Raw genomic sequence first — 122,816 nt, forward strand, 5'->3', positions numbered from 1 at the left:
CTCTTAAACTAGTTTTTCAAAGTAGGGTGACAACTTATGGCGGTGATGACGGTTTTGGATCATGGATGCAAAGGTCAGAACGCTCGCGGCGACCTCAGGTTCCAAACTAGAGTTAGGATGTGAAAATATCCGATTGAAAATGAGTACTTTGTCTTTGGTGGTGACGGTGATGGTGTGGTGCTGGCCGGCGGCGGCGTGGCGGAGACCCTCGCCCGTGGCCACCGAGGTGTGCGCCACGGCGGACGTGGTCAGCAGAACGCCCAAATTCTGGATGGACCGGCGCAGGCCTTCAGTTTCCACCTGAACGCCAAAATATTCAAATCAGCGGAAGATTTTGCCTCCTGAAAACGGCCAAGACCGAAAACGGCCGACCTGACAGTCCAGGTGTGCGTTCTGATGCGGCCGCTCCGGAAAGTCGTGTCTGGCCAGCGCCGTCATGCGCTCGCTCATTTGCTTCTGGACCAGCAGAACCTGAACACAACACACACAAGAGTCCCGGTGGGCTTTGCGGGAAGCGACGGGCCGAAGGAGTTGCGGCGCCTGCGGCCGACCTCGGCGGCGCTGCCGTGGTCCAGCGCTTGCCGGGTGAAGCCGCAGCTGCTCTGGATGCGATCCCTGCCTTGGAGGAGGTCGGCCAACTGGGCCTGGAGAACCTTCTGCTTGGCGCCGCAGATGTTGTCCAGGTCGGCCAGCAGCGCCGTCTTGCGGTGCTCCAAGGCTCGCTCCAGCTCCAGGAAGGCGGCGCCGATCTCCGCCTCCGCCGCCTTCCTGCGCTCGCTCAGCTGGCGGGAGATCTCGCTCACCAGCTCCATGGCCGCCGTCAGCTGGGGCAACCTGCGGGGGGCGCCAAACTTGTCGACTTTTGCTTGCTGGGCCAGCGGCCACGCTTCAATTTCAAATACAATCATTCAAATCCTTTAGAAATGTCAGATTTTTTAAATATGTTGTTCTCCTTATCGCAGCTACATATAAAGTTTATTTTCATAAAAAAATGGAAATTAAAAGTCACACTTTTGTTGTGTTTCTATCCTGGTGCACATCTTTCACATCCTCTGCAGGAAATTGGAAGGCCAAACTTCATTTAATTTTCTGAATAATGGAGTGTGACTGTGGGGGGCTTTACAATCGTGACGTCACATGAAACCCACCTAATCAGTGGCATGGCCCGTCTGCTAATGAGAATATTGCTGCATTAGGAGGAAGGTCGGAGGTCAGGCTTTTGTTTTCTTGCTTTCTTCATTAATTCAAACTCCGACATCCGATTCAAACTGAGGTCGAACTTTTCAAAAGAGGAAGTGTGCGCGGGAACGTCGCCTTGAACTCGGACTACAAATGAGGTCACTCTACAGCGGCGACCCCTTTGGAAACGCAGAGCATAAAAGCGGGCAAAGTGCGACTTCCGACCGTCCTCGAATGCAGCCTAAGCTAGCAAAACGCGCCGCGTCCGTTTAACTTCGAATGTCAAATGATCGTCACGAAGCGGAAGTGTCAAAAGCCGACGTGGCTCACCTGCCGCGGATGGCGTCCAGCTGAGTCTCGAGCGCCCCCTTGTGTTGCTCCACGACGTCGCGCAGCGGCACGGTCACGTGTTCGCGGTGCTCGCCGTCCGTGCACTCCGCGCACATCGCCGTCTCGCACGACTCGCAGTAGAACTCCATCAGCTGCAAAAATGGCAACTGAGTAACTGACAGCCGCCTTCCAATCGCGTTTCAAATTCATCCGGCGAGCTGCCCTCTGATTGGTCGCTCCGAGTGCACGACCTGCTAACCGAGGTGCCCCCCCCCCACACCCCTGACCCCCGACCCACCTTCCCCTCGTGGTTGGGGCAGCTGAGCGGTTTCCCCGCCGCCGACTCCAGGACGCTGCAGGCCTCGGGTCTCGAGCACTCGGGTTCTCGTTGGAGGACCTTCACGCAAAACATGTCAACCATTTCATGACAATAATTTTGACGGTTTCATTGCAAAAAAAAAAAATGCAATTCCAAGAATCGCATAAGAAATTCTGCCACTGTGCCGAAAAGAACATGACAAATATTCTATAAATGAAATGTAAAAGTCATTAAAAAAATGAAGTTTTTTTTTTTTAATGAATACATACTTTATTAAAATACGAGGGTTGCATGAGAAATTCCGCCACCGCTCATAGGTTACATTTTTAAGCCTATTTAGATTCAAATGAAATGCCAAAAAGGAAAACGAAAATTCCTTATTTGACTCTTATTTGCATAAGACTGCCAACAAGTCCCAACACAACAATAACAAAATATTGTTCAATGAATTTCCTTTGACTTCATCATTTGCATTTTGTCAGTACTAAAACGGTCCAGAAGGAGGCGCTATTGCACCCTGCCTGCTTCTGCGGGTTGAAATGTCATCAGTGGACGCGTGGGCTCTCTTTAAGTCAACTGCGGCTCCGGTGTCGCGTGCCTGAGACCCCCTTTGACCCCCCCCAATGTCAGCCTGCTATTCCGGGACATCCGCCGACAACCGCACTCGAGTTACATCAGCTGCCCGAATAAACCCTGCAGGAGGTATCGCTGCCAAATGACAAACCTCCATCAGGTTGGTGATGAAGAAGTTGTTCTGCAGAGCGCACACGCCTTTCTCCGGCAGGATGGACGTCTGCCGGCAGACCGGGCACGACAGCGTCAGAGACTCGGGAGGAATGTAGTTCTGGAGGCAACTGGACGGACGGACAGACGGAGCGTTTGCTGAGTATTGCTGTGCATGGAAGGGCAGTTAAAAAAAAATGTCTTCTTGAAGGCATCCCAACATAAACACACTGCAACGATTTTTTCATTCTGTCAAAGTGTCCTTACTTCCGTGTTGTCCCATGAAAAGATTTAAAGGACAGTCAGCGAAGCTGCACATGTAAACACACACACACACACACACACACACACACACACACATTCGGGCCAACGTGACGAGGTTGGGCTACTCAACAGGTGGCTAATGCTGAGAGAATGCTGATGTTAGGCCCTTGTTTGGTGTCTTCTTGCCCACCATCTGGAAGATGGCGCCATCTTTGGGGGTCAATTGTGAGGAATTGGAGTTGTTGTGACAGAAAATTCAAAAATGCACACAAAAAACAAAGCTCACACCCAAAACATTAGTCAGAAAAACTGGATTTTGAATGCAATACACTTCCGTACAAAAAAGTTAAAAAAATAAAAAAAAATTTAAATCAAATTAAATTTAAAAAAAAACAGTTGGGAACCGCAGTAAAAATAAAAATAAAAATCCGATTTAAAAAAAAGACAAAAATATACAAGCCAGTCCATACCAAGCCAAAAACGGACTGGCAAGCAAAAAGTAGACAAATAAACAGCATCAAAAATCTAATTAAGAACTTAAGAAGCGAGTCAAAAGGAGACAATTTACAGTCAAAATCCAAGTACACAAAACAGTTAAGATTAAATATAAATGTCAAAACGGTGTCAAACCTAAAGAAGCAACAATCAAGTCAAGAAACAAACAGACAAACAGTCCAATCCAATTTCAAGTAAGTCAAATGGATGTAGGAATTGTGCTGTCCCGTTTCCTCATTCGCTTGACGGCTCGCAGTTAGCATCGCGTCTTGCTAACGTCCAACAGCCAAAAATGTGGTCACATCAGCAGGACGCACGCTCGCTCGAAGGGAGGATTAACGCCGCTTTCGGGATTCTCATTCCCATTAAACATCACACACACGCACACACACGCAATGTTCAACAGGGGAAACATGACCATATTAGGACATGAGCTTAATTCTGGACAACCATGGACCACATGGACTAAGCTGAGACCAATTGGAGTTTTTATCTTGACACGCGACGGAGCATGGCTGCAACGTTTGATGAAGTCAAAAAATAAAATTAAACAGGTTAAAAAATTAAGTCATGAACCAAGTCAAAAACTGTTGAGATCCAAATCCAAAAACCAAGTCAAAAAATAGGCTAGAGTAGAGAACACAAGCAAGTCAAGCAAAAACAAACATAAACCAAAACAAGAACTATGTCAGGTACCAAGTCCAAAAAAACAAAACAAGTCAAGAACCAGCCCAAAACGTTGTCAAAAACGATTCAAAAACCACTCAAGAAACCTTTAAGGAAGCCACTTTGAATATGCAAATGAGGGAGGCGTTACCTTTCACAGAAGGTGTGCAGACAGGGCAAGACTTTGGGGTTCCGGTAGCGGTCCAGACAGATGCTGCACACCAAAAACTGCTTGTCGATCTGACGCACCACCGGACTGGCGGTCTCGCCGGACTCCCGCTTCGCCATGGACGCCGCCGCGCACAAGTGCTCACGGGCGCCGGCCAGGACGCCTCAAAACCTGCAACAAAAGACAGAAAAGTTCCAGAAAGAAAAAACGGATTCATTCCTTGATTAGGGAAAAAAAAAAAGGCTTCATTGTTGTCGCGGGTTAAAGAGATCAGGAGGCGGCAGAAAAGGACGGCGAACTTTCACAGGCATAGAAAATAAACAAAAAGTCCAAATGAGTCCAAATCTAATTAAGACCAGTCAAAAATAAAAAATAAATCAGCAGATAGTAAAAAAGAAAAAGAAAAAAGAACCCGTTTAAAGAAGCAAGAATGAGGCAAAAAAAGAGTCAAAAACCAAGTTTAAAACCAAGTCAAAAAGCAAGGCAAGAACCCCCCCAAAAAAACACGTCAAAAAACAGTTTGTTTCCGTCCCGGGAGACTTTTTTTTTTTTGGTACAGCATCTAATCCAAAATGTGTGCACATCTGCCGCCGCTGGATTTGATGGCCGCCTGCTGTCATTTGACACACAAGCACGCGAAATGACCTCAGCAAGTGACGTCAGCCTGTGACGAACCACCAGCCCTTTCCCAGTCATAAAACAGTCCCAATACCAGATGACAAGCTGCCCAAAAATCGAATTAAGAATCAGTCCAACAACAACAACAACAAAGCTCGTCTGTTGACACACAAGCACATGCTAGTTGCTAACATTAGCCTCAATGTAGTTGTCAGCAACAGCAGCCGGACGGAACAGGACGCTCATTAAAATAAGTTTATTTGGAGGGACAAGTTTCAAAACATCAAAACAAAACGGGACGCTACGCTAAGATCTGCTATGTGAAACTAAAATATGCTAAATTATGTGCCACGTGACCAAATTGCACTCATAATACTTAATGGCGGTTGTAATAAGATTACGGTGCATTCAATACCGCTGGGAAATCGGAAAAATCCCACTTAGGAGCTTCCCGCTTTTCTAGTCCAAAACATCCCAAATTACACAAATGTACAATTTGACAATCAAACCATTTGAAACATTTGCCATAAGCCACACAGATAATGTACACGCACACAAACACACGCGCCAAGGACAGCCGGAAATGGAATCCTACTACTTCCTGTTTTGCTGCCCAGATGCCGAAAAACACATGACTTCATAATACTGAAGACGGTAAACACATCATCTGTCATGAACTGACACACGCAGCACATGCACGCGCACACATGTACTCACAGCGGTCTGTGTGAAGTGCGTCATTCTTGGAAGTTTGTCGCCGTCTCCGTGTGACAAAACATGAGCGCGCATGTCGGCCTGCTCGCTCACTCGCGCGCTCGCAAGTCCGTCCCTCCACTTCGGACCACTCGCTCAGACTCCCACCCCACCACAGCACGCACACAAACACACGTACTGCACGCACTGGAAGCCCCGCCTCCTTCCTTCCAAGCGCTGCGATTGGTCGAGAAGCGAGGAACGGGAGCGAGGAGTGGGAAGGTTGCGTCACAGACCAACAATTTGTGAGGAAGTTGAACTCACAAAAGAGGACGCGGGGAAGAAAAAGGGCCTTCGTCTTCCTCCACTTGGAGCCATCAATGGGAATATTTAGCCAATAATAGTCAGTTGTTCAGCATCATTCCACAGACATCAGGATCTTCCAGAATTCGCCGTTTCACGCCGCCGGCGTCCATCAAACGGGCTGCCGCCACCAAATCGTGCATACGCAGAGAACGCACAAATATGAATATGATTAGCATGACAATGCTTGTTTGAAAGACATTTACATTTCATTTCAAACATCTTTGCTTGGCAAGAAGACCAAGCAAAAAGTCTCAAGAAGTGACACCCCAAAGTACACAGGGAGTCTGCCATTTTGGTTTTTAGGGTCAACAACTGAGTGAACTCCACCAGGTCCGAGCTTGAGCAAACATTTGAAGAAGAAAAAAAAAAAAAAGCAGCCCAAGCAGCCGGTTTTGTTGAGTATGGAAGAAGATCAGAGCCAGTGAAGAGAGAGAGAGAAAAGTAGTAGTGAGAAGACGTGCGAGGAAACCATGGCTGGAAATACACGAGAAGTTTCAAGAAGATTCCAATCAGATATTTTAGGGTCAACAAGTGACACAAGGTCGGAGCTTGAGCCAACATTTGAAAAGCCGCTTTCAGTTCGCAGCATGAAATTTGCCAGGCCCGTCTATCACGAGTCGAGCCGCTAAAAAGGCTAACGAAGAAGACGCGGCTGAAAACACAGCGCAAGTCAACCTTTTTGCTTTGAAGTGGCCACTTGAGGCTCATTTGTGGCCTTTTCAAGCTGCCCTTCCAAGACGAACGCCAATCGTGAATCTTACAAGCGATTTGCGATTTGGAAGCTTCTCCGCTTCCTCGCAAGCGTGCGAGCGTTACATAACACGCGGCTGCACGTTAGCGACGGAGATCTTCATCTTCATGACGTCACGTTCCGGTTGGCTGCTGCACCGCCGGGATATTTAAAGGAGCAAATTATTTCAGGATGGGCAGCTCGACCCTGCGGCGTCCAACCACGCCACGCCGCGCTACACACACACAAAACACCCCCCCACCCTCTCCCTCTCTCTCCTGCGCACGTCCTCCTCGCAGTGCAACGATTACGAGTAACGCACAGGAATCATTGCGTAATAGTCGGTCAAGTATGCGTTTATTTCCGAGAGGGTGGAATTATTAGTCATTGTGTGCACGGACAATGAAGGTCAGTGAAGGCATCGCAGAGTCTCAATAGTGTGCGATGATGGCGGCGTGGCGTTTACATCGCGCTAACTGTTATTGTGCATTCAGAATGTATAGGACTTAATGTACGTCTTTTGAGATACTGCATAAACATATGACAATATAATATGAATTTGACAAATGTTGTGATTTCACATGTTATGTTTACACTGCTCCCAAATGTAGAAACCGGATCAGATCCAGATTAAAGTTGCTGTGACGTTACCAGTCAGTTGGATGATCTGATGAGATTTGAGGTAGGTTTTTTTTTGCAGGCCGGTCACAATCCTAACTTTATCCACTTAGTGTTGGATTACGGAAGCATGGAACTGCCAACGAGAAGTTCATTATTTTAAAGACGTCACCTTTAATCTTGCTTTCATTTTGGCCCAAAACTCGCTTCCGTATAGAAAGCAATGAAAACCTGCTGAGTTGGCGCTCTCAAAAACAAATCTCAACTTTGTTCATCCACTTTTAACAACAACCACAACAAGTCTCAAAATGTCACCACGAAAAAAAGACCCCCAAAAAAGGTCCCATTAAGACTTGATGAGATTTCATCATGAATCGATCTTGCGTGTGTTGCCATGGCGACTGCATCCGGCGCAGACGGCTTCCTGCTTAACTCCTCATCCTTGCCATGGGGAAATGAAAAAAATGCATCAATGCTAACAACAATATTTTGATTAGGAAAGAAATTAATTATACTTTTTAACTTTATTATAATTTTTTATAATTTAGTTATCTATAGTAGTAGCTGCCTATGACCCGGATAGGCGGAAGAAAATGGACGAAGTGAGAATAGGAGCCCCCCTTCAATTTAAAAAAGGTGAACCCTAGCCATCACGTGACTTGACACGTCACAGGAGCCCCGTGAGAATATGAGTCAAACACGGAGAACGAATTTCGCTCCACTTAAGTGGCTGTGACAAACAAATGCACGACCTTAAACAAATACAATGTAATAAAATAAAACATTTTTAAAAATCATCTCAATCAAATTTATAATGTCATTAAAATGCTAATGAAAAACGCAAAATAGCTCATTCACTAGGTGGATATGGGCCAAAGGAGCGAACGCTTGTTGTAAGGGTATTTCTGGTCCGCCAGGGGGAGCCCCCGAAAGAGAAAAAAAGAATACGTACATTCGTACAAGAAAACGGAGCGAAGAAGAGACCGGCGGAGGCGGTGTCGCATTGAGGTAGTCCAAAATGTCTGCTCCTAAAACCATTCCCAAAGATGCCCAGGTAACTTTTTGCTTCATAAAGTGTCTGCTCGTGGTCTCGTGTTTCCTCCACTAAACTTGTCTGGATGTTTAACTTTTGTGCGTCGTAGCTCGCTGGTTGGCTGGACACGACTAGCTTGTTAGCATGCCTGTTGATAGCGTCTCGTTAGCTTAGCCGCTAAGAACTGGACGGCTGAGGTAAATACAGTATTCTCATTTGTTGGTTTAATGTTTGGCGACTACATCTATGTTGTTTAATTCGAATGAGATCAAAGTCTAATTTAGTTGGCGCCGGCGTTTTCTCGAACGGTGTTCCCTCCATCCGTCGTCTTTGTCCAACACAAATGTACTCCCCATTCATTTGTTTATTTTAGTGTTGTATACAGTATAGCGAAATGTTCACGTGTTCCAACAGCGTGGTAAGTTCATGGAACAGTGTTTAAAACCAATATGCAGTATAATGCAGTATGGACCCATCTCAAATGTTTTTTTTACCCTCCAGGTGATGATCCAGATCCTGAAAGACATGGGGGTCACAGAGTATGAGCCCCGCGTCATCAACCAGATGTTGGAGTTTACTTACAGTAAGTTGCGCGAGCGCCCCGTCGTCGGACATGCTTCCGTCAAGGCCTTCATCACACTTGTCGCTCTTCTCAGGATACGTGACGAGCATCATTGAGGATGCCAAGATCTACGCCACGCACGCCAAGAAGTCCAACGTGGACGCCGACGACATCAAACTGGCCATTCAGTGCCGCATGGACCAGTCGTTCACGTCGCCGCCCCCCAGAGACGTAAGAAAACATTGCGCGCGTTTGTATTTTGGAGCCTCGGTGAGGTGACTGACAACATTTACGTGTCCGTCAGTTCCTGTTGGAGGTGGCCAGACAGAAGAACCAGACGCCGCTGCCCCTCATCAAACCGTATACGGGTCCCCGCCTGCCCCCGGACCGCTATTGCCTGACCGCCCCCAACTACCGCCTCAAGTTTCTCCCCAAGAAGGTGGCGTCAGCCGGCAGGATAACGGCACCGCGCCTCAGCGTGAGCGCCATCTCCAGCAGACCGGCCACACCCACGCTCGGTGAGTCCCCGCATCCACTGTGTAGCGGGATGGCCATTTTGGAGTGCCGTCTGAATGTGTAGCATGTACACAAACACAAATCCATGTTACGTAGAGAAAGTCAATTTGGTAGGGAATTCCTCAACAGAACAAATCGCCTTCTCGTCAAAAGTCATTTTGCATGTTCATGCTTGGGAGGGCGGGGCTAGTTCTCACTGACCACACTCCACGCGTCGTCTTTGCAGGAAACGCGTCTGTTCAGTCAGTGGGCGGCACCAAGGTGGGAGCGCCGGTGTCGCTGACGGGTCAGAGGTTCGCCGTGCAGATCCCGCCTCCCTCGCAGAGCGGCGGCACTAAAAGCGGTAAGATGGCAAATGTCCATCGGTGTTCCGGACGACCAATCGACGGTCTCTTCTTCACAGCTCCGCTGAGCACGCCCGCCACCTCCAGCGTGCTCATCAATTCGTCTCTGATTGGCTCCAAGAACATCCTCATCACCACTAACATGGCGGGTCAGAGTGCTGGCGGCGGCGAGTCGCTCAAGAGGAAACACCAGGATGACGATGATTACGACACCATGTGACGTCGCCGCCGCCCTAACACAAACTTTCAAACTTTGCTGCATTGATGACACAATGACCACCTCCAGTGTGTTTGTTTTTCACCTTTTAATCCTAAAAACAATTTCAAATAAAAAAAAAAAACAATGAGAATGATTATGACCAAGCATTAAAGTCACTTCCTGTGTGTGGCAAAGAAAATTAGCGCACACGTTTTGACACACATCACGCGCGTCGCAAAAAGCGCACATGCACGACTAAAACCACGACGACCAATTACGGCACTGCAAAGAACATGCTCCCGCCTCTTTGCCTTTGGAGGCATGGCCAACCACTGCACGGAGCCAAAAGATTGAAAGCAAACGACGCCAAAAAGAAAAAAAAGCTGAAGTGTTTTGGGGGTTTTTCCCATGATGCACCTGATGCCACAGGAAACACTTCTTACTGGCTGAATGGGATCATGGCACTTAAACCTTTCAACAAAAAAAAAAGAAATATATTTTTGTGACATTTAAAATGAAAAAGAAGGCCAAGACAGGAAGTGAGGCGGAGAACGCCGCCGGCCACTCAAATGAAAGAAAAAGGCGGCGCGGGAATGTTGCAAGTGACACGGATGGCGGGCGACGCCTCCCGCGGTTATCAACACCCTTTGAAAAATCAACAATTCTGTACAAGACGCCATCATCATCGCCACAGGAAACAACGCTAAACATTCAAAAGGATTTCAAAATAAGAGCAATGTAGCTTCCTTTTTTGTTTACATCCTTCAACCGATATCCTTTGAATATTACAGCAAACAAAGGTTTTCGTGGGCAACACATGGAAAGTCCATTCAAATATTTGTTTGCTGTAACTATTGAAGAAAGTGCAATAACAATGAAAACCTATTTTGGCAAACTACGATACTTTCATTGGGAATTGACCTTACAGTTTTCCGTTGAGGTCAGCTCAAATCTGCATTTGACAGCCAATGCAGGCTTTTAATTGATGGTACTTTTTTTTTTTTTGGGTGAACAAAAGAAATCTTTGACCGTAATTGATTGGAAGGTCAACGTTGTGGTCAACTAGCGTCATTTGTCCAAAACTGTAAGGAATGCCAAAAATAGAATTTGCGGTCGTATGCAAAGAAACTTGGCAACACTATTGGTATGAAGATCCTTCAATTGAAACAAAACGCGGAGAAGATGGCGGCGTTGGAGGCGCGGCGGATCACCGGAGCGACGGCCAAATTTGGCGTCATCCGTCCTTTCGCCGGGGAATGTAACGTGCGTGTGCATGTGTGTGTGTGTTTGAGTGTCGAGGCGCACGGGCTTGGCGGCGCGCTCCTAGCAGTCCTCGTCTTTGTCGTCCACGACGCCTTTGAGGCGCAGACGGGCGAAGTCCTCGAAGACAAAGTCGTCGTCCTGGGAGACGCTGCTGAGGAGATTCGACTTTATGGCCACGGACGAGACGCGCGCACGACGTTTCCAACTGGAAATACTCACTTGGTGTCGAACTCGATCAGGTTGGTGTCGATGGGCGGGTCAGACTCTGGCACGGCTGATGTGCGCAAACACAGGTTAGCGCGCGAGGCTGCAGTTGTCAAGGTGAGGTCACGCGCGTACTCACCTGACTGCGGGCGCGACGCGGGAGGATCGGCAGGTTTCGGGTGCATGAGGATGAACGGCAGCTCCACGGACACGTCGCTGTTGCAGACACCAAACGGTCAATGACAGCCTCTCCCCCCCCCTCCCCCACCCTATAATAAATAATACACTACCCTCCGCGTGAGACCACCAGCTTGACTTTGACCCTGTAGGACACCAGGATGCCCAGCACCTCCTTATTGGTCACATCCTTGACGCTGAAACACACACACGTGCACACATCAGCATCAGGTGACCGGCAGGAGCACGTGCGCGTGCGTTACATGGTGGAGGACGCCAGGTTGGTGTCTTCGTGTTTGAGCTTCCCGTCCAGCGCCAGGCCTCGCTTCTCGCGGTTCTTGTCCAGGGTGGGCGTCAGCGTGTACACTTTGCAGAAGGTGGAGCTCGACGACACCTGGTCACTGACACGCGCATTCAAAAAAAGAGGGGAAAAAAGCGTTTACGAACTTAAAAGAATGTGATTGGCCGATCAGCCTGCGCGTGAGCTCCTTGCAAGCGTGTTCACTTCCTTCCTGGCTTGTCAGGCAAACACGATATCTATGACTTGTCATTTCCCGCACACGTGTACTTACTCGGCCTCCAGCTGCGCCACGGGACATTTGTACTGCGCCGTGCTGAACAAACAGATGTCGGCGTACTGACGCACTGTGAGGACACACAAACGCACACACGGGGTCAAGATAGAGCTGGATGAAGATTTCCCATCTCGCTACTTTTTCTCCCCTCACCACAAATTTTGCCTTTTGTTTTTACTGACATTACAGATTGCCTTTATTTGAAGCAGTTATTTTACCAGAACGTCCCCTCCAGCACTAACGTTTATCAACTTCCACAGAAAAGTGGAAACAGTTGCACAGTATACCCTACACATTTTTCTGAAATGCCACAAGATGGCGCCAAAGCGCTGGCAAAACGAATCAATTGGTGTCAAGAAACTTGATGGGGCAATAAATGGGCAACTATTTTGCCAATTCCTTGAGTGACCTCGCTGAGCTTCAAATAGAATTTCAGCCTCTCAGCAGTAAATAATCTGCAATTCCTGAAGTCCTCCATGAAAGCAGACTGATTATCAATCAAAAGCAAACATTTTCAAACAATCCGTGTTGAATTGAATATGCAGGTGTGAGAGCGCCGCATCCTCTGCGCCTCTCTCACGCTCGCCTCATGTCAAAACGCTTTTCAAAAAACGTGGTGGGGCGACTGACCTGAGATTTTGACCCTCTTGACGGTCTTGGTGGAGTTGTTGGTCACGTGCACGTTGACGCTGATGGGCTCGCCGTGGTAGTACAGCTGACGCACACACGCACACACACACACACACATGACTTCACATGCGCCGCCTCACCTCACGTGCGCACGTGTACCTCCTTGTCCAGCGACGCCTCCAAGTGCAGCGACCTGTCTGACATCAGGAAGCTGCGAGTGGTCTCCACCATGGGCTGAGGCCCGGCCTTCTCCGGAGCGTACTGGACCTTGCGGATCACCAGACGCACAGAGTTCCTGCGCACGCCCAATGACAACGTGAGGGAGGGGTCCGTCACAGGAGAAGTGCACTCACGAGTGACTGAGTGAGGTCGTGCGTGAGTGAGAGTGAATAAAAGAGTGAGTGACAGCGCATAGACAAGTGAGTGAGAGAGTGAATCACGACAAAGTGAATAAAAGAGTGAGTGAGAGGGTGAATAAGAGAGTGAATTCACAAGTGACTGACCGAGTGAATACAAAAAAGAGTGAGTGAATAAAAAAAAAAGAGTGAAAAGAAGAGTGAGTGGAGGGAGTGGATACAAGAGAGAGTGACAGCAAATATGAGAGAATGAAAGTGATTACACAAATGAAAGAGTAAATAAACAAGCGAGTGAGAAAGTAAATAGGAGTGACTGAAAAAGAGTGTGAATTAGAGAGAGTGAACGTGTCAGTGAGAGCATAAGAAGTGTGATTAATGTAGTGTGTTGTGGAGTGAACGACTTGAGAGTGAATCAAATGTAAGGTGGTAGTGCACGACAGAGTGAGAGGGTGAGGTGACAGTTAAGGTCAGAGTTGAGTCGCTTGGAGAAAGTGAATGAAAGAGTGACAGTGAAGTGTGAGAAGAATGAAAGAGTGATTAAAAAAAGAAATGAGCGAGTATATAAAAAAGTGAAGGAAGGAGTAAATGAGGAGTGGGTGCGAACGACAGAGAAAAGACTCAAAGAAGAATGTGAGTGAGTGAAGGAGTTGAACAGTCACCTCTTGTGAATCTTTTCCTCCATGTTCTTGGCACAGAAAGCTCGGATCTCAAAGTCCACGCCGCACGCCTGCGTGCGCGCACCCACACACACACACACACACACACACACACACACACACACACACACACACACACACACACACACACACACACACACACACACACACACACACACACACACACACACACACACACACACACTAAACGACTAAAGTTCACTGATCATATTTGACAACACCAGCAATTTTTTTATCTTAAAGTGTCCTCGTCCATCGCACAGTGAGGCGTTCAATGCCCCGCCCACTTGTGATGTCACTAAGGCTACGCTCACGCTGCAGGCCCGCCTCATTTTCACAAAGTATTATTACTAGCTCCTCTGTAGATCATATAAAATATGAGCCCCGACAACACTTACTCCAAAAAAATGGAATTAAGCATGAAGACCTGCAGTGTGAACGCAGCCTAAGTTCGCTTTTTGCTCAAATGAAGTCAACTTCAACCGTGTCAAGTTTACCTTGCCGGTGTCTTCAGGTCCGGGCTGCAGCGTGACAGAGCATGGCAGGTTCTGTGGGATCTAACAAACACACACACACAAACACACAAACATGTCCCAGCTCGTCACTGACGTCATCATGTCACCAAGCCAACCGCCCGCACGCGCACACGCGTGTCATCGTCCTCACAGTGAAGTAGAAAGGGTGCGCGTGCTGCCCCAACTTCTTGAGGAGCCGCTCCTGCAGTCGACTGTTGGCTTTGCGCTCTTCGGGGACCGGCGGGAAGGCCTGAAACAGGAAGTGACATCACGTGAGCGTGGCCAGACTCGGCGGCGGGCCATCGTTAGCGGCGGGCCATCGTTAGCGGCGGGCCATCGTTAGCGGCTACCTGGAAGGTGGAGATGTACAGGTCCTTACGGAAGGACAGACCCAACACGTCCAAGTCCTCACGGCCATAACGGAACGCGCACGTCAGCGTGACGAAGACTACGCGCGGGAAGAAGAAGAAGAGGAAGCGTGAGCCATCCACCGTGAAAATGGAATGAGGTATTGATTGGAAAATGTGCTCGTCTAAACTGGAGAATAAATGAGGGGAAAAAAGCAGGATTAAAAAAAATGGCGTTCTACCTTTCCTGTCCTTCAGGTACTCCGGATCCACCAGGATGACACCGTCTGTCCACAAGGAGACAAAATGGCGATGACGAGCAATTGGACCCGAGCGCGAGGCGGATCATGTGACGGGTCATGTGACTCACCTACTGGATCCACGTGGTCCAGGTGGTCCACAAAGTCCCGCTTGCCCAGATAGACCGTCACCTGGCCGCACCAGACCCCGATTACGTCACAACATTGGATTTTCAAGTGAGCTCCCAAATACTTTCCAGTGAGCTACAGAACATCTAGAATCTTCCAGAACCGTGATGAATTCAAATTCTAGAAGCCTCTAGTGAGCTTACAGCACTACTATTTATTGAACACCTGATTTGATAGAAGCTTTCATTCAACCTTCTCGTGACCTTCAAGACCAAGTCACCTACAATTTTCTACAACCGCCAGTCAGTCATCTTCTACAGACTTTCGTCAATCCTAAAACGTGAACCTTTGATTTCTGGGACTTACTAGTCCTCTTCTATTGAGGTTCTCGAACCGTCTAATTGCCTTCTACAGCCGTCACCTTCCAGAAGACCCTTGTGAGTTTGAGATGTTCCCACCCTCCAAACAGACCCCGTTCATATAATCAGCCAGCTCTGATAACGATCCTAATCTTTAGAATCAGGTGTGCTGGAGGACAGAAACATCTCAAATGCGAAACATCGAGTCCCGCCCTTGAGGACCAGGTTTGGGAGCGCCTGTTCCACAGCTTCTACAACCCTGTAATCAATTCGGACTCACCTTACAGTTTGGACTGGATTTCTTGAAGACTCTAAAAGAAGAAGAAGAAGAAGAAGAAGAAGTATCAGTGTATGGTCATTTGACAGGAAGTGTCACGACTGGAACAGGAAGTAGCAACATAAGGCGAGGAGATGTCACTGCTGACTTCTTCCTGTTAGCTAACAGGAAAGATTTGTGTTTAAATGGGAAGTTACTTTTCGACTTTGGGGGATTTGTTAGGGGGCGGAGCATCAGTGTTGTCACAACAACCAATTATTTCCTCTCTCACACCAAACAGGAAGTAGCGGCCTGTCAAAGCAGAAGTGTCCAAACACACGATTTAGCACAGTTTGTTTATCATCTTATTCTCCGTACTTACTCATTTCAATATTTTTGTAAGTAATATTTTGAATGAAATAAACAAATGATGACTGGCACGCCGTGAACTGACACAGCGGGTGGAGCAGGTGAATTTATTCCAATGAGATTTAAAAACAAATATTAAAAGAGCAAACATGCCGCTGGGTTTTTCTCCACCGTTTCACGTGTCATGACAAAAATACGATCGCTGTCAGGCTGCACGCCAAAAAAACAGCATTTTGCTGCACATAGTTTTCCCCAACGGATGGCTCATTTGTTGACGTGAAAATACAAACGCACGCAAACAGAACAAGCAAGCAAAGGTTATATTAATTTCCGTTCCGCTTTATTTGACCTCGCTCAAAATGACACATGTTCAACATTTTTGAATTTGTTTCAAATGCAATGGTGCTAAAAAAAAGAAAAATATATTTATTTATTTTTTTAAACCCGCATCGTCTATTTATATCAAGCAACACTTGGAACGTTCTACTTTAAAATGAAGAGATTTCATGAAAAATGCAATCAAAACAGCGACAACAATCACGATTTGTTATCCAAGTGCAGCGGAGACGCAGCTGGGGCTAGCAGCTAGCCCGCTAGCTAACCCCACCCTGCTGCGCTCGCTGTGCTGCGAAACAGGCAGCCCGCCGAAGCCCGCACAATACACCGCCAGCAACGGTCGCTTTTTTTAAAATCAAAATCGACAGCAACAACACAACACACGCAGGTCGCCGCTGCGGCTTGACGAACAGCTGCTCCGGCCAGCAGCGTGATGCTAACTAGCCCGTGGATGCTAGCAGACTCGCTCACCTCGTACCCGCCTTGTCACCCATTTCCGCGGCTGGCGGACGTCGAGAAGGACCGGAAGAGACGAGCCCGGGATCGGTCGCCCGCGTCGTTTCGCTCGAGACGATTTTCTTCTTTTTTCTGTATCCCAGCGGGCCGCGCTCAGCCTTCCATTCGCCTCGGCGAACCGCTAAGCGGGTATGCTAATTTCATTTAGCGCCGCCTCAGCTTGTTGCCACTTCCGCAACGACTGCTGTTTGCCTCGCTCGCTTGCCGCTGTTGTGTGCGAGCGCGCGCGGGCAAGCGTGCACGCGCCTACGCCTGCGTGCGTGCCGCGGTTGCAGATGATCACGTTGCGTCAAAAACGCGACGCACGCGCGCGCACGACGTCAACACGACGCGCTAGCGTGTCGTGTGCCAAGAAGTGCCGCCAAAACAACTCCAAACATCTTTACTTTCATCACATGAAATGAAATTAATCCGTTCCAGCCTCCTCACAACAAGTTTAACTCAAAACGTGCTATCGTTTAAGTGTGGAAGTTAAAGTGAAAGTAGAGTCTAATGTTGCATAGCAGTGTGCAAATGAATAGTGTGTAGATTAGTGTAATCGTGTCGTGTGTAATTATGAGTGTATTGTAGTGATTAGTGTGTGCAATGTAGTGTTGTGTAATGCTGTGTGTAGTAAATTGTTTTGTCATGTCTCCCGCTGTTAATTCCTTTGTAGTGTGTGTAGCAAAAACTGTAGTGTGTACCAGAGCAGTGTCATGAAGTCATTGTAGTATGGCATTGTGTGTTGCATAGTATTTACTATTTTATTCAATATGAGATTTATATATATATATATATAAATGTAAATGAAAAAATGACATTAAAAATCAATATTCATTGTAACGACATCATCTTGTCAACACGTGATGATGTCATTTGTTCACAATGTTGTCTCTGACGGCGAATCATCCCAATCAAAAGAAAGCAGTTCCGTCTGCTGCCCGCGGGGGGCACTGCCGCCACCTCAGATGCGGATGGCGTAGGAGTCCGAGTGCGTGACGTAGCGCACCCAGCGCTGGGCGGGGCCGCGATGCTGCTGCATGGGCGCCAGGCGCAGGAAGCGCACGTGGAGGCCGCTGGCCGTGACCTTGGGCAGCTCGAAGGTCAAACCCACCGGACCCACCTCCATCATGGAGGCGGAGCTTAGGGCGGGAATGTCGAGCTGAGGGAAAACGATATGTCGTAGTCAGTTACATTGCTGCGAAAAATATTTTCTTCTCTCACAAAGAAAAAATCCGCACATTTAGTCATTTTTTTCTAAAGAAATATTATTTTGGCCGATGTTTGAAGGCCAATCATCGGCCAATGATAATCGCCGATCGCTTTCACGTACCTTGAAGATGGCGGAGAGCTGCGTTCCGCCGGGGAAGCGCGGAATGCTCCAGACGACGGCTCGGTTGTGCGCCTGCAGCTCGGCGCTCTGATCGGGACTGCTGAGTTCTTGCGACAAACTGACGTGGATAAAAAAAAAATTATAAATACATTTTTTAAAGTCACTGTTTTAGCAGAACATCTTCTCGGGTTTAAGTTAGTATGAGCATTAAGTAGGGACGGCCAATTAATCAGTTATAAAGATTCCATTTTTTGGCGTTAGAAGTGCAAGAAGTGCTGAAACGTAAAGGTTAGCGTTGCGGTTTCCATGGAAACGTGGCAAGCTCGTGAGATGCCGAACGAGCGGCTTATAAGGCGTTCACTTGACGCTGGGTTGGCAGCCAAAGCGGCTGTCAATCAAATGCTCATTTTCAAATGTTTGGACGCATTCAAATTGGAGCCAATTTGCTTACCTGATGCAACCTTTGGGCACGCGGATGCTGGCGCTCACGTTGACGGCGGCGCTGCACGCACGCACGCACGCACGCACGCACGCACGCACACACGCACACACACAACAACGCAATCAGGTCATCGCAACAGGCAGCTGGGACCGCGTGTTAGTGTGTTGATCTGTGTGTGTGTTCCTTTGCATGTGTCTGTGCACCTGCTGTTGTGTTTTTGTGCATTTCCCGTGTACATGTTTGTGTCATAGTGTGCGTTTGTGTATGCGTGAGAGCAAGTGACCTTTTAGGAGGCAGGTCGCAGCGTAGCTTGAAGAACATCAGCAGCCTGCCAGACACACAACAGGAAGTCACCATCAGCGGCTCACCTCTTCTACTTCCTGTCTGTCTTCACTCTGACAACAGAGTGCTACATGTGCCCTCTGTTACCTCCGCCAAGGAAATGTCGTTTTTGGTTGACTAGTGTCTGTGCACTTGCTTTCGCTCTGTGTTCTTAGTTAAAAATGTTACTCGTTGGATTACTACTAATGACTTCAAAGCTATCTGTGAGTTACTTGACTTGGACTTACTAGTTGCTAAGCTATTTGGAGTTACTTAAGAGTTGTTTATCGTGAACTAGTAATCCAGAGGTACTTAGTTAATTAAGAAGGACTTAGTGATTTTGCATGAACTAAGAATTACTGATTAATGATGATCTTAATGATTCCTGAGAGCAACTCAGTAATTTAGTTACTTACAGTGACTAAGGAGTTACTTAGCATTTATAACTGTTACTTAAGACTGAATTAGTTACATAGTCACTTATAAGTTATGGAATCCCTACTTAGAGTGAGTGACAAAGTTATTTAACAGTTATTAAGTGAAGTGAAAGTTACTCAGAGTGACTTAATAGTTATTTAGAGATATTGAAGAGTTAGAGAAAGTGATTAAGTTACTTGTAGTAACTTGAGTTACTTGGAGTTACTTAAGAGTAAGTTGGTTACCTTCCTGCGTTGTCCTTCTCAATGGCGGGAAAGAGTCGGAAGGGCGGTGCTAAGGGCAGATGGTCGGCCAGTCGGTACTGCATGATGCTTTGCTTCAGAAGGGGTCAGAGGTCAACATGTTGAGAAGCGCCAATCACATGCGAGCGTGGGCGGGCCTCCTTCCTGACCTCCCCCTGGCTGGGGCTGAGTCGCAGGATGCGGTGAGCCTCAAAGTCGTCCAATCGGACCGCCGGGTGGAAGCCGCACTCGTCCACGCGGACCGCCGCGCCGTAGCCTGGCCCGGGAAACGCCATCAACGCACTTGCTCTTGGTTCGGCTCAAACGCTTTGACTTTGACGGGCAAGCTGACCTGTGAGATGCGAGCTGCCGACACTGAAGTCCTCGTTGAGGCCGATGCGAATCTCTGCCACAGAGCGAGCAGCGTCACGTTAGGGACCCGCGCTGGGCATTAGGGCGGCGTGGAGACCCCGCCCACAACCATACAACCGCCACCAACGCCAACCCTCTTTCATTTACATATCGCCAATCCGAAAACTCACCTACAGGGGGATGTTAATGTCAAACATGATTATTGGCTGGAAAGGAAACCTACTTCTAAAAAAAAATCCAAAAATGACACAACCTTTTTCTAAAATATATGATTTGGGAAATATCCAGTACAAATGACAACCTTTATAGAGAAAATGGCTTTTTTCAAAATAAAGAACTTTTTTCAGAAAAATAAAACTTGTGAAAAGTATTTCATTTTCTCAAAACAATTATTTACTCTTTTTTTTTTAAATCATAAAACTTAAAAAAAAAAAAAAATTCAATAGAAGACTTTGAAAATATATAATTTCCCCCCCAAATATCAACTTTATATGTGTATATTTACACAACTATAAATAGAAATATCCAACTTGTGTGACTTTTTCTGGAAATAATACAACATTTCCCAAGACATTGGACACATTTCACTCAAGTATCCAACTTTAGTATACGACTCAAGGCCAGCATATCTGTGAGAAAATGCCTTGGATGCGTATGTTTCGATTTTTGGGAATATGCGCAACCTCAAAAAAACACACGTTGATCATGTTTTCGCCTTGCGATCAGCGACAATGTTTTTGACATTCTGTCCACAAGCGCCAACCGGCGCTCCTCTCACCTGAACAGCTGGGCAGAAAGCACTTGACCTTGACCTCGCCCTCCACCTCCGCCTTCATCAGCACACCCTGCAAAGCGCGCACACGCTCAGAGCGCACGTTGGGGCCCCGCCTCCACCGCACGGTCAATCGTACTCACGTTGGCACTCATGACCACGGACATCCGCTCGATGACGTCCACAAAGATCTCGCTTTTGCCTCCCTAGACGCGTACACGCAAATAGGGCGGGGTCTTAAAAGCCGATCTTGCCATTTCCACGTTCGGAGGCGGCGTGACGCAGTACCTGCAAAGGCCTCGTGGCGGCAGAACTGGGCGCCACTTTGCTCTGTTGCGTGTCGGCTCCAAACTGCGGCGGGACGACAACAAGGAAGACACGGAGGCTGTCAAACGGGCGGCGACCTTGACGTACGTGTTAGCGGCGGCGTCCGCGCACCAGCCCCACGTTGGCGAGATCCAACAGGCTGAAGGGTCGCGACGACAGCGCCTCCGTCTGGATGAAATTCTTCAGGACGTCACATGACGTGGACTGCACGTAGCCAAAATCCTGCACGTACACCAGCTTGCCTTACAAACGTGCACTAAATATGAGTGGAAGTACAGTACAGGCAGAAAAATAGATGAACATTCATATATGAGGATATCCATCCATTCTCGTGACCGCTCATTCCTCACAAGGGTCGCGGGGGTGCAGGAGCCTATCTCAGCTGCTTTCGGGCAGTAGGCGGGGTACGACGCCCTCAACTGGTTGCCAGCCAATCCACGTCAGGATATACAATTCTTTTATATATATATATATATATATATATATATATATATATATATATATATATATATGTACATGTATATATGACTTACCAGCATCTCATCCAGAAGTTCGTAAATGAGCGCAAAGTTCATCTGCACAGTCTTCTCCGACAGAGCGCCGCAGTAATCTTTGATGAGCGCAGCCAACCTGGCAACACACGCACACACACACCATCACTTCCTGCACACACGCTCGCCATGATGATGTGCTGCACCTGTTGAGGAAGTCGATGATGGCGAAAGGGGAGGAGTCGGCCGCGGTGGTGGTGGCGACCAGGTACAGTCCTCCCTGCCACACGTGCACAAAGTGGATGTTTTTGTGCGTCTGTGTGGGCACACGCACCGACGACGTTAAACGGGCAAGACTTCAAGGCAACTCAAGTACGCGCACACCGCAGGTTACCATGACAACAGGAGGCTGGTCTCCAGTCAGAGCCGTCACTTTGTCATAAAAAAGACCCAGAGCGTCACTCCCGATGTCTCCTCGGACTGAGGCGTAGGGGCGGAGTCAAGTCGACAAATGGGCAAACTCGTTAAACCGCACAAAAATGAGCAAGTCGATTTTTCACATGACCAGCCACTGAGATCCAGAGTGGGCTAATTCTATTCTCAAGTTACCATCACAAATGAAGAGATCACTCATGAGTCTGAAATAAACTCAGCAGTGCAACACTGGGCCAACTCCCATTTTCAACATGGCCGCACCCATAAACCTGGCAACAGAAAGTGAGGCTTAGACATCGATAAAAGTAGTGCTAGCCAGGGTTTTCTCTCCCCATCTTTCATCAAATATTCACATATTTGGAGGTTGTTTTGAACAGTCAACTGTTGCATACACTATCTTTTCATATCATCTCAGTTTGTATTTGTTTCCAATCAACCTGGAGGACATTGACCAAGATCCAAGACGATGACAGTATCTTTAGTTGTGGTTACAAGAACAAAGCAGCAATATGATCCAAGTCTAAAATCAAGTATCCGGAAGGGGTAACAATTGCCACATAAATCCCCTAGTTCTCCAACAAAATGACCCAAAAATACGTTCCCAGTCGCTCAGATAGTGCGTCACGTTGAAGGATACAATCTTTGTAAACGAGGCGGTCGCCTTTGGAGGACAAGATGAAGACCTGCGAGATCATCCTGATGCTGAAACACGCACAAAAATCAACATTTCAACACAAATGTGCTATTGATGTTGGTCTTTGTCTCCATGCCTGCTTCACTTACCGACTGCAGGCTTGTCAAAAATAAAAATCTCATGTAAATCAATGCAATTATTTCATGCCATTGGAAGCTCACTTGATATTTTTTTAACGAAGCGCCAACAATCACACTGTAAACGTTTGATTAATAACTCGAGCAACATTCGATTAAAAAAAAAAATACAATTACAAACGCAAGTACGCACTTTCAAAAGCGTTGAATGCTAAGCGTAGCTTCGAAGTTGTTATTGTTGACAGATCGGTTAGCGGAGGTCGACAGGTCGCACAGCACCGCCTAGCGAGCAGGCGGACCTCTCACTGTTTGTTTGTTTTTAACCGAATTTGTTGCAATATTAACTTAGCATAAAATTAGCTGTACGTTTCTACATATATATTTTAATTAACACTTACTTGAATGTCTCTAGTCTATAGAATTGAAAAACATGTGATCGGTAGTACTGGTAACAGTAAACATCCAACCAGCAGGTGGCAGTAGAGGCGTGTTGCGTGATCCTTAACCCGGAAGTCATTTATTTTTTGTGTCCTAGAGAACTCCAACTACTTTTAGAATGAAGTGAGTTTTTTTATGTTATTTTACCATTTATTCATTTCCATAACATATAATATGCAATGCATATTTATTATGCGTAAATAACGTTGTATGCGTGGGTCGTTTGTGCTGACTGTTTTCACGTTTTATTGTTCGCCGGTATTTCTTAAGAACTGGCTAGCCTGTGCTAACAGCTAACGTGGTTACGAATAAGATGGTCAAAAGACAATTTATGAATAGTCTCGTCGTTAAAAGACAAAAGGATTCACGAGCTGATGAGATAAATCATCAAATAACTCGTTTGTGAGTTCTGCTAGTGTCGCTCACACGTTGTGTAAATGCTGACATTATTAAATGCTGTCTATAAACACAGCTATAATAATAATAAAAAAAAAGGAAGTCATTTGCGTACAATTGACAAGCAAAGAACCCTTAGGGTATTCTTTGTATATTTGATTGTTGTGATTGATTTGTGTGTGTGTGTGTGTTTGTTTGTCTCAGTCCGCTAACCAAAGTGAAGCTGATCAATGAGCTCAATGAGCGGGAAGCTAACCTGGGGATCAACGAGAAGGCTTCATGGCACAGCGAGTACAAGGACAGCGCCTGGGTGTTCATAGGTAAGATGAGCAAGATGATGATGATGATGATGATGATGATGATGATGATGATAATGAAGTCAGAAGAACTTCAGCAACACCTTGGGCTCTTTTCCCTGCAGGAGGTTTCCCATACGAGCTGAGCGAAGGCGACATCATCTGCGTCTTCTCGCAGTACGTGACTTGCAGTCTTGTCATATTGCTTCTAGATGCGACGCTGGCACATACTTTGACTGTCTTTGTCCTGTCAGATATGGCGAGATCGTCAACATCAATCTGGTGCGAGATAAGAAGACGGGCAAGTCGAAAGGCTTCTGCTTCCTGTGCTACGAGGACCAGAGGAGCACCATCTTGGCGGTGGACAACTTAAACGGCATCAAGGTGACACCAGCGTTAGCATTAGGGCGGGGCCATAGTTTCACAATAATACCATTTTAGTCATCGAGAAAGCAAATCTTTTGCTAAATAGCATAATTGGCTCAAGTCATTTTTGAAAAGGAGAAAACACAACAAATTCAACAAAGACTAGGATAGTTGACTTGATTCAACCTTTGCACGACTGACAACCTCGAAAACACAATTCTTAGCAAGCACTTTGTTTTTTTTAGTATATACTCCGCCATTGATGTACAAACTGGGTCACAGAACAAATGCAATTAAAATTGTAAGTCATGGTACCACCGTAAACCGATTGCAACAAATCTAGGAGTGGCCAATCCCGTTTTGTTGTCCCGTGTCAGATCAAAGGTCGCACCATCCGCGTGGACCACGTTCGCGACTACCGCCCCCCCAAGGACCACGAAGACATGGACGACGTGACGCGACGCCTGAGGGAGGAAGGATGCGCTCCCTCCCTCGACCGGGCGCCGCCCACCTCCTCCCCGTCGTCGGCCGAGGACGACGTCATCCCCCTGAAGAAGAGCAAGAAAGGTGAGGTCACACCCTCTTTATGCACCGTTGCGTGTGTGATTTCACGTGATTTGTCCTACTTCCTTCTCCTCCAGATAAGAAAGAGAAGAAGGAGAAAAAGAAAGAGAAGAAGAAGAAGAAAGAGAGCCGAGCGTCGTCCACGTCGTCTTCTGCTTCTCCTCCTCCTGCTGCCATTAGAGTGAAGGAGGAGAAGGAGGATGCTGCCTATGACAGGTACGACCAGAGGAGGGCGCCGGTCAAGGAGGGCAGAGGAGAGGGGAGACGAGGAGATGAGGAGAGAAGAAGGGCAGATGAGGAGAGAAGTAAAGGAGACATGGAAAGAAGAAGAGGGGAGGCAGAGAAAAGACGAGGAGATCAAGAGGGAAAACATGGAGACGAGGACAGACGGCAAGGAGACGAGGACAGACGGCGAGGAGACGAGGACAGACGGCGAGGAGGAGACGAATACAGACGAGGAGGAGACGAGGACAGACGAGGAGGAGATGATGAGAGAAGACGAGAAGACGAGGACAGACGACGAGGAGACGAGGACAGACGACGAGGAGGAGACGAGGACAGACGACGAGGAGATGATGAGAGAAGACGAGAAGACGAGGACAGACGACGAGGAGACGAGGACAGACGACGAGGAGGAGACGAGGACAGACGACGAGGAGATGATGAGAGAAGACGAGAAGACGAGGACAGACGACGAGGAGATGATGAGAGAAGACGAGGAGACGAGGCGAAAAAACGAGGAGGGCATGAAAGATACAGAAAGTGACGGTGGTGACTTGTCGCAGATTTCTGTATTCTTCTCGTTCATTTTATTATTTGGACAATTGTGTCTTTATTTTCTTAGAATACAAATTGTATATATATTAAAAAAATGGTTACAATTAATTTGAGCAAACACAATTAGTCTTTTTTTTAATTTAATTTTGGCCTCCGCTCATAATCATTGTATCCTCTGTGACTGGCTGCTTTTTGAGACATACGGAGTTCCTCTTAGGCCCCGCCCACCCGAGCATTTCCCCCCTCAATTAACCTTGCCTCACCTTCAAGATTGTTCTGGAGCAATGAGGATGAACATTGCAACTAATCTGGCGCACCTCTTAAAAAAAGACAGATGTTTATAAATCTTGGTCTCTTTCTTTTGTAATGAAAGTGCTAGCTTAACGCAGGCATACAATGTGAAACGCCACATTAGCATTAATGTGACGGATTCACAGCCTCACATTCGCTTCTGTTCTTTGCCTCTTGCTATTAATTACGCTGCAAGTCTACCAGTAGAGCTCAGTGCTGCCTCCCATGTGGTGCAATGTGGTACTACACTGAGTGCAACTTGAAATTCAGACTTGCCAGTACGGTGTAAAAAATAAATAAATAGCTTGTAAAGCATTATACCCTACAATTGGTAAGCTTCAAATGAAGGAATGTTTTTTTTAATGAGTTTTTAGAATTCGTTTCAAGTCCAAGTGTGTGATATGAGTTTCTTTTGACGTGCACTTGCAACATTTGTCCACCAGAGTTCGCCAAAGATGCCTTTTTGCTCCTTTGTTCAGACAGATGTGAAGTGTTGGAATAAAAAGGAAGAGTAGACGAATGAAGATCAAGACGATGTTGGATTTTTTTTTCTTTTTTTCTAGACCGAAGGATTTGAAGCACATGATGAAAACATGAAGAATGCCCTAAGTCAATTCAAATGAATCACACCATAAAAACTAAATGAAACTCATCCCTAATTAAACATTTAAAAAACATGCAAATGAAAGATTGAATACGTCTTCAACGTTAAATACAACTGAAGTGTACTTGTGCAGTGATTCTTCTGGATACCACTAGAGGGAGCCAGCATCCATACCACACTTTCACACAAAAAAAAGTAAGCAGGTGAAAAGTAAAAGGCGTTTTTCTTTTGTCCCCAGCGTGTCAATCCATTTAAAGTTAATCCCTTAATCTCCACTTTTCAAAGTTGACTATTTGGGATTAATTTGAAGGAGGATAACCCCTTGATGAAGGTCACCTTGCCCCGCCGGGCTTTGAAGAGCGCCGGACGGACGCCTTGCAGATTGTTGCCATGTACTTTGGAGTGTTATGTACATTGTGGCTCTAGTTTAGTGGCCTGTGTGATCAATGTTCTTGTGTTAGGTTCTGCTAGATGTCGTCTTGTGACCAAATTCTGTCCGTCAAGAAAAGAATCAAGCAGCTCAGAACGCTGAGAAGACGGATCAGAAAATATGACGGCAAAAAGACTTGACAGCAGTGGAATCGATTGTAGAATTCTTACTGGTCTATAAATCACGGAATGCTTTGAGTGCTGAACGTGGCTCAATTAGTGGAGCCCAGAGTTCAAAGTAAACACGGCGAAGCGGCATTTAGGTGTCGCGCCGCACGCAAATGGCATAAGAGAAGTGAAGTCAGCCCTGAGTGTAAAAAAAACTTTGCTTTGCTCCTGTTGGGGTTCGTTTGGTTCCGTCTTGCGGTGTTCTCTTATCTTCTCTTGCGTTGCAGAGCATCGGAGGTCAGGGGTCAATCGCGGTGTCGCGTTGATGCTTCAGACTGCTTTAGGTGCGCAAAATAGTACAGCTTGAATTATTTGCGCAGTCTTTCCTTCAGCTCACACTGGACCTGCTCGCCTTTGGCGGGAGGAGGAGGAGGAGGAGAATGCGTCCGACCTCCTCGTACCTTCAGCGATTCATTGCGTCTCACAGCACAGCAGCACTCGTCCTGTCAGCGGGCCAAAGGAGGACCAAAATTAGGACGACAAGGAAGATGGCATGCGGCTGCTATGTTGTGTTTCTTCTCCTTTTTCTTCCTGGTAAGTCCGACTACTTTGATTTTAAACAGCTTCCTTCGTCATGTCTGTTTATTGTATTTTTTGACCACATTCTCAATTCTTCTGGTCCTCATGAGCCCCGCAGAGCCGTTCCTCAAGGTTGTTGTTTTTGTCTACCTGTTTGGAGACAGCAAACGCTAATAAGCTGCTGCTCACTTACTATAGCCCAATTTCTTTGAATTGTCCCTTTAGAATTAAACAATACGATGAAAACACATTCAGGCGAATGTCAATCTTGAATCTTCTTGTGGTCCACCCGCCGTCCGTAGATGTCCGTAAAAAGGAAGTCGTGTCGATGTCTTGTAGATGATTTTGGCTTTTCTTGCACGTCGTCCACCTCATGCCCATTTTTGTACATGCGGCGCTAACGAGCGGGAGTCACTTGTCATATTTTATCTGAAGGTCCTTGAAATAAGCACACTGCCTTGTATGTGCAAAAAACACAGCACAATCCACATCTCCACGTGATAACATCACGCGCACGCACACACACACACACACACACACACGCACGCACATGTAACACGGCTGATCAAATGATTGATTAGCAAACCACTTGACGATCCGACACGCACACATACGGTATTTACGTACACAAACACACATACTGTAGAGACCTCATCTGTATCTTAGGTTTTGAAACACGACATGGCCATGTGTCTGCCATATTGGATGTGGCAGAAAACATAGATAATGATTAGAAATGTTTACATATTACTCACCTACTTACTGTTTTGGTCAGGTAATAATTTATTTTTTTTTAAACTCAGGGGATTGTAGTCCCGAGAAGCAGAAGACTCTAGTCCTGAGAGAAGGTTCGAGTTCTGACTCCAAAGAGTCGGTATGAGTCCCAAGAGAAGGTTTTAAACGTAAGAGTTGTTTCTAGTCTTAAGAAAATTTGTAGTCCCAAGAGAGAATACTGCAGTCCTGAGAGAAGTTCTGAATTCCGACTCCCAGGAGTAGGTCTGAGTCCTAAGAGTCAAGGTTTTAAACTCGGGTAAAGTTTGAGTCCCAAGAGAGAAAGCTGCAGTCCTGAGACAAGTCCCAAGTGTTGGTACGAGTCCCAACAGGTTTTAAACATGACAGGAGGTTCTTTCCAGTCCAAAGAAAGTTCTGAGAGAAGATTCTAGTCATGCGTGAAGGTTGAAATCCTGAGAGGTTTGGGCCCAAGAGCAAGTTGTGGGCCCAAGGTTCCGCTATAGAGCTCTCCATAGGAGTCTTCACCTTTGTGACATCACTTCCTGTCAGCGTGTCAGTCGGCTCACGGCCGCTACGCTCACAAGCTGCTGAGCGACTTGCTGGCCAACTACACCAACGCCCTGCGGCCGGTGGCCGACACGGACCACGTCATCAACGTGACGCTGCAGGTCACGCTCTCGCAGATCATTGACATGGTGACCGCAAGACACGCCCCCTCCCCGGTTGCCGGGGGTGACTTCAGACTCATGTGTGTGCGTGCTTCTCCAGGACGAGAGGAACCAGATCCTGACGACCTACCTGTGGGTGCGGCAGGTGTGGATGGACGCCTTCCTGGCCTGGAAGAAGGACGACTACGACGGGCTGGACACCATCCGCATCCCGAGCAGCTACGTGTGGCGGCCTGACATCGTCCTGTACAACAGGTCGCTCTTATTCGTTGTCGCGGTCGTCTGGGGAAGAAAAGTGACGGGAGCAAAAGCCAGACTGCCATCTCACCCTTTAAGTGGTTTTCGTCCGCCGCAGCGCCGATGACGAGTTCTCCAGCTCCATGGAGACCAACGTGGTCTTGCGGCACGACGGTCAGGTGATGTGGGACCAGCCGGCCATCACCAAGAGCTCGTGCTCGGTGGACGTGGCCTTCTTCCCCTTCGACGTGCAGGAGTGTCACCTGACTTTCGGATCCTGGACTCACAACGGCAACCAGATGGACTTGTTCAACGCCTTGGACAGCGCCGACCTGGCGGACTTCATCCCCAACGTGGAGTGGGAGGTGAGCCTTAGTTGTGGGTCTGCTTGCGGAGTGGCCGCTTTGTCTTGGATATTTCTTATGCAAAACTCTGCTCAGATGAAACGTGAAATGTTTTCCACAAGCAAGAAGATTTAAAAGCCGTCTTCTGAAATTCGGAGAAGCTCCACACGACTGTTCTTTTGGCAGATCCTGGGCATGCCTGCCAAGAAAAACGTGATCCTTTACGGGTGCTGTTCGGATCCGTACCCGGACATCACCTTCACGCTCCACCTGAAGCGGAGGTCCTCCTTCTACATCTTCAACCTGCTCCTCCCCTGCATGATGATCTCCTTCCTGGCCCCGCTGGGCTTCTACCTGCCGGCCGACTCCGGAGAGAAAGTCTCGCTGGGGGTCACGGTCCTGCTGGCCCTCACCGTCTTCCAGCTGCTGGTGGCCGAGAGCATGCCGCCCTCCGAGAGCGTCCCGCTCATCGGTGAGTCCGCGTTGACTGGCGAGTCCGCCTGCTGTGTACCCAGAAGCCTTTGCAATTGTTTGCAGATGGCAGCACTTTCATGGCACTTATTTTTAGACGAAGCTCCTCCCCTCACTTCAACATAGTTCACCCTCTCACCATGTTTAATATTTTTGTTTTTCGGGCCACCCGCCGTGGCCTAAAATAAGAATAAGAATAATGTTTGTGGCGTGTCGCCGGGCAGGAAAGTACTACATCGCCACCATGACGATGGTGACGGCGTCGACGGCGCTCACCATTTTCATCATGAACATCCACCACTGCGGCCCCGAGGGACGCCCGGTGCCGGCGTGGGCGGAACGCTTCATCCTCAAACATCTGGCCCGAGTGTGCTTCGTGTACGAGGCGGCGGACGAACCCCCGGGCGGGCCGGACTCCCGCAAGCAGCCGGAATCCGACAACGGGGCAAAGTGCAACGGGGAGGCGCGGGGTCCCGACAAGGGCAAGGGTGACGCCTTGGTTGCCCTGGAGGAGGGCGCAGATGGCGGCGGGCAGTCAGGAGACGGCGGCGCGCAGAACCGGAAGGAGGCGTGTCCGTGCCATCATCACCCAGGACTGTGCAGAAATGTGGAGTACATCGCCAACGCCTACCAGGACCAACGTGGCGCGCAGCTGCGCGTGGGAGAATGGAGGAAGTTGGCCAAGGTCATGGACCGCTTCTTCATGTGGCTCTTCTTCATCATGGTCTTCATCATGAGCGTCCTCATCCTGGGCAAGGCCGTCTGACGCGCGCCGTGTGTGTGCCGTTTCCGTCAGCGCTGTCAAATGTATCAACAAGTCACATGACATTAAAAAAACATGTCACCCAATTTCCTTGTTGCTTCTTTACTCTTCTCTTGTCAATCTAAGAATGATTGACAGGTGTGTTACATGACGTGCATTCGTGCCGACGTAAGTGAAACTTACGCTTCTTTCTGAATGTTTCTTCCTATCACACCGTCAAAAATAAACAGTCAATTAATAACACAATGAAAGTGTTGTAGATATATTGATGCAGAGACTCAATGAATCACTGAGTTGCGATTTTGTTTATTATTATCTTTATTCAATCAATTTGGTTATCCCTGATATTTTACCTGTTGCTGTGTTTATTATCAATTGATTATGTCATCATTATTATGCTTAGGTTTATTGTGTATGGTGTGAAAGTGTGTTTGAATGTTTGACAGCCTTGCTCATGTTTGTATGGTCAGGTGACCATCGCATTACGTGTTGCGTTCATGGTCCAAAAGGAGCGCTGGCGCCTCCTGCTGGTGACCAATAGTCACGAGCCCGCCGGTTCCTTTCCAGGGGAACTTTCCAGCCAGCGGATGAGCTTCTGCTTGTCGCTGACTTTGTTCACGTTTGCTAACATGTACTCACTCGTCCACTTCCGGTCTCTCCCTCCCTCCCGCTCTGGCTTCAAGGTTCATATTCCACTGGACTCCTCCCACTCAGTCCTCCTCAGACCTTCTCATCTTCCTCTACGTCTTTACGGGAACAAGCTGCTCCTCTTCATCATCACTACCTTCATCCTCAGCCTCAGCTTCAGTGAGTCTCGGTTTTTTTTTTCTCTACTCTTTTCTGGAACTTTCTCCACCTCGTCTATGCTTGCGGTGACGTGATTGTGATACTAATGAAGGTGCTGCAAACGTGTTGGTGCTACTTTCACTTTTGTTCGTGGCAAACAGCCAAACATTCTCTTGACTGCAAAGCAAACAACAACACTCACTAAACTCTTGCTTTTCATTCGAGGTGGAGCGACAGCGCGCATGTTTACATTCCACCAGTGATCGGCTGCTTCCTTCCCGCCTTTCCAATCTGTCTTCTTGGTGGCAAGCATGAGAAGCACGAAGGTCATGTGACGTGTGGACACGCCTTTCCTTTCCTGTCTTGTGCTCCTCAGCCTCGTCGTTCCGTCCCATCCGTCATGGAGGCCAAAGTCAGCATCTTCAGCAGCGTCAAGGTGACCATAACCATTCGAGTAACATTTAGCAAATAAACGCATCCTCTTATGAAAAACATGTCCACACAAGTTGGTGTCTTTCGAATTGATTTTCAAAGTCCCGAAATCGATTTGATTTCATTCATTTTTTGATACCGTCGTGCCCTTGTTTGTGTGTGTGTCTTTATTGGGAGCGCTCATGTTCATGTTGTACTCGATGTGGCCACTTGGGGGCAGTGTGGTTCCACGCGTTCTGATACACCGCGTTAAGTTGTAGCCACATTAGAGAGAAAAGGAAAAAGTCACCATCAAGTCATGGCAATAAAAGTTGTTGTTTTTTGCAGCGTAGGAAGCGAGCATGCCGGTGAGTCACGTTAACTTGCTTCTCTGTAAACATTCCTGAAGCGTCCTGTAAGAACAGACGTTTATTGGAGTGATAAACGTGCCGCGAGGAGCATGCTAATTAGCATTAGCGAGTCGTGATGGTGGTGCTCATCTGTGCTAATTAGCATTAGCGAGTCGTGATGGTGGCGCTCATCTGTGCTAATTAGCATTAGCGAGTCGTGATGGTGGCGCTCATCTATGCTAATTAGCATTAGCGAGTCGTGATGGTGGCGCTCATCTATGCTAATTAGCATTAGCGAGTCGTGATGGTGGCGCTCATCTATGCTAATTAGCATTAGCGAGTCGTGATGGTGGCGCTCATCTATGCTAATTAGCATTAGCGAGTCGTGATGATGGCGCTCATCTATGCTAATTAGCATTAGCGAGTTGTGATGGTGGCGCTCATCTATGCTAATTAGCATTAGCGAGTCGTGATGGTGGCGCTCATCTATGCTAATTAGCATTAGCGAGTCGTGATGGTGGCGCTCATCTATAAATTGAAGCAGAAATCATTGACAATCAAATGATTTTGGATGGGAAATTGATTGATATCAATGAAATAATCCAAATGGGTTGTTTGAACCGCACATGAAGTAGTTCTCTGAAATAAAAATAAAAATTCGTTTAGTCATCCCAGCAGAAGAGGACAATGGCCGACATTTTTCAGACCTCGGAGGGAGACCAGATTGGTGGAAAAGATCGGTTTATTTTCAAGGGATCGGCCAATCGTCGATGTTCCAAAATGAAGGGCAATCGGGGCCCCCCTACTTTTGAGCTTTGCTATTATTGAAAAAGGTCTGCTTGGGCCCAAAATGGCTGCCGGCAGGTTGCGACTGATGTTTGCGATGTCTCGGACCCTTTGAGGTGTGAAGCTGGTGTTTTTTTGTGGCGCAGTTTTTCGTGGCGTGCCAAAGCTTGCTGCAGCTGTCGCAGCTGCTGGTGTCGGGCTACATGAAGAGCTCCATCTCCACCATCGAGCGGCGCTTCGGCCTCTCCAGTCAGAAGTCGGGTTTGCTGGCCGCCTTCAACGAGGTCAGCGCAAACACTTTGGCGTTTCTCTCTCGAAGGGTTCATTCCACAACCGACTCACAATCGTCCCCGATGAGGTCAATGTTTTGAAACGATGTCAATGTGTGCCGTTGAATCTGCCATTGGAAGTGAACGGGGAATTGGAGGCTACAAAATTGTGGCAAAGGTGTGAATATTTGGAATAATAAAAACACATCCAAGAATGGCGTGACTATTTGGAATATGTTCAAATTGGAATAAGAATCAAATTCATTATGTGGAAGTAGTTGGATGCCAAAAAAGGTGGGAGGAATAATATATATATTTAAAAATCTGAAAAAGAACTTTCACACAATTGACGGGACGGGAAGCGGTCTTTCCATAATTGCGGGTCGTTTTTGGAATCGGCGCTAATGGAGGAAACCCTGCATCGTACATGAGCGAAGGTTGCCGTTGAAATCCTTCCAGGTGGGCAACACGCTGCTGATCGTGTTTGTCAGCTTCCTCGGAAGTCGCGTTCACCGCCCCCGCGCCATCGGCTTGGGCGCCCTGTTGGCGTGTTTGGCCTCGCTGCTGATGGCGTTGCCGCACTTCTTGAGCGGGCCGTACCGCCACGGCGACCGGCGCTTCCCCAACGGTGACCGTGAGTCCAAACCCGCTGGCCGCCACTAGCGTTCCAGACGCAGCAAGTACTCGAGTACAGATACTTGAGTTTTCCCGGCAGCCACCTGGAACGGCTCCATCCTGTGTCGCGCGGGGAGCGTTGCGGCCGCCAACGCCACCGCGCCGCTGTCCAATCGGAGCTGCGGCGAGCAGGGAAGCTCCGCCCATGAGGGCGTGTACCCTCTGCTGCTATTTGCTCAGCTGCTGCTGGGCGTGGCCTCCGTGCCCATGCAGCCTTTCGGCATCTCCTACATCGACGACCACGCCAGCAAGAAGAACTCGCCGCTCTACCTGGGTTCGATGCCGTCATCACACCTTTTAACGGTCCGCTGTTCCCGCGCCGCCGTGACATTCGTGATGACGTGTTTGTGTCAGGCATCCTATTGGCCGTCACCGCCATTGGCCCCGCCTTCGGCTTCCTCAGCGGTGCCTTCCTGCTGCGATTCTACGTCGACTTTGACAAGATGTCTGCAGGTGCGCACTTTTTTTTTTAACGTTTGCATCTTTCCATCTCAATATACTTGAGCCAGGAAAAGCCTCCATTTTGTGTGTGCGTGCGCCAGACGAAGTGCAGCTGGATCGCGGCGACCTGCGCTGGGTGGGCGCCTGGTGGCTGGGCTTCCTGGTGGCGTCTTGTCTTCTCTTGGTGACCGCCGTGCCGTACTTCTTCTTCCCCAGGAGGATGCCGCCCGAGGTCAGGTGGACGCCTCCGCGGTGTCATGTGACCTCCGTGCTTTTCATGATGTCATGTTTTTGTGTTTGCGCAGGATGATCCGGAAGCGGATGAAAAACGTCAGCTGGACATTTTCCAGGAAGATGGCATTCTTCACTTCCTTAAAAGTCAGTGTCTGCTTCCTGTCCTGCTTCCCGTCAGTCTGGTCTGGTCTGGACGTGGCCCCTGATGCGTGTGTGTGTGTGGTGGGGGGGCCTTTGTCTTTGCTACATTGTGGGGCCCACGCACATGTTTTTCCAGGTTTAACTACTATTGTGGGGACCGACTTGAAACTGTGGGGACATTTTGGTGGTCCCCACAAGTTCAGACCTCTTTTTGAGGGTCAAGACTTGGTTTTAGAGTTTAGGTTAGAATTGGGCTATGTTTGGGGTAAAGGGGAGGGGCTAGGAAATGCATTATGTCAATAAGATATAGATATATAGATAGATAAATAGATCTAAGTGTTTTGGTTGGGGTTAGGGTTCAGATTAGGCAATCAGTTGTGATGTTTAAATTTAGGGGAAGGGGCTAGGAAATGTATTATGTCAATGGGATGTCCCCACGAGGATAGTAAAACAAACGTGTGTGTGTGTCCCCTTTAGGCTTTCCCAGCATGTTGTGTCGGACCCTGCGGAGTCCCGTCTACCTGTTGGTGGTCCTGGCGCAGATCAACCTGGCCGCGATGGTGGCCGGCCTCGCCACCTTCATGTCAAAGTTCATCGAGAAGCAGTTCAGCCAGACGGCAGACTTCTCCAACGTGATGATCGGTGCGTCTGTCTGTTCGCATGTGCCCGCTCAGCGATGCGCATTTGTGTGAATCGGAATCTGACCAAAAAGAAACACACTTTGACCAACTTACAGAAAAGAATCACTTTAAATGCAATCCTTCTGGTCTTCCTCCCAGGTGGCGTGAGCATCCCCCTGGCCGTGCTGGGAACCGTGTTGGGCGGAGTCCTGATGCGGCGCTGGACTCTCGGCGTCACCGGCGCCAGCAGGCTCTGCACGGCCGCCATCTTGCTCAGTCTTTGCTTCGCCTTCCCTCTGATCTTCATGGGCTGCCCCACGCAAAAGATTGATGGGATCTTCCCGCCATGGTACCAATATTCGCACCTCAAAGCAAACATAAACGGCAAAATCAATCAGACAGCCAAAAACAGAACCAAAACAAGACCCAATATTACAGACCAATATGTTTTTTTCAGGGCTGATACCGATTAATAAGGCCTCGTTACACCAATCCGACGTTGGGCAAATGTGACCGACGACGACCCCATGTGACGTCGGCCCAGAGGTCACATGGGGTCGTCAATAGACACCAAACCCGACTATGACATACCTTCAGCGCATGCGGCAGAAGTAATTCCCCTCCGTACCATCGGCGGCGCTAGTCATTATTCCTAAAGGCAACCGGAAACCTCCTTACGGGGGCGGGATATAAAAATGTAAACGATGCATACCGGTTACTTATACTAATTACAAACCAGGGTTATTTTCATTTTAGTTTGTTTTGTTTTTTAAATTGACTTTGTTTTTAATTAGTTTTTTTTATTATTATTTGGAAGTCTGAATCGATAGCCAGCCCTAATCACGATAGCGTGAAAATAAACAAGAGCAGCAACAACAATAAAAGAACAAACCCGCAAAAGCAGCGCTAAAACCAAAGTGTGTGTTTGTGTTGTTGTGTGCGTCAGGCGCGATGCGGCGGCGCAATGCAGCTCCACGTGCATGTGCGTCCAAGAATCTTTTCATCCGGTGTGCGGGTCGGACGGCGTGGAGTTCACGTCTCCGTGTCGCGCCGGCTGCGTCGCCGTGGGAACGGACACCGCCACTAAAGTCATCGTAAGGAATAGTTGAACATTGCAGCCTGAAGGGGGCGCCGGCGTCACGTGGTCCGCGATACGAAGGAGCACTCAAATGTTTTTCTGCGCAGAACTTCACAGAGTGTCGCTGCGTGGGCGGGGCCGGCGGTTGGGCCGCGCCCAGAACGTGCGGCAGCGGGTGCGGCCACCTCCTGTTGCCCTTCGTGGTCCTGATGGCCGCCACCTGCCTCACCGCGTCCTTGTGCCAGACGCCGTCCTTCGTCCTCATCCTCAGGCAAGGAAGGTCCACAACGGCCGGCAGAGCTTTGCCGGCGACACGCCCGCTTACGTGTGTGCGCGTGTGTACAGGACGGTATCGGCGCAGGACAAGTCGCTGGCCGTGGGAATCCAGTACATGCTTTTCCGGGTTCTGGGTGAGTTGGATGACATCGCGGCGGAGCAGGCAGGAAGCGACTTGCGTTGTGATGCGTCCGCGTTTGTGTTTGGCCGTGCGCAGCCTTCATGCCCTGCCCGGTCGTGTACGGATCCGTCATCGACTCCACCTGCGTCCTGTGGGACAGGAAGTGCGGCAAGCAGACATCCTGTCTCTACTACGACTTGGACCGCTTCAGACACAGGCCAGTCTCTTTGAAAAAGGCATCGCAGCAGCGGTGGCAAATCCGGGTCACAAAGTCAAAAGCCTGCCACAGTTTGGCTTTAGCCCCCCATGCTAGCTCGTTAGCTCCCTAGCAGGTAAACCAGCGCTAGCTAGGGAGCACGCTAGCCGCTGATCTGAATATATGACGCAATGGATATCATAAGCCGTTGAAGCCACAGGGCGGCCATCTTGCTTGAGTAAATCAACCGACTCCAAATCGTTCTCCATAGAACATTAGAATTGCAAACGTAACAGAACCGAAGCAACAAGACAAAAGGAAAAGAAAAGAAAAAAGGCTTAGGGACAATCAATTCTTCAAATGGTCAAATAGCAACAAGGCTTGCTTTGTTCGAACCTTCATCAATGTCCTTCCAACACTTTCGATTTTCTTATTTAAAAAAAACATTTAAATCACGGTTGATTTGAGGACGTTGCACGTGCAATGTTTATATTCACATTTTCTACACGTTTGTACACTTTTTTGTTCATGAAGTTATTTGTTTAAAAAAATGATTTACTTTAAAAAAAAGTGTCTTTTCTCCACGTCACGCGTTTCCGGTCGAGCGTCCGCAGCCTCCACAGTTTGGCTTTAGCCCCTGATGCTAGCTAGCTAGCTCGCTAGCCGGTAAACAAGCACCATGGGAGCTAGCTCGGGAGCTAGCCAGCTAGCACCTGAAAGTCATTCCATTCTCATGACTGCGTGCCGGCATCCTAACATAAAGAACGCCCAAAATATAACAGACATGGTCAGTAAGACCGGCAACGCAAGATGGCCGCCCTCTGGCTTCAGCCGCGCTTCAAAGTCCGTTCATACGCACGTCGGTGGCTGACGTGCGCCTGGAAAACGGACTTTGTGTGTGTGTGCAGGTTTTTGGGCGTCCAGGGCGTGTTCATGTGCGGGGCTCTGCTCTGCTTCATCCTGATGGCGCTGGTCCTGCACAGGAGAGGGCCGAGGCCCGCGGACCCGCAGGCGACCAATCGCAGCGTCTACGAGCTGGTGAGCGAGCGCAGTAAGGAAGAGGAAGTCAACCCGGGGCACGCCTGAGCTGGCTTTGGGGGCCACTAGGAAAAGCCTTGGAGCATTTATTCAACATTCTTCATGTCCACTTGAGGCAAAGATGCGCTACTAGTGCGGTGAATTGCAATACTAGTGCAGACAAAGACCTGAAGCCGGAGATGACGCACATGAAATAAATGCTTGAAAGGGGAAACGTGGCCAGACTGAGATGCCATCAGGCGCAGTTCCGCTGACGTCCACCGGGGGAAGGTGTGGCCTGGCTGGCCGACTTCCTGTCACGCTGGATGCGACGCGCGAGTGCAATGCAGCCTCACTGACGCCATCTTGCGTCCCTCGTGAGCGCATGGCTGGCAGGCGTGTGTGTGATTTTTCTGTCTGTGCGAATGCGTGCCCGTGAGTATGGGTGTGTGTTGTCGTGCACGTGTGCGTCAGTGAAGGAGAATTTTTCCATTCTTTATATGTGAGTTTGTTTTGTTTTCTTTGTTGAATCAAAAAGAGGGAAAGCATTTCCTTCTTTTGGTTTTGCAACACTGGACTAACCACAGGAATGTGACGCTCAAATCAAAACCACATGGCGCGCGCGCGCACGCACACACACGCAAATTCATTGACTTGAAATATGCGTGTGATATGATCCACATGTGGTAGCTTCATTTTCTGTGTGTGCGTTTTCAAGTTGTTGCTTTCAAATGTTTGGTTGTTTGAGTATAAAAGTCATGTGACAGGAATGCAGCTTTTTTTTTTTCCATTGTCATGTTTATTTTGTAACGTCACACAAACGTACCACAAGTGACGAAAAAGGCTTAAAAAAAAAATCACTTCATCCTCGTTGCCCTCCTAGGACCTGCTAAGAGTGAGTGCGCGCGCGTGTGAGTCTTAGACGTTGAGGTCCTTGGGATTGACGACCCTGCCGATGAGGAGGAGGGCCCCCGAGGCTTCGTCGCGGATGAGGAAGACGAAGGGTCGGTCCACGCGGTACGAAAGATGGCCGGTGCTGGAGGAGGCGGGCGCCGACTGCTCGCCCTCAGCCGCCGTCTCCATGACGACCTTGTGATTGATGGTGACCAGCTTGGCGGGCTGTGCCGCGATCTTCTCCAAGTCCTGGTCGGCGAGCCAATCGGTGAGGCCTGTGGGGGTGAGGGGGAGGAGCCAAGAGTGACGAGAAAATTCCTTCCTGGAGGTTTTGGAGATTTCTCGCTTCCAACACAAGCTGATTCCAATCAACGGGATCGTCATCAGGCTTGTGCTGACGAGCTGATCATATATCAGCTGTGTTGGAGAAGGGAAACATCCAAAGACCTCGAGGACCGCAATTGGTGAACCCTGCCCTATGCAGACCAGGCCAAAGACCGACCCCAAATACCCCTGGCGACACCCAATTCATAATTCTTAGTAATATTCGAAAATTCCCGACACCCACCCTGAAGACCCTAAGAGACTTTTCTCAATGCAGCAAACCTACAGGAAGCTCCACCCTAAAGACACCCAAAATGGAGTCCAGATCCATCAAAGAGCCGCCAAACGACTCCAGAAGATCCACCATAAATGCCGCCAAGAGCGAGCCCGAGACACGCCCACACTAAGAGCGCCCTTGAGAGAGCCGAAAGAAGCCCGAAGACACCCTCGGACCCGCCCAGGACTCACCCAGGTCGGGGAGCAGCGTCATGAGATCTGCGGCGTAGCTGAACTTGAGGACGGGCAAGGTGAGGGTGACGTGCGTGGCGTGCAACGTGCTGCCCAGGTCGTGCACAAACTCGGCGGTCAGCGTCTCCTCCATGGCCGTCAGGTTGGACGTCACCTCCTGAGGCAGGAACACAAACATGCTCACCTGGTTCTGCAGGAGGATCTGCGCGATCTGCAACAGGAAGACAACACGCAGAGGTTGGCGGTGGCCGTCGTCGCCGTGACGTCACTGGAGTGGGCGGGGCTGCCCTCCTCGCTTACCGTGCAGCTGAGGTCAGAGTCCACGCCCATCTTGATGGGGTAGTTCTCCTGTTGCATCATGGGAACCCGGACGGGCGCTTTTCCCTCCTGCTGGAAGTTCTGCAACGACTGCGGTTGGAACGCCGTCGCCCACTTCCCTGTTCGGTGACATCGCCGTTGTTGTCGTTTATGATTTTGCCGTCATCGCTCGCCTCACCTTGAAAGAAGGCGCCGGCCACCGCGTTGACGCCGGCGTTTCTGGGCAGCGGCTTGGCGAGGAGGCGCTGCACCTTGTTGCCGGTCTCCGTGGCGACCCAGTCGTTGACGTCCTTGGTGTCTCGGCTTCCGCCCTGCAGGGCTTTGGGTCGAATGCCGTATTGCTGCTCCACCGTTGTGAAGAATTCCTGCTTGAGGCGCAGACCTGAAAGAAGAAGTCCTGTTGCATGATGGGAAATGTTGTGTCAAGACCAGCACATCTGGCTACGGTTCCGGTGGTGAGGACTGACGTCTGGCCAGGTAGATGCGGGCTGCGCTGCTCAGTCCTTTGTTTCCTGTCTTGACGGAGGCCAGGAGGTCCCTCAGGGTGTTGTGGAGCTGAGGGTCCTGCAGGGTGTGGTACCTCAAGGCCCGGAACAGCTGCCTCTGGGCACGCTCAGAAGCGCCTGCGGAACCAACGGCATTAGCCCAGATGGCGGGATGCTCGCCCAAAATGAAGCCTACAAGCACTCCGAAGACACCCGGCAGACATTCTGGAGACACCCAATACCCATCCTTAGTACAGCCAAGGGACACCCTGGCCTGAAGAGGTCCAAAGATATCCTGGGGACACCCACCCTCAATTCAGCCCGAAGATACCCTTAAGGCACCACGAAGACAACCTAAGACCCGCCCTCAAAACACTCAAACATCCTGGAGACACCCCAAAGACAGCCTTTGAGACACTCTGGAAAGACCTAAGACCCAACCCAAAGGCACTTTTCAGACACCGTATGGTGACACCCGAAGTGCCCACCCGGAGAAACCTACCCCGAAGCTAGTCTAGAAAATGTCCTACGTGCTCTCACCCATGGCCAGCTGGGTGAGGACCGCAGAGACGCTGATGGGCGCGAGAAAGACATTGGTGTTGTCCTGTTGGGCTGCCAGCGCGCGGAAAAGGTTGTAGCCAAAGTCTGAGGTGGCGGCGGCCATCTTGGTGGCAGGCGTGGTGAAGAGCTCCACATGTTCCTCCTCGCCGGCCGCCGGCTCGTCCTCCGTCTGTGCCTGCGTCAGAAAAGAAGACACAAAATGGTTGCTTCGACTCAACTGGCAGACAAACAAGCTCACTTGTGGCTGAAGCTAAACGGTTTGTGGGTTTTGACTTCCTGGACCTGGATTCCCGTACCCTGGAACTTGTCTGAACGTGGACCAAGTATAAGCTATCCCCTATAAAGTGTCCTCTATATGTATGTACCCCACAATTCATCTTGAAAAGTTCAAATAGTCGCACTCTAGTAGGGATCCCCTTAAGACTTCCCAAGACCCGGTCCAAAGATACCGTGGAGACACATTGGAGATGCACTCAAACCAAACTGTACAAACCCTAAGACCTACCTTGAAGACTCACCCTCACCCGGAGACGCCCTGAGAACAAGCCTCAGACTAGAACAGAAGAAACACTTTGACGGACAACCTGGACAAACGCCAAAAATCACCCTATGGACCACCTAAAGGTCTGGATACGACCTAAGCCCCACCTTGGAGAAACCCAAAGAACCACCCTAAGATATCCTGGAGACCCAACATCTAGAAACCCTATCCTAAAGACACCCCGAGACCCGAAGGCTAAAAATACCCTGGAGACAACCGAAGACCCGCCATGAATGAACCCTGGAGACGCGCCAGAGATTTCCCAACAAGCCTCCTAAAAGCCAACCTGACAAGCTGGGGACACCCCGAGAACCATCCTAAAGGTACGCAGGAGACACCTGGAGATGTCACGAGGTCTTCGCCAGCTGACATTGATCTGCTACGTTGTCGTTATCGGAAAGATTCACAACACAGCGTTGACATTTTTCTGGGCCGGGTCTCATCCAATCCGGATCGTGAAATGATTTTAGCATCACATCAATTCACCATGTAGACGATACCTGAACCACAACCAAGACCGCCAGGCCTAAAAGCAGGAGGGGGCTTGTCTGCTTCATCCTGAAACACACACACACACACACACACACACACACACACACACACACACACACACACGTTAAGGTTGCAATCGATTGAGGCTTTCCACGAGTTTTGATCTCATTGTGTATATGTAAGCTTTTATTTGGTTTGACTTTACATTCATTTTTACATCCCTCTGATTTAAATTTACATTCCAGTTAACAAAAAATGTGTTTTTCAGTTCAGTTTTTTCTTTTTCTTTTTTTGTTATCGATAACAAACGTGACGCACAAACCGACACGGCTGGGAACAAAAGTGGGAGATTTCAACGTAAAAGCTCAACTAAAAAACATGTTTGTGTGCCCTGCGAGCCGTATGACGTCATCACCCGAACGCTGGGTGTCAAAGTGCACGTTGCTAGCACACGCACGGGTGCGAGGTCACCAAATTCACAACAGCAGATTTCTCTGGCACTGCCAGTACGTACTTGCGTATTTATTTTTGGGACGATTTTTAAAAAATATATTTCACTCCCTACGTTTGACTTGTACTTTATACTTTCCTTGCACATTCAACTTCAATGTTGACTTTATATTTTGTACTTACATTATAGGTACATTTCCAACTCGGTACTGGCGTAGATGGTGTTTTTTTGTGCCGAGGACAACAACTAAAGCCCCTCCCCTCACCCCCCCCCCCCCCACCCCTTTAATCAAGTGCAGGAGTTAAATCAAAACTTGTACTTGTCCCAGTCTTTTTTGCACAAATAGCAGACATTACAGATTGTGTTTGGCACCTCTGCGCGACGGTCACGTCACATTTGCTGGTGACTACCCCCCCCCCCCCCACACACACAAAAAAAGAGCCCCCGAATACGTCAGCGCGATCAAAAAGTGTACACTTGGTTGAGTGTTTGGCACTTTTCCGGTTGTGCCCAAGTTTGTCAAGTAAACGCGCGTTGGAGGAAAAAAAAAAGCGTCACGAAGACGTAAACGAAGAAGAAGCGACTGACGCGCGCACTCACCTCGCAGCAGCGTTGCTCTGTCGCTCCACGTCGCCGCGCGTGCCAGCGGGCGCGCGCACGTCACCGGCTCGCTCCCGATCGCGCGGGGGACGCGCAGCCGACAGCCCGACACCGAACTTTGAAATGTCCTCTCTTGCTTCTCGTTTGTTCAAACGTTTCACGAACTTTTTTTCGGTCCATTCACGTGTGACTTGACACGCGCGACGGAAGCATTCGTACACGTCATGGAAACGTGCACGTGCATTCACGCGACACGCACGCAACTGCTGCATGTGTTCCCATATAGGCGTCATGTTCACAAAATTGCACGTGCAGTGACGTCATACATGACGCAAACGTGTTCACGGAAGATCTTCAAATCTCAAGGCAACGCTGGACTGTCCGGACAGTACCGAGAGTGGCCGCTAGATGTCAGCAGACTCACATCACAACTTCACTTCCCCACGAAATGTGAGCTTTTCAAAATAGATCATTCATTCATCTTTTCTTCATTTTGCATTCATTCAATGATCATTTCTTCATTCATCATCATTTAATCTCATTTATTCATTCATCCATCATTCCTTCAGTCACTCCTCATTCGTTCATCATTTTATTCAGTCCTTATTATTTATTCAGGTACTTATTCATTCATTCATTTGCCCACTGATCATTTTTTAATCATACTTTCATTTATTGCTAATTCATCATTCATTTTCTCATTCATCATTTACGCACTCATGTATTCATCATTTATCATCACTATTCATATTCGTTCACTCATGCGCTGATCATTAGTCACTATTCTTGTTAATTTATTCACTTATTCATCATTCTTTCAATTATCCTTCGTTCACTGAACATTTTTTCATCATACTTGTCATTCATTCATGTACTGATCAAACCATCATTTATTCAGTCATCATTCATCCATTTGTCCTCCATTTTCATTCCATGATGATTTATTTGTCATTAATGCTTTTCTCATTCATTCACTTCACACATGAACTGATCATTTATTCATCAACATTTATTCAGTCACCATTCTCACCCATCCATTCACCATTCCTCAAATGGTCGATCACTCAGTGGTCATTCATTCGTCAATCGTCATTCATCCGCTCATCATTCATGGGTTGTCAATCGTCGCCATCCCTCAATTCCCGCCAGCTCAACTCTCCTGCTTTCTCTTTACTTAGCATGCGCGCGCATGTGTGAGCACGAGTGTGCGTGTGAGTGTGTGCGTGTGTGTGTGTGCGCGCGCGCGGGGTTAATATTTAGAGTGAATGGCGAGCGTGTGGAAGGCAGAAGGAGAAGAGTTTGAAGCCGGAGTCTGTCGTCCGGGCCTTCGCTGCGCCCACCATCTTCATCACCATCTTCATCATCATCATCTTCATCACCATCTTCATCACCATCTTCATCATCTTCATCATCATCTTCACCGATGGCGGTTCTTCCCCTGCGGGTCCGAACGTTTCGCGCCGTGTGGCGTGTGAGGAGCGTCTTGGTTCTGGCCTTCGGTCCACTGGTCCTGCTTCCGCTCGCCCTCAGCACCAGGGTGAGAGAGAGACTTCATTTGCAAGCATGTTTGATTCTTTCTTTTTAGCTCCATAACGTGTTAAAATGTGTTCTTTTCATGTTTTTACATTTTAATCATTTGACATTTTTATTTAGAACGGCTTGTTAATATTTCTTGTTTCATTTTCAAACATGTTTTTAATCATTTTTGTATTCCCTGTTATTTAACATTGATTTATAATTGCTTAATTATTGTTATTTTCGATAATACATTATATTGAAGTAAAGATTTCATTCATTTATGTTTTATTTCATTTTTTTGCTGCAATTATTGAAAATGTTTCATTTTTAAACATGTTTAACAAATTGAAACGGAAATTTCTTAATGCGTTGCGTTCTTTCAATTACGAAATGACAATTTTCATATCTCAATGTGTCTTATAAGCGTTTCCTAAATTTTGTTTCGTTTCAAAATATGCTTGACTAATTTAACATTTTCATTCAAATGTGTTAATTTGTAAATATGTTTTATAAAATGTTTGTGTCCTGAATTAGTTTTCATTCGCGATTGCGAAACAATGTATGTTTATTCCTTTTCTTTCTTTCTTTTCTGTTCTTTTCGTCTTCATTCCCAAACTCGACCTCATCGCGCATGACAACGTGTTCGTTCTCTGAAATGTTTCCTTTTCGGGACGCGTTTGATCAAAACGTTGAACTTTTCTGGCCTCGTCGCGGCTGTCACTGATTGACGAGCAAGCACATCGGGTCCGAGTTCAGCGACCTTCCCATTCCTCAATGTTGGCCTCCCCCTCCCCGCATGCCAGCCCCGCCTTGTGCACGTGTGTGGGCGCACGTGTGCGTGCGTGCGTGCGTGCACGCGCGAGTCCACGCACAAAGGAAACCAAAGTGGAGTGTTTGCGCTCAGCGGGCACTGGCGGCCTGCCGGCAGCCTTCTTCTGCTTTCTCACGCTCATCCTCATCCTCACCTTCATCTTCATCCTCGTTCTCACCTTCATCTTCATCTTCATCTTCATCCTCATCCTCATCTTCATCCTCCATCACATATGTCAAGTGTTGCAGTAACACAGATAACTCTCACAGTCATTTATTCTCATAACCTTTTCGAAGAACAACTCATTTCTGTTGCTTTGTTTTATTTCTTTATGCAATGATTTTATAACAATATATTTGTATTCAAAAATTCAACCCGTAACTCAAGGCATCGCTCTGCTAAAAAGTGACATACAGCCGAATTGGATTCTTTCCTTTCCACACTAAGAATTGCTGATCTTGTCTGTATTTCTGATTGACTTTTGACTCCATTGGGGGGAAAAACGAAAAAAAGGATTTTCTAATCCCAATTTCTATATTTTGTCAAGAAAATTGAATTTGAGATTAGAAGCCATGGAAAATAAATGGCACACAAGTAGCTCTGTCCAATTGAAATGATATCGGATTTGGTTTGCAGTCTTTGCGGTCCATACGACTTGACTTGTTCTCTTTGAGTGCTTTTGTCAACGTGATCGCAGAAGAAAAACAAAAGACCCCCAAAAAAGAGGGAGAACGTCTCGTCTCTGTCGGCGTTTAAAACAACAAGTGTCACGTTTTCCATCCAAAGACTTTATTTTTCTTCTTCATGTGTTGACACAGAACCAAACACTTGATAGCCTCCCGTCCGTCGAAGCGCGCTACATCGGTCTGTCTGTCTGTCTCATGTTCTCCACTTCTACCTGTCTGGCGTGCGTGCGTGCGTGTGTGTGCGCGCGCACTTGCAGGAGGCGGCGTGCGCGTACGTGATCCTGCTGATGGCGCTGTTCTGGTGCACGGAGGTTCTGCCGCTGGCCGTCACGGCGCTGCTGCCGACCATCTTGTTTCCGGTGCTCGGCATCATGCAGTCCAAAGACGTAAACGCGCGCGCGCGCACATGCACTTGGGTAGGCGCGTGCGACAACTGGTGAACGGGGCGTGTCTCCGCGCAGGTGTGCACGCAATACCTGCGAGACAGCAACATGCTGTTCATGGGCGGCCTGATGGTGGCGGTGGCGGTGGAGCACCGGAACCTCCACAAACGCATCGCACTCAAAGTTCTACTGCTGGTTGGCGTCAGGCCCGCCTTGTGAGTTGCATTCTTCGCAGCATCGCGATTCAAATGTGGGTTGCTTAAAGGGATGCTATTCCTTGGCACGCCTGTTAGCATTGAGCTAACAGATATGGCAACGGTCAAGTTGTGTGCGGTTTGGTTTTGAACGCAAATCCCGGTCCACAACGTAAGACCCCGCCACAGTTTGGCCCCAGGTGCTAGTTAGCGAGCGACACTAGCGATCTGAACATATGACTGCCGAGAGGCCGCCATATTGCTTTTCTCAGCATACCATCCTATACATTTACGGTATGGAAATTGGAGAACATTTGAAACTTGGTGGAAACAGCAGGATTGATCACGTTTTCAAACAAGAGGACCACAACTTGTCTTAAATACATGACAAAAGACAAGCCTAATGATGTTTACAGGAGGAAACTTGCATATTGTTTATTTATAAAGCGTTCAGTCTTGAGGCGACGTAATGTAGCATGACTCCCGCGGAGTGTGCCAAGAGGCGTACGGACTTCCCAGACTGATCAAGCTTTCAAGAATTGTTTTTACTCAAGCTATTGTCAGCATTTTTAATGAAAAATAAAAGTAGTATCCATTTGTGAAAAGATATGAAATTGAGCATTTTTGGACATAAGAGGTTTCGGCGACAAGAGATCCAAATTCTCGGATGTGTCCCGTGACAGGCTGATGCTGGGCTTCATGGGCGTGACCGCCTTCCTGTCCATGTGGATCAGCAACACGGCCACGGCCGCCATGATGGTCCCCATCGTGCACGCCGTGCTGGAACAGCTGCATCGCCACGACGACGGCGAGGAAGGACGCCTGAAGGCAAGCGACGATGCCGCCGGAAAGCAGAGCGCCTTTGTCGTCCGGGTGCCTGAAGCGGACGCTTCCGCAGGGACAGGTGAGAAAGCCCGTCTTTGATCGGGGGCTCACGTGCGCGGCGGGCGTCGCTACATTTGTTCTCTCGTGCAGGAGAGTGCGGAGAAAGAACGGGAGAAGACGGCGGAGTTCCCAAAACGACCCGCGATGATGCCACGATGTCGTCACTCAAGCCGCCACCACAGGACAAACCTCCGTCCGTGCCTAAAGGTCAGAGGACAAATTCGGGCTGATTTGTCAATTCCCGAATAGTCATGGTTTGTTAGTCCAAAATGTGCTTTGGCGCCATCTGGTGGCATGTGGCTGGAGGGAGGCGCTTTTTTTAGCCTGTAAAGCAGAAGAAGAAAAAGCTCATTAGCTCGCAGGCTAGCTAACATAATAAGCAATTACGTGTCTCTTTGATGTGGTTACACTCACACACAACACAGAGAAAGCACAGACTTATATGAATATAGAGAATTTCGTGAGAGAGCGATGCCGATGTATTGGACAACCCCGTTGCGGTTTAGCTAGCTCGTTAGCATAGCCAATGTTAATAAAGAAGTAACGTTCCCTTAAGTGTTTTTTGTTATGTGGGTATCCACACACAACAACACTGAGGCAACTCCGCTGCGCTCTCGCTAACTTGTTAGCTCATTAGCTTGTGAGCTTGCAGCATAACTGGCTCTGGTATGTGAAGTATGAATTAGCTCATTAGCTCATTAGCTCACTAGTCCATGATCTCGTGTGCTCGTGAGTTATTAAAGTTTTGGAATTTTCATTTTAGTTTGTTTTTATTTCGTTTTGAGTTTTTTTATTTATTTCGTTTTAATTAGTTTTCAGGGTGGTTCTGTTAGTTTTTATTAGTTTGAGGTTTTTTTTGTTAGTTGAAAAAAAAAGTGTATTACGTGTGTGCAGAAGTGGCAAATCCAGGTCCAGAAAGTAAAAACCCTGCCACAGTTTGGCGTTAGCCATTGATGCTAGTTAGCTAGCTAGCGCCCTAGAAGGTAAACGAGTACCGTGGGAGCTAGCCTGAGAGCTAGCTAGCTAGCTAGCACCTGGGGTTAAAGCCAAACAGTGACAAGGTTTTGACTTTCTGGACCTGGATTTGCCACCTGTGCTTGTGCGCTCTTCAATAAACATGATTTTAAAATGAAAACGCTCACTACGCCCTCAGTGAACTCATCGAGCGTGGTTTGCGCGTTGGAGGTGGAGGAGGACGACGGCTTGGACGAGGAGAGGAAGCGTTTGAGCAAAGGCCTGCTGCTGAGCGTGTGCTACGCGGCCAGCATCGGCGGCATCGCCACGCTCACCGGAACCGGACCCAACTTGGTTCTCCTGGGCCAGATGAGCCAGTGAGTGCCAGGCCGGCCCAACGCGCGCTAACGTGCGCTGGCGGCGCTCTTATTGTGAACGTGCCACGTCCCGCAGGCTGTTCCCGCACAGCGGCGGCGTCATCAACTCGGCGTCCTGGTTCGCCTTCGCCTTCCCCACGATGATGATGATGCTCGCGATGGCCTGGATTCTACTGCAGCAAGTCTTCATCGGACGCAGGTCAGACCCGAATCGCTCTCCATTCTATCCATGTCTGGCCTCGACATGCGTAAAAAGTTCACTCACCCTATTTTGAACTATTTTAATGCCTCCCTCCTCTGTGGTAGAAAATAAAAACAATAAACATAACAACTCTCTTTTGAAATCTTACCTGACAAATGAATAAATAATGGTCTTAGGCCAAACTTTTTGGAGCCAAATTCTACTTTTTCAAGCAGCCAACCTCCTGCACTCGACCTTTTTTTTTCTTTAACTCATTCAAACCCCAAAACCTAGAAATACGTTTTTTAATACTTTGTCCTGCTCTCCCAAAAACAGATTTATACGTTTATATATATTTTTTATGCTAGACCATACAGAAGGCTTTGATGCAGCCTCTCAACTGCAGAGAACGGGTGAAAAAATGGTAGTAATTACAAAAACGGCCAGCAGGTGGCAGAAGAGTATAAAAGATCAGCCCACAGTTTAAAACACATTTGTGAATTATGATGAAACTTAGCTATATTCTTTACAAATATACTTTTTTTTTCCTAATGAAAGAGGAGAGTCCAATCTTTTTTTTGGTAGGTTGCATGTTTTTGTAGCAAAAGAATAGAATATTCTGTGGGCCTTGCAAAATCAGCCCAAATCCAGTCAAAGAGCCGGGAGCGAAGGGGGTTGCTTCAGTCAAAATGGCTGCCAGTCAATGAGTTGATGTGGGCTTCTACCTCCTATTACATCTACACTACTGTACTTGAAAATAAACGACATTGTTACTACGTACTTGCTAGCGATCTGTATTTATGTATTTACTCCATCTGCGCTTTTGTATGGTTTGGTTGTTAGCCTGCGGAGGGCGTGGTCGTGCGGGGCGGGGCAGGCGGCGAAGGAGCGAGCGGCGCGCGACGCCATCGCAGAAGAGTACCGGCGCCTGGGTCACATGACCTACGGCGAGGCCAGCGTGCTGGCGCTCTTCCTCCTCATGGTGGCGCTGTGGTTCACGCGGGAGCCGCGCTTCGTGGACGGCTGGGCCTCGCGGACCTTCAACGCCGACGCAGAGTGAGTCGGCACGCCGTTCCTCCTCTTCATAGTTCAGCAGTGCCATCTTGACTCCTTTGCTTAGTCGTATATCAAATCAATTTTCTCTCCTAAAATGAATGGTAATTCCAGTAATACTGTATTTTCCAGATCCCCATAAAAAAAAAATGTCAACAAAATACTCTACACTGTAGTGTTTTGTAAAGATTTATGGTATATATATTAATATATTCAACAGTTTGTGCACCATAATTAATTCACAGCAGCTCCTTGTGGTGTGTGCGACTTAACTTGACCACCGGGGGCAGTATTCGACATACGGACACTAACGAAGAAGACTTTCACAACCTCTCAAAGTTTGAGTTCAAATAATCGTTGCTAGCAGTGTTATAACATTGATGCTATTTGTTAGCCTGTCTATGGTGTTTTGCATTGTTTGTTAGCTTTAAGATAATCTGGCCTAATGACGGCTTGTAACAAAAAAGTCTCAAGTGAGGACTCACATGGGACTGCTGTATGTCCTTCAAGGTATCTGATTGGCTAAGCCTCATGTGGGCGTGGTCACATCTGTCAATCAAACTCTGAACCTTGAAAGGGGACATACGTGAACACCATTCATGTTCATTCATGAAGTCGCTGCCAAGTTACATAATCACGCCATCAGGTGACCTTTCACCTGCACTTTGCGTAAACACCAAAGAGCATGAGTGTGTGTGTGTGTGTGTGTGTGTGTCGTTTTGTACTGCGACAGGAAGCGAACATGACCTTCGTGTCGCATAGCCAAAAACAATAACAGCATTCGTGTCACAAGAACACGGCGGACGGGGACAATTTTTATTTTCGGAATCATTCCAATTCCAGTTTGTTGCACAATTGAAAAAAACCTTAAAAGCAAAATTCGATAATATGATCATTCTATTTCATGACGACCTTACTGTATGTTTTTACATGATATCAGATTTCTTTTCTTGTTCAAAAAACGCATTTGAAAAATGTTTTTTGTCAGGATGCTGGAACGGATTGATATCATCTCCATTCATTATCATGGCGCACCTCCGCTTCGATGACAAATTCATGTCACCTTTGCAGGTTCGTCACGGACGCCACCGTCTCCCTCATGGTGGCGCTCTTATTGTTCGTCCTGCCGTCCCAGCCGCCCAAATATCTCCGCTGCTGGAGGCACGACTCGGACCCAGGTCAGTGAGACGCACGCACACACGTTAACATTTGATTCATGTCCTTTTTTTGTTTTTTTTCCTTTCAAAATATATATTTTTGTAAGAAAAAAATAGATTTTTGGGGTTATTTCCTCCCAAAAACGTTTCTCTAGTAAGCTTACAATTTTTGTCCTAAAAAAATTACCTCACAAACATGCAACTCTTTTGACAAATTATTACCAATTTACAAAAAAAGTATTTTCTCCAAAATATGCAACTTTTGATCTAAAAATACAAGTCTTATTCTTAAAAAAACCCACTTTTTTCCCCACAACACTCATCATAAAGATTATGACTTCTGTTTTCTAAAAAAAAGTACATTTTTCTCAATCAAATATGCCTTTTTAATCATAGAATCATGAAGTTATGTCAAAAATATCAAACTTTTTTTCATGAAAATATGACTTCTGAAAGCTTCTAAAAAATTGAACAAAATTGTCAAAAATGTCATTTTTTCTTACGACTCCACAAGTTTATTGTATGTGGTGAAAGGTTTTGTTTCGGTCCAATCAGATGCGCAGGTGACCCGAGACCCCGCCCCCCCATTGTTGACATGGAAGGTGGCGCAAGCCAAAATTCCCTGGAACATCGTGCTGCTGCTGGGCGGAGGCTTCGCGCTGGCAAAAGGCAGCGAGGTGAGCGCCGAGCGGCTCGGGCAGGAAGTGGGTCCGACATGAAGCGGCTCGGGCAGGAAGTGGGTCCGACACGAAGCGGCTCGGGCAGGAAGTGGCGATGGAAGCTAGCGAGGATCGGTGATCCCTTTTAGGAGTTCACCATTCACTTACCTAATCACTACCGACGGATTTTGAATGGCCTTTTGAGTGAAGTGTGACGAAAACCCGTGTCTTGTGATTTGAATCAAGATATCGATTGTATTTGTGTGCATGGATCAGGAATCGGGCCTGTCGCGCTGGTTGGGCTCGCAGATGACGCCGCTTCATTCCATCCCGCCGTGGGCCACCTCCGTAGTCCTGTGCCTCCTCACTGCCACCTTCACAGAGTGCGCCAGCAACGTTGCCACGGCAACGCTGCTCTTGCCAGTCCTGGCCTCCATGGTAACCACGACAACCTTCACTTGGGACGACAACGTTCTTTTGGGACGGGGACGACAACGTTCTTTTGGGACGGGGGAACTTTCTGTGGCTGCTTTTTTTTTGATGAAAAGCAAATATGGTAACCAGCGCTCATCTTTTTTTCCTGCTTCCTGTCTTGTTGCTTTGTGTCACGCGCACGCAGTCTCAGTCCATCAGCGTGAATCCTTTGTACGTGATGATCCCGTGCACCCTGAGCGCCTCCTTCGCATTCATGCTGCCCGTGGCCACGCCCCCCAACGCCATCGTCTTCTCCTCGGGCTACCTCAAAGTAGCCGACATGGCGAGTCTGCGGCGCTAATGCTACAACACGCTAAGATCAACATGCAAGCCAGCCACATGCATCTTAACATATTATGCTGTAGTCATACTAATAACTAGTAAACCTATAATGAATTTAGCCACATGCTAATTGTTAGTTACAGACCTTTAGCCAGAGATAGTAAACTTATAAACGTAGTCACATGCAAAGTTTTAGGCACTCTGGCTAAAAAAAGTCATCTTGTCCACAAATCGATATCTTCCTGTGCTTTTTCTTTTTGAAGACACAAAACAAGGTTGTGCTTTACCTTGACTAGTTTGGGCTGAACATCAGCTGAGACGCGTCAGCTTCTGAGGAAGGTGGCAGTCGTCGCCCAAACAACCTTGTTTTGTGTCTTCAAAAAGAAAAAGCACAGGAAGATACTGTAAACAAATGTCATTAGCCACATGCTAACTGTTAGCATGAGTTAGTAACCAACGGTGCTGCTCCGCAGGCAAAAACTGGCGTGGTGATGAACATCATCGGCATCGCGTGCATCAGCATGGCCATCAACACCTGGGGGCGTGTCTTGTTCTCTCTGGACTCCTTCCCCGAGTGGGCCAACGCCACCACGCCCATTTAGCCCCACCCCTTTAGCTCCTTGTGGTGTGCTGGTTTTTTTTTAATGCTATTATTTTATTTTGAAAAATTGCTTCCTGTCATACATTCGACTGATTGTTGACTCAGAACGCTGCTGAATATGTCAGCAAAGTTTTTGCTCAATGACAACTTGAAATGTATGTTTTGATACAAATGATTGCTAGGAATTTATCATTTTCGTTTATTGAGAGGAGAATATAAAGAACATATTTTATGTATTATTATGGTTGTATTTAACACATTTATGTTAATGTTATTTTCCTTTACACTCAACTTATGAAGTGATCTTTTTTTTAAAGTTTTTTATCTGTTAAAATATGCAACTTTTGTCACTGTGTACATTCTTGTACATATTTAACATTCTAACACTTTTATGACCTTTAAATAAATATTTCACACAAAACGGTGGCTGCTTTCAATCCATCCTTTGACGTCCACTTTTAAGACATTAAACCTAATACATAGATGTGAAAGCGGCAAGACTGAAATGTGGGCAAATCTAATATTATATAATTCATCCACCCATCCATCTATTATCTGAACCACTTACCCTCACGAGGGTCACGGGCAATATTGAATAAAATAAAATAAAAACATCAAATAAAATGTATGGAGAAAATAATGTGCAAAATGTCATAGATACATACAATGTAAATGAAGAAAAATGCTACTTTGTAGTAATGAGAAAATACAATTAAATTGATCATTAAAAAAATTTAAATTTTAAGAAAAATAAAGTATCAAAACAGAGTAAATTGTCACGGCAGCTAGGCAGCTACTGTTTTGTTGTAAAATGTCTCCCTCTAGCGTGACTTTTCAGAAACGATCGCATCGCCGTAAATTGACGTACCCGTCGTAAAATGCACGTCATCTTTCGGGTATTTCCGGCAAACATGGCTGGGTCTTCTTGCGGCTGAACGACAACACAAAGCAGCAAACGGACGCTTTTCGACGCGTTTTCTCGCTTTCGTTGCTCGGCGGACGAAAGGAACGACTGTGTTCTCTTCACTTTACACTTGAAGCAGTCATGGAAACAGGTTTGCCAGCATGAATGTTTCTCCGAGCTTCGATCGTGCTAACAAGCTAAAGCTAGTGGCTTAGACGTTTACACAACTGAGACGAAAAATACAATTTCGTTCTTCGTTTTCCCTTCGTATGTACTTTCTTGGTGTTGTTATCGTTATACGTCATTACAAGTCAGGTTTGTTTGATATGTAGTGGTCCCAAATCGAAAAAAAACGAAATAAAGGTTGGATTCCTAAAGTTGTAAGAAAAAAAAAAGGTACGTAAATGAAATCATAATACTTACGAGGAGAAAAAAGTGAAATAATGCAAAAAAATATTGGGACTAAAAAGTTGTATTACTACAAACGAAATATAAAATAATTATGACTATAGAAAATTAAACATTACAAAAGGTGTTATACTGCATGTGAAACTTTTTGTAATTTATCAGAGTAAAGTAAAGTAGTGGATTACATGAATGTACCACTACCCAAGTAAGGATTCAATCCAAATGCATTGCACATAAATAACATCTGACCTCATTATAAGTTCAGAACAACCTTTAAAGATTAAATGCAATTGTATCAATCTTAAAAGTGAATTACAACTAAAGGGTACTTTGGTAGCGAATGAAATTGGAACGCTTTATTTTGTTTGTCCGTACGTGCAGACGAGCAAGCTCGGAACCGTTTCCAGTCAGAGTTGGAGTTCATCCAATGTTTGGCAAACCCAAACTATCTCAACTGTGAGTTTGTGCCTTTTATATTGTTATATGACAACTCACAACAGCACACACAACTGACTACACACCGTGTGTGTGTGTGTGTGTGTGTGTGTGTGTGTGTGTGTGTGTGTGTGTGTGTGTGTGTGTGTGTGTGTGTGTGTGTGTGTGTGTGTGTGTGTGTGTGTGTGTGTGTGTGTGTGTGTGTGTGTGTGTGTGTGCGTGCGTGTGTGTGTGTGCAGTCCTGGCTCAGAGGGGCTTCCTGAGGGAGAGACCCTTCATCAACTACCTCAAGTATTTGCTGTACTGGAAAGAGCCCGACTATGCCAAGTTTCTCAAGTAAGACCAGCAAAGTGCTGAGAAACTCTTGTCGCATTGATGGATTATGGATTTATTTGACGGCCTTTCGTGCTGCTAAAATCCAGCGTTTGATCGCTACATCAACTGATGCGCTATTTTCTGACTTAAGCAAAAGGCTAACGATATCATTCATCAAAATAAATCAATCAATAAGTGTCACGTCTCCATGCAAAATGTGCAACTCCGAGAAAATAACACTGAACAACTTTTGCATGGAACTTCAACTGTCACAAAAAAAACAACAACCCTGAAAGAGGCTACGCTATCGTCCCAGTTTAGCTCACGTTGGCGTTAAACGCCCGACAAGAAAAAAGACTTTAGTACTAACGACTTATTTGATCAATCCTCTTCTTACCAAAGCATCGCAGCCGTCGATTTCTAATCAAACAGGCCTGCTCAAATGTGTTGAACCTCAACATTTTCAAACATTTTTGTAGTGTGAATTAATTCATGCATGAGTCATTCGGATATTAGGAAAAAGTCCATTTTGCTTCTTCCACCCTGCTTGGAGCCGTTCGTTCTTTGGGTTTTTATTTTGAAAATGTTGTGAAAGGGTTCCCAAAGTTGGAGAAAAATGGGCCGATGATGTTGCTTAATTCATATTCCTCAAATGCCATTTCAAAAGTCATTTGATGATCATTGGGAGTTATTTGGACGTGTGTGGGGAAGAAAGAAGCCGATGTCTGACTTGACCCCGCCCCCCGCTGCGCGTCCAGGTATCCGCACTGCCTGCACATGCTGGAGCTGCTGCAGTACGAGCACTTCCGCAAGGAGCTTGTGAACGCGCAGTGCGCCAAGTTCATCGACGAGCAGCAGCTGCTGCATTGGCAGCACTACTCCAGGAAGCGCACGCGGCTGCAGCAGGCGCTCACCGAGCAGCCGCCGCCGCAACAGCCGCCGCCGCAACACGTCAACGCCGCCGCCAAGTGACTCATGCGGCCCGCCTCCTTGTTTTTGTCCTGAAAACAAAATGTAGAAAAAAATAAACGCCTGCAACATTTTTGTCAAGAAATCTGAATCGACTCCTTTGTGTCCGCGACTTTTTTTTTTTTTTTGTCTCTGTGTTGCAAGCGAGAATTTGATTTGGCTGGAGTAAATGGAGCAATTACCCAAATCCAAATGGACAACAAACAGGAGCTGCTGTAGACCACAGCTCATGCCCAAAAAACTCTCACACACAGTGTGTTCAAGAAACAACAACATCATCCAGCGGTCCTCGAGTCCCCTCATCCAGCCTGTTTTCCATGTCTCCCGCGGCCAACACAGGTGTTTCAAACCATCAGCTAATCAGCAAGCTCTGCATGAAGCCTGATCACATCTTCAGCTGTGTTGGCTGGGGGGGACATGGAAAACAGGCTGGAGAGGGGTTCGAGGACCGGGGCTGAAAAAACCGTGACATACGTACATAATGCACTTTTTTTTTTTCCTTTTATGGAGTTCCTTATTTGTATTTTATTGAACTAATGATTCAGTGACTCTGGTTCAATATGGGAAATGGACTTCTGAAGATTTGTTAACAAAGAATTGTCTTTCAACGTTCAAAATGTGCAATCAACAACCAAATGCACCAGCATTGAAATGTATTTCTGAAATGTTTGGAGCGATCCTTTCTGCATGTTAGCCACCAAACATTGAGACTAATTAATGACCCACACAGCGAGTTTTAATGGTATTTTCTTTGAGCTTGTCAGCTCCACTGGCCGAACATCAAGAGGGAAGTCAAAGGTCATCAAAGGCAGAGCTGCAGCGTTAGCATACATTTGCTAACAGTGTTTCCAGCATTCACTTCTGATCATGTTAAGAAGTACGATTGTTTATGACACTTTTGCTTTCTGTGCCGATCGCAATGCGTATTTCAATGATGCCTTCTTCATTTTCAAAAACAAGTACAGTACTGGATAAAAAATAAAAACGAAACGAAACGGGGTACCGTACTTTTATTTTTGAAACCACATAACCGGAAGTCTGAAAAAGTGTTTTTACCCGTTGGACTTCCTGGGCAAAATGACAAAAGTCAACCGTTAACGTTTTCCTTGACTTTTGTTGTGGGAGGACGCAGGTACGTGATTCCACTCATCAGCGATTAAAAAAAAATGAATTGCTTGAATGTTAATGTAAAATTGGATTTCGGATCCTCTATTTGTGCTCGTGTCGCAGCTTTCTGCTCATTTGTGCAGCTGCAATAAAGTCTTTTTTAAATTTTATTTTAGGCGCAATAGTCATGGGGCAATGTTTACATGATCGGGTTTTGTTTGTTTGTTTTTTGAGTTACGCAACTTTCGAGAAAGTGATGATTGCAGTAAAGTCGCACCTCGATTTACGACGAGTGCGCTAACTTACGAGTTTTTCCGAGACGCCATTCGTCACTCGGCCTATTTTTTATTTTTTATTTTTGTGTGTGTGTCTTCACTTGCAAGCTATAATATGAGTTCCCCTCCTAGTTCTGGTACTAGGTCAAATACAGATTCTAGACCTGGCCCTGTTCAGGTTTTGGTACTTGATCTGGGGCTGTTGGTCCATTTGTAGTTTTTGTTTTAGATCAAATACAAATTGTAATTCAGACAATCTCAGTTCACTTGCAAATTGGCTTAGAGTCTTGTTTTTTTTCATGGGGGGCAAATATTGCATTCTCTAACCTTAGCTATGAGTTCTTTAGCGATCAAAATGTTGTTGAGTGATTTCAGGTGTTCCCGCGGCGGTTGCCATGGCGACAACATTGCTACGCGTGGCGGTGGTCGGCGCGGGGGCGGCGGGGCTCTGCGTGGCCCGACACGTGCTGTCCAGACCGGACCAGTTCGCCCCTCCAGTCGTCTTTGAGCTCGGAGCCAACGTGGGCGGAACTTGGTGCTACCAGGAGCGGGTTGGACCAGACGTCAGATGCAGCATGTACAAAAACCTCAGGTGAGAAATTGTACGGCGGCTGATTGCGGTTCTAAGCCATTAACAACGTCAAAGTAGGATGTGAAAGCGTACGTTGATGCCATGACCACGATCCTGTTCTTCGGGGCACAGGACCAACCTTCCCAAAGAGGTGATGATGTTCCCGGACTTCCCGTTCGACCAGCGACTCCGCAGCTTCCTGTCGCATCAGGATGTGCAGCGCTACCTGGAGGACTACTGTCGCCACTACAACGTCCACCCGCACATCAGGGTAAGATCACTTAAAGACACTTGATTGCCAAATCTGCCTCTAGTTGAGATTTTGGATCCAGTTCTTGTCTGGATCTGATGCTGTTCTACTTGTAGTACTTTTACATCCGGTATCTTTGCCTGTGTCAGTTCCACAGCACAGTGGAGGAGGTGAGGCCCGTCGTCGTGACAACGGAGGATGACGAGAAGCGGACCCAAACCACCTGGGAGGTGACGGCGTGCGACACCTCGGGATGCCGGACCACCGACACGTTCCACGCCGTCTTCGTGTGCTCAGGGTGAGCCCGAATGCTAGCTCCGATGCTAAGAACGCTAATCGGAGATGCTAACAAGAGACGCTTAGCTGTCGACCGCCTGCAACGTTGCCGTGTGTGTGGCAGGCATTACTCGGACCCCAACATCCCCAACGTGCCCGGCATGGAGAACTTTAAAGGTAAGTCGCTAACTTTGCATGCTAACTTGAAAAGACTTGATTGACGGGCTTCACGCAGGACAAGTTCTCCACAGTCACGCGTACAGGAGCGCAGAACCTTTCTCGTCTCGCTCGGTGGTGGTTCTGGGAGCCAAAGCGTCCGGCATAGACATTTCCTTGGAGTTGGCCAAAGTGGGCGCCGAGGTAAAAACCCAACGATTTCCCCCCAAAAGTTTTTATTTTGGTGGGTTCGCTGGCGCACATTGACGTCATATCAGTTCCTTTCAATGAAGAACATTGATTTGACATAAAAGCTTGGTTGCGCAACAATTTCTGTTGTCCTTTGTCTCCCTCTGCAGGTGACTCTGAGTCACCGCGGTCCCCCTTTGGAGGCTCGTCTTCCGGAACAGATCCGCCAGTCGAGTCCGCTGGTGGCAGTCCAGGAAGACGGCACAATTTGCTTCCAGGTGAGCAAAACGTTTTTGAAATAAAGCATCATCAGGGTACAGGGTTCGAAGTTCAAAGTTCTTTGCTGAAGGGCCACGTTTCATTTTTCTAACAGAGCCCGTTATTTAGAGATGAAGAAAAAAAAACAAACAGAAAAAGGCGTCAAATGATTTATTTGAAAAATAAAATAATTCATGCTTATTTAAAAAAAAATATTTAGGAAGAATATATTTCATTGTATTAGTGGAATGTGAAAATGATGCATTTTATTATTTATTGCAACTCCATCAGCATATTTACTTAAATAGAAAAATGAATAAATTGCAATTGTAAATATGAACAAACGCTGACTGATGTCCAAACATGTCATAAATGTTCGTGAAATGACTAATAACTAAGTCTTATAACTTTTTTTAAACACACAATTTTTCAAATTTAATTTATGAATACTATATATGTTTATATTATTAAATGTTATTTATGGTATTTTGTAGCAATTTAAAAAAAAACACAATTTTGTTAGCAGTAAAAAAAAAAATAATTTATTGACTAAGTTATCATTTTAAAAAGCAATGTAACGTGTCTCGACTTCTGAACGGCCTCTGACTGCATCTCGCTCGTATCTTGGAGACGGTTTGAAATTGACTAAACAATTTCATCGAATCCAAAAATGTTGATTGCATATTTCAAAAAGTTGTAAATATGTTTGCAAATGACGAAATGAGATCAATCCTCAAGCCATGCGTTCCAAATGCGACGGCTTCAATGAGGCAACACAAACAAAGCTCATCAGCACTATTAGCCGGCATTTCCTAGTTTCAATAACGCACTAAACAGGGATGTTTAGCGGCCATTTTTGAGAAGCGTCCGTGGACCGGCTCTCAAACGCGGCGTGTTGGCTTTGCAGGACGGCTCGACGCGCGCTGCCGACGTCTTGCTGTTTTGCACGGGTTACAAGTTGAGCTTTCCTTTCCTGGACGGCGGCCGGCTGGGCTTGGAGCTGGACGAGCAGATGGTGGCGCCGTTGTACCGCTTCATGATGCCGCCCGCCTTCCCCTCGCTCGTCTTCGTCGGGCTCTGCAAGCTCATCTGCCCCTTCCCCTACTTCCATTGCCAGGTGAGCAGGGGGCGGGGTCAACGGCGGGATAGTCAACTCGGCGTTTGGGACCTTTGCCGCCAGCATTTCGCTACTTTGCCCGTGGCGTGTGACGTAGCGTGTGACGTGGCGTGTGACGTGGCGTGTGACGTGGCGTGTGACGTGGCGTGTGACGTAGCGTGTGACGTGGCGTGTGACGTGGCGTGTGACGTGGCGTGTGACGTAGCGTGTGACGTGACGCGTGACGTAGCGTGTGACGTGACGCGTGACGTGACGTGTGACGTGACGCGTGACGTGACGCGTGACGTGACGTGTGACGTGGCGTCTTCCTGCCAGGTCAAGTTCGCTCTGGCCGCGCTGTCCGGCTCACTGGCGCTGCCGTCCCGAGCCGAGATGGCGGCGGAGGTGCGGCGCGTGCTGCAGAAGAAGACAGACGGTGGCACGGCGCGGCGCCACCTGCTGGTGATGGACTCGGACCAGTGGGAGTACGTGGCCGCGCTGGCCGCCGACGCCGGCTTCTCCCCGCCGCCTCCGGTCGTGCGTAGCCTCTACGAGGAGGTGCGACGGCAACGCCGGCTTCGCCCCAACCACTACCGCCAGCTGGACTACCGGCTTGTTAGCGACACCCGGTGGCAGGTGGTGGGCACTGCAGGGATGCCGACGTGACGCGCCGGCTTGGCTCATTGCGCTGCGTCTTATCGGTATCGGGTCGATACTTGGCATTATTTCAAGAGATCAGAACTCACGACGGCACCCGATACCGGTATTGGCGGCCGTTTTACCATCAGGAACTAGAAATGACAAATTAGGAGAAATTGAAAGTTGCCGTTATTTCATGCAAATGAAGGATTTTTTCATCATTTTTTTGTTTTGTTTTAATTTTCTGTATCACAACTATTAGTACTTGTATGGATATCAGTGACTATTATCAATACTCGTACTTAGTGATCATTAAGTATGACTATCCAACTCTTCAGTAGTCAGTCGTTCTGGTCTCGGTGTGAAATAAGTGGTATCGAACATCCGTCCTTAAAAAATGATGGACAAAATTGGCAAACAAACATTGTGATGATTTCTGCAGATTAAAAAAAGTTTGTTTGAATCTCATCGTTTTATCTCTAAAAAATCAGGATTGGCAGTGACTGATTTGTAAAAAATGCACCCACGTTTTTGCTGTTTATTTTCAAATCTATTGATTCTTGAATGCCATTTTTGTTGTTGCTCGGGGATAATTCTTTTTAAACCCGGGAGGAAGGAAGAGAGGACTGAAATATTAGGAACACTGGATGGGTTTCCTAAGTACACCTAATAAAATGGACAACAATAAAGAAATAAAAAACGAAGGAATGGGTGGCGAAGGAACGTGTCCAAAATATTAGTCACGTGTCACGTGACGGAGCGCACCAGTTCGACAACAAGGTAGAGAGAGAGAGAGAGAGAGAGAGAGAGAGAGAGATGAGGGGAGGAGTGCAGGCGAGCATCTGCTTGTGAGCTGAGATCGCAGCAGCAGCAGCAGAAGAAGAATGTGAAGATCGAGGAAGACAAACCACAAGATGTCGATCGACTTCATCACATAAAGTCGGAAGCTTTCGGAAGAAAAGTCACACGCGCCATCGCGTCACTTTCAGCCGAGCGGGAAGGAGGAGGAGGAGGAGCTTGCTGCTCCCGCCAACAACAACCTTCTAGAATGTTGACACGCCGTGAGTCTCGCTGCCGATTCGTGTGTGCGTGAGCGCGCGTGTGTGTGTTGTCTTCGTGCGTGTTCTATTTGTGCGCGCGCGCGCGCACGCCTCATGACCACTCATGAAATATTGACGATCTGTCGCGCGAAACCGAAATCTGAAAATGGGGAAGAAGAAGCCACGTCGCAGCCTGGAAAAAGTCACTTGGGAACATGATCGATGACTTGATTGGAACTTAAATTAATCAGGCTCCAAAAGAAGGCCCCGCTGGTTGTTGTGTCACACGGTGAGAGTCACGGGTTCCAAAACACGCGGACCACCAAATGAAATTGATTCCACAATGATGGGCGGAAACGAAGCACCCGAAAAAAAAACGGGTTACAAATGAACACAACCGACGAGGACACTTGAAAAGGCGAGCAGGAAAATAAACATGAACACAAAAAACAACAAAACACGCGTGTGTTTAAAAAGCAAAAAATATGAGGTTTCACACGACATAAAAAGTACAAGTTCGAATAGCACACGCGCAAAAGGCATCACTTGCAGGTCACGGTGAAAGAAACGCCAACTAGAAACACAACAATTGATCAAAGTAACCAAAGAAACCATCAATAACTATGATAGGCTACGAAAAGGCGACAATAAACACTCGTCAGAGAGGCAAGATGACGAATCTGCCAGTGGGCAGGTAAGGTTGCGGCTCCGTCACTTGGAAATTGCGTTGATTGGGGAACAGGTGGCGGAGTGGGTTGGCGGGGGTTCCAATGGAGACTAAAATAATAAAAACATTTTTTTTTAGAGGGGCAGGGCCATGACACTAGTGGGGGTTAGTACCTTTTAGAGGTCCAGGGTCCGCATGGCTGAAAGAATCACAAGGACGAAAAGTTCTTGAAACTTGAAAACAACAATCAAGACCTTTTACACACAAACACGCGCACGCGTATATGCGCACGCGCCAGCCTAAACATGCACATTACATTTGCGTCAAGTTGCGCACAAGCTGCCAACCCAGTCGCCATGGCAACACGCACGCACGCACGCACGCACGCACGCAAGGAGACTTCACTCTTTTGTATATTCAAATGAGCAGAAAAAATACAAATGTACAACTTTCAAAATAAAAGCCGGCGGGCAAAATCAACACAGGCTTTGATGTGTGTGTGTGTGTGTGTGTGTGTGTGTGTGTGTGTGTGTGTGTGTGTGTGTGTGTGTTGGTGGGCTGTTGACAAAACTGTCAATTAAGCTCGAGAGCACAATATGGTCAGAAATGATTTTTCAAATGTTTTGTGTGTGTGCGTTGTCAACATGTGAGGCCACACATTTTCTGCTCCTGACTTGTGATTGGCTCAAAGGCTTCCCCCGTCTACTGGATGAGGCCTTGCCCCCCCCCCAAAAAATGTTGCTTTGGTGTGAAAGTGGGCCGAGACGGAACCACTGGGAAGCGAGAGCGTCGCGGGGGCCATCGAGGAGCTCGTTGGAGTCGCTAATTAACAGCTGGCCTGGTAACGCAAGTCTACCTGGGAGTCGGGGGCGGGGCAACCCACATGCTACGGTACCGTTTTTTTATTGGTTGCTTGTGGTTAGTTTATTGGTTAATTAGTTAGTTAGCTAATTGTTTGCTCCTTCAATTAGTTGATAGGTCATTTATTTTGGTTGGTCCGTTGGGTACAGTTGCCATGGTTACCTTAAAAAAAAAACTGTTACTTTACTAGTTGCTTGCTGTTAAAAGTAGTTTGATTACTTTGTTACTTGCTTTTAAATGTAACTCAATAACTTTACTTGTTACTTTTAACTAAAGTAACTTAAGATACTGAAATGGTCACTTGCCTTTAAAAGCAACTTAGCATGTAGTCAACTTAAAAGTAATTTGGTTACTTTACTGATTACTTACTATTACAACTAACTCAGCTGTTTTCTTGGTTATTTGCTTACTTTTCTATTTACTTTTAAAAGTAAGTTGATACTTTAATGGTTATTTGCGTTTAAAGTAACTTTTTTAAATTACATGAATAGTGACTTAGTTACTTTGCTGATCAAGTGGTTTAAAAAGCTAAATTCCAGGTTATTTAAATAATTGGTTGATCTTTAAGCTGTTTGTTTTATTCCAATGTTCTTGATGCTTGCTGAAGCGATACGGCAGATTGTTGACATCAGTTATTTTGTGCGCGCGTGGCTGAAAGGTGTGTTGATTTGCATCGTGCGAAGGTCACACACAAACACACACAGCAGCTAAAAATAGCCGCGTAGTGAGTATGGAGTGGGCGGGAAGTGCCAGCTAAGCGTCTTTTCCTCACACACTAATTGAAGCTGATGATGACGACGATGATGCACTCGTAAGCACGCTGAGCCAAAGCGAAGGCGAGTCACACGCCGCCGTGAACTCTGCGTGACGCGTCGACGGCTCGAGAAGACCGAGGTCGTCCCGTTTGCGGGCCGACGGCCGCGACAGGCCGCGAGCGCGACACCGTCAAAATCCGCTCGCTCATCTTACATCGCGGCAGTTGCTTGGTTAGTTCATTGGTTATTTGGTAAGTTGGTTGATCCGTTCGTTGGTTGACTTGTTGATTAGTCAGCCGGTTGTTTAGTTGGCTGGTGAGTTGATTAGCTGACTTGTTAAGTTAGCTGGTCGTTTAGTTGGTTATTTATTCAGTTGGTCGTAAATAAAATTCTGTGCACAACAATGAGATTTGCAATTGCCTGTAGATGCCACAAGATGGCGGCAAAGTACCCTTTTTTCCCCTATTGGTTAAGGTTAAAAGGTTAAAAGTAAATGAAGCGCTCGTCTGACTTCAACATACTTCCCTTAGCATCGAGATGCCACAAAAGGAATTATTTTTTAGACTAAACATGGTTTTGGCTCAGGCACAAAAACAGCCAATAGTTTTTGAGTTTTTGCGCTAACAACGGAGGTTAAGCCCCTCCCCAAAATACGTCACCAAGCAAATGGCAAACTGCAAATATGCAACAGCGCATTTTTCAATGAATGAGCTCAAATTCTTCTATTTTCTTGCGCTTCCCGTGATGCGTCAGCGTCTATTTTTAGCCCCTCCGCAAGTCCCTGCGCTCCACGGGCTAAATGAGGACTTGAACGCCCCTCCCACCCCTTGCAAGTGTGTGCGTGTGTCAGTCAACGCAGCACATTAGTCTCCCTAATCTGGTACACACGCACATGCATGCGAAGATGCGATGCGTTCAAGGTCCACACCAGCCTTGAGAAAAAAGGAGCGACGTCATCACCGCACGGGTTCTAGTGAGGGCCTGGCGCTGAGCCACCATTTTTTACTGAAAGTGAAAAGTCATTTCATTTCATGTTTATTTGAATAGAGACTTTTTGGGACTTGGTGAAGCAGCATGTGGCTTATTGAGACGAGTGTATGCTTGCTATGGCGAGGCTTGTTGTTTCGTACCCAAACACGAACACACGCCGTCTCCAGTCACGCTGGACAAAAGCCTCCTGCGGCTTGTTAGCGCGTGAGCTTAGCAACGGGGGACGAGGCGTTCGGTCGTCCCTGGTAACGGCGGGACTCCACCCACCTGGTGCGCGGGTTCTGTCCTCGACGGAGGTGTCCTCATCACATAGTCAACGCAGCAAGCTGTTTGCTTAGCCTAGCTAGCGAGCTCCCTAGCTAGCGAGCTCCCTAGCTAGCGCCCGGGTTCTTGGCTACCTGCCATCCATGCATCACCTTCGGCTAAAGCCAAACTGTGGCCGGGTTTTTTCTTTTCCGACCTGGATTTGCCACCTCTGCAGTGACTTGAGGCTGCAGGGCACGCCATCTTAATAAAGCCTTAAACGCGTGTCCGCCCCCTAGTGGTCGGCTGACCATCGCTTGAGAAGACGATGGATAAGATCAGGCCCGACAATCAGGCCGCGATTCAAATTGGACTGAATTTGGCAGCCCTCATTTCTTGTCACACTGAAAACAAACAAACGGTGCGTTCACTGTCCCCCTGTAAACAGCGCCGCTTCCATTCATGGCATCCCTCGGCAAGGCTTGCGTTATTTAAGCGGGACACAAAGTACAAGCAGCCGGCAGAAAGACGGCGGAGAGCAGAACTTAAGTGTGTCGGCCATCTTTTATTGATGGAGTCCCGCCAGCGGCTTTCAGCTTCGCTCTTTCACGGTCATCTGTTGCTAGCCAGAAGACGACGCACACACAAACCACGACAGCGCCATGTTTGTGTGCGAGACCACTTGGAAATATTCTGGAGGTCGACATGCGCACTTTTGCAGTTGACGCGCGCGCGTGTGACATCATTTCCGCTTTTCCAAACGTTTGTTTTCTTTTCTAATCGAGCGGACTTCAAAGCCGCACACGTCGAGCTGCGGGCTACTAGCATAAGGACGCTAATTCAACCGAGACACACGCACACACATTCGAGAGTGCGCGTGTGAGTTTTTGATGCTGGCGTGCACTTTACCTTCGTGCCATCCATGAGACACTCAACAATAGTGCGAGCGTGCGTGCGTGCGCGCGTTTACGCACACGCATGTACATTAGTGACGCTGCTTGACTGCACTCTGCTTGTTGGAGTGGAACAAATACACACAACAAAATACACACAACAAAATACACACAACAAAATACACACAACAAAATACACACAACAAAATACACACAGCAAAATACACACAACAAAATACACGCACACAAAATTGCGCCAAGATCACAACATAGGAAATTCACGTTGGCCTTTTTTTTAGCCAATAGTCCACTTATATAAAGATTAATTGGGATGTGCGAGTACCGATACCAGGTATCATATAGGGCCGATACCAGCCTTATTTCAAGCTATTAGTACTCAACCCCAGTGGATACTAATATCGTCCGCCCTCCGCTGGCTGTTTTATGACCAAGAACTAGAAATAAGACAAGACTAGAAAATTCATATTATCTTATATTTAGATATTAAAATACTTTGCGGTCACAGATTTGTATTTGGATCCAAAATTCCGAACTCATTGACCGGCAACCCTTTGGACTGAAGCAACCCCCTTCGCTCCCAACTGGATTTGGCAAGGCCCAAATAATATTGTGTTCTATTGCTATAAAAACACCAAAAGAAAGATGAGAGTCTCTTCTTTGGTCAGGAAAAAGACGTTTGTTTGTATCGGTGTCCGTTTTGCGGCCACGAGCTAATGCTAAGTTTCATCATTCACAAATCTGTTGAAAAGACCGGGAAAAAGAGCCTTGTTGCAACATGGCCCCCCCAGCAAGCAATTAGCGAGGCGGGCGTGATCCGAACCGACCACGGATCGACGATGATTGTTTCCGAAAGCACCCGTCGAAATCCTACAGAAGGATTGCGAGCGCACGACGCGTCCAAGTGGACTGACATGTTTGCGTCCCGTCCAGGTTGCGGCGCGATGGAGCTGCTGCTGGTTCTGTGCGTTCTGGACGCGTCGCTGCAGTGCCCGCGCCACTGCATCTGCTACACGTCGCCCAGCACGGTGTCGTGCCAGGCGCACGACTTCCAGGCCGTGCCCGAGGGCATCCCGCCGCACGGCCGGCGCATCTTCCTGCAGAACAACAAGATCGTGCGGATCCTGCGCGGCCACTTCCCGCCCGCCGCCGCCATGTTGTGGCTCTACTCCAACAACATCTCTTACATCCAGCCGTCCGCCTTCCAGGGCTTCCGGCAGCTGGAGGAGCTGGACTTGGGCGACAACCGCCACCTGAAGGCGGTGGCCGCCGACACCTTCCGCGGCCTGGGCCGACTGCGCGCTTTGCACCTGTACCGCTGCGGTCTGATGAGCCTGCCGCCCGCCGTCTTTGCCGGGCTACATAACCTCCAATATCTCTACCTGCAGGTAAGTCACCAAAATGTAGCCTGTGCTATCACTAGAGACAAAAAAAAAAAACATCAGGCGAAAAATGAGAAACCTTGAGAAGGGACCGCAAAAGTGGTAATCCCTCTTCCAGGACTTACAGGCTGCAACGGATGCCGAATGGGCACAAATTGACATTGTTTGTAATCCTCAGTAAAAAGACATTGTGAGGGAAGCGGGTCCTCATCCAAATCCAGCCCGGTTGGTCGGAGAAGCGACCTTGAGCTCAAAGCAGTCATTTAAGACCTTAAACTTAAAAACAGACGTCGCGTTCCTAACTTTGCGTCTCTCGCAGGACAACCACTTGGACTTCCTCGAGGACGACCTTTTCATCGACCTGCTGAACCTGAGCCATCTGTTCCTGCACGGCAACCGCCTGTTGAGCCTCCACCAGAACACCTTCCGGGGCCTGGGCGCCTTGGACCGCCTCCTCCTCCACCAGAACCGCATCCGGTGGGTGGAGCGGCGGGCCTTCCACGACCTGCGGCGCCTCAGCACGCTCTACCTGTTCAACAACTCCATGACGGCGATGCCGGCGGCGAGCCTGGCTCTCCTGCCGGCCCTCGAGTACCTTCGCCTCAACGACAACCCGTGGGATTGCGACTGCGGGGCGCTGCCCCTGTGGGACTGGCTGCGGACCTTCCGGGGCTCCACTTCGTCGTTGGTGTGCGTTTCGCCTGCGCGGATGGCGGGGAAAGACCTGAAGGCGCTGAGGAAAGAGGAGTTGCCCGCTTGTCCGAAGGAGGGGGACGGCGGCGGGGCGGGGGTGGAATCATTGACACACCTGAACCATCACCGGAGCCGCCACAACCAGCACCAGCGACCGTACCTGCCACACGGCGACCAGCACAACCCGCCGCCGCCCTCACCACGACCCCCCACGGGGGCGCACAGGAACTGCACACGGCGAGCGCGCAAAGCCAAAGGCGGCCCCAATGAGGTGCGGCTGCTTGGCAAGGGGGAGGAGAAAGACTTCGGAGGTCAACGCCAAGGGTTGACCCCCGCCAGGAGGAAGAACAAGTGCGTGCCAAGAACTTCGGTAGGCTCCGCCCCCAGCGGAGTCCAGAGAGCCACAAACGCAGCAGCAACAACCTTCGCTGGGGGCTTTTTCTGTTTAGCGCCGCTGGTGTCGCTGCTAACGCTACACTGAGCCGGCCCGGGACACGCCCACTTTTGACTGCGTCTTTCCAAGGCGGACTCAAAAGTCCAAAGTGGGACCTTTCAGTGGACAAGACCAAGTACCGCGTACATTCCACAACGTGTGCAATACTCAAGCAGATCGTTTGAAAAATGTCTCAAGTTAGGGAAAATGAGATGACTTTGATGTGCGTGCGTGTGGACGACGGGCGGCAAAGTGCGTTGGTGGTCCGCACGCAGTCCTGCGGGTTTGAGAGGTTCCGCTACTTGAACCGCAGCTGATTCCAATCAACGGGATCGCGATCAGGCTTATGCAGCGCTTGCTGACGAGCGGATCAGGAATCAGCTGTGTTGAAGGCGGGAAATATCCAAAACCTGCAGGACTCCGGCCCCCCGAGGAGCGGATCTCGCCATCCCTGGTGTCGATTCTCAATCATCTGCAAAGGTTGATCCGGGCAACTTGACACGTTTTGTTTGTGGAAGACGTTCCAACACACGCACACACACACACACGAACACGCACACACACGAACACGCACACACACACCTAAGAACCAATGAAAACCCTTAAAGCCATGAAACCAGAAACGCTGAGTGCCTAACGAGGACCTTTCGGTCCTTCAGCTTGGAACAGACTAACTAAATGCTACAAGACCAGTGGACTGCCTATCCAGGACTAAGGTCTCGGGATCATGGTTCATAGTCCAGGTTTTGGATATGCTGGTGGTCAGGTCCTTGGTCTTGGATTTCGGTCTTTGACCCTCAATCATGCAAACACAAGCACAAAGATTGCGTGTGCGTCATGTTCAAGGTTTGAAAGAACGTTGTCGTTTGTGTGATGTCACCCGATGATGTCATCGAGAAGGCATGTGATGATGACGATGATGATGATGTCACTTGTATCTTCGGTCCTGTCAGAGGGGTCGAAATCTCCCATTGGAAATGAATGGGGCCCATTCATTTCCAATGGCCGGGTGACCAGGGGCACAGTACCACCTGCCACCATTAGGGGCGCTGTAGATACGGGACTGGAGGAGTTTTCAAAATATACGGACCGTGTTGACTTGCATTCATCACAGCGGCACTTCCCGCTCCCCTTGCTGCCCCCCCCCCCCCGCCCCTCCTCCTCCTCCTTCACGTCATCTCTTGTCCTCAACTCTTCCACTCTCCACCTCCTCCTTTCTCCTCCTCCACCTTGATCTCCTTTTTCTTTGTCCATGTCCTCCGCCACCACATCCTATCTTTCTCCCCCATCCTCACCTCCTCTCATCCCTTCCTCCTCCTCCATCACACGCACACATTTGTTTCTAAATAAAAATAAACAGGTGTCCTCAAACGACTTGTGTCCTGCTGTGTGTGTGTTGGAGAGACTTGCTAATAAAAGAGACCCGAGGCAAACTGATAATAAGCCAGCAAGATGAAATAGAAGAAGAAGAAAGGGGGGGGGGGAGCAAGTATTTTGGCCTCTTTGGTGGCCTACTTTCACCGTCACAGCAAATACGCAACACAAGTTGTTGTCAGGTTTTGTCAGCGTCGATGGCGTCGGGTCAGAGAGAGTGCTAGCGTTAGCCATGTTAGCGCTTTGCAGTCGTTCCCTTGGTGGAGGCTGATGAGGCCTGGCAAGTGCAGTGGGAGGAGAAGACAAAATGGAGGAGGAAGTGGAGGATCATCTAAAGAAACCGGTGGCGGCAAAGGAGGAGAAGAAGGAGAGAAAGGAGACGGATTTTGGACGCACATTCGACGACAACAAGGAGACGTCGTCTGACTTTTTGCGTGAGCGTGAGATGTAGAAACTGGAGCAGTCCTCATGAGGAGGCGGCGGCGGCGGCGGCGGCGGCCATGTTCTCGTTAAGGCTTTCAATTAAAGGCTACTGAGTCCATCAAAGGTAGGCGGGTGCGAAGGGAAAAGCAGGACGGCGGCAGTGTGGGTGGCGCAAAGTAACAAAACAAAAGTCGACGTTTTATTAATATTACGGCATGAACACGATTGGCGTCTTCTTGGCGCCAAACGCCGACACAAAGCGTTTCCCGTGAAACCAACGACATCACCCGCTTCAACTGACGGCCACGGATGTCCACATGACATCAGTTTGTACGCGGCCCGCCCACTTCCTTCCTCCATTTTGTATTGATCCATGCTGACAAAAGCGTTGCGGGAAATCTGACCAGCTGCTCGTTCTGCCACAAACGGCGCTTCACAGTGCAGATGGACAATGACCCATCCAAAGCATTACTGCAAAAGCAAACCGTTTTCAAAGGCCAATAAAATGCTCGCTTGTACAAGAAAAAAAAAGACATTTTATAATACTTACATATTTTAAGAGAAAAAAATCGAATATATAATATAATTGTTGTTTTCCTTTCAAATGGATTGCGCAGGAAGATGACAAACGTGTAAAGCAAGTCATGCCATCAACTAACGTGGGCGTGTTTGCAGCGCCGCCTTTGACTCCTCCCATCACAACTTGCCCACCTTCACGCCACGTTTGGGGCCTCGCCCGCGGTCACCATGGCAACCCCCTCCTGTCCCTCCCACGCTCGTCACATTCCTGTTCAAAGCGTTCACGCCTCCTCCCTGACGCCTTCGTCCCGCCCGTCGATCAAACCTCCGCACTTTGACGGCGTCAATCGCATTTTGGAAGAATCGCCGTTTCGTTCACGGCCGCGATTTCCAACCGCGCAAACTCTTCCAAGAGCTCCGCTGCTCTTCCAACGTGGTCCAAAACAAGCAGGTTGCGGTTACGTAACGCTGGCGGACTCGATTCAGACGCACGAGAAAACTCTCGGCTTTGTGGCGTTTGAACAAAGAACTGGAAAGGAATTCGTTGCTCTTCCCCAACGTCTTGATCTTCACAACACAGGATCAGCTGCGCGCTTGCTTGTCTTGTGCTGCGTTCAAAGACGCTGGGAAAATTGGCATTTCCAAGCGCCCCAAAAAGTAAAGATTTCTGGCCTCGCATTTGAGAATTCATTCCAGGAAAGCTGACGTCCAACCGAGCGGAAAATAATCGCACCTTCGTCTGGGAAACCGTCCAAATTTCAACATCCAAGTTGGACGTTTCAAAACTTCTGCTCGGAAAAAAGTGGATTTAAGGAAATTGGACATTTGACAAGTCAAGTGCAATCCAAGAAAGTACAGAATGGACATTTGCACGTCGGCTTTCTTTCTTTCTGACTCTCAATTAGCAAAGTATTAACCAGCAATGAGAAAAAGTGCATCGCAGTTCACTTCCAAATTGGACATTTTCAACCTTCAACTCGGAAAACGAGTCCCGGAAATGAGGAACTCCAAGCATGAAAACGGCGGCGATCCGGTTGCAAGTGGAAAGAAAGCTGTGGGCGCTCCGGTGAGCCCAACCCGACTCATCGCCAGCGCTCGTGTCACGTTCGCAGGCCGCAATTTGTCACGCGTTACAAAACCAACAATCGCACGAGGACCACAATCTCTTTTAATGACTTTTTTTTTTCTCTCTCGGGTTGCTTTTAACAAAAGCGTCTTTTGGCGCAGGCGGGAAGAAAAAAGTGTCAAACAGCCCACGCGACAAATACACACTATGAGTCACGCGCACACACAAAGAGTTTACCAAATAAAGTCCACATGCAACTCAAGCGACATTTAAATAGATGAAATAAATAAATGCAAAAACCCGATGCTGCGCGTGTGCGTGGGTGGGCTCGTCGTCAAGGACGCGCGGACGGACGAGGCTCGGCCGCGCTCCGGTTCCGTGGGCCAGCGTGCCGATGCTGGCCAGCAGCCTGCGGCTGTGCTGCTGCTGGTCCACGGGGAGGACCGCCGTCGCCGTCGCCGTTGCCGTCACCGTCACCGTCGCCGCCGCCATCGCCGTCGCCGTCGCCGTCGCCGTCACCGTCGCCGCCGCCATCGCCGTCGCCGTTGCCGTCACCGTCACCGTCGCCGCCGCCATCGCCGTCACCGTCGCCGTCGCCGTCACCGTCGCCGTCGCCGTCGCCGTCACCGTCGCCGTCGCCGTCACGTGTCCTGGACGACAACAACGAGCTTTTTCAAATACTCGTTGGACTCGTTGCTCAATCACAAGATTTTCAAAAACGTGAACAAATCTTTTTTTGGTAGCACAGGTTGAGAAATAAACATCATTTTGTGCATTGAAGTCAAGCATTTAATATTTTTTTGCGTATGGCACTCACAATAGTTGTACTATTTCTTCCCATTTTAAAAGATGTAAGTCATTAAAAGTATATCGTATCGTATTAACCGATTAGAAAAAGAGCAGGATGAGCAGCGGATCCAAAAATGTTGAAAACGTCCTCATAACATTAAATGTCCCAAAAATGAATTGCTCGTCAAAATTGGCGGGCGAAAAATGCCTTTTTAATGAAGCGATTCATCCAAATTCGAAAATGTCGTTAATCGAGCGTTCAAAAAAATGAGCTGATATCAACGCAATAAGAAAAAGTGTCAGACTTCTGCCATTTTTTTATATGACAATTGTGGCCCAAAAGAGATGATTTTTCTTTTTTAAAGTTGATGCTGATTTTTTTGGTCAGAAAAAAAATGCTTGATTTAAAAAATATATTCTGCGATGCATAAAATGTTGTGAGCATTAATTATTAATTAGGCCGATTTTCGCGACTTGTGGGCAGTGAATTGGGATTGAAGGGCCGAGGGGTTTAGTGGTCAACTTTATTGTTAAAAAAAACAAACATTTTTGGTCCCCTATATATATACATAAATCCCATAATTGCATGGGGAAAAAACAGCAATTTTCTTTTTTCTTCTTTTGTTCATAAAATACATTTCGTCTAGAGCGCCCAAAAAAACGAACAAACGTGACTAGCTTACAAGGTTGAGGTATAGATTTGTTTGTGCGTGCGCGCTCGCATTGCTCGTCTCCAGCTTGACTTTGTTCCTGAAGACGTGCGCGCTGAAACGGACTCTTTGGAAAACTTCATCGAACGCGTCCTCATCCTGACACAAAAAACACACGAATCATTTCAAGCCTGCAAAGAAAGTGGCTGCAGCATGCTAACATTGCTAATGCTAACAGTCGAAGGACTGAAGATTTCCTTGTAGTTGACGATATTGCGGTGAAAGTCGAGTGGATGAACATTTTACGGTGCAGATTTTGGGCGGCTTCACGTCGATGCATCGTTCCCATCGCTGCGTGTGTGTGCGCGTGTGTGCGCGTGTGTGCGCGTGTGTGCGCGTGTGTGCGTTTTACCGTTTCCTTCAGCTGTCCCAGATGGTCGGCACGGACACCCAGCAAGGCCTCTGCCGTCTCCTGGAAGCGCGTTGCCCAACGTTGTCCCCAACGTCGGCCATGTTCACCTGACGTGAGCATTTTTCACACAAAAGAGAGAAAAAACTGACTGAAAAATGAAGGTAGCAATTTTTTTTTTGCCCCAAAATTGCAAACAACAAAATGTCTGTGGCGAACACGTACTCACAGAGCGCATGAATCTGTACTTGAAGCCGAGGTAGTCGAGGTAGCACATTTGTGGCAGCGGCAGCGTCCGTCGTCTTGCTGGTCAACCTTCTTGTAGCAGCGCGCGGCGGCGGGGGCGGGGCAAGCGCGATGCGGGCAGTTCTCCTTGCGAGTGAACGCCAGCGTCGCCGCGCAGCCGAAGTCGTCCGCCCGTTTGCCAACGACAACAATATGCTCGGCTAGCGGACCAAAACGAGACCCGATTTTCACAACATAAGGAAAACGCATCGAAAGAATTTTGAAGAAGAAAATCGATAGCGCTTGCGTAGAAGGAAGACAATTTGACTTCACAAGCGATTTTCCCTCAAATCGTCTTCTAACGTAACGAACGCCTTCCACTGGATTTGTACGGAAAATGTCCTCATTTCAACGCGTTTGGAAACACTTTTTTGCAAAAATAACGCAAATGTGAACACATGATGCTTTAAAGCACTGCATCACTGTCCTAATTATGCCCCGCCCCCATCAGCCCCCATCAGCCCCCCCCCCCTCGTTAGCTTGTTAACGAAGCGTCCGTCAAGCATCCAACGGCGCGTTTCCGCCTGCCTCGTCACATTTCTCAGAGCAGCGGCTTTCCGGAGGCGCTCGTGCGCGCTGCTGGTGGCTGCAGGGTGGGGGGGGGGGGCAGGGGGGGGTGCGACACTCTGCATGCAGCGCCGCAGCTCAGATGGCGAAGTGCTGCGAAGCACTTTGGAAACTATCAAAGTGCGTCAGCAGACTTGAACGACCACACACAAAAAAAAAGAGATTTTTCTCTTTCAATTATGGACAAAAATTGGCAAAATTTCTTCCAAAATGATGTTTTACTGCCGATTAAATGAAAAAAGTGTCATCAAACTTTTTTTCTGGTTTCTTTCATTTGTAGATTTGATGTAAAAAATACGATTCTGTGAGTCTTGAAAAATGGGTCAAAATGCTGAAAAACGAGTTCCAATCAATGTCCACATGATTGCATTTCTTTTGACGTCTTCCCGTTACTGACGTCAACATCGTCAATATCGTTTGTGTTTCATCGATCCAAATTCTGCCGTCTGCTCATTCAAACATCAATTTGAGATATTGACAAGCAATTTTCTTCCAAACTCATGCCATCTTGCCATGTGCACGCGGGTGCGAGTCTTTGACCTTTTGTTCGTGTCCCAGCTGTTCCGTCTTGACCTCACTCAGCGTCTTCCAATTGGTCGTGAATTTGCCGCTTTTGGACCGGACCTCTGTCAAGGACGGACTGCTGAGGACGTCAAACACAGCACACGCGTCTCACTTGTCTTTTCTGGTGTAGCTTCCGATGGTAGGGCGGCCATTGCCCTCGAGGCAAACGGGTTTTGTACCCGTCGCACCGTAGTGGATCATCATGACCCCCGACCCTGAGCTGTCTAAAGGTTGAGAATTAGTGGACCAAATTTCCAGAGCAAAAGAATCACTTGGAGGCGCCATCTGAAGCCGTCAAAGCCAACAGGTAAGCAGAACTGCAATGTTTGCTCAGCCAACCGCGTTGCGGGTTCAAGGGGTCACGCTGCCTTTGATGAAAATGTTGCCGTGATAAACGCCACTCCAAACATTTTGTGGTCTGACTTGTTTTCCTTCTGGTTGTCTTGGCAACAAAACTAAAGGCCGGCTTGCCAACGTGCAAAAAATGTCTTGCAGACAAAACAAAACCTGGCAAATTGAAGGAGAAAAATAATAATCGTGTTTAAAGCAACACTCAGGAATGTTCGGTTTGCGCAACACGAGCATGTGAAAGCGGCGGCTAAAAAGCGTTTCTATTCTCTCACATGTGGCCTTAATGACAAGATGAGTCCGCATCCTCGCACCCCCGCCAACTAAGAAGCTCTCGCGTCCCATCTGCTCTCACGCACGCACGCACGCACGCACGCACGCACACGCTTCCGAGCGTGCAAACATGGCCGCTCTCCGGCGGAGGAGAAAACGGCGCGCACGTGTGCCTGCAAGTCACGTCGGCAGCGCCCGATTGCGTTTGGAAGGAACAAGACCTGCTTCCGGTTTTCCGGTTTCGCAGGTTCGTGGTTCACGCGTCCGCCGCACGCTTCTGAAAAACCCGCAGCTCTTCATGGCTCGATCCTGCGCGTTCCTCACCGAGGATGGCGTCGGGGTCTTTGCCCGCCGGGCCCGGTCTGGCCGTCGTCGCGAGGCACGACGCGCGAGCCGGCGTCGCGCGTGATCTCGTGGTCGTTCTTCAGCGAGGTCAACTTCTTGCCGGCCACCTTCAGCGAGCCTTTGGCGATCGGGTCGACCTGCAACGTCAACACCTTCACTGGGCAGATCCTGATCTGAGAAAAAGTTTTTGCAATGACTTGCCTTGAGATACGAGTGAGCTCGTTTATATCATCGCGATACGAGCTGGCAAAAACGCTTTATCGATCTCCTGTCAAACAAACTCAAATGAATCACTAGTTGGCTTTCAACCCACCCATTTTTTTATTTGAATTTTCGAGAAATGCGAAAATAAAACCGAACGCAAACGCCAGAAATTCGACCCAAAAGCTTTTCGGCTCAGTGGGGGTGCATTTTGAAGCGTGTCGGAAAAAGGAAAATCCGAATTCTGGCGAATAAACGCCGACAAGAGTGTGGCACGTTGAGACCGGATATGACGTCACACGTCCGTTTGTCGGACGATAAAGTAAGGTATGTTTGGGGGAGGGGCCAAACTGAAATTTTTGGGAATTCATTAACGAAGCGAATATTCATGCAATTTTAGATGGAAAACGAAAGAAACGATGCGGTTGATCAAGAATTACAAAAGCAAACGTCACGCCACTGTTGCTTCCTGATCTTCTTCTTTTAAATGACCGGTGGATCGCATCTTTATGGTGTATAGCGCCACCTACAGCGGCGGAGTCCCCTCGCAAAAAAGATGGAAACGGGCGCGAGTCACATGTCCGTTTTGTGCATTTGCAGGCAATTGGCTTAAAAAAGTCCAAACAACTGGATGGACACCCGAATATGGACCCCCCGCCAACCCCCCAGTCCGATTTACACTCATGCACTTCATTGAAAAAAGTGAGAAAAGAAAATCCCGCTGACTTTGTTTTGCTCCACCAAAGAGAAAAACGCATCCGTGATTCTGATTTCTCCCTGCACACAACATGACAGTGAATGCATGTGACATGTGACATGTGACATGTGACATGTGACATGTGACGTGACACGCGTCACGCGACACGCGTCTGTCCGGCATGACTCACGCTCTCGTCCACAATCTCGAAGCCGAAGACCCCCCCCCCCCCCCCTGGAGTTGCTCCAGTTTCGGATCTCCGACTTGTTGGGTCACTCGAGCTCTGACGGTCCGACTGGAAGGAAAACAAAATGAAAAGCTTTTCCGAACGGTTTGCAAATGATCCAAACACTATCCGACAGAGTGACATCACTATTTGCATAAGGTTTTGGATCGGCGCCATGGCCTGGTGTCCGCATGCGTGGCTCCGTATGGCGAATGCAATTCATCCCATCACGTGCTCACAGCGTTGATGTTATCCAGCTGACATTTTGGACAGAAGCCGCCATTGCGCTATTTATAGCACAACACGTCGACTTCGTCATCAGAAGAAGAATTATGATTATTAGGATGATTATTAACTGTTTGACTTTTCAGAAAAGGGATTCTGTGGACGGCAGCCGATTTAAGCATTTTGTCTGATCTTTCAAGGTCCACAGAAAATGTTGTGTTTGTGTGTGTGACTATGGAAACACACACAAACTACCAAATGAAAGATTGAACTCTCATCTTTCATCTGCACAGCTGGCCAAGACTTTACAAAAAAAAAAACATAGTTAACGTCTTATAACGTTTTTGGCAGCCATCATTTGGATTTTACTCAACGTTATTAAACGTTTTTGGCAGTCAAAGAGTTAACGCTGAAAAATGACTAAAATGGCCGCCCAAAACCAAATTGGCCGACTTCCTGGGACGTTTGTGTGCGCGCTTCCACAAAAGCCCACCAGGACCAAATTTCAAACATGTAACGGAGGCAAAACATTTGTCAGACATTTAACTTGTGGAGTTAACTGTTAATTTGTTGCCCCCCCCCCCCCAAAATAATAATACGCTTCAAACCAATATGGCAGCCTTCTTGAGAGTTTGGTTTTGTCGACCAAACTGAAACTGCTTTCATTAATTCAGCAATTAATTTCGCTTCTTCACTCAAGAACTTGCGGCGTTTTCCTTACGTTGTTGACAGCGAAATGACTGCTTGAAAGCCAAAGGTGACTTGCTCTGTCTTTTTGGGGCACAGACTTGGATTTGAATAGACTACAGAAAGCCATGTCGCAGCTGAAGCCAGACGGCGGCCATCTTACGTTGCCACCGTTACTGAAAACGCGTGTTATATTTTTCATTGAAAACACGGTTGATGGTTCTGACGACGCGATGAAGAGGAATCTTCCTCAGATATTCTAACATTGAAAATCATATTTTTACAGATCAAATATGCACGTCGCATTTTCACCGCAGAGGCAGAAAATAAGAGTGGAGAAATGAATTGGCGAGCTTGCCGAGTAGCAACGCAAGATGGCTGCTGGTGGCTTCACGTCACCCGACGGCGAGTCAGCGGAATTCTTCGTTTCCAAAACATTTGTTTCAAGACGTGACCTCGACTTTTTGGACTTTCCCGTTTTATCGTCAAAGCTTGCCGCCAAGCTCCGCCCACACACGATGACCAGGCAAAACCCGCGTTAGCATCACGCCGCGTGTCTGCTAGGCATGTTTGGAAAAGTGCTGGCAATTGGACAAGACTTCTTCACCGAAGGAGCTTCTAATCCTGTTTTTTGTCAAAGCGCTCGGATAATTTCATGACCCAAATGAGGAAAGACCGAATACGGCCCACGCGGATGCGAGGGCGTCGCAATGTGGCCGCTCGCACAAGCAGCTAAAAAGTACATTTTCGGCGCGCCAAAGGCAGAGCCGCTTTTTGACTAATGAGCGTCCCGAGCGCTCACATCAGGCGGCGAGGCGAGCCGCAGCCGTGCAACGCCGCAATTCCCAGGGTGACGCCATGAAGGACGAGGAAGTCTTTTAAAAGTTGGCTAAAGAAGAAGAAGGGGGAAAAGGAGGCAGACAAAGTTTCGTTTCCAAAACAAGCGTCGAGGAACGTCGTGCATCTGCTAAGTTACGCCTCGCTGTCTAAGCGCGGGAATTCAAGGAGGAGCCAAATGGATGCCTGACGGATGAAAAGAGAGAAGGAAAATTCTGACACGTGATCCGAAACTATCAGCGGCTGCGATTGGCAGACATCCAGCGCAGCAATTACTTTCAAATAAGATACGCTAACACTTCGGCAAGACGGTGTCATCAGATGGCGCAAAAACAACTAACGGGTGAAAAGAAAAGCCCGCTTCGGTCCGTTTGCAAATATTTGGGGATTGATTGTAAAGCAACGGCGGAGGAAGTCAAGAAAGAAGTCAAACGACAGCAACTGACTTGCTCAGGTGCGCGTTGAGTTGCTATATTGGAGTCACGTTGCTTGGACTCTTGGAGGGACTGCAAGACGGGGGGACGCCATCCCAGACCCCTGCATGGGGGGGCCGTCCCGGGTGCTTTCATGGGGGACGCCGTCCCAGACCCCTGCATGGGGGGGCCTGCATGGGGGACGCCGTCCCAGACCCCTGCATGGCGGGGGCCGTCCCGGGTGCTTTCATGGGGGACGCCGTCCCAGACCCCTGCATGGACGATGGCTGCAGGGGGGACGCCATCCCAGACCCCTGCATGGACGATGGCTGCAGGGTGGATGCCGTCCCAGGCGGCTCTGCGGGACTTTTTCATGGGAGACTTTTCACAACCTTGGCGAAGAAAAAAGGGACGCCGTTTATTCATTCACTCTTTCCGCGAATTGGACTTTCACAGAGTCAACTAATTAGCCGACTAAAAAGTGGATCGTTCCTAATGAAGTCGCTGCATTTGGAATTAAAGTTCACAACTTCCTAAGCGTTAGATTTTTATTAGGGATGTGCGTGTGCCCCCCCCAAACATTTTTTATCCTCCTAAGAATCGGAATTCTCATTTAGTACAATTCCGAATCGATTTTAAATGTTGCATTTCAATTATTGATACCGTCTTGCCCTTGTTGTGTGCCTTTATTGGGAGCGCTGTTGATGCTGTACACTATTTGGCCACTTGGGGGCAGTGTGGTTCCGCGTGTTCTGATACACTGTTAAGTTGTAGCCACAAGTCCGGAAACAACTGGCATCAAACACGCCTACTCTTAAGTTAAAGCATTTTATTTTTAAATTGTCAACGCTGGCACCAAAGTTGCCGTTTTCCACCATCTTATGCCATCTATAGGCAATTACAACAGTTAAAAAAATAAAAGAAATAAAAAAGGTCTGCGGGCCACTCACGTCACTTACTAGCGGACATTCACAACAAGGCTCGGACCCTTTTCCCCACTAAAGACTTTTGAGTTTGGCGTCCACTTGATAAAGGTTTTCCTTGTCCTGAGTTGGCAGGACGTCCCGGTGATGTCATCGCACACAAAGAAAAGTTTTTTGTTGCATTTCCCGCCCGCTGTGAGCTCATCCTGGCTGGATGGCGAGCGGCCACGCGCGATTCAGCGGCCGCAACGCCTCAAGGCTCGGCGCAGGCCGGTGGCCATTTTGAGCAGTCGGCCATTTTGAGCAGTCGGCCATTTTGAGCAGTCGGCCATCCGCCCGCATGAGTTGCGCAACTGCAAACGCGGCAGCTCCAAAACTCGATTTGGAGTCAAATGACGGATGATTTTATTTCTTTATTATTATTTTGATACAAATTTAAAATAGTCCATCAAAAAAAAAAATCATTCAACTGAAACTGATGCAAATGATGTAGAAGATGTGACTTTAAAAAATATAAATATATTACAGTTTTACACTTGTATACAAACCGTCATTTCCTGTGATTAGTATGACCCCTTACATGTAGCACCCCACAAAATAAATGAATAAGACATTAAAAAAACGTTATTCTGTTCTTTGACATAACAATACTCCGATTTGCTAGACCATTATTATTCCATGATCATTTACTACCAGATTGAACAACAAGAATAAGATTGAAAACATAGCAATAAAGTGGAACTGCTTTGAAAGAGCTCTACAAATAAAATGGAGTTGAGTTTAATATTTTTTGTTGCTGTCAAAATTCTGCTCCACACTTCAGCCCAATGTCATGAAAAGGAGTGGCATGAATATTCATTTCCATTGTGCGCCGCTCAACCTACTTAAGACCCTAAAAGTTCAGGTGAGGGGCCACTGTGCTCCTTATTTCAATAATTGATGATTTCAATGCCTTTGTATTTGCCCCAATGTGCCATTTTGACATGTAAAGATAATTAAACGACAATAACAACGTTGGTGTGGCGTGCCAGTCATGTTTTGGAGGTCTTTTTCTTAATTGGATACATGGCGCCACCTGCTGTTCAGACTCCGAATCGTCAGTCCATTTATATTTGACACGTGAATCCTAAAATGGTTCCCCCATTGAGATGATGCTAAATTGATGCATCGCACGCCTACAAATCGTCAGATGTAAAAACATTTGGCGCAGGACGGCGCGACCACTTACTGCTTGCGCCGCTTCCTGAAGGTCCGGCAATTTCATCAGGCCTGGACGTGCTCGGCACCGCCTCCTGCTGGCCTGGGCTTTGATCTGCGGGTCAAAGCAAACAAGCCTTTTTCAAAGAATCGCCCAAGTTATTAGGAAACAACAAAAAATGAACCATTTGCAACATGAGGAGATGATTTATGCAACAACAAGTCAAAAGAGTCAAACCTGGAAAAAAAAAAAGTTTCAACGTAGGGATCTTCGATATCACTTTTTTCTCAGACCGATACCAATAGGAGCACTCAACTTGAGTAGTCACCGATACCACAAATACAGTTTTGATATATAAAATTTGGCCCAGAAAACAATGATTTTTAAAGAGCCATATATCACAATATAGCATTTTCCCTTCAACTTGTATGAAATGAATGGCAATGTTTTATGATTCTAATTTCTAGTTCCTGATTCATCCATCGCGAGTACCAATCAATACGATAGCTGGTATCGGTACTCGCCCCTATTTTAAAGCTTGTAAAGTATCGGGAGGAAGCAAAATCCCCAGACACAAAAGCAAACTGTTTAATAATGTCATTGCCATTTGCTTTTTCTCTCAGCTATGAGAGACAGAAGGGAAAAAAACATCAAAACGAAGAATTCGATTTTTGTGAAAACAACTAAGTGCAATTTTTTTTTTAATGTTTTCCCCCCAGTGGTCTTTCCCTCACCGGTTAACTGTGCGGGATTGCCGATCTTTCCTCCCGCCTCGGCGGCAGTTTGCAACACTTCCATGTCCAACACCACAACACGCCTGCCACACAAACAACACACGTACACACAAACACGTGAGCATGAATACACGCACGCACGCACGCACGCACACACGCACACCTGCTGGCCAAAGAGGAGGAGACCGTCTTGATGAGCACGCACACGCAGTTTGCCTCCAGCAGCTCGGCTTCCCTCAGGTGGTTCCGGTGCGAGGCCAGCAGGAAGCCTACACAAACAAACGCACCACATCAGCATCAGCAACGATGAGCACACGCGCGTGCTGGTGAACACTCACAGGACAAACTGCGCACGCCATCGCTCAGGTTCAAGCGGTACCTGGTGTGGCCTTGTTTGCCTGCCGGGTACTCGCGGATGTGCTGGGATGGATGAAGACGGGGAACCATTGCGTCAGTGAAAAGACAAACAAGACTTCCTAATTGTTAGCGGAGGCCAATTTTATAACTAGCGTGTTTGCATATGTTCACGACAATGTTCCACAATAGGCCCTCTTTAATGGATCAAAATGGGGTTTCATTTGGATTGACTCACCACAACCTGCAGCACCGGATTTGTGACCGCACACTCGTTGAACAGGGCCTGATACAAAAAAAGAAATTCAGAGAGTTCACAAGAGTGACGTCACACAGCCAAATGCCTTTTTAACAACTCAAGGGGCCACATCAACAATAAAATGGTTGTGTAGCGCCTTGCGCGAGTTTGACGGCCATGTCTCCGCGTAAAAACATTTTAAAACATTCAAGATTTTGAGTGGGAGTTGTCGTGACGTTACAAACAACCCGAACCGAAAATGATGTACCTATGCCTTCTAAACTATATTTTTTAAACAATTTAGAGGGAGTTTGACTGTTATAAAAAGACCAGTATAAATTCAACTGTATAAATTCAACTTTATATTTTAAATGTATGAATTATAAACATAAAAACGCCAATGTAAGCGAAGAAAAGCGAAATCGTGTTTTATTTTGAAGGGTTGGTTCCGTCAGTCACCAAACTGACGTCTTGACCGGATTATGCCACATTCTGCTTTCAAAAAATAAAAATAAAAACATACGGGTCAGTGAGGTCACAAATAACTATAGTATAGTGGAAATATAACTCTTCTAACAACATAGGTAAACAAATTACACTGGTTAGATAATCTATGCACATACAACAAGTTACAACGAGCAGTTTGTACAGTCTTTTATTTTGAAACTACCCGTCACGTGACAATTCGGCTAAGTATGGCGGCTGCTCGCCGCCTTTGAGACACGAAAACAAACTTTTATTCGTTTTTTCCTAAATGGATCTTCCGTGCGTCCCGTGGCAAGACCACGTTGCTCAGAAGTGGGCCGGACTCGAACCTGAGTTCAGGGAGCGTTTTAAGTCCCTGCTTGAAATCCAAGATGTCTTTGAAGGCGCCCTGAGTGTGACAACGTGAGTAGCTTGCTGACCAATCCAGCGGATTTCGGGACAAATGTGGAAATCGTGATTTGGTGCTCACATTTGTTGTGCTGCTGCTTCTGGTATAACACAACAGACAGACATTGTGCGACTAGATGTGATCATGAAAGACAACAGTAAACCAAAATATCCTGTACTTTGATGTGTTTAGACCGCTGCAGTGACGTTAGTAGTTTTTGTTGTTGCAGAGGATGAGGATTTGAATATATACCATTGCAGTGAGTTACTCAAGTCGCCCTGGATGTGGATGTAGAGTGCAGTTCGAGCCTCGAGGCGTGCATCCACGTCGGGTGGACTTAAATGTTGACTCCGCCCACCCGGATTTTTCAAAATGGTTTAAGCAATTTTTTTTCAACACAATTTGCAGATTTGATGATGCACCGTCTTATGGCGTAAAGTTTAAAACACATTATGGAGCATCGAAAATGACAAAATTCGACCCTCAATGAACCGGGGCGGAGCTAACTAAACCAATTGAGGAAGAGGCGGAAGTGCAGTGCTACATTTCCCCAGCAGATGGCGCATCCGACGGTTGAGGTTAGTACTTGGGTTTCGGTCAGTTTAAATTTTTTGTTGTTCAATAAAGTGTTCAAAAATACTGTAATCAGGATGTGGTAGGGTTAGGTTTAACAAAGAAAGAAAGAAAGAAAGAAGGCGCTTCAAGGTCGAAAATACGTGTGGGCGGAGTCAAAGGTTTAGGTCCACGCGACGTTGAGGCACGCCTTGAACTGCGCTCTGCATCCAGAGCTCCCTGCCGGTGACGATTGTTTAATTGTCTGCATGCTTCCAGGCAGGACGATGTCAAGTGTTTGCGCAGCATCTCCGCAGAAGCACATCGTCACACACAAAAGGACGGCGGGGAGGCGTCCGCATGCAGGGAGCGAGGAAACGCCAGCTTCAAAAGCAGGAAGTACACAGAGGCGGCGCTGCACTACTCGCAGGTTGCTCTTTTCTACCTTCGTTTCCCTTTTTTTCCTTTCGTTTCTTGTTGACGAATGTCTGCCGCCGCCACAGGGCGTATGTTTGTCCCCACGAAGTTCGGAGCAGCTGTCTCTGTGCTACGCCAACCGCTCTGCGGCCCTTTACCACCTGCAGCGCTACCAGGTGAGACCATTTCAATTGTCGCTAATAGACTGGCTAACACTGGACTGGTCGCCGGCTAATCATGGGAGACGTGTGGACAAACACTGAAGGGCTCACCATTGACAAACAATGGACAGGGCACTTACAGGCAAATATTGGATTGGTCGCCAGTTATTCCCGGGACATGTAGATACACATGACTGGTCGCCAGTCAATGACGGGGCATCTCTGGACAAACGTTAGGACTGGTCGCCAGCCACTGGGGATCTTCCGACAAGCAGACGGGTCGCCAGTCATTTACAGGGCATTTATAGGAAAACACACGATTGGTCACCAGTCAATCACAGGACACCCACTGTATAGATCAACTTTAGACCGGTCACTGGGCATCTATCAACAAATGGAATGGTCGCCAGTCAATCACAGGGCACTTTTGGGAAACTTGATTGGTCCCCAGTCAATTACAGGACAGGCACACATTGGACTGGTTGCTCATCAATCACAAATAGACAAACTATGAATTGGTTGTCAGGCAATCACGTCACAGACTTTGGACAAACATTATTGGGCACATAAAGACAAGTACTAGAAGGTTCACCTTAGACAAACTCTGGACTGGTCACTAGTCAATCACTCAGAGGGCATGTATAGACAAACATGGGGCTGGTGACCGGTCCATCACAGGATACAGACAACAACTGGACCGACCAGTCAAACAATCATTTGAAATGAATCCAATGAAAGCACTCGTAAAGACAAACCCTGAACTGGTTGTTAGTCAACCACAGGGCATAACTAGACGAACCCTGTCGAGGTTGCCGTTGGTAAACCCCGGACTGGTCGCCAGTCAATGTTCGGTTTGTCCCCCTCAGGAATCTCTGGACGACGTGTCGGAGGCCGAGAGGAGCGGCTACCCGTCGGCTCTGGCGCACAAGCTGGAGAAGCGTCGCGCACAATGCCTGGCGCGTCTCTCGCCCTCCGACGCCCGCGCAGACCAAAAGGAGCGGTCGGGGATGTCTCCCAAAGTGACCGTTCAATTCAACCCAGAGAAAGGTCGCCACGCGGTGGCGTCGGAGACCATAGCGCCCGGGGAGGTGATCCTGAGCGAGAGGCCGTACGGATTGGTCCTTGTAGCGAGCGGCGGCGCCTCGGGGTGCGAACGCCGGCGCTGCCACGCGTGTTTAAAGCAGACGTGGCGATTGGTCGCGTGTGGCGGATGCTCGTACGCCCGCTACTGCGGCGCCCGCTGCAGGGACGCCGCCTGGGAGCAACACCACCGTTGGGAGTGTCCGCTAGGTGCCCGCTTGGCGGCCACGGGCGTCCTGGCGCAGTTGGCGCTGAGGGTGGCGCTCAAAGCGGGCATCGCCGGCATCCGCGCCGCCGCCGGAGAGGTCGCCGCCGCCGCAGACTCTCCGGCCGCAGCGTACGCCAGCGTCTTCCACCTGCTGCACCACTTGGAGCGGCACAGTGCTAGCATGCGCTTCCTGTGCGCCGTCACCGTGGCAACGCTGCACCTGGAGCTGGGCGCGACCGGACCCCCGCCCGGGTGGCGGATGCTGGCCGGCGCGGCGCTGAGGCACCTGCTGCAGCTGCGCTGCAACGCGCAGGCTGTCATCGCGCTGCAAGAACGAGGTGATGCCAGCAAAGGTTGCCCATCCGTCGAGTGGCTGCAGCCGAGCCGTTCGAGCGAGTCCAAATTGGTGAGATGAAAAACAAGCGTCTGAGAAGTGGAATGGTCGCCTTTTGTGCTCAGGTTTGTCGGACGCTCCCGTGCAGTCCATTGAGGAAAGACGGGTCGCCACGGCCGTCTATCCCAAACTGAGTCTCCTCAACCACTCGTGCCGACCCAACACCAGCCTGACCTTTGGCGCCGGCGGCGCCGTCACGCTGCGGGCGGCCAGCAGCATCCACGCCGGCCGAGAGGTCGCCCACTGCTATGGTGAGGTTTGAATTTGTACTTTGGGATTTGTCATGATCACAACTCCTATTAGGTCCTCACAGCGGGAGAATGGTCGCCGGGCAGCGGCGGCGCCTCCTGCAGGAGCAGTACTTCTTCCTGTGTGGCTGCGAAGCCTGCGCCGACGGCAAAGAGGAGGAGCGGTCGCAGGGCGGACAATCGGGACTCTTGTGCGCCGAGTGCAACACTTCCCTCCTGGTAAGTGATTTCCTCTTCAGTAGCATCGAGATATAGACAAACATTGGACTGGTCGCCAGCCACTAAGGGAATTTATATGCAAACGCTGGACTGGTCGCCTGGCAATCATAATGGCACATACTGCGTAGACAAACAGATATGTCACTAGTCAAGAAATGACTGGTCGCCATTCACCAGTCAGTGACAGGATTCGTCTTATTAAAATCAAACTGATTTCCAGTTAGTCCTATTGCACATCTGGAACCCAACTGAGTGGTCACCTGTCAATCAGCCTTCCAGCGGAGGCGACCATTCGTGCGGTTTGTGTGGTGGCGCTTGGTCCGGCGGCGAGCTGAGCGAGATGCTGCAGGACATTCGGCGGGACTTGGACGCGGCGGGCCATCTCCTGGAGAGCGACAAACCCGGTGAGTGGTCGCCGGCTCCCTTCTGCCGATCTTTTTGTTGATTTTCCTCATTTTTGGCAGGAGAGGCGGCCGCATTGCTGGAGCGGTCGCGGACGCGGCGGCGGGCGGGTGTGACGCTGGCGCACACACACGAGCTCTGCGGACACACGGAGGACGCCGTGGCCAGGGCGCACGCCGCCAAAGGTCACAACATTTTCTTTCATGAATTCCTTCATAACTAATTTGCACAAAATATTAAGAGAATTTTATGGGGGGTTTTTTTTCAATTTATAAAATTAGAATAAAGGTGAGCTTTCACGTTCACTTTTTTTGGTGTCTTTTTCTTGAGCGCAGGTGATTGGTCGCGCGCAGCCGAGCACTTGGAGCGCAGCGGCGCCGCCATCGCCGCTCGCTTTGGAGCGGACAGCGTGGAAATGGCGCGACAGGTCGCCAAACTGGCGCAGCTGCACTTCAACGCGTCAGTCAGAAAAAAAACAGAAAATGTTTTTTTTTTTTTTGGTGTGCTGACTTTGTGGCGCGTTACCCACAGCGGTTCGAGAGCGGCAGCCCTGTCCGTCATCCCCGAAGCGCGGCGCCTTCTCAGTCTGCACTGCGGCGCCCTCTGCCCCGAAGTTCAGGAACTGCAGGCCATGGAGGACTGCTTACGCTGCTAACAAAAACTTTTGAAGCCACATTTGATCTGTAAGCATCACAACTTATTAAATATTATTTGATATTTGAGCTTGAAAAATGTAAAAAAAAATCAAATAAATCTTGTCAAAAGAAACTTGGAAATATTTTTTTACTTGTTAACAAAGAACTCGTCTTGTCAAGAACTTCATTAACTCATTGACTGGCAGCCATTTTGACTGAAGCAACCCCCTTCGCTCCTGGCTGTTGTACTGGATTTGGACAGATTTCGTAAGGCCCACAAAATAATGTGTTCTATTAGAATAAAAACATGAAACCTACCAAACAAAATATTAGCGCCTCTTCTTTCATCAGGAAAAAAGTACATTTTTATCTGTTTCCATTTTGCAGCAATTATTAGAATATAGCAAAGTTTTATCATTCACGAATCTGTTGAAAACTGGAGGAAAGAGCTTTTCGTAGCATGGCCCTGGTTGAGCTCTTATACTCTGCTGCCACCTGCTGGCCGTTTTTTGTCATAACTACCATTGCTTTAAATGACCTCTTCAGGTCAGAGGCTGCATCAACGCTCACGCATTAAAAAAACGTATAAATACGTCTTTGGGAGCATGGCAATGTTTAAAATAGAAGATGTTTTTGGGAGCAAATGAGTTAATAAAACAATTGTATGTTTATCATATTGAATGCATGGCACTGTGCAAAACGTCCTCTTGGTCCACGAGGACAGACACGCTGCACGGCCACACGTGATTGGCCGCACGTGACGGCGACCGGTCGGGCCGCTCACCTTGCGACTCAGCAAATGTTTTTCATTTTGACACGCGTGCCGCCGCCGCTTATTGCTTGGCTCCACACCAGGCAGGTTATTGCCGATTACGCTCCCTGCGGGGACAAAAAAAAACCCACAATAACGAAAGGTGACACACTGACAAAATCAAAGTGGCCATAAAAAAAATATGGAGAAGAAAAGCACCGCGGGGGACGTTTGTTAGTTTGTTTACAAAATGTGCCGCATCAGCCGGCGTGCGCCGGAGGGGGAAAAGCTGCAAAACATTCCCGGGAAGAAAAGTCATAATAACGTCACGTCAAATGGATTTGGGGGGGAAACGTGAAGTTGGGAAATAAATATTTGACAGTAAAGTTGGATGGCAAATTTTGGGACAAACGTTCACAATCACTACGAGGCAAACAATTGCATCCTTTTTTGGATCACAGGAAAAAAACAATTCATGTTTGTTGTCACAAAATGAAACAATTGTAGATTTGTAATCATGATTATTGATTATTTGAGTTGCTTTTCGTGAAATGAGGCTGATTTGCTATTTACACGTTTGCGGGTGCGCCATCAGCCCCCGCCGTGCTGTTTGCCCCGCCTACAACCCCCCCCCCCCCCCCCCCGTGGCTCCTTCTTAACATGCGCATGAATAAGGCGGGCGAGCACGCGGGTGACCCGTCGACACCTGGCGGGGGAAGGAGGACGGCGGAAGGTAAGATGGAGGACAGCTTTGGAAAAGTATCCGCGGCAGACGGTGTCGTCTGTCCTCGTCTGTCCGTCCGCCATCAATTAGTCATTTGGACGAAGGTTGGACGCCGGGACAAACGCGGCCATTAGCGCTTAGCTTTGCTTTAGCTGACGGCCAACATTTTGTCAACAAATAAATATTCTTTTAAAAAAGTTTTTAAAGTATCTAAATAGAAGTCAACACACTTTTTATGTCATTTCGATATATGAACATCGATGCATCGAGTCATTGTCATAAATGTCAAATCGAATGTAAACACAATTTGTTTGGATTGTACTTTTTTTTTAGCTTAATGCTAATGACACGGACAGGTTGTCAAATAGCATCAATTTGGCAACTTGGTCCATTTGCATGCAGCACAACAGTTCAACTGCGCTTCAGCATGTTTGCTTTGAACTCTGGACTTCGCTAACGGACCCAAGTCCGCCCATCTCAGAGTACGTTGAAGCAAGCAATAGTGAACACAAACACATAACAATGCATATTCTTTATCCTCTGCAAAGAATGACTCTTATTACTGGCGCTTACTGAGGAATTGTGATCGTACGCGTCGATTTAACTGCTCAGCATAACGAATGCTCATCATAGCTTAGCTTAGCATCAGCTGCCAAGCTTTTGAAAGAATCCACAAAAAACATTGAGCCCAAAACTGGAGAAGCTTCACACACGTCCCAATCGTTCCGTCCCATCTTTTAGTAATGACGAGTCATCCAATCTTCCATTTTTCATCTCTCTCTTTCTCTCGCCCGCCTGAAATTAATCTCGGCGTCATAAAAAGTTAAAATTCCATCTTAGACGGCGGATGAAGAATGTTTATGAAGATCCGCGTCACGCTGAGGCTTCATAAGTCTTTTTGAGGCGGGGGGGGGGATGGGGGGGGTCTCTTTTTGAAATCCTCCCCATGTGCTCTGCAGACTAGAAAGTTTTGCAACCGAGTGATAGAAGAATCCCAACGCAAAAGACGACAAGCGTCGCTACGATGAAAAATGCTGTCAGGCTGCCAGTCGTGATTTTTTTGGGCTTACTCGTCCAAAGTAACAATTGCAAACCCAAGCAGTCCTGTCCACATTTTGAGTCACTAAACCACAAGCAGTATTTTTGCTACCACACAAAACCACTACATACATTGGCCTTCCAGTTCGCTAGCCGAACGCTAACGCTAAATAGCATCTGTGCTGCAGCACTTGACTCTTTAAGCAACAGGTTGAATGAAAACTGCACATTTATTCTTTATCCTCTGCATAGAATGAATATACGTGCCACTCTGATGAGGTGGGAGGAGTTGAGACCAAAGAGAGACTCAAACATTCTCGGATTTTTTGCGATTAGGATTTCACAGTGCATGATTAGAGGTTAGCTCCAGCCCCCCCCCCCCACCCCCCCCACACACACACACACCCCCCCGAGCGTAAACAAGAAGAAGAGCCAGGTGACACGCACACTTGGCCACTGGTTTGTCTCAGCGGATCGTATGGCAAAACGTCGCCGCGTCATCAGTCCTTGACGGCGGCGAAGACGAAGCAGAAAAGTATCGGTGACACGCGGCCGAGTCAGCGCGAGACCGGAGACGGCGGCCGAGCGCTTTTAGACGCCGCCTGGAACCGGATCGAGTTCCAAAGTGCAGATTGAGTGAAGATTTTTCCTTCCACGACGACCGCATGGCACAAAACGCTTTGTTTTACTTACCAGCGCTGACGGATTTAGATCGGACCGACAGCAAGCTCCCGCTAATCGCGTGCGTGCGTGCGTGCGTGCGCGCGTGGCCTTCCGCACAAACCCACAGAAGGTGAAAATGTATATAAGAAGAATGCTTCGGCCTCATATTGCACTTAAAGTTCCTAAATCCTAAAGGGCTACATTAGACATTTTGGAAAAAGACAAAGTATTATTAATCTTCTTCTTTTTTTTGCCGATCCGAAAAAACGATCCAATCCGTGACTCAAATCCGTGATCCGGTCTGTGATTTTGTGATCCGAGAAATAATTGGTCAAAAATCAATTAGTGGCCAAAGCAAGCATCTCGTTTGAGAGCAAAATGAACAGCGCTCGTTTCCGATGTCACTGATGCGCTCATTTATGCAAATGATGCTAAATGCTAACCACGAGGAAATGCTAACGTGACGTGTCAATCGACACCCCCACGGAGCGCCTGTCGTCATCGGGGCGAACTCGGCGGGATAAAAGGTTTCCGCGGCAGGCGGGCGCTCACGAGCGAGCGTCCTTGAACGTCCCGCGTCCACTCCGGCAAAGTCGCCGGCCGTAAAGTGTGATGAAGTGCGACGGCGGCGCATCGTTCACGCTGCTGGAAATACTCCGCCATTAGCGGAGGAACGTTTGCGGAGATGGACGAGGACGAGGCGGAGATGATCTGCAATTTATTAGCGGGACACTTTTTCTTTTTATGTGCAGCTAAAATTAACTTCATCACGATCATCGGTGCCCGCCGATAAATAAAATATTAGATTGGATATTTCGAATGTAAAATGACTCCGAAGTTAACGATGTAACGGATAACAATGACATCAGGTGTGATCATGATTTATCATTATAGAAGTTATAATTCAATTTGAGGTTCGTTATATAACCCATATATTAATTAAGAAAAATAATATAAGATATAGCAAGATATGGTAAGGAATATAAAGTAAGGTAATGAAGATGATATCGACTCAAATGTCATCACCGAATCTGAACGCGTAAAAACGAGGATTATGAAATGAGAGTAGCTGACGTGGAAAGTGAAAATCTGCCAGCAAAAAAAGGTTGCCACAAAATATTTCAGGTGTGCTCGACATTCTCAGCTGTCAACAAATCACATTTTCGACTCTCGCACGGACTACAAAGCACAAGACGCGTCCAACGGGAGAATGTGGAGCAAAAGCCCGCCAGACGTGACGGCCAAGGTCACGGCTGTTGCCCGCCAGCCTTTTGCCCGGGAAATCAATTCGCCGGCTGAGAGTCAACTTGCAAGCCACTGTGACGGACGGGGTGGGGGGATTGTTTGGGATGGGGGGGGGGTGCGAGGGGGGGTTGGAGTAAATCATTCGGGGTCCTGAGAGGCGCTCCTGGTGTGTTTGGACATCTGTCACATTTGCAGAGCTTTATGGTCTCTTACGGCGCTTATCGCAAACGTCCAGACGCACCTCAGCACATCAAGGCGCCGCACCGCCTTATCGCACGCCGCACCGCCTTGCGCTGCTTGTAAAATGCTTACAATTGCCCTTAACTCATTTGCTCCCCAAAAACATAGAAATACCTTCTTTTTGAAATGCTTGACGTGTCCCACAGACAAGTTTATAAAAAAAAATGATGCTCGAGCATACAGAAGGCTTTGATGCGGCCTCTCAAGAAATGGTAGTTATTACGAAAACGGCCAGCAGGTGGCAGCAGAGCAAACGAGATCAAATAGGGCCATGTTGAAAAAAAAACCCTCAATTACTCACAATTGGAAATAGATTTGTGAATAATGATCATACTTAGCTATATTCTAATGCTAATTGCTGCAAAACGGAAACAAATACTTTCTTTTCCTGATGAAAAAAGAGACTCGAATCTTCCAACACAAAATAGCTGTGAGCGAAGGCGGTTGCTTTTGCCAGTCAATAAGTTAAGAATGGTTGTCAAAAGAATTTCCCACTTTAACAAGAATATGAAAAGTTAGAAAAAGAAGATTTGATTGTGAGTTCACTGTTGAAGTCATGAGATGAATTAGCATTAAAAAAATGTCAACATTAGTTACGTCATCAGGCAACGGCGACATCATTTAGCAACGCGCCTTGAGCAACCTGACCTGCAAAAGAGTTCTCCTCCTGCCAGGCGCGCGTGAACGCCTCGCGCACGCCTCGCGCACGCCTCGCGCACGCCTCGCGCACGCCTCGCGCACGCACGCGAGGGAGGGAGCAGATAAGTGGCGCCGCTCGGCACGCGGACGCTCACACGAGAGCTGAGATGCGGACGCGCGCCTGCACGGAGCCGCGGCGGCGGCTGTGCGTGCTCGCCAGCTGGGCAGCCTTCCTGGCGTGCGCCCGCGCGGAGGACGCGTGCCCGCCGGCGTGCGCGTGCTCCCGGGACTCCGGCACGGTGAGCTGCGACGGCGCGTCGGGGCTGCCGGCGCGCGTCCCGCCGTGGACGTCCACGCTGATCCTGCGCGGCGGGAACGTGACGACGCTGCGGCGCGGCGCCTTGGCGGAGGCCAACGGCAGCCAGTTGGCCGCGCTGTCGCTGTCCGCCAACATGATCCGCGCGGTGGAGGCGGACGCCTTCGCGGGGCTCCCGCACCTGCGCGTGCTGGACCTGAGCCACAACCGCCTGGAGCGCGTGTCCGACGGCGCCTTCAAAGGTCTGTGGGAGCTGCGCACGCTGTGCCTCAACCAGTCCATCGCCAGCCCCGAGGCGGCGGCAGAGTTGGCGGCGGCGCTGGACGCCGGCGAGCTGCGCGGCCTCCACCGGCTGGAGCTGGCGGGGAACCGGCTCCGGAGCCTGCCCCTCGCCGGGCTGGACGCCTTGCGGCTGCTGCACCGGCTGGTTCTGGTCAACAACTCCATCCGGAGTCTGGGCCGGGAGGACGTGAGCGTGTTGGAGCGTCAGCGGCGCACCCGCGTCTACCTGGCCGACAACCCCTTCCGCTGCAGCGCCTGCGAGCTGGAGGCCTTCTACTGGTGGCTGAAGAACGCCTCGCAGTGTCCCGACGGCGCGCTGCTGCGCTGCGCCGAACCCGAGTCCCGGCGCGGGCTGCCGGTGGAGCGGCTGCGCGCCGAGGACGTGGACTGCCTGAACCAGAACCTGGAGGCCGTCTCTTACGTGTTCCTGGGCATCGTGCTGGCCCTGATCGGACTGGTGTTCCTCATGGTGCTCTACCTGAACCGCGGCGGGATCAAATGCTGGCTCAACAACATCCGCGAGGCCTGCCGGGACCAGATGGAAGTCTACCACTACCGCTACGAGCAGGACTCGGACCCGCGGCTGGCCAACGTGGCCGTCTGAGCGCCAAAAACGGGAAGAGCGGCTCACATCGCCAAAGACTCGATGAAGACCGACAGCACGGCTGCTACGAGAAATGAATATTTGGAGGCCACAATTTGTGGCCACTAAATGACGTGCGAATGAAGAAGGTGACCACAAAATACAAAGCGTGCGCATCACTAGGCATGCAACAAAAACGGGCAAAAGATTGCCTTTTGATTTACAACCCTCGTAAGGAAAATGTCTAATGTTTGGCTTTTTGCTTTTTATTCATATTGACGTCAAATATAAAGCATATGGAGAAGAAAAAAATCACTGAGTGAACTGAAATTGCAACCAATTGTCCAAAACATGTTGAAGTTCAAAATGGCACCGTCCAAAATGTCAAAATGATTATTGTCATTAATAAACGTGCGAAACAATTTTTTATAGTACACATGCGTAAAAATGTCCACATTTGGGCCCATTGACTCCCATTTTAAATCATCATTTTGGAGGCACTCTACACCTGATGCGTTATAGTTCATTTTCCGCCATCACCCAATTTATTCCTTCACTAGGGTATCAACTAAAAGGTAGACTCTTTTTTTTTGACTTTAGAGAAATCAAAGCCATAATACAGCAGTTGGCGCTAGAGAGCTAATGATCATTTTTGGTCTGAGCTGACTTATGTGCTTCCCATGTCCCCAATTCTTCCAGCAAAACAAGAAAGCGCGTTTGGGAATGTTTGGGATCGAGAGCTCAGGCCTGTGAGCGTGTGCGGACGCAGTGACGCGCACACGCGCACACGCGGGCGGGAATATTCCAATTGGAATGTGCTTTTTATATTTATACAGATGATAGTTAGTTGTGCTCTTTGGACAATATTGCTTTGATTGTCCAAAGAGGGCAGCAAAAACAAATCCATCCATAAAAAAACTGTAAGTGAACATTTTCAGTGTTTGCAAGTCAAGAAATATTCATAAATGGCTTCAAAATCACACTTTTACGCACATGTGCCCCGTTTATGTTACGAGGGTTTTAAAAGATGCGAGTGCCCCGAGTCAAACGGAATGGAATCATTTGCTCCATTTTGAGACACGTTCCAAATTGTCTTTCATGGGAGCAATTGATTTGAAATGGGAGTCAAATGACGCAAGTTGATGCCAAAGGATGTCAAATGACAACAAAAAAAGTCACGGCATCAAAACGTCACATCCGCTTGAACGCAGCCGTACCGGATTGAATTGATTCGGGAATCCCACTCGACGGAATCGTTCCACTTTGAAATTGAATCGTTTCGCACCCGGCGCATCGACAAGCGCTCTGACCTTCTTTTGAGGAGCGATGCGCACAAAAGACAAATTTATAGGCCAAATATTGAACCCATGAGCAACTCGGAAGTTTGGTGACACGACTGGAGCGCACCGTCACGAAAAACTGCACAAGAAATATCAAAGAAGGTGCGCTTGATTTGCTCACCCAACTGGCCAGCAAAGATTCGGCGCACATTTGACAGGATTTCACGCATATTTGTGAGAATTTGCTACATTTAATTGAACATTTAATTTCTTCTCTGTTATTTGCTGAAAAGTTTGACCATTAATTACTTTTGTGCTCAATCTTTGTGTCAAGGAACTAAGTTGAAATGAGGATAGAAAGTTCATTCATGCTAATTGTAGTCCCAGGAAATCCTGGAGCATAACTTGTAGCCGCAATTAAAAAAATTTTTTAAATCCTCTGGCCATCAAATGTATTAATAAACCATTTGTTTTGTACATAAAGCTCAAATGTAGCCTGTGAAGATATAAAGTTATACATTTAGATGCCGTGACTTACAACGTCAATAATGACAAACAAGACAATAATTGTATTTTATAGAGAGAACATTTAGCGTACATGTGACATTTTGGCATCTTCGTGTTTGTAGAAGGCCAACGACACGTCGGATGTGCGGAACCTTGTAAATATGGCGGATGTGCTTTGGAAAATATGCCATTAAAGTCTGTTTTGCCCTACATTGATATCGAGACGTATTGACACACACACACACACACACACACACACACACACACACACACACACACACACACACACACACACACACACACACACACACACACACACACACACACACAACTGAAATACTCTCATACACTACAGCAAAAGTGAGAGCATTTCAGTAGTGTGCGTGAGAGTTTCCGTCTCGTATGAGAGAGCGTGCAATCGATGTACTCATTAAGGCTGCTGACTTGTTTCTCATGAGGATGATGATGATGATGATGATGATGATGAGGACGGTGCGACCTTCATCTCTCAGAGAAGGACACGCACGCACACACATGAAGTCATTTGCACATTTCACGCTTGCACCCGAGCGCAGCTGCTGCTCACACGACGGACGGCGGAGCAGCCGGGTTGCAAAGGTGACATTGAGGCGCGCGCGAGTGGGGCGGGGGGGGGGGGGTGTGGTTCGGGGGGGGGGGTCATCAAAAACGTTGTCAAGCCAGCGCTACGTCGTTTCGTCGCTTCTTTTGAAAATTTGCGCTGGCCTGCATTTCAACTTCGGACGGACGACTTTCAGAACTTGAATTTCACGAGAGATGGAATTTGCCATAAGACATTTATTTATAAACACATTTCTAGGATTTGTTTCACAAATAGCATACAAATTTGAACTGGATTTTTTATATTAATATAGATATTTTTGGTATATATTATTTAAACACTATTTCATAATACTATAATTATATCTGATCATTTACGTTTTATTGCTGCATTTCACAGCAAAATAAATAAAATCAATATTTGGTACCGGCATTGACGGCTACTCAACATTTAAGTCCTTGCACGGTATTGGTCTGAAAAAAGACATTTAATATATGAAAAGTGGAAAGTCCAACATTGATTTAAAAAAAACAACTCCACATCAAAATCATTTCCTTGGTGGAGGTATTTTGTGGACTGCATGTCGCTTCAACATGAACAATTCAATTCCTCTGACAGCTCCATATTTTTTGGGAATGATGAAACCATTCCTTAGTTCAACAAGTGCATCCCTATTGATTGCTCAACATCCTTCCAAAACATCTCCCTATACTATATGAAATCAATCGTAAGAAATATTGATCGTAATTAGCGTGAAAGTGTGCTGGTTTGCTTGATACTAAATCGATGGATGATGCTAACATAGCGCGCTAATGAGCCCGCGCTGTGTGCGTCACCGGACACTTCATTAGGTACACCAGGTGTGCTTACAGATGCTCAAGAGTCCATTGATTGATTGATGGATCGAGCGGTTGGCATCAATAGTCGGTCGGAAGAGCGAGTGCGGGCGACACGTGCACGCTAACGTCTCAATTAAGTGGGATGATGTTGAGGACAAATGCCGAAAGGATTAAGAAGACAAAAGACGTCCCCGAGAGGCTCGCATGAAAAAGGAAGAAAAAATAAACGCGTCCGTCAGGTGACCTCTAAAAGTGGGCGTGAGCTCGTCAAGACAAATTCCAGCAGGATGAAAACGTGGCACAAAACTTTGGACGCAAGGGATGTACTGCGCAGCAAGTTGAAAATCAGTCACGAGTTGAAAATGAGTCACGAGTTGAACATTCCCGTTTGGCGAAACGGGACACGCGTCTGCTTTCACATGACCTGCTAAAGCAAATAAATCAATGAATGTTTGTAAATGTTCTCATAAGATTTGATTTCCAGACCAAAATGTGCTTTTTCTTGATGTTTGCCTTTTTTATTTTGATGACGCCGCCGACTTTCGAATCAGCATTTTGCCTCTTAATTACGAGACAAAGGCGAGATTAACGAGGTTTTAGCGTAAGCCGCGGCGGCTTTTGTTTGCTCGTACGCAAGGTCAGCCGGCGGCTCATGAAAGGAGCAATCACCGCATTTCTTGATGATTTTTTATAGTCCAGCCTGATCTTTTTCCTCTTTATATGTTCAATGGAAGCCAATCAATCGATTTTTTCTTATACGAGGACGCTTGACTTGTGATGTCATTTTCAGTCGACAGCACGTGGCAAAATGGCCGCCCCCTGAGATGACAGAAATATGCTGCTTTAAGCAAGTTCTTTTGAGAATCACAGCATCAAACGGCTTCTTGATTCCAAAAAGTCTTTTGAGGCTCTGTGACATCACATGCGCCGCCATCTTTGAAAAGCTCAGCTGCGTTTGTGACACGGACGTGAGGTCATGTTGGGACACAAAGCCGACTCGGAGCATCCTACCTCATTTGGTGTGCTGCACAACTGGAGCTTGTGGACGCAGATGATGTACGTACACCTAAACACAAGAAACCCTTTTCAGCATTTGAAATGATGTACAAACAATTCATGACAAGAGATCTGCAGTCCCCGTACCTCGCTGCTGCCCTCTGGTGGTGAGTTGCTTTACTGGACACTTCATTGTTACCATACGTGCATTTTTACCAATAGTTTTTTGGTCGCAGTCATGTCACCAAGGTTATTACACGATCCGAAAGTTTAAAATAATAATAATAATAAAATTAAAAAAAACCTTGGCCACGCGATTAGGTCTGATAAAGCACATAAACTTTTAAAAAGTGATTATTACCATATTGTCAGCATGAAGTCATTTTGTTGGTGGAAAAACGTTACAATTACAATACGTCTGATTCCCTACGAACATGTACAGTTACAAACCAAACATTAGCTTTATTTAGTTTTTTCTTTTGACCGTACTGTACCTGCAAATCTGTTCCTCGCGTAGGCGGAAGTGGAAGCGCACGGGGACGCCAGTTGACTGCTGGACCGGCTTCTGAAGACCACGTTCTCTCATTTGATCACATCTAATGCATCATGAACATTATGTTCAGATACATTAACGCGATTAGTAACATCGTGTAGAGAGATTTGATTGGATCTTAAAACTTGTTATCGGGTTGGAGGAAGTGGTGGTACTTAGTAGGAACCATTTGACCGCGACCACGTCTCGATGTCATTTCTTCAAAACGACGACCCACAACAGCCTGCGATTTAGTATAATCACCTGGAATACATGATCAATTAATTATGCACAGCTTGGGGAAAAAAAACATCACTATCAATATCCTCGAATGATGAGCTCAAGAAGGAAGTGTTTGACTGTTGCACTTGGTCCGACGCTTAAATGCTTCCCCCTCGGGGAAAAAAACAGCAACCCATTCTATTCTGTTTGTAAATATTCTTGTTAAAATTGCACGATTGTGATTTTATTACATTTTCATTTGACTATTGGATACACGGAGTCAATCGGGGGAAATATAAAAGGTATGTAAATAAAATGTTATGGGGGGGAAAAAATACGTGCTCTTGGACGCAAGCCGTAAAGTCACCTCAAGTAACGTTGACGTTCCCATTACTGTACAACACATGTGGAGCAGAAACATATTTGATGTGATCAAATATAAACATGTACAATTATATACATCCATGCATGATATGAGCATTTATCACATAATAACCATAGAATTATTGATAAGGTATTAAGACTGCAAGAGGACATTTTACTATACTGTTTATTGTTACAGCCATTTGTCTGCCCGTCAATGATTGACACAATAATCCAGGTGAGATTATTAAAGGTTATTAAACAAATGCACATTTTTGCACAGGATGGCGACACCTTCTCCTCACGACCGAAGCAAGAAGAAGACGTGGTCGGACCCCAGTGACGAGGAGGAAGCCGAAGACCCCGTGGAGCGAATGATCTCCCGCACGGGCTGCGCCGAGCTGCACGAGGCCTTGCAGGACTGCATGGCCGAGCATCGGGACTGGCGAGCGTGCCAGAGCCACGTGGGGGCCTTCCAAAAATGCATGAGCGCCCACCACAAGGCACGGCAGGAACACTTGAGCCAGGGGCAGCGGACCTGAGACCACGCCCACCCGCGACCACGGTGTGAACGGAGCCTGGACTTCATGATTGCGGGATCTGGATCAGATCTGGGGTGACTTTGCTTTGTCTATATCTTCTGACCTGACAAACGCAATCCCAAAAAAATCTATTTTTGATGACAATAATTTTGAAACACTGAATAAATGAATAATCTGGATGTGCACCTTCTAATCCTGAACATACTTTGAAGAGAACAATAGATTCAGATTTGACAGTTATGTACAGTTGAACATGTTGAGTGTAACATTTGGATCAGATCTGGATTCAATTTGCTTTCACATTACAACCCTGCAAGCACCATCGAAAATTCCCATTTGACAATCTAAATGTCTGATCATGTTTACTGAAACAAAAATAAAAGTAGAATTCAGATCACATCTGGATGAAATGTCTTTTGTTCTACACCTTTTGATCCAGCAAATATCAATAAATCCGATATCGTAGAAGCTTGTTCCGTGCATGAGTAAAGTCAATCAGATTGGAATCAAAGCAAATTTGGCATCGTTACGTGTCTAAAAGAACATTTGATCTGGATTTCACATCTTCTGATAAATAAAAGATTACAATCTGACAGAGATACGTAAACGTGAGTATTTCCACGCAACAGCAAACTTTCCCCATTGAAACGAAAAGAAATGTTGTAAATCTGTTGTCAATAATCTGAATATGCAACTACGGTAAGGATGATGCTAGTTTTGTTAGCGTGTCTGGCGTTTTGCATTGCGTGCTAGCGTGTAAGCTAGCGTGTCATTTCCTTTTTTGCACATCATCTTCGACAATAAAGAGCCGAAGAATTGTTTCTATCTGTAAACCGCGTCGTCCTCCCCTGGACTTCCTCAGTGTCTTCCCGGCCATATCTTGGCGCGTTTGGCGCGTCGCGCGCTGCCCAGCAGCCTTCTCATCGAATCTTTGATCTCCTGCGTCTGCAGCGTGTAGATGACGGGGTTGAGCACGGGCGGGAAGACGGAGGTGAGCGACAGGTTGACGATGCGTCCGTCCGGGTGGATGTTGTCCATCAGCGTGAAGGTGACGAGCAGCGGCGCGAAGTAGATGGCCACCAGCGACAGGTGGGCGGCGCAGGTGCGAAGGGCCTTGAGGCGCTCCTGGACGGCGGCCACCTTGGCCAGCGTGCAGCCGATGGCGGCGTAGCTGAGCAGGATGAAGGCCAGCGGCATCCAGAAGATGAGCGGCGGGTACACGCAGCTCACCACGTAGTTGGGGAAGTGGCTGTTGCACGCCAGCCGGTAGATCTGGCCGTGGTCGCAGAAGTAGCTGTGGATCACCACCGACTGGCAGAAGGACAGGCGGGTCAGCAGGCCCGTGGCCAGCGCCACCAGGGCCGCCACCAGCAGCCAGAAGGCCGAGATCAGCGAGAACATGAAGCGCTGCGTCATCTTCACCTGTGAGAGAGGCGGGAACGCACGCACCGGGCTTTAGAGGCGTCACATTCTGGTCCGCAAGCTTAAAAAGCCTTCTGACGGTTGAGAAAATGCACCAAATTGCGGCGGGCTTTTTACTTTCTGTCCATATTAAAGAGCATTTTTCTCATACATCCTATTTGCCCCCCGAATAGCATTGATGAACATTTGTGGGCCTTTTCTAGCATTTAAGTTGCCCGTCCCGAGGCTACACAAACTAAGACTGGAAGGATACAAATCGAAAATTGTTCTTAGGCCTTTGAACAGTGTTGAATAACTCGAGCACAAAAATAGGTTACGATATTACGTCGACATTTGCAATCGACCTCAACCGCCATTTGTGCAGCTAATATATTCAAATAGTCATGGTCCTTTCGGTCTAATAGCAGCCTCTACTGGTGACAAGTTGCTATTGCAGTCTCGTAGAAAAGTCCAAATGCAAGCAAACCCGTCCGATGACACGATAGGAAAGTTGACAGCATCAAGGATTCTAAAATGCTTTTGATTACGACAGCAATGATGGGAATACTTTCAAAGGAACCCCGACTTCCATTATTTGTTTGCTTGTTAGCCTAATAACCTTGAGCTTGATTTTTCCAAAATCATTTCCAGTTGAATACATTTTGTAGAAACTTGGATTTGGTCGTACGCCGCCATTGCTATTTACGTGGCAACGCATTCAGAGTGACGTCGAATGGCGGCTGGCTCTCTGCCGAGCAAAGTGAAACTTCCTAAAGACAGCCACAACACGCCATCGGTGGAGTCACGAGTCCCCCCCCCCCCCACCCCCCCCCCCCCGAATCTCATAGTTATGTTCGTAACAATCAAAACCATCTCCTTTCAAATGTCAAAACTGACAATCGAAGATCAGTGGACAAAAAAGACCCCAAAAAGAAAAAAAAGCTTAGCTCTCCCCCCAAACACTTCCCTCATTTCTACGAAGTTGGCAGGTGAAGCCACGTTTATTGCTGCTGCTCACCTGGTAGTGCAGCGGGAAAATGATGGCCAGGAGGCGGTCGTAGGCCAGCGCCACCAAATTGAAGGACTGCATGGACAAGCAGGTGTAGCAGAAGAAGAGGAAGGCCAGGCAGCTGCGGAAGGGAATGCGGCGGTGGCCCAGCAGGAACACGTCCAGCAGTTTGGGGACCAGCGCCGAGCTCCCAAACAGGTCCACGAAGGCCAGGTTGAAGACCGCCACGTACTTGGGGGTCCGCAGCCGGCGGTCCAGGCAGATGACGGCCATCACGGCGCCGTTGGCCAGCACGGACAGCACGTAGACCAGGAAGAGGAAGACGTAGTACAGCTTGATGTGCAGGACCCCCGACAGCCCGCTGATGATGAAGTACTCGGGATGCACCATGGACACGTTCTCGTCCTCCGCCGGATTGAACAGGTTCATGCTCGCGGGCGCCGAGAGCGGAGAACAAGTGGATCGTGACTCCGGAGTGCAGCCAATAAGAGAGGACGGCCGAGCCGAGCGGGGCAAACCACCCCCCATACCCCCACCCACCCACACATCCGTGTGGGAGGCCGTCCCACTTGGCACAAAAACAACTTTAGTTCAAAACAACAACAGGTTTTTAATTCCACGCTGGGGTCGGCCTGCCGTAACCTTGGCGACCATTTGACAACAATCTTGTTCAAGAACCCCAAATTCTACAAAACGCCTCAACTGAAACAGCCAATTTGAGCCAACGGACGGACGGACGAACGGACGGACGGACGGACGGACGGCTATGATGCCTTCGCAACATGATTAATGGACATTCAAAATAGTTTGGGGCCAACAATTGACCCCTGTGGTACACCATAATTGATGTCACATGGTTCTGATCCTGTAGCCATTATTAAGTCTCATTTTGCCCGCAATTGATCCCATATCGATGTCGTTCTTGAAGCCGTCTTGCGTGATCAATCATATGAAAAGCTTTTCTTTTACGTTAGCTAGATGAAAGTCTAGAAATGTGTTTACATTTAGCGTATTCATATTTATCGCAATATTGTAGTTTCTAGCGTGCGCATCTTCTCACAAAGGAAACTTTCTTGTCACCCAATTCACTTAAAAAGTCACCCGAGACAGCAACTCGCCTGAGCCGCCATTGGGATTTATTATTAGGACTGAATATGAATAATTAGCATTCCCACGGCGCTTTGCGGGTGCACTGAGAGCTGTTCCTAATATTGTGACACGCACAAAAGCAAAAACATTAGCAAGCACCGCGAGTCGATCGCAAGTGAAAATGATCAGCGATTGGATGGAGGGATCGCGTCAGATGGTGTACCTAATAATGTGTCCATCTAGACATTTCGCCAATTGTATTTATTTTATTGTATTCATATTCTCTTGGTGAAGTTAAATATCATTTAAATATGAATATATCGTCCTAAATTGCGACAACATGTTTTAATTCCACTGCACAAATGATCTGTTTTGATCCATTACATTATTTGCGTGAGTAAATGTCACACAAATGTTATACGGACGTCAGTTTGAAATTGTGGACGAGAAAAATGCATCGTGTCATCAAAATGTGAGATTTACATTATTCATGTCATATTTGTTGCATTTGTTTAACAATTACCCAAAATGTTTTGAATTCATTTACTAAATAATTGGTTATTGCCTGAATTTAAAACAAATAGTAAAATATTTTTGTAAATTTACTGGATAAAAATATTTGTAAGATATTCTTGAATATAAACTACATATTGAACATTTTAATTATTTTTATTAAAATTGTTAATTCACACATCTACACAAATAAACAATTTTTAACGTGAATTAAACTTTTTTTTTAAAATTAAATCGCTTTGTTGTGATTACTTATTTTATTCAGTAATGTGTTAGACTGCTTTATTATCAATTAAAACAAAAATATTTGCAAAATAAATAGAATTTTCAGCTAATTGGTTGACTAATTTATTGTAAAAAAAATAATAAAATATATGTATTTATACATTAAACCATATTTCTTCCTTTTATTGAATTGATTAATTACTTATAAAATATATATTAAAATGTCGACATACACCAAAATCTAAGTTTATGAAATTTAAATATTAAATGGGGGATTGCTTAATACAATGATAAGCAGTGGTTGCTTTTTTTTTTTTTTTTTTACTTGATGTGACGACAACAATAAAACCAAATATATTTTGACAAAGAAGCGAGTGATTAAAGAAAAACAAACATGTGACTCCGGGGGCCACTTGTTTTCCCGCCTGTTTTCCCGCCGGCTTTCACCACTTCACTAATTGATCCTCTGGTGAGACACACGCGCACGCAATTGTCACTGTTGTTTGTTTTGTCTTGAAACTTTGCACGTCATAGTTGAGTAGCAAACTTTCTACTTCGAGAAGAAAAAGTTTGCATTTTAAGATCCAACGATACCAGCAATTTTCATTTTGTCCAGTTAACGGTAAAAACACTCATTAAAAAAAAGCTTTTCCTTTTTTTGTTTTGTTATGACGCCTGCGTGTGAGGTCGTGGGTCACAATTTTTTTTTAACAACTAAGAAATAAAATAAAATACAAAATGAACACGTAGACGGCATGTGCTGCTTTGCTTCTTCTATCACTCCTCAGAGCCGAATATTAGGTTTGGCAGAGGCATCTTTGCATTGACATGAATTAGTTAGAATTCTTTAATTAAAATTAAATATATATATATATATATATATATATATATATATATATATATATATATACAAGTTTCCTCCTGTAAACACCATTATAAGCATATCATTTATGCATGTATTTAAGGCAAGTTGTCAAATGTCTGAAGTCCTCTTGTTTATGTTGAAATTGAAAACATGATAAATCATGTTGTTTCTACTCAGTACTGTCGCAAATGTTCTCCTAATTTGGATAGTGTAAACGTACAGGATGGTATGGCGAGAAACGTTTCTTGGGAGGAGCAATATGGCGGCCTCGCGGCTTCAAAAGTCACATATTCAGGTCAATGAAACGCACCATAACAGAGTACCGATACCTCAAGTACTTTTAGCACAGTGACAAAAAGACTGAGTTGCTGATGCGTCAAATTGCCGCAGTATAGTGTTAACTACCACTTAGGGTGAAAATACTCGGATACTGAAGTCATTTGAATACATTACTTCAAAAAAAATGTTTGATGATGTTGCAGTTACGTGTTTTGACCAGAAGATGGCAGCCTAATCAACGCTAAGCAGCAGCTGCTTCCCTTGAAAACAAGTCTCAACAGGTTTGATGCTAACAGCTAAAAGGTTTGTGTCGCACTCGCTCACGCACACACTCATAGAACCACACACACTACTCGAGTATCGCAAGTAAGTAGTTAACTGTAACTGAAACAACTAACCAGTAACTTCAGTCTACAATCATTCCCAACAACTATCTAGAATGTAACTTTATCCTTCTTACTGTACTCAAGTTACTGTAATGACATTCAACTTACCTTGCTGTACTCAATTACTCTAACTACAGTTACTGAAATGATCACTGAACTGTACTCAGTTACTCTTAGTCTACTCGCTGTACTGAATGACTGTAATAGTTTAAAACACTTTTGCGTAACTCAAAACTATAACAGTGCACTTAGTGTAACTACTAATAGTTACATTACTAGTCTACTCTTGCTCTACTCAGTTACTGCACGCAGTCTATTGTAATCCTTCATGACTGCAACTAGTCTACAGTTTCACTTCAATCGACTCAGTTATCGAGTCTGCTTTTGCTGTAACCAGTTGGTAATAGTCAACGACTAACAACTAACTAGTCCTCAATCTATTAGTGCTGCCCAGTACTTACTCCAGACTAGTCCTCAATGACTAGTTGAGCGCTTTTACAGCAGCACTCGTCAGCGATCTTGCTGAAGCCAGAAGTTGACGAGTTGACGAGTTGACGTGTCACAAACCAAAGTGAGGTTAGCTCAACTTCACAAGTGAAGCCAGTTCGGCAAATCATCAACATGGAAGTCACATGACGCTTGGATGAGCTTTATTGAGTTGACGAGCGCGCGTCGTGTGTCGGGAGTTATTTACAATTGAAAAGGTTGATTTCCTGTACACATTTGATTGCAATGAACGGCCGTGATGATTAACAGCAAGAGAGAGAAAAAATAAGCGCATATCAAAATTCATCCGTCAATCAATCACGATGAAGCAAATCACACATACTGAACATATTTTTTACATACAAATGTCATACTTTCACTCTTACTGACACACGTGCGTGTTTGTTAACGAACGAATGTGCACGAGTAGCACACGCTTGTGTTGTGCAAAATGGACCTCATTAAGAATTCATAATCATTAGAACACAAATATGAATATTCACGGCGAGAGGAGAACAAATTGTTTTCATTTCATCCTGTACGGACGATACCCGTTGCGACAAGATGGCCGCCGGCGCGCATGAGCGTGCGCGCTGCCATCTTAGCGCACTTCTTTGAATGCAAAAAGAAAATGAAGGCTTCGTCGCCACGGCAACCGACTCGCAGCCATTTGGAAACTGCGTGGATGTGAGAAGGCTTACAGTGAGCAGAAAAAAAAAAAGACAAATCCAGTTTAGTGGTCCAATGTGGATCTGTTGTTGTAATGAGAGTCGGGGGGGGGGGGGGTCACCCGGGGCCAGATGGAAAGGGTCCCATTTAGAAGATGACACAGCAGTTGCGCTCGCCGCTCTTCTCCCGATTCCTCGGACCTGAACGCCAAAGCACACCGGTCAATACGCGCGCACGCTGCAAACCGCCAACGTATCGTCTTTCAGACGCGCGAGCCGCAAATACATTTTTAGGACGCTTGACTCGACACAAATTGCGTTTTAGAGCCGCGAGTGTCGCGACAGAAAATGCAATGCGTCAAATCGGTACAAATGAACAACGCAGCAACTCACCTCGATGGCTGATCGGTTCCGTCGGCACCCAAACATGGCCGCCGTCCGTTTTCAACTACGTCAACAGCTTTACATTAACCGCTCTTTATTGTCCCCAAAAATAAACACCATTTTGAAAAAACCTCTTCCAGGCCTTCAGTCTTGAGGCGACGTAATGCTGCGCGGCTCCCACAGAGTTTTACGACACTCACAAATCAATAAATGCGATTGACAGTCACATAAAATCACTCAATGTGATCTTTTCTACGGACATCAACAAGCAACATGTTTTATGTGTAAATGAATGAAAATCTGCTTCATAGGAAAACATATCAACAAATATGATTTATATGCATGAATAACAAATACTTTTTTTATCACTAACATATATTTTTTAAAACAGGATGAATGTTTGAAATGTAAATCAATCACTTAATAAGATTAACTTGCACATCAAACCACATCGCATAAAATCCTGCTAATTGCATAATAGATCACACCCCCAAAATACAACGACCCAATGTTGCTATTTTGAAAGGCTTTGTAACGATATATATTGTAAATATTGCATCATGCTGTGTATTTTTATGATTTCTTGCAACCTGCTAACGCGTCAACAATGTGAAAATATCCAAATTCGGAGAATCTTTTTTTCTTAAAAAAAAAAAAGTACAATATTGTAAAGTAAAAAAACAAATATGATTTTTAATAAAAAAACAAATGACTAATATGATGTTTTAAATAAATCACTAGAATGATGTTTTGTATGTCAATCAAAGTTTAAATATGATTTCAATTTGCACATGTTGGCAAACCAAAAAGCTCCACTAAAAAGCTCAAGGTTATGCCAAGGTTACCCGCACGACCCCCGACCCCCGCATAAAAGTGCCGTTTTTGAGACTCTGCCTGAAGCCAACAATATTTCAAATGAATCACTCGACATGATTAAGACGTCCACGAAGCTCAAAATGCAAAATGTCGTGTGTGAAAACGTGAGTCACGTGATGCAGTTGTTTTGGTCCGTTGCCGTCGGTTACCTTGCGAGTTGGGTTCGGGTAGCGTCTCTCGGGCCACTAAGTGCATGACGGTGGTCTTGCCCGCCGGAAGCTTCAGGCCTGCCACGCAAAAAAAAAAAAAGGACAACGTTGGCAATTCGGCACCAAAAATCATCAAAGAAACCTCATGGAGGCCAAAAGGAACATTTTGTGCGTCTTTGGAGGGAAAAACGTCACTCGGGCGGGAACGCAAGACTTTCAAATGAAAGTTTTCAAGGGGAAAGACGCCATCTTGGACTTGGAAATGATTTTGCATAACGCCGACAGAAAAAAATCTGTGTGAGCTGCAGGGATGACTTTTGTCCTCTCGTTCGCAACTGGACTTTGAACGTGAGCGGCTTGAAACTGGTGAGTGACGTGGGAGCCAGCCAATGATGTGTCTGGCTGTTCGTTGCTTCAAACATGACGCGGCTTTTAGCTTTTGTGAGCGTTTGTTCAATGCAAAGTGTTTTATTGTCAACATATTTGTCTTTTGACATTTTGAATTCTCAACTCAAATATTTTCTTAATATGTCGTATGCATGGGGCGGCCATTTTGCCACTTGCCGTCAACTGGCAATGACATCACAGTTGCTTGGGGGTCAGGTGACGACCAATCACAGCTCGCCTGTTTTCTGAAGCTGAGCTGTGATTGGTCAACATTTTTTAGGACTTGTTTGATGGCAAAACTCAATCTTGGCGTTGACAAATTTAGTGTTTTCAGAGCAAAATCATCAAATGACAAGATGCACAATTGGATCATTCAATGGCAAAAAAATCCATAAAAAATATAGAATTTTCCAGACCAAATGTTGCTTTTGAGGTCAAAAGTCTTTGTTGGCCGCGACACTCGGAAATGTTTTGTTGTTTTTGGTGCAGATGTGGACAAAATGTGCGAAAAGGACGTCGTCGGCCCCGAAACCCAAAGTCAACTCGACTGCGTGTCCCCGCTCCCCCGCTACCCCCCCCATGCCCCCCCCCCCCCCCCACTTCCCGTCTGGCTCAAAGGACGCTTGTCACGAGTACTGAGCTTCCTCTGTTCGGCTGCTCGGGGAAAAAAAAACACAAAAAAACACGCAGCCAAGAGCTTTCGAGCAACACACTGTGTGTGCAGTGCGTGTGTGTGCGTGTCCGTGTTGGTTCGTGTGAGAATATGTGATGATATGTGGGGGGGGGGGGGGGGGTACCTCCGAGCGTGACGTTGCCGTGCAGGAAGCGTCCCTGGTAGATGAGCCTGAGGATGTTGGGCCTGCTGACTTGCTCTTCTTCCCAGTCTGAAAACGGCAAAAACGGCAAAAACGGCAAAAACGTGAAAAACGGCAAACGCGGCAAACGCCAGAACAAGACAAAAACGAGGCGTTTTGTCTCACCCACTGGCCAGTTGTCATAAACGTGTTTGGCGATGTCGGCCGCCGAGTCGTCAGGAGAGAACAGGAATTCTTTGGTCTTCCCGCTGACCAAGATCAGTCGCAGGTTCATCTGGGAAAGACACACAAGCAACATTCACAACTCTCAGGAATTCCTCTTTTTTTTTTGGGACGAAATTGTCAAAATGTCCTATTTAAGTCCTTTTTGTGTGACGAAGTGGAGGACCACGGAACCAAGCTGCTGTTAGGGTTCCTATGAGCTTGCATGAGATCAGGGGTGGGCAAGTTGGGTCCTAGAGAGTCGCAGTCCTGCATGTGTTCGGTGTCCTGCCTCCTGAGCTAGCCGTTAGCGTCCGTTAGCGTCCGTTAGCATCCGTTAGCGTCCGTTAGCGTCCGTTAGCTCCTTCCACTAACTGCTAATAATGTTCCACAGGAATCATTCCCGCACGAAGGCAAAGGCAGCACGTGCCGGAACGCCTGCACGTCCCGGGGGCCGATGGCGATGATGTCATCGCCCCCACCAGGCCGATGATGCAACCCGAGTATAAAACAGGACTTTGACCTGCCGCTTCTTGAATGTGCGTGCGTGGCAACAACGTGACTGCTGCTCAGTGAGCTCAGGCTAATATTGATATTTGCTAGCGCTAAATGCGGACGCGAGCCTCGGATCAATTTGGAGCGCACTTCCTGCAGTCCGCCGGACCTCGTCAAACATTAACCGCCAGATGGGCCGGCGGGATCGTTCGTGACCACTTCCTGTGGAGCGAGACGCTAATGACTTCCTGTCGGAGCGGGTTGGAGACAGACAGTAAAAAGACGCATTTCCTGTTGGTACGTATTGTCGCGTCCGCACATTTAGTTTGCATGCGCCTACTTTGGAAACAACAAACTGACTTTGAAGCCGCCGCCCATCAATTTGTTCTCCTTCAATAGATACAAAGATTGCAGTATTCAACATTTTGAGAAAAAAAATAACAAATCATATGTATAAACGTCGTCCGCTGGGAATTCCGGCAAAGTCGGCCGTTTGATTCACTTGGTTGAAAACAGCAGAAGGTAAAAAGCTGTTTTCAAACGAGCGACCTCCAACTTCAGCAAAGATGGCGCTCGACGAGGCCCGACGAGGCCCGACGAGGCCCGACGAGTCCCGACGAGGCCCGACGAGGCCCGACGAGTCCCGACGAGGCCCGACGAGGCCCGACGAGGCCCGACGAGGCCCGACGAGGCCCGACGAGGCCCGACGACACCCGACGAGGCCCGACGAGGCCCGACGAGGCCCGACGACACCGACTTCGGCTGAAGTCGAAGATTCCGTGGGCAAAAATGACTTCATTTGTAAGATAACAGTCGCTAAGTCAAGCTAAGTGGCTAAGTGGCTCCGGGTCACGTCCACTTCCTATCAACAATTATTTCCTTCCGCCGTCCGTCATCGGGCAGTCACGTGATCACGTGACGTCGGCGCAAATGGTCAATAAGCCTGGCGTCCGACCAGGATTTTCTTCTCACACGCACACACACCAACTGTCGAGTTGCTAGTTGTGATCCAATGGGAACGCTGCCGCACGTGTCAAAAGGACGGATGACAGGAAATCATTATTCATCACACGCACACACACACGACGACGACACAGCACGTTGCGCAATCCATCAATGACTGTGTGACGTGCGGGACAACGTGTGAAGTTGTGCGCGTGACAGTACGCGAACCCTTGGGCGAGGTTGAGATGATGTCATCGCCATGAAAACACACGCCTCGATGGAGCCACTCCACCCAGATGGCGAAATCACGCTCGAGTCGGCTTATTCGGACTTTCCCGAAAAGAAAAGTCAGCAGCAAACTCAAAGACACGCTCATGTTTTCACTCCAGTTATGAGAGAGTTGTTGAAACATTTGGAATGTCTTTGATGTGCGTCGCAGTGCGAGCTCGTGTGCCTTTGATGTTCAAACGAGTGCTACGGAAAGAGTTGAACTCGTGTGAAGTGAGTCGCAGGTCTGACGTTTTCGCCTGATTATGAAAGGAGGCGTGTCTTTGATGTTTCCGCTTGCATTGTGCAAATAGTTGCGCGTCTGATGCAACTCACACTAAGCAGGAAATGGTGCGCCTCGGATGTTTTAACCGGTTACAGAATGAGTTGAGTGTCTTTGATGAATTAACTCCTTACATGACGTCATTTGCATGCCTGATGTTTTGGCGTTACGAAGACCGCCGCGCCAAGTCGCACGATGACGTCCCGTCAATGTCACGATGAATCGTTCCGCTTCGCCGCCCTCGCAGGGGCCGCGCGACCTTTCCCGTCGACCTCGTTGAGCATAGACTGGCGCGCTTACTCGGGTTGAAGCCGGTCCTGGGGAAAAACAGCGCGTCCGCGTTGCCGCCGGGCTAACGCGGGGAGGGAGCTAACTGCGACGCGCCCGCCGTGCACGCGCTTACAGCAGGTCCACCGACAGCTCCAGTGGCTAAAAATAGCACGGCGGCATGGATTATAGCTATAATCATGAGTCTTATTTCTGACCCCTTAAGTACGAGATGAGTCCTCAAAGGCGTTCATCGAAGGCTAGCGTCACTGTGTTGCATGCGCGCGATCGCAACAGCGTTAGCAAAATTGCATCCGCTGCAGGCAGAATGTGTTTGTGGTTTGGACTTGTGGCGAGGACTTGGGTGTCTTTTGGGTGTCTTTTGGGTGTCTTTTGGGTGTCTTTGATGCTTTTTGCTTTGACTCGCTGCCTGCCAAGGGGATGGAGAGCATTTTTTTACTGACTTGACTTGTGACAACGCGACTCGTCTGACGTTTAAACTTGTGCGCATCTTGGATGTTTTTGGTGCTCAAAGACGCACGGCAAAAGTTGCGTTAGAAGTTAAAAAATAAATAAATGCAACTCTGTTTATAAGCAGAGGTGCAATGCAACGATGAATTGACAAGTAATCAATTTATTTTGGATAACTGATGAATCATTTTAATTATTTGAATTTAAACTGAAATTCCAAATTTACTGATCAAATGATTTTGTTCATTTTTGTTCATGAAGACGTGATACTTTAAGTGTTTACACAAAGACTGACATCAGAAAAGATAAGATTGAAAGATGATTTCCATGCGTGCAATTCAATCGTTGAAGTACAAAGTTTCTGAATGGCCTTTAAGTGCAATTAGTCGAGTCTTTTGTACATTTTTAGAAACTATTTTGAAATTCCGGTGAACCGTAAATTTAAAGAAAACAACGAATTGGTGAATTAAAAAGATCCATTTATTTATAAATGGATCTCAGGCTACGAAAAGGATAATTCATTCTATATTGACGAATCGCTTTCTTTGGAAATAAATGTGAAAACTCCTCACTTTTATTAACAGGCCGAGATGATTGATCTCAATTGTTCTATGAGCAACCGTTAAAAATACAAACAACGAGTGAAGTTTCATCAACCCTCGATAATTGATCCTTTTTCCGATTGCAAAGACGATCGCACACCAGGCAACAATCAAAAAGCACAAATGTCAAGCTTGCCATTTGATGTCAACTCTCTTCTATTTTCTTTTGGGAACAAGTCATTAAGATTTCATGACAATTATAGATTAATATACGTATATGTAATTAAAACTCTGTTGTTGTTTTTTGTAAGGGGGGGGGGGTGATAATAAAGCTCACCATATCCTCTGGCGTGCTGGTTGTCATCTTGCAGGTCGTTCAAACCCAAAAATCCAACTTCGGGTGGCTGAGAAGGTCAGCGAATGTTTGGATTTATTTTCAGTTCTTTTTAGGGGAGGCGGAGGCGGAGGGGGAGGACAAATCTTCGGCTGTCCGACTCTCCGGCAGGACCAGTACACCGAGCCACACTCGGTCCGTCCAGATCAGTCCAGGTACATCCAGGTTCGTCCTCTACTGCGCCGACATGTCCGCTAACTAGCTGGGAAGGTTCGACAACATGTCTGCCGCAGAGTCCGCTCGAGAGGCAACCTTCTTCGGACGCCGTCGTCCTGGTCGTCCTGGTCGTCCTGGTCGTCCTAGTGGTCCACCCCCGAAACTCAAACACGGATCCGCCGTGAGAAAAAAAAAAGGAAGACGACGAAGACGAAGGAAGAGAAAGCTACGCCATGCGGAACAGGAAGCAGCGCAAACACATTCTTTCAATCGCTCGTTCGCCGATGAAAAAGTCAAACGACGTGTGGGGATTTGAGAAAAGATGACAAAAGAACGTGAAAAGCGAACAAAAAAGGGGCTCAGCGTTTTACGGACTCGCTCGTCAGCGTCGTCACGGACTGACTGAAGACGTCATCGCCTGCCTGGACTGACCGACACTTGACTGGCGAGGTGTCACGCACAATCTGGTTCTGGATGCACGAATAAATGCTGCACATCCTGTTCGGTTTTTCAAAATAAAGTTATCCCTCGCTCGTGTTACTGTATCTACATTTGCCGATTCAAACAGTCGTTGCCCAAAGTGAACTGAAAATTATTATTTTTATATATATTTCATAAAATATTTTTCTTTTTTTTAAAAATTCAAACAACTTCTTGTTATTATGTTTAATTTCGAAGTCAATGATGTTCTGCTTTGTGGCGCCCTGACTCACTTCTGGTCGCTTGACCCACTTCTTCACCACTTCATTCCTTCACTACGGTACTTTACTCTTTACTGTCTACATTCACTACTTTCCTTATTCACTACTCAACTTTTGTTTGTTTATTGCAATTAAAATAAAAATATTTAACATCTTTTATTTTTTCATTTTACAAAAGAGCTTTCTATGTGGCTGGGCTAAAAGTCGGATTTGGGCTGCCAGTCTGAACAAGGCCTGAATTCCTTCTCGACAAAACTCTTCACCTCATTCCTTCACTCTTTCCCTATTTCATTCCTTCACTCGTTACTACTGCTCCCTTTCACATCTTCGCCACTTCGTCCCTTCAGTAAATCGCGTTTACTTGAACTATATTCAGCATTTATTTTCAACTCAACTTTGTTCATCCGCACTCGATTTCTTCGTAGTTGACTCATCAGCTTTATGGACGCTTTCATTTGACGCTTAATTAAAGGCCGAACAGCCAGACTCTTGCTTTACAACAGCAACCTCTAGTGGACAGGAGTGATAGCTACAGCACACTACACAATGCAGATGCATTTCGTCCACTAGATGTCGCCCAATGACCTCTGAGAATTATGACGAAGCGCTACTGCTGCCGTTGATCATTTATTGAATGAAAGTCAAATAAGCAACTTTTGCGCTGAACTAAGTTATTGCTTATTATTTTGGCTGGTTTAATTATAAATCTTCCACCAAAAGTATGAGTGGATTTAAGTTTGCATACAATTTATACTACTTATAAGCCTTTTACACCTCATTGGCAATCTGCCACATTGTTGACACTCACACGACGCAGAAATAAAAACACAACGTATTAAAAAAAAAAATGTTTATTGACATCAGAAGCAATTTAAACTTTAACAATAAACGAGGCTTTTTTCTCTCCATTTCTTCTCATGTTGCTATGACAGTGGTACGTAAAGATAAGTAAAAATGATACGTCAACGGCGATAAAATGAAAACACAGAAAAACAGAAACTCAGAAGATCTAACATTTGTATTTTTTTTTGTGCTGTGCACGTCTAGCTAGGCTAAATACTGTAAGCCGCCCCACCCCCGACCCCCCCGGAAGAGGATTGAGGCGGAGAAAGAAGACGAAGAAGACACAAGACGTGTGTAGTGTTAACTATACAAAAAGGAGAAACAAACTGTACAGCATAAAAACAAGTGATATACACAGCCTTTTTCTGCTTTTTTTTTTAAGCCCGCCCCCCAACCCCTTCGCCCCCTCGGAAGCAACTAATGGATTTGCTTTTGTAAGTGAAGTGTGTACACAGGGCGCCTTAAATGCTTTACAAACAACAACATAACCGCCATCGCTCGACCGACCGACCGACCGTCTACTCGTCATCGTCGTCGTCATCCTCATCCTCGTCATCATCTTCCTCATCGTCATCGTCGTCGTCGTCATCGTCGTCTTTCTGCGCCTTGGCCGCTGCTTTGGCAGCCGGGGCGCCGCCCCCCCCACCGCCGCCGCCGCCGCTGCCCACCTTGCCCTTGGCACGGTACGCCGCCACGTCCTACAACAGCAACGTGGTCAAGCCAGGCTGGGACAACAATCACGTTTGCCACCATTTATTTGGCAGGAATTGGTTTTTGTCATCTATTTTTCAAAACTTAAAAAAAGTAAACAAGTTTTTTTTTTAAGATCATGATTTTGGAAAAATATATTTTCAGGGATTTTTTTTTTAAGATATTGTTTTTGTTAGTTGTTTTAAAAATATATTTTTGTTTCTTTGAACTTAATTTATTGCCATTCAAGTATACCAAGTACTCTCTTTTTTTACATACTTTACTTTTTGGGGAAAAATGCACAAAGAAAGATTCCCATAGTAAAAAAAATGCACAAAAAAATATTGAAATTTAAGTGTATTTTTCATCCATCAACTATTTTTTCAGAGTAAAAAGATAAATAGACAAAAGGTTTGTAGAGCGCGGTGGATTTTTTATTCTTAAATGTAAAAACGTACATTTAAAAAAAAAAAAAGGGTTAAAAAAAGTATATGAAAATTACATTTTAAGAATTAGTCATACGTTTTACAATAATAAAAATGTAGATTTAATTGGAAATGCAGCTTTTTTTTTTTAAGTCAAAACAACCCAATTTTTTTTCAGGAAAAAGTTTTCAGGGGACATTCAACTAAAAACTAGAATGTTTGCACACCCTCTTTTTACTGGTTGCAACCATTCATATTGAACTTTTGTTAAATCAGCAGCACACACACACACACACACACTCACCACCACTGAACCCCAAATCAAGTCTGGTTGTTCTAGTAGGATTTTCCTGACATTTTACATATAAAACGTACGATGGGCTCTTATTTTGGAGACGCGCGTAAGATCTCACCTTCTCATACTTCTCCTTCAGCTTGGCCGCCTTCTTCTCAAAGGGCTGCTTGTTCTCGGGCGAGGTTCCGTTCCACATCTCGCCCAGCTTCTTGGCCACGTCGCCAATGGTCAGGCCCGGAGTCTCGCCCTTCACCTTGGGACGGTACTCGGAGCAGAAGATGAAGAAGGCGGACCTGCAACAAAAAAAAGGGCTTGGCTTGCTTGCATATTCGTCTCCTCCGCCTTGGAAGGGGGGGGGGGGACGGGGGGGTCAGGCTAACTCACGGGGGCCTCTTGGGGGCATTGGGGTCCTTGAACTTCTTCTTCTTGCCTCCACGGGCCGGCACGTAGTTCACCATTTCCCGCTCGTATCGAACCTTGTCCTGCTTGGCCAGGTCCTCAAACTTGCCCTTCTCCTTGGCCGACATCGTCTGACACGAGGAGGAGACAAAGCCTTGATAAGCCCACTACTTTTATCCTCTGGGTCAAATTGACCCGAGCAATTTAAACCTCCAGTAAAGCATGCTGGCTACCTAAGTAGTCCTAAAATCACAATATTTCTTATTAGGTTCAACGCAGCTTGAAAAATGCCCGGGTCAAATTGACCCTATTAATAAAAAATTGAAAAAAGAACCCACATTTATTTGTTGGTTACTTTGTTTACTACATAAATAAGGATGCAACAGCACTGGGTCAATTTGAAACAAGCATTTTCAAACAAAGAGTAAAAATTATAGTTTAGTTTTTTTGTTGGCTTCATGCTTTATACGGATAAAAAAAAAAAAAGAGCCTTGGGTCAAATTGACCCGTAAAGAAACTGAATAATTACAAGTTTTAAACATCTTAAGAGGGGAAAAAAGGGTCAAATTAACACAATCAGTTCCCAGATTTACGAATCATGTTTGATTACCTAAACTTGTCAAGTTAAACTTCCACAAAATGATCGTGTTTTTGATTGTTGGCTACTGAAGTAGCACCGAGTACATTTTCTTATACAGTTAATACACAGCTGTGTCAAACTGACCCGGGCAGAAAATGATTATAAACTAAATTATAACATGTTTACACCCAGTCATGTCTCAGCTACTTTATGCATATTTGTTGGACAAGAAGTCCCATCATCGATTTCATACATCTGACACAGTCGGGTCAAACCGATCCAAACAATTTGCCGTGCCACAGTGTATGCATCTGTTGACTTAATACTGTCAAAATATGTTTCTTAAATGATGCTGCATGAAAAAGGCCCTGGGTCAAAATGACCCGAACAATTAAGCCCCCCCCCCCTCACAAAATCGATTTAAATACCCAAATTTATGCATGAGTTGTTTTTTGACTACATAAATTGCGATAAGTAGATAATTGTAATTTCTATATAGATGAAACATCCCCGGGTCAAACCAACCCAATCAAATAAACATATCCTAGTTTTTTTTTTTTATTATTAGGGCGGCCGCGGGTCACTCAAGAAAATAGTTGCCCATCCCTGACCTAGATATATTTGTTATAGGTTTTATAAAGATGAACCAGTCCTGGGTCAAACTGACGGGAGAAAAACAGATGTGCACAGATCATGACAAGTACAGAAATGTAAACATTCCCATTCAAAATGAAACAGAAAAAAGTGACAATCATTCATTGAGCGAGGGGGCAGGGGTCAAATTGGCCCGTTGCTGTGGTCACTCCGGTACCTTCCATCTCTCGGAGCACTTCTTGGAAAACTCGGCAAAGTTAACCGATGCTTCGGGATGCTTCTTCTTGTGCTCCTCCCGGCACGTCTGCACAAAGTAGGCGTAGGAGGACATCTTGCCCCGGGGCTTTGTCGGATCTTTCCTCATCCTGGCGCGGAGATCACCTTAAACCAAACAATATCTGCAATCCGAAAATGGCAATTAGAAGTGGGGCTAATTTGGCCTCCAATGCACTTGAAAAGGATCGATGGTGGGGCGTAAAGTTTGGTGCGCAACTCCTATGATCATGTGAATATGCATTCATTAATGAAGGCGACGTGTTCATTATGGCGCGGGACAAAAGCCCGCACACATAAACGCACTTTGTGATGCTGACAACTTCTTTGCGTTGACGTCGGAAGCGACGACTAAAAACATGAACAATTGTGGCTCCGGTTGTTGCGCACATCACACAAAAAAGGACACAAATCACACATCAAAGGGCTGTATTTATTATAACACAATTCATAAAAGCGTTATCCCTCTAAGTCCTATTAGTTTTGCCGAAAAGTAAAAAAAAAAAAAAAAAAAATCTTGAAAATTCTATTAAAATGTTTATTTATTGTATTTCTTATGATTCTTCTTCTTTAAAATGTCGCCGTCAAAAGCAGCGGAAAGTTGCGAAAAAGGAGGAGTGGTCGGCGAGTTCGGCGGTCATGGCGGTCGGGCTTGTCGGAAAAGGAGGTCACACAACAACGACGACGGCGATATTTCTTCTTCCATTTTGTGAGAATGGCCTCGCGATGAAAGAAAGTGCCTCTCAAATGTCTCCTTGCGGCCCGCCGCGAGCTTTCGGGGTCCGGCCGAAAGCTCCGGCGAGCTGCCCGCTGTCCTCCCGGTGCTCTTCCATTGCTCGCAGCCTACTACATTGGCTTGCATTGGCTTCCATTTGAACGGCTCTCTATGAGCTCCTAATGGCCGCTCGTCTTCATGGAGGGAATATGGCTCCCTTCTCTTTGTGTCAGTGGCGGAGGGGGCAGCCCGAGCCGCTAGTCTGGCTTCGGAAGCCCGCAGCGCGGCCCCGCGACGCCGCACGGAGCCCAGCGAGGCGCCGTCGGCACCGCGAGGGTCTGGTCTAGCGTTTGCCGCCGTCGGGCGCCTTCCTAGCGGGCTCCGTGGGCGAGAAAAGCCGCTCGGAAAAAGTTGCTCGTCGCCGTTGTGCGCGACGCTCGCCTTGTTTCCTATGCGAATACAGTCAGCCATTACAGTAGAGCGCAGCTTGCTATGAGGCTCGTCCTTTTTTTTTTTAAACTCCATTTTGAAGGCCAAATGAGTCGACAAACACATAAGCAGGTGTCCTTTTCACGCCGTTCTTTCCTTTTCTCCACTTTTTCTTCATTTTCGTCATGTTTCATGCGGCGACTTGCGGCGCTGAGAAAACGTTAACCGCGAATCTGCTACCATTGTCGCCACTGACGAGACGTTCTTCCCGGATTTTTGGACGCGATTACCGCAAGACATTCAGACTCCATTTTGTACACACGACACCAGAAAAAATGTCAAAATTTTTCGCCTTGGTCAAATCCACGGTTAAGCCTTAAGTTTGTCCGACGCGAATATTTGTATTTGTTCACAATTACCACCGCGTCTGGTCCTACGTTCTCTTTAACCTTCGCTGCCAAGCATTTCTCGTCTTTTTCTGCCATTTCGACACGACAAAACAGCAAGCAACAATCAAAGCCGTGTGTGTGGCGAGATATTCTGGATTGTTCCGGTCGTCGTGGTGTTAAAAGCCCCGAAATGCCGCCGTGTGCGGTACTTACCGAACGACTGTGACTGGGTTCTCAATGCTCGGCAATGGCTGTTGTGCGAAGCGATACGCAGTGTCTTCACTCCTCCGTTCTCTAACATTACTCTCGACGGAGCTCGCACGCCATTGGTCGGCGCGCGGCCTGGCGCTCCGCTGATTGGTCGCAGACTTTTCATTGTCCTAATAGAAGACGAGTGACCATTGGTGAGTTCTGCTTCGACGTCACGGAGCTTTCCGGGGGCGCGTGGATATGAAAATATTTATGTGGGAGCAGAGCACGCCGGAGCTGCTCGCGCTGCTGCTGCTGTGTGCTCAATGTGAAGCTTTGCCCGACTCTTCAATCCACCGTGGCCGAGTGGAAGAGGCGAAGCGAGGCTGCCGGGAGCCGAGCCCGCCGTGGGCTCTCTTGACAGCAAGACCCACGCAAGCTTCTGTTCCTTCCACAAAACGGCAGAGGTGGCAAAAGTACTGACATTCTGTACACGATTAGAATTACACATGCTTGTGTAAAAAAGAAAGGAAGAAAGAAAAAAGAGTCCAGGTAGAAGTACAAGTAGCCATACTTTGAGATTGATTTGTTCTAAAGTAAAAATCATCTTTTATTGTCAATTACTGCGCAGTGTAAAAGCAAGCAGGGGGTCACCAACCTTGTAAAACTGAGAGTCACTTCTTGGGTATTAATTAATTGATAAACATTTCCCCCCAAAATTACTCAAATGACATTTATTTACGTTAGTTATTAATAATATTCACGTATATAATTCTCCTGATCATATTCATTGTTTCTCACAATAGTCAGCATTGATTTCAGACACAGATAAAAAAAGTCAATTAAATATCAATATGCAAGAATTTCACACTATTCCAAGGAAATAACAATGTCCCGTAACTGGCGAGCTATCTGTAGAACAGGCCCACCAGGTGAATCTTGTTCACAGTGACTGACAAATGACGATCACTAACATCATGAAATAATAATATAATAATAGACAGTAATATGTGACTATACCGGGGTCACCAAAATGCTTGCCCGCGAGCACCAGGTTGCCCCAAGGACCACATGAGTAGCCTGCAACTGTTGTAAAAATATCTCACCAGTGATGGCACATCATTTGGGATTTTTGTAGGAATGTTGTTGAAGTGAACATTGAAAATGTGAACAATGGTTGAGATTTATAAAAAAAATGAATTGTTGCATATTGATGATATTGATCTGTTTCCTAATTATTATTATTATGAGAAAGTATCATTTTAATTTGTATCATCACATAAATGAATATTAATCATTAATAATTCCAACACAATAATAATGTAAAAAGTAACATCATGATTTCAGAAGTGTATTTCAAGCCCTTCACATTAATCCGTAGCAAAGAAATACAAAGTAGGTCTCAGTTTCCAAAAAGTCAGCGACGCCTCGAAAAATCACTCGAGCAGCACAACAAAAACGCTCGCATGAAGCTACATTTTGACGCATGGTCAACCTGCTGGCGCATCTGCCTGACAGTTGTGAGGTTGCGGGTTCAAACGCAGTTGGATGTCG

At 47.2% G+C, this 122,816-nt stretch overlaps 18 protein-coding genes and 1 pseudogene across 42 annotated transcripts in view; 11 read left to right on the forward strand and 8 right to left on the reverse strand.

Annotated features, from left to right (window-relative positions):
* Nucleotides 1-5,628, reverse strand: part of LOC144036050 (tripartite motif-containing protein 3-like) — a 12,013-nt gene extending 6,385 nt beyond the window's left edge. For 13 of the 14 annotated variants that reach the window (XR_013288557.1, XR_013288560.1, XR_013288558.1 and 10 more), the window contains exons 1-8: nucleotides 5,481-5,628; nucleotides 4,128-4,316; nucleotides 2,553-2,682; nucleotides 1,808-1,906; nucleotides 1,510-1,661; nucleotides 552-834; nucleotides 373-471; nucleotides 148-300 (exon numbers count right to left, since the gene is read on the reverse strand). Coding sequence is in view for 6 of the 14 variants with exons in the window: in XM_077546312.1 (XP_077402438.1) it covers nucleotides 148-300; nucleotides 373-471; nucleotides 552-834; nucleotides 1,510-1,661; nucleotides 1,808-1,906; nucleotides 2,553-2,682; nucleotides 4,128-4,264 (1,053 nt within the window). In the remaining 8 variants the exon portion in view is untranslated. Of the gene's footprint in view, nucleotides 1-147; nucleotides 301-372; nucleotides 472-551; nucleotides 835-1,509; nucleotides 1,662-1,807; nucleotides 1,907-2,552; nucleotides 2,683-4,127; nucleotides 4,317-5,480 lie in introns of those variants that run through there. The other variant, XM_077546313.1, reaches the window with a different exon arrangement.
* Nucleotides 5,629-8,092: 2,464 nt separating this feature from the next.
* taf9 (TAF9 RNA polymerase II, TATA box binding protein (TBP)-associated factor) lies at nucleotides 8,093-9,984 on the forward strand. Of its 2 annotated transcripts, none has more exons than XM_077546321.1 (6): nucleotides 8,093-8,224; nucleotides 8,705-8,786; nucleotides 8,860-8,996; nucleotides 9,070-9,283; nucleotides 9,508-9,624; nucleotides 9,685-9,984. In XM_077546321.1, the coding sequence occupies exons 1-6, from the start codon at nucleotides 8,189-8,191 to the stop codon at nucleotides 9,843-9,845; spliced, it is 747 nt and encodes a 248-aa protein (XP_077402447.1). In that variant the 5' UTR covers nucleotides 8,093-8,188; the 3' UTR covers nucleotides 9,846-9,984. The 2 variants fall into 2 exon arrangements, with proteins under 2 accessions (XP_077402447.1, XP_077402448.1); XM_077546322.1 differs by lacking the exon at nucleotides 8,093-8,224 and adding an exon at nucleotides 8,247-8,400.
* LOC144036054 (arrestin red cell) lies at nucleotides 9,912-17,077 on the reverse strand. 2 transcript variants are annotated; one of them, XM_077546319.1, is made up of 16 exons: nucleotides 16,728-17,077; nucleotides 15,576-15,606; nucleotides 14,939-14,999; nucleotides 14,811-14,855; nucleotides 14,572-14,669; nucleotides 14,373-14,471; nucleotides 14,204-14,263; nucleotides 13,689-13,756; nucleotides 12,833-12,968; nucleotides 12,674-12,758; nucleotides 12,041-12,113; nucleotides 11,732-11,869; nucleotides 11,582-11,665; nucleotides 11,431-11,507; nucleotides 11,307-11,361; nucleotides 9,912-11,235 (listed from the first exon to the last, which is right to left on the reverse strand). In XM_077546319.1, the coding sequence occupies exons 1-16, from the start codon at nucleotides 16,748-16,750 to the stop codon at nucleotides 11,148-11,150; spliced, it is 1,221 nt and encodes a 406-aa protein (XP_077402445.1). In that variant the 5' UTR covers nucleotides 16,751-17,077; the 3' UTR covers nucleotides 9,912-11,147. The 2 variants fall into 2 exon arrangements, with proteins under 2 accessions (XP_077402445.1, XP_077402444.1); XM_077546318.1 differs by having other exon boundaries at nucleotides 9,912-11,238; nucleotides 16,728-17,073.
* A 412-nt stretch (nucleotides 17,078-17,489) lies between these two features.
* ap4m1 (adaptor related protein complex 4 subunit mu 1) lies at nucleotides 17,490-22,950 on the reverse strand. The gene is made up of 16 exons (XM_077546317.1): nucleotides 22,687-22,950; nucleotides 22,541-22,605; nucleotides 21,863-21,948; nucleotides 21,675-21,784; nucleotides 21,511-21,607; nucleotides 21,089-21,199; nucleotides 20,939-21,001; nucleotides 20,794-20,856; nucleotides 20,657-20,723; nucleotides 19,859-19,912; nucleotides 19,677-19,783; nucleotides 19,510-19,601; nucleotides 18,810-18,854; nucleotides 18,536-18,586; nucleotides 18,085-18,202; nucleotides 17,490-17,913 (listed from the first exon to the last, which is right to left on the reverse strand). The coding sequence occupies exons 2-16, from the start codon at nucleotides 22,596-22,598 to the stop codon at nucleotides 17,716-17,718; spliced, it is 1,320 nt and encodes a 439-aa protein (XP_077402443.1). The 5' UTR covers nucleotides 22,599-22,605; nucleotides 22,687-22,950; the 3' UTR covers nucleotides 17,490-17,715.
* Nucleotides 22,951-23,111: 161 nt separating this feature from the next.
* Nucleotides 23,112-26,326, forward strand: rbmx2 (RNA binding motif protein X-linked 2). Its single transcript, XM_077546320.1, has 6 exons — nucleotides 23,112-23,235; nucleotides 23,713-23,828; nucleotides 23,930-23,981; nucleotides 24,059-24,188; nucleotides 24,548-24,737; nucleotides 24,812-26,326. The coding sequence occupies exons 1-6, from the start codon at nucleotides 23,231-23,233 to the stop codon at nucleotides 25,498-25,500; spliced, it is 1,182 nt and encodes a 393-aa protein (XP_077402446.1). The 5' UTR covers nucleotides 23,112-23,230; the 3' UTR covers nucleotides 25,501-26,326.
* Nucleotides 26,327-26,886: 560 nt separating this feature from the next.
* Nucleotides 26,887-30,823, forward strand: LOC144036051 (neuronal acetylcholine receptor subunit alpha-10-like). The gene is made up of 6 exons (XM_077546314.1): nucleotides 26,887-27,537; nucleotides 28,804-28,949; nucleotides 29,023-29,177; nucleotides 29,278-29,524; nucleotides 29,690-29,975; nucleotides 30,199-30,823. Exons 1-6 carry the CDS (start codon nucleotides 27,384-27,386, stop codon nucleotides 30,738-30,740), a joined length of 1,530 nt encoding a protein of 509 aa, XP_077402440.1. The 5' UTR covers nucleotides 26,887-27,383; the 3' UTR covers nucleotides 30,741-30,823.
* Nucleotides 30,824-31,384: 561 nt separating this feature from the next.
* slco2b1 (solute carrier organic anion transporter family, member 2B1) lies at nucleotides 31,385-38,908 on the forward strand. 3 transcript variants are annotated; one of them, XM_077545897.1, is made up of 15 exons: nucleotides 31,385-31,544; nucleotides 31,749-31,959; nucleotides 33,217-33,354; nucleotides 33,799-33,973; nucleotides 34,055-34,288; nucleotides 34,369-34,467; nucleotides 34,557-34,687; nucleotides 34,761-34,833; nucleotides 35,308-35,472; nucleotides 35,610-35,799; nucleotides 36,397-36,544; nucleotides 36,636-36,799; nucleotides 36,874-36,938; nucleotides 37,022-37,142; nucleotides 38,030-38,908. In XM_077545897.1, the coding sequence occupies exons 2-15, from the start codon at nucleotides 31,924-31,926 to the stop codon at nucleotides 38,205-38,207; spliced, it is 1,917 nt and encodes a 638-aa protein (XP_077402023.1). In that variant the 5' UTR covers nucleotides 31,385-31,544; nucleotides 31,749-31,923; the 3' UTR covers nucleotides 38,208-38,908. The 3 variants fall into 3 exon arrangements, with proteins under 3 accessions (XP_077402023.1, XP_077402024.1, XP_077402025.1); XM_077545898.1 differs by having other exon boundaries at nucleotides 31,900-31,959; XM_077545899.1 differs by lacking the exons at nucleotides 31,385-31,544; nucleotides 31,749-31,959 and adding an exon at nucleotides 31,987-32,302.
* A 5-nt stretch (nucleotides 38,909-38,913) lies between these two features.
* On the reverse strand, nucleotides 38,914-43,580 carry serpinf1 (serpin peptidase inhibitor, clade F (alpha-2 antiplasmin, pigment epithelium derived factor), member 1). The gene is made up of 8 exons (XM_077545901.1): nucleotides 43,273-43,580; nucleotides 42,230-42,287; nucleotides 41,168-41,363; nucleotides 40,610-40,765; nucleotides 40,321-40,524; nucleotides 40,125-40,261; nucleotides 39,825-40,035; nucleotides 38,914-39,307 (listed from the first exon to the last, which is right to left on the reverse strand). Exons 1-8 carry the CDS (start codon nucleotides 43,563-43,565, stop codon nucleotides 39,057-39,059), a joined length of 1,506 nt encoding a protein of 501 aa, XP_077402027.1. The 5' UTR covers nucleotides 43,566-43,580; the 3' UTR covers nucleotides 38,914-39,056.
* A 966-nt stretch (nucleotides 43,581-44,546) lies between these two features.
* On the forward strand, nucleotides 44,547-53,913 carry LOC144035862 (Na(+)/citrate cotransporter-like). The gene is made up of 13 exons (XM_077545900.1): nucleotides 44,547-44,809; nucleotides 46,545-46,673; nucleotides 46,749-46,885; nucleotides 47,548-47,768; nucleotides 47,840-47,956; nucleotides 48,903-49,080; nucleotides 49,157-49,279; nucleotides 50,105-50,317; nucleotides 51,386-51,492; nucleotides 52,027-52,148; nucleotides 52,407-52,568; nucleotides 52,750-52,887; nucleotides 53,360-53,913. Exons 1-13 carry the CDS (start codon nucleotides 44,696-44,698, stop codon nucleotides 53,486-53,488), a joined length of 1,890 nt encoding a protein of 629 aa, XP_077402026.1. The 5' UTR covers nucleotides 44,547-44,695; the 3' UTR covers nucleotides 53,489-53,913.
* Nucleotides 53,914-54,373: 460 nt separating this feature from the next.
* Nucleotides 54,374-56,613, forward strand: med31 (mediator complex subunit 31). The gene is made up of 4 exons (XM_077545923.1): nucleotides 54,374-54,542; nucleotides 55,181-55,255; nucleotides 55,474-55,570; nucleotides 56,308-56,613. Exons 1-4 carry the CDS (start codon nucleotides 54,533-54,535, stop codon nucleotides 56,519-56,521), a joined length of 396 nt encoding a protein of 131 aa, XP_077402049.1. The 5' UTR covers nucleotides 54,374-54,532; the 3' UTR covers nucleotides 56,522-56,613.
* A 932-nt stretch (nucleotides 56,614-57,545) lies between these two features.
* LOC144035874 (uncharacterized) lies at nucleotides 57,546-61,798 on the forward strand. 2 transcript variants are annotated; one of them, XM_077545922.1, is made up of 9 exons: nucleotides 57,546-57,650; nucleotides 58,276-58,492; nucleotides 58,604-58,742; nucleotides 58,871-59,019; nucleotides 59,122-59,174; nucleotides 59,233-59,357; nucleotides 59,513-59,620; nucleotides 60,508-60,717; nucleotides 61,033-61,798. In XM_077545922.1, exons 2-9 carry the CDS (start codon nucleotides 58,296-58,298, stop codon nucleotides 61,360-61,362), a joined length of 1,311 nt encoding a protein of 436 aa, XP_077402048.1. In that variant the 5' UTR covers nucleotides 57,546-57,650; nucleotides 58,276-58,295; the 3' UTR covers nucleotides 61,363-61,798. The 2 variants fall into 2 exon arrangements, with proteins under 2 accessions (XP_077402048.1, XP_077402047.1); XM_077545921.1 differs by lacking the exon at nucleotides 57,546-57,650 and having other exon boundaries at nucleotides 57,659-58,492.
* Nucleotides 61,799-62,114: 316 nt separating this feature from the next.
* Nucleotides 62,115-70,714, forward strand: rtn4rl1a (reticulon 4 receptor-like 1a). 3 transcript variants are annotated; one of them, XM_077547450.1, is made up of 3 exons: nucleotides 62,135-63,933; nucleotides 67,736-68,190; nucleotides 68,504-70,713. In XM_077547450.1, the coding sequence occupies exons 2-3, from the start codon at nucleotides 67,747-67,749 to the stop codon at nucleotides 69,356-69,358; spliced, it is 1,299 nt and encodes a 432-aa protein (XP_077403576.1). In that variant the 5' UTR covers nucleotides 62,135-63,933; nucleotides 67,736-67,746; the 3' UTR covers nucleotides 69,359-70,713. The 3 variants fall into 3 exon arrangements, with proteins under 3 accessions (XP_077403573.1, XP_077403576.1, XP_077403574.1); XM_077547448.1 differs by having other exon boundaries at nucleotides 62,135-62,396; XM_077547447.1 differs by having other exon boundaries at nucleotides 62,115-68,190; nucleotides 68,504-70,714.
* A 2,060-nt stretch (nucleotides 70,715-72,774) lies between these two features.
* LOC144036478 (replication protein A 70 kDa DNA-binding subunit-like) lies at nucleotides 72,775-100,166 on the reverse strand (annotated as a pseudogene). The gene is made up of 18 exons (XR_013288656.1): nucleotides 100,023-100,166; nucleotides 99,544-99,598; nucleotides 83,656-83,703; nucleotides 83,402-83,483; nucleotides 83,227-83,332; nucleotides 83,064-83,146; nucleotides 82,360-82,443; nucleotides 80,242-80,600; nucleotides 79,935-79,981; nucleotides 79,761-79,847; nucleotides 78,011-78,115; nucleotides 77,850-77,900; nucleotides 76,902-77,179; nucleotides 75,905-76,035; nucleotides 74,770-75,172; nucleotides 74,544-74,650; nucleotides 74,161-74,290; nucleotides 72,775-73,342 (listed from the first exon to the last, which is right to left on the reverse strand). The product of XR_013288656.1 is annotated as a replication protein A 70 kDa DNA-binding subunit-like (transcript).
* smyd4 (SET and MYND domain containing 4) lies at nucleotides 84,161-88,978 on the forward strand. Of its 4 annotated transcripts, none has more exons than XM_077545874.1 (10): nucleotides 84,161-84,543; nucleotides 85,361-85,511; nucleotides 85,585-85,674; nucleotides 86,526-87,285; nucleotides 87,407-87,592; nucleotides 87,645-87,808; nucleotides 88,029-88,212; nucleotides 88,273-88,395; nucleotides 88,546-88,669; nucleotides 88,742-88,978. In XM_077545874.1, the coding sequence occupies exons 1-10, from the start codon at nucleotides 84,410-84,412 to the stop codon at nucleotides 88,863-88,865; spliced, it is 2,040 nt and encodes a 679-aa protein (XP_077402000.1). In that variant the 5' UTR covers nucleotides 84,161-84,409; the 3' UTR covers nucleotides 88,866-88,978. The 4 variants fall into 4 exon arrangements, with proteins under 4 accessions (XP_077402000.1, XP_077401997.1, XP_077401998.1 ...); XM_077545875.1 differs by having other exon boundaries at nucleotides 84,164-84,543; nucleotides 88,080-88,212; XM_077545871.1 differs by having other exon boundaries at nucleotides 88,546-88,978.
* On the forward strand, nucleotides 94,313-97,329 carry tpbgl (trophoblast glycoprotein like). The gene has a single exon (XM_077546856.1). It carries the CDS (start codon nucleotides 94,313-94,315, stop codon nucleotides 95,345-95,347), a length of 1,035 nt encoding a protein of 344 aa, XP_077402982.1. The 3' UTR covers nucleotides 95,348-97,329.
* A 269-nt stretch (nucleotides 100,167-100,435) lies between the features above and the next one.
* On the forward strand, nucleotides 100,436-101,586 carry coa4 (cytochrome c oxidase assembly factor 4 homolog). Its single transcript, XM_077545877.1, has 2 exons — nucleotides 100,436-100,584; nucleotides 100,929-101,586. Exon 2 carries the CDS (start codon nucleotides 100,930-100,932, stop codon nucleotides 101,185-101,187), a length of 258 nt encoding a protein of 85 aa, XP_077402003.1. The 5' UTR covers nucleotides 100,436-100,584; nucleotide 100,929; the 3' UTR covers nucleotides 101,188-101,586.
* On the reverse strand, nucleotides 101,511-104,026 carry LOC144035846 (olfactory receptor 1E16-like). The gene is made up of 2 exons (XM_077545876.1): nucleotides 103,607-104,026; nucleotides 101,511-102,609 (listed from the first exon to the last, which is right to left on the reverse strand). Exons 1-2 carry the CDS (start codon nucleotides 104,024-104,026, stop codon nucleotides 102,046-102,048), a joined length of 984 nt encoding a protein of 327 aa, XP_077402002.1. The 3' UTR covers nucleotides 101,511-102,045.
* Nucleotides 104,027-107,587: 3,561 nt separating this feature from the next.
* ubl3a (ubiquitin-like 3a) lies at nucleotides 107,588-115,196 on the reverse strand. The gene is made up of 5 exons (XM_077547395.1): nucleotides 114,528-115,196; nucleotides 110,885-110,993; nucleotides 110,702-110,788; nucleotides 109,518-109,595; nucleotides 107,588-108,309 (listed from the first exon to the last, which is right to left on the reverse strand). Exons 1-5 carry the CDS (start codon nucleotides 114,552-114,554, stop codon nucleotides 108,257-108,259), a joined length of 354 nt encoding a protein of 117 aa, XP_077403521.1. The 5' UTR covers nucleotides 114,555-115,196; the 3' UTR covers nucleotides 107,588-108,256.
* A 1,080-nt stretch (nucleotides 115,197-116,276) lies between these two features.
* Nucleotides 116,277-121,434, reverse strand: LOC144036342 (high mobility group protein B1-like). The gene is made up of 5 exons (XM_077546898.1): nucleotides 121,287-121,434; nucleotides 119,485-119,665; nucleotides 118,079-118,224; nucleotides 117,813-117,987; nucleotides 116,277-116,982 (listed from the first exon to the last, which is right to left on the reverse strand). Exons 2-5 carry the CDS (start codon nucleotides 119,629-119,631, stop codon nucleotides 116,803-116,805), a joined length of 648 nt encoding a protein of 215 aa, XP_077403024.1. The 5' UTR covers nucleotides 119,632-119,665; nucleotides 121,287-121,434; the 3' UTR covers nucleotides 116,277-116,802.
* Nucleotides 121,435-122,816: the final 1,382 nt, after the last annotated feature.

The sequence above is a fragment of the Vanacampus margaritifer genome, chromosome 16, assembly GCF_051991255.1.
Source record: "Vanacampus margaritifer isolate UIUO_Vmar chromosome 16, RoL_Vmar_1.0, whole genome shotgun sequence".
In the NCBI taxonomy this organism is placed as follows: domain Eukaryota; kingdom Metazoa; phylum Chordata; class Actinopteri; order Syngnathiformes; family Syngnathidae; genus Vanacampus; species Vanacampus margaritifer.

Coding starts and splice junctions, on each gene's coding strand:
- taf9 (XM_077546321.1), top strand. CDS start 8,189: ATGTCTGCTCCTAAAACCATTCCCAAAGATGCCCAG. Junction 8,225..8,704: donor CCATTCCCAAAGATGCCCAG/GTAACTTTTTGC, acceptor TTTACCCTCCAG/GTGATGATCCAGATCCTGAA. Junction 9,284..9,507: donor ACCGGCCACACCCACGCTCG/GTGAGTCCCCGC, acceptor TCGTCTTTGCAG/GAAACGCGTCTGTTCAGTCA.
- LOC144036054 (XM_077546318.1), bottom strand. CDS start 16,750: ATGGGTGACAAGGCGGGTACGAG. Junction 15,000..15,575: donor AATCCAGTCCAAACTGTAAG/GTGAGTCCGAAT, acceptor TGGTGCGGCCAG/GTGACGGTCTATCTGGGCAA. Junction 11,666..11,731: donor AACCTGGCGTCCTCCACCAT/GTAACGCACGCG, acceptor TGTGTGTTTCAG/CGTCAAGGATGTGACCAATA.
- ap4m1 (XM_077546317.1), bottom strand. CDS start 22,598: ATGATCTCGCAGGTCTTCATCTTGTCCTCCAAAGGCGACCGCCTCGTT. Junction 21,785..21,862: donor ACCAGCCTCCTGTTGTCATG/GTAACCTGCGGT, acceptor GTGCCCACACAG/ACGCACAAAAACATCCACTT. Junction 21,200..21,510: donor AACTTCTGGATGAGATGCTG/GTAAGTCATATA, acceptor GTGTACGTGCAG/GATTTTGGCTACGTGCAGTC.
- rbmx2 (XM_077546320.1), top strand. Junction 23,982..24,058: donor ATCATCTGCGTCTTCTCGCA/GTACGTGACTTG, acceptor TTGTCCTGTCAG/ATATGGCGAGATCGTCAACA. Junction 24,738..24,811: donor CCTGAAGAAGAGCAAGAAAG/GTGAGGTCACAC, acceptor CTTCTCCTCCAG/ATAAGAAAGAGAAGAAGGAG.
- LOC144036051 (XM_077546314.1), top strand. CDS start 27,384: ATGCGTCCGACCTCCTCGTACCTTCAGCGATTCATTGCGTCTCACAGC. Junction 28,950..29,022: donor TCTCGCAGATCATTGACATG/GTGACCGCAAGA, acceptor GTGCTTCTCCAG/GACGAGAGGAACCAGATCCT. Junction 29,178..29,277: donor GACATCGTCCTGTACAACAG/GTCGCTCTTATT, acceptor CGTCCGCCGCAG/CGCCGATGACGAGTTCTCCA.
- slco2b1 (XM_077545897.1), top strand. CDS start 31,924: ATGGAGGCCAAAGTCAGCATCTTCAGCAGCGTCAAG. Junction 31,960..33,216: donor GCATCTTCAGCAGCGTCAAG/GTGACCATAACC, acceptor TTTGTGGCGCAG/TTTTTCGTGGCGTGCCAAAG. Junction 33,355..33,798: donor TGCTGGCCGCCTTCAACGAG/GTCAGCGCAAAC, acceptor AAATCCTTCCAG/GTGGGCAACACGCTGCTGAT.
- serpinf1 (XM_077545901.1), bottom strand. CDS start 43,565: ATGACGCCTATATGGGAACACATGCAGCAGTTGCGTGCGTGTCGCGTG. Junction 42,288..43,272: donor CAGAGCAACGCTGCTGCGAG/GTGAGTGCGCGC, acceptor TGTGTGTTTCAG/GATGAAGCAGACAAGCCCCC. Junction 40,036..40,124: donor ACTCTGACCTCAGCTGCACG/GTAAGCGAGGAG, acceptor TTCCTGTTGCAG/ATCGCGCAGATCCTCCTGCA.
- LOC144035862 (XM_077545900.1), top strand. CDS start 44,696: ATGGCGGTTCTTCCCCTGCGGGTCCGAACGTTTCGCGCCGTGTGGCGT. Junction 46,674..46,748: donor GCATCATGCAGTCCAAAGAC/GTAAACGCGCGC, acceptor GTCTCCGCGCAG/GTGTGCACGCAATACCTGCG. Junction 49,280..50,104: donor CAAGTCTTCATCGGACGCAG/GTCAGACCCGAA, acceptor TTTGGTTGTTAG/CCTGCGGAGGGCGTGGTCGT.
- med31 (XM_077545923.1), top strand. Junction 55,256..55,473: donor AAACCCAAACTATCTCAACT/GTGAGTTTGTGC, acceptor GTGTGTGTGCAG/TCCTGGCTCAGAGGGGCTTC. Junction 55,571..56,307: donor GACTATGCCAAGTTTCTCAA/GTAAGACCAGCA, acceptor CTGCGCGTCCAG/GTATCCGCACTGCCTGCACA.
- LOC144035874 (XM_077545922.1), top strand. CDS start 58,296: ATGGCGACAACATTGCTACGCGTGGCGGTGGTCGGCGCGGGGGCGGCG. Junction 58,493..58,603: donor AGCATGTACAAAAACCTCAG/GTGAGAAATTGT, acceptor TTCGGGGCACAG/GACCAACCTTCCCAAAGAGG. Junction 59,621..60,507: donor ACGGCACAATTTGCTTCCAG/GTGAGCAAAACG, acceptor TTGGCTTTGCAG/GACGGCTCGACGCGCGCTGC.
- rtn4rl1a (XM_077547447.1), top strand. CDS start 67,519: ATGCTAAGTTTCATCATTCACAAATCTGTTGAAAAGACCGGGAAAAAG. Junction 68,191..68,503: donor TCCAATATCTCTACCTGCAG/GTAAGTCACCAA, acceptor CGTCTCTCGCAG/GACAACCACTTGGACTTCCT.
- smyd4 (XM_077545871.1), top strand. CDS start 84,410: ATGGATCTTCCGTGCGTCCCGTGGCAAGACCACGTTGCTCAGAAGTGG. Junction 87,809..88,028: donor AGTGCAACACTTCCCTCCTG/GTAAGTGATTTC, acceptor ACTGATTTCCAG/TTAGTCCTATTGCACATCTG. Junction 88,396..88,545: donor CAGGGCGCACGCCGCCAAAG/GTCACAACATTT, acceptor TCTTGAGCGCAG/GTGATTGGTCGCGCGCAGCC.
- tpbgl (XM_077546856.1), top strand. CDS start 94,313: ATGCGGACGCGCGCCTGCACGGAGCCGCGGCGGCGGCTGTGCGTGCTC.
- coa4 (XM_077545877.1), top strand. CDS start 100,930: ATGGCGACACCTTCTCCTCACGACCGAAGCAAGAAGAAGACGTGGTCG.
- LOC144035846 (XM_077545876.1), bottom strand. CDS start 104,026: ATGAACCTGTTCAATCCGGCGGAGGACGAGAACGTGTCCATGGTGCAT. Junction 102,610..103,606: donor TTTTCCCGCTGCACTACCAG/GTGAGCAGCAGC, acceptor CCTCTCTCACAG/GTGAAGATGACGCAGCGCTT.
- ubl3a (XM_077547395.1), bottom strand. CDS start 114,554: ATGACAACCAGCACGCCAGAGGATATG. Junction 110,994..114,527: donor CCAGCACGCCAGAGGATATG/GTGAGCTTTATT, acceptor TGTCTTTCCCAG/ATGAACCTGCGACTGATCTT. Junction 109,596..110,701: donor CGGCAACGTCACGCTCGGAG/GTACCCCCCCCC, acceptor TTTGCGTGGCAG/GCCTGAAGCTTCCGGCGGGC.
- LOC144036342 (XM_077546898.1), bottom strand. CDS start 119,631: ATGAGGAAAGATCCGACAAAGCCCCGGGGCAAGATGTCCTCCTACGCC. Junction 118,225..119,484: donor AGTGCTCCGAGAGATGGAAG/GTACCGGAGTGA, acceptor TCCTCGTGTCAG/ACGATGTCGGCCAAGGAGAA. Junction 116,983..117,812: donor TGAAGGAGAAGTATGAGAAG/GTGAGATCTTAC, acceptor TTGCTGTTGTAG/GACGTGGCGGCGTACCGTGC.